The sequence below is a fragment of the Natrix helvetica genome (assembly GCF_964273705.1).
Source record: "Natrix helvetica genome assembly, chromosome: 1".
Taxonomy (NCBI): Eukaryota; Metazoa; Chordata; class Lepidosauria; order Squamata; family Natricidae; genus Natrix; species Natrix helvetica.
This window is the reverse complement of record NC_138548.1, coordinates 221002081-221135243: the sequence shown is the minus strand read 5'-3', so window position 1 is coordinate 221135243 and position 133163 is coordinate 221002081. Positions and strand designations below refer to the sequence as shown.

The window sequence follows — 133163 nt, the reverse complement described above, 5'->3', positions numbered from 1 at the left end:
GGGAAACAGGAAGGTTTTAAAGAAGGTAAGATGATCCCACTCCTTTTTAATATGCACATAAAAAGATGTTTGATTGCATGGTTGTGGTTACCACAGTTTGACTCTCTTCCCCATCTTATAGCAGCCTGCTAGACAAAGTTTGACATACTTCATCAAAAGTAAGAATTATTCACATTCAGAAGAGCCTCTCCTATATTCAGAAGATTGATTCCTGCAGAAATGGCTGATCCAGAAAGGGTTTCTATCAAGTAGTAGTTATTAAAAGGTTCCAAAAATATTTCTTAAGTATTAAGTATTCTATGGCCATAAAATGGTAACACAAATATTAAGACAAACATTTGATTAATGCTAAATGTTTCCACTTACCATCAAATTTGACTTAAAGACAGACTTAGGAACAGACCTTATTCATAACTCAGGGACTCCCTGTATTTGTTTACAGTATTTATAAGCCACTCATATGCTGTAGAACTCTGAGTAACATGCTACAACAAAAAGAATTTTTAATTATTATTAAATCTTATGATTTGCATGACTATTGTTCCAATGCTTTTTATGTTGCTGCTATGAATTGCTTAGAGTCTTGATTATTAACATAGTATAAAAACCTCTGTGATAAATAAGGACTCCACATAAGTGAAATCAATTTGAAGCAAGTTGGAATATGCTACCAATAGAATTGGAGTATTGTATTGTGCATTATGGAATAAATAATTTCTTGCCAAATTTCCCTTTCCATTTGGCAATCAAAGGCGAGCTTACTACTGTATACCAGCTGACAAAACTGACTATATAGTGGGGACAATCACACCTACAGCGGAGAGTTTAGGTCTGTAATGTCCTTGATCTAAAATACTACCTACATTATGATGCATTTCAAAAGGGATTGGATGCTGTCCTTTACCAGAAGCAATACAATGAACAGGCAAACAGAGGCTTGTCAGCAACACAACAAGACTGTGAATAATTATGGCCCCTGGAACCAAAGCACAGAGCAGAGATAATTATGACAGCTGTCCCCCTTTAGCACACTGAAACGAGTGTAGGATATGATGGCACACACTTATAGAAATAAACTGAGAAATGATATGGTCTAGGTCTAGGAGACGCCCTTATGTTGCAAGATGCACTGAATTGTGTCTTCCTGCCTAGTTTTGGAAAAGATGAGGCCACTGATTCAATGCCAATTAAAACTATAAAGCTACAGATTAGCTGGGGAGAGGGGGCGGTCTAGAAATCTAATTAATAAAAAATTATCTAATTTTTTAATTAATTAAATTAAATTAATTAATTAATAAAAATTAATTAATAATTAATTAATTAATTGATTGATTGATTGATTAATAAAGAGGTTGAAGATCAGGATGTGTAACTTCGAGTGGTTGAAAAAATAATTTTGGAAGGTTGGCCTATAAATAAAAGTCAAATGCCCATAGGGACAAAAATATGTTTTCAGTTTAAGAAAGAACTCAACATAAAAATAGGTTAGTGATAGCATAATGCTAATAATATAAGATGATCTTATATTCTGTGGATAGATGCATAATTCCAACTTCACTTTGTAATAGAGCTATGGAAAAAAGTATTAGTCACACATGAAAATTGAAGCTGCTTGTTATGAGCGAAAGAATGTGCTTATTGGCCTGGGATAAGGACCTGGAATAAGAGGGGAGGTATGAATGAGAAGGTATGAGACCTGCCATTCATGTGACAACCATCAACAAAAGGAGACCTTAAAACTCAACTAACTTCGCACTAGACCACTGTTCTCCAACATTTCTGGACGGGTGGGGGGAGAGACGGCATGGTTCTGGGTGAGTGGCCAGCAAGTGCGCGCACAGCTCCATTTGTGCGATTGGCATGCATGCGTGCCTACTGCTCACGCAACCGGCTGTTTCCTTGGCCCACTTGCAAACACCTCGCAGCCGACTAGTAGGCCGCAGCCCACAGACGAGACCCCTGCACTAGACCATTGAAGAACAGCTATCCACTTTTAAAAGAAATCAGTACAATATCTTACTATTATTATTAGTCCAATTTCTGAGAAACTGATGAATGCTTTGATTCTAGCATGGGATTAACATACCATGTCATTTATCTGTACCTAGGCCCTATATGACAATCATGTTTGCTCTGACCCACTAGACAGAGGTGCTCAGTTAATGGGATTAAATCCATACTCAGGATACTGAACTACACACCTAGTGGGATCAATCAATAGTCAGATCAATTCCCAAGGCGGGCCTGTTAAAGGACAGGTCAGAAAAACAGAACTACAGAACACTATTGATTGTCACCCACAGGTTACACGTAAGCCTCTTCCTCTTCCTTCATCCCCATAGCAATATTGATAGATTACACCAGAAATGGAGACAGCGGTTTACATCAAGTCAACGACACTGTCAGAGAAGAAAAGCTTGCATTGGCTGATTACATAAAAGGCAGCCCAGAACAAGCATTGATGCAAGTTAACATTTGGAACTTCTTGAATGCGCAAGAACCAAAACATGAATATTCAAATTATGTAATAAAAATGAGAACAAAATGCTGCCAAGGAAAAGCATTACGTGGTCAATTTCTGCAAAAGATCAGGAGGAAAGTGGATACTATATGAATGCATATGGAAGGTTCTGGAGTATTTCAAGGCAGGATATTGCAATTGTAGCAGTGATGGGTTGCCAATTTTTTTACTACCGATTTGGGCGCGTTCCCGTGTGTGCATGCACAGAAGTGTTTGGGTGGCTGGGTGGAGCCTCCCGCCGCCACTACTACCAGTTCGCCCGATCCAGGGCGAACCGGGAGCAACCCACCTCTGAATTCTAGGTGTGTCAGCTGAGACTGCTTCATTATTCCCAGTTTGACTTTCTTTTTTTGCAATCTCTGGGGATGAAAATAGGCTATATTTAAACTTGAATGCAAACAAACAAACAAACAAACAAGCAAGCAAACAAACAAACCAAAATACATTTGCTCAGTTCCTACTGTGCATTTTTGGTTAGACATGCTTCTTATGCTAACACTGCTGGAAACCCTGCAGCATATTTAATTGATTAATGTAGGATTTTTCCTCTTTTAAATAAAGTGAAAACACTCATTTTCCATGTAAATTCATTGAAATATGATTGCAGCCTCCTTTGATCATACAAAAATAAACCCCATGCTGGAAGACTGGTAACTCTGACAACCCCCTTCAGATGACTTCCTGATGAAGTTCAAAGAGCCCGTTGCCTTGACACTTTTACTATTGAGATGTGCCAGAAACTCATTACTCACACATACAGGCAGCTTGCTTTTTGTTTGTTTGTTTGTTTACTTTATTATTTCTAACATTTTTGTCCCAAGTGATTTCTCTCTTTTACTCCAGAAGCTGGAAGGGGAAGAGATGAGGCTAATTGTAGGTTATTGATTGGTGGAGCTGCATCAAGAGCATAGAGTAAGTTGATGATACCTATCAAAGAGAAACAGGTTATTGGAATGTCTTGGGTATCTCAGAAACTCCAGTATTAAGTCCTTCTGATCACCGGATTGCTGCTTGAGAACTTTCTTTTTTTCTTTCCTGCTTCACCTTTTAGAGGTTAGCTGATAACAAGGAAGGACGAGAACGCAGGTAATGTGGGAAGAGGACAGTGTTTGGTCAACCATTAGAATGCACTTTCTTTCGCTCAGATCAGACTTGGAAGGAGGACACCATGGGCATCAGGGAGGTAAGGAGATCCCTCTTTAAATGTTGAGATACTGTAATGACGAAGACTCCGTCAAGTTTACCTTGATTCCTGGTAACCACATAGACAGATTGAATATTTCTCAGCAAACAAATTGGACAAATCTCATTTTATCTTTTGGCCCACCTGGCTTTTTTCTATAAAAATGTATTTGTTCATAAATCTACTCACTATTTTTCTGAATTCTTTCTAGTGACAGTCCTTTTCATCCTAGCAGGTTCTATCCTTCTTCCTGTATTTTTTCTCCCTGCCTTCAAGCACAATCTTTCCCATTATTTAGAATTTAAATTCAATTAAGCTGAATTTTAAAAAGTTGACACACATTTTAAAAATGGATGGCTTAGTTTTATTAATCGGAATATTTCTACACTAACTAGCTATTTCAAATTTTCATTTTGTTTTGTTCTTTTTTAATGTGCTGAGCCAATTACAAAGGTATTAAAAGAAGTAACAGCAAATATGTTTTCCAAGAACAAGTATGGAATTTATTCTCTAGGGTGGTGGATTTTTTTTTAGAAAACAATATATATACAAACACGTCCGTACAATTAGGTGGACAATAAGTTAATTATACAATCTAATTCTTCCCGCCTTCTTTCTATAACACTGGTTTGACATACACCGGATTATATTATAGATTAGCTATAGAATCTGGGCTATGATTGGCAAACCAATGGACTGGAAGATTCTTCTCCTGATATTTCTAGAATTGAGACTTAGTTGAACTGAAAATGGAATCTGTCTTCATTGTTCAAAAAAAGAACTTTGATTTATTGCCCTCCAGATATTTTAGACTACATTACTTTTTATTATTTTATTTATTGATATCCCACCTTTATTACTTTTACAAACAACTGAAGGCAGCAAACATACCCAAACCAACTGCCTCCTTCTATTTTCTCCACGAAAATCCTATGAGATGAGTTGGGCTGAGACCAGCCATTGATGACTATTTGTCATATTGCTCAAGATTGATGGGAGCTGTACCTCAAAAGATTAGGTGGGATTGCTTCAAGAGAAAAGCCTGGAGTTGTGCCAACTATGTCAGAGAGGCCCACTCTGTAGATCTGGTTGGAGTATAAAAAATACTTCCCTGGTCTGTTAAAAATTCTGCTACCAGAAGGGAGCAACAACTCAAGGAAGATAGCAAGAGATGAGGCTATATATATTAGAAATTGCATGAAGCACAATCCTGGATTATTTTGAAAGTGTAGCACCAAGGCTAGGGTTTAGGACCACAACTAGTAAAATTACATCTGAAACAGAAACAGGACAGGTTCCTGAGCACTGCCCTAGGCCAATTGCCATTGATTTACCACAGATTTTTCCAACCTAGTGCCTCAGTTCCCCCACGAGCTTAGTTATTGACCCTGCTGTTTGGAATTTTGGGGAGTAGTAATTCCAACATATTTGGAAGAGACCACGTTGGAGAAGAGACTAATTCTGGAGGTCCTACTCTTTTGGTGTTGCATCTGGCCATTTTAAAGATTTTGCAGCTTTCTGTAATACAATTGGCTTCTTCAAAAGGATGATCATTGGATGGTGGCCACTAAGCTGGGGAAATATTTGTTTTTAGAGGGTTTACTTATTTTGATACACAAAATTAGAACAGCAAAGAGGTGTTCTGATTCTCCATCAGGGTTTCTGTAGCGAATGCTTCCTTTGAAAGATTGGATTGGTGACAATTGAGAGCAGGTGCCATTGATAGATAATATAACATTCCTCTGTTAATGTTAGATATGATGCTTGATGCTTAAGCAGTGGATTGGACTAGAAGATTTCCAAGGTCTCTTCTAATAATCATTGGATTGTTATCCATTTATTTATCTATCTATCTATTTATTTTATTTTATTTATCAGTCTGCCCACTCCCTGACAACCTGTACAGTTTACAACTATAAAACCAATATATATATATAAAAATACAACCAGCCAGAAGAGCATGATACCAAAACAAAACAAAAACAATCTATATCAATGAAACAGAAGAACGCAAAAAGAAGGTCCATAATCATCCTATCATCAAAGTCTGGGATAATAACCAGGTCCTTAGAGATTTGCCATATGATGTAAGGGTGAGAGCCTCGTGAATCTCTGAAGAGAGCTCATTCCAGAGGGTAGGAATTATGTAGAATAGACGCATCTCTTGAGGTCCTGTCAGGATGTCTTTCTTTAGTGGACAGGATCCAGAGGGCACCTACCTTGCTGGACCAAATCTTCATATGAGACAGAAATCACAATCTTTTCTTTAAAAATCTCTGAATCTGTTTGACCACAGGTATTCTGATTGGTAGCAATGTATCTCACTGTATTTCTGGCTGAATTGGGTTGTTTTAGTGGAATATCTCAACAACATATCAAATCTTTTTTGTCAAGTTGTGTCTTAACTTTCTCCTTGTTCCTTCCTCTCCAGGAACTGCAGAGCCGTCAGTTCTGGTGTAGCCTATTGGCAGAAGCCACAGGCACCCTTATCTTTGTCTGGATAGTGCTGGGTGCCTCATCCCCCGCTGGTCCTAAAGATGTGCTGCCTTCTTCCCTCCAACCAGCTCTTGCTGCAGGACTGGTAGCTATCAGTTTGGCACACTGCTTTGGTAAGATCAGTGGTGCCCAAGTCAACCCCGCACTCACTATGGCCTTCCTGTGCACTCGTAAACTGGATGCTCTGCATGCCTCAACCTATATTCTAGCCCAGTGTCTGGGTGCCATCGTAGCATCAGGCTTTTTTTATCTCATGTTACCCAGCTCAGCCATTGGGCAATTGGTTACAAAGGTAAGCTAGTTACTTCTCTTTCTTTCTCTTCCCAATGATCTCCCTTACTGTAAGACAGTGGTCCCAGTGATCCGGGGTGGGGGGTGGAGGCTGTTTTCGTCTTCCCCAGGCTCCTAGAAAGCCTCTGGAGCCTGGGAAGGCTGAAAAAGGGGTCCATTGCAGGCCAAAAGTGGGGGGGAGGGCGGGAGTTTGCACACATAGCATTATGGGTGTGGGCATGCCCGCGCATGACCCCACTGTGCTCTCCCTGCTTTTGGCACTTGATGGGAAAAAGGTTACCATCGCTGAAAAAGGTTACCATTCCTGCGCGAGCTGCACTGGCTTCCTGTGGTCTATCGGGTGCATTTCAAGGTTTTGATAATAATCTTTAAAGCGCTCCATGGCTCAGGACCTAGTTACTTGCGGGATCGTATTCTGCCCCATAGATCCCTGCGACCAATCCGCTCGCACAGAGAGGGCCTCCTCCAGGTGCCGTCCACAAGACAGTGTCGGGGGGCGGCGCCTAGGAGTAGAGCCTTCTCTGTGGCGGGCCCAGCCCTGTGGAATGACCTCCCTCCGGATATTAGGAATACCTCTGACCTCCGCTCCTTTCGTATTAAGCTTAAGACCCACCTATTCCAAGTAGCTGGCCTGGCTCAACTTTGATCTAACCATATCGCTCCTGACGGGCTTTTACTGGGTATTTTAATTATATTTAATTATCTAGGGGTTTTTAAATACTGTATTTTAATTGTTTTATTTATCAGCCGACCTCCTCCTTGTTTATGTCTCGGTATATGTCTCTGTTATATGTTTGTTTTGTCCATATTTATTTCATATGTTTCACTGTACGCCGCCCCGAGTCCTTCGGGAGAGGGTGCGGCTAAGAAATAAATATTTATTTATTTATTATTATTTATTTGAAGCAGAGATGAGCACCGCCCCTTATAATCAGCAATAACTAGCACAGTAAAATCCGCAGGGACTCCTTTACCTTTTTACCTTTCAATGGCTCCAGTTTAGCCTGCTGGGCAAAAGCCTGACAGAAATACAATCTACTACAATTATCTATATGGATTTCTCCCTTTGCCTTTCCCTCTACTCACATTTGCATGCTTTCGAATTGTTGTCGGGAGCTGGACTGAAGATGGGTGCTCACCCTGCCACGTGGCACTCAGGTACATCCTATGCACCTATCTTGAAACTTGGCTGCCAGCTTTTGCAGCTGACAAGCCCAGGTGAGCCACTGAACCCCCACTGAAAGACGCCCAGAAAAAAATAATAAAGATACTTATTTCCTATGAATATGCACGATTTATAAAGGTTATGTTTTAGTCTTAATCTAAGATGGGCATTGCGTGTTTTCAAGCATAGCAAAGAATAAATCATTAGCTGTCCTGTTATAACGACCAAATAAGGAGCAAACATATTTGTATGAGTTTAATTACATTTTCCCCATATTGTTTTTGATTGTCATTTAGAGCCTTCACATCAAACATTAACTGTGCCCGCCTATTCATTTTATATCTCATCAGTTAATATCGGAATTGTTTTGATTACACCAGTTCTGTTAATATAACAAAAGTTAAAAAAATATTAATCTTTTAATAATAAAAAATAAATAAAAATACAATAAAAATTTTAAATTGTAAGGTCTCTTTAGTCTAACCTGTTTAAAAATATTGCAGATGAACTGTTTTGAAATTTAATTTAATTTTTAATTTTATTAAATTTATAGACCGCCCCCTCTCCCCAAAGGGACTCGTAAACTCTGATTTCTGCCGAATTCATAGATTTCTTAGCAACAGTGTGAAAATAGCTTGCCACTGCTTTCTTCTAGGATGTATACCCCAAGCAGTCTTGCATCCAAGTGGCCTATGCATAGTTTCAACAGTTAACATTTGGACTGCAGAATATATTACGGGGCAGTAAAAACTTACACAGGTTAATATGTCAAGCCCTTGAATGACTTGCAAAAAAAACCCTCCGCCTACACTTTGAACCCTTCCTTCTTTCCCTTCTTCCTTTTAGGTCAGCAGTGAGGGGAATGCTGGACAGGCTCTGGGGATGGAGCTGTTTTCCACTTTCCAACTGGCTCTCACCATCTTTGCTGTAGAAGATCACCGGAGGCATGAACTAGGGGAGCCTGTTGGGATCTTGGCTATTGGTTTCTCTGTGATAGCAGGAGCTCTGGCTGCGGTAAGAGCCCTGGCAAATAAGTGCTCCAAAGTGCACCCAATTTCATGGTACCATAGCTCCAGACCCACCCACCCCCAAAATAGGTTTCCTGTAGCAAATTTTAATTAAGGTGGATTTTAATTAAGGTTAACTAAGTTAGATGCTCGTGTTCGGCTGGTGATCTTTAATCCTGGTCTGCAGCTTCATTTTTGTTCAGTGGAGCTCATCCTCTGTTAGTGGATCCCTTTGTAAAAAGTGCAATTACAGCTTTTATCCACAGGTTTTGTTTTGTTTTGTTTGCTGTCCGTGGACAGTAACAAAACTGGAGTGATTCTTAAAGAGAAAGTCCTGGAAGGCAAAGTAACAAAATGAATTGAACCTCCTTCTGTAGGTATTAGATTGTTGAGTGTTTTTAGTATTCTAAATCTGAATCTGCAGCCTACCCAATGCGGTATCTTGCCACCTTGAAAATGCCTATCACAGAGCTTTTTCTCAGGCTTAATTTAACTTACTTTCATCCACGCAGCTGGAAGGCAGCTTTAATAGGAACCCCTACCAGGAGCACATCTGCCCTTCATGGCTGGTCAAACCAGTTGAGCATGTCTTGCTATATTGTAAATTTTATAGAGATCTAAACAGTAAACCTATTTTGCCCATTAAACTACCCAGGGACATGCAGCCTCCTGCTACTTCTACGGTTGTAAACTTTTGCATAGCAGCTTTGCGCAGCAACAGATAATGAACTGTCAGTGACAAAACCGTAATCCATCTCTCTCAGCAACTGTAGCATATCATTCCCTATTGATTTTTACATTCCTATGTGTTATACTGAATGCTGCTTTATTATCTGGATATTTTAGGAAGCGATCTTAAGTGGCTGGCCTTTAACTGTAATAAAAAAAAATGTTCATCTCCCACTGTGTTAGTCTATGTTAGCCTGGTGAGATAGTCCAGACAAGAAGAGTAACCAGAAGTACTAGCTCTTTCTTTATTGTAAGGTTATATTAACAGAATCTTGCAACACTCAAAGTATTCCCTCTCCTTAAAAAAAAAACCCCGTTACATGATAATTATCCAGTCTTCCTCCTGTCTCCCAAGGTCATTCCCACAGACCATTACAGGCTAGAACCACAAAAATTCCAATTCTCCAGTGCGCTGCTTAGAGAATCCAAAGGAATGGGTTAATTTCGGTCTGGTTGCCTAGAGACTGAATTGAATAAACTTGGCCACGCTTCCCTCTTTCACTCGGTTCGTCAGTTTTTCAATTCAGTCTGCCTTAAGAGACGTATCCACATTTCTCCTGCAACTTTAAGGAGGTTTTCCTTTGGATTTTCTCAGCAGATCATAGGTGTACTGATTTCTTTCCGTTTTTAGGTTCATCTGTAAGGTCTGCGAGTTTAGCGGGCGTGCTGGTTAGTCCGCTCCGCCGTCAAGAACCGCAGCCAGGGTTTTTCCCTCCAGGGGAGGGCGTGCATGCCCAGTCGCTTTAGCCTGATCGCTCAGGCTAGCCTGTTCTAGATTACTGCCTAGTTCCAAGGGCCGTGAGTTCGGTACACCATTCTCGAGCCCCTCTATCTGCGCTTGGAGGCTTGGTGCGCCATCCTCCCCTCGCTATTCCCTTTCGGGCTTGCGGAGCTTCCATTTTGATCGCTGGGTTTCTTGCAGGTTTGCCCTGTATCTCCCCATTATTTCACTTCGGTGTAATTACTGAGAATGGCAGACTGTGCTCCCATTGCAGCATCAGGGGAAGGGATTTACCCTAGAAGTTCACCCTTGAAGGATTCCCCCCCTGGCCAAATTCACATCCAGGGCATTGGTTATTACGGTCACATCCCGCTGTCTACTCTGGCTCCGCCATTGGCAGGCGGACATGTGATCCAAGTGGCGCCTGGTGGCAGCCCCATTCAAAGGAGGGAAGCTTTTTGGGGAAGTTCTAGATCCCATTCTGTAAACCATTTTAAAATATTCTATACTCAATACTTTTAAGTAAAACGATTTAAAAAAATTCTATGCACAATAAATAAAATATTCTTTTAAAAAACATTAAAAGAATAAAAGAAAAAAAAACCCGGGTCACTTACCAGCAGGCAGAATCAGCAGCTCTCCGATGCAATGGATGCAGCAGGGAGCAGGCAGGCAACGAGGCAGCAGCACAGGTAAACTTACCGGACTGGAGGGATAAGGGTTGTCGGTTAGCTAGGCACGCCGCCTGGCAGGCTTAGCCGGCCAGGCGAGGCTGGAGAGGGGGGCGGGGGGCTTTTGGTTGCACTGCGTACACCAGCTCGTGGCTTTCATGAGGGAAAGCCACGAAAGCTAGCCTGCCGCCGCCACCGTCCACCCATTTATGTCTACATGGCGTACGCCAGCTCGCGGCTTTTGAGAGGAAAGGCCTGAAAGCTAGCGAAAGCCATGAAAGCTAGCCTGCTGCTGCCACCACCGCTGCCCACCCGCTTTCGGCATCATGGCGTACGCCAGCTTGCGGCTTTCGCGAGGGAAGGCCTAAAAGCCTTATCTAGCGAAAACCATAAAAGCTAGCCTGCTGCCGCCGCTGCTACCCACCCGCTTTCGGCCACGCGGCGTATGCCAGCTTGCGGCTTTTGTGAGGCAAGGCCTGGAAGTCCTTCCCTCGTGAAAGCCGTGAGCTGGCGTAAGCTAGCCTTCCGCCGCCCCTCCTCACGCTTGGTTGCTTATCTGAGGTAGCCTCACCGCCATCACCCACCTGCTTTCGGCCACACAGCGTACGCCAGCTCACGGCTTTCGTGAGGGAAGGCCTGAAGGCCTTCAGGCCTTCCCTCGCGAAAGCTAGCCTGCCGCCACCCACCCACTTTTGGCCATGTGGCGTACGTGGGACAAGGGTTGTCGGTTAAAGAGGCTAGAGAGAGGGGGTGGGAGGCTTTTGGCTGCATGGCGTACACCAGCTCGCGGCTTTCGTGAGGGAAAGCCTTCAGGCCTTCCCTCACAAAAGCTAGCCTCCGCCGCTGCCCACCCGTTTATGGCCGCGTGGCGTACGCCAGCTTGCGACTTTCACGAGGGTAAAAAAACCTCGCGAGTTGAACTAATGGTTTTTTTTTTACAAGGGGATTCAATGGGCGAAAGGGCGAGGAACGCGATGAAGCTGGAAAGGTAAGAGGCGTGCCTCGCGGCCCGACATCGCCCACCTCACCCCAATGGTAAAGGCAGCCTGCCTGGTTCCCTTCCCCGCGGTCCCTTTAGTGAGGGGTGGAGTGTGTGTGTGGGAGAAGCGAGACGCGTATCCTAGCGCTACCAGAGACTGACAGCTCCATCGCGTTCTTCGCCCTTTCGCTCATTGAATCCCCTTGTAAAAAAAATCCCGCGAGTTGAATTCATGAGGTTTTTTTTACAAGGGGATTCAATGGGCGAAAGGGCGAGGAACGCGACGGAGCTGGAAAGGTAGGAGGCGCGCCTCGCTTCTCCCCCCCCACCTGTCACCCCTCGTTAAAGGGACGGTGGGGAAGGGAACCAGGCAGGCTATCTTTACCATTGGGGCAAAGTGGGCGGTATTGGGCCGCGAGGCGCGCCTCTTATCTTTCCAGCTTCGTTGCATTCCTCGCCATTGTATTCAGGGAAGCCCCTGGTAAAAAAAAAAAACCTTCTCACGATTTCAAGATGTTTGATTGAACTCATGAATATTTTTTTTCACTAGCCGCTTCCCTGAGCACAATGGCGAGGAACGCGAGGAAGGGAACCAGGCAGGCTGCCTTTGCCATTGGGGTGGGCGGTGTTTTTTTGCACGAGAAGGAACAGGCTGGAGGGGGTGATCACATTGCTGGTCTGCCGCTGTTTTTGCGGCGAGCCCTCTTTTTGCCCCGGAAGCTGTACTGGTAGGTGGTACAGTGTTAATGGCGGGGACCGGTTGCACATGCGCTTAAATATTTGGGGGGAGGGCTTATTTTCAGGGGAGGGCTTATTATGGCGCATGCTCTGAAAAGCCCGATTGGGCTTATTAGCAGGGCATGTCTTATTTTCGGGGAAACACGGTAGCTGCACTCCCCTGCTAGAACTTTCAAACAAGCTCAAGGAAGGAGAAAGCCCAGTCCAAGGACTGGGGCAAGACAAGAGGCAGCACAGCCCAGAGCTGGATAGGAGACAGAAGAAGAGAGTTCCTAAATCTCCCTGGGTATCTCCATCAGAGTGATAGTAGTAAAGGTTACTGTGACAAGATTCTGTATATTGTGTGTAAGCAAATAAAGAACTGAACTGTGGCTGGATTGCTCTATAGCATTCTTGGACAGAGCCTAAAACCAATACCTTAAAAATGCTCAAAATTTCAACAGATTGAATATCACAAATTGGGGGGAAATGCATACAATACAGATAAAATTTGAGGGTCTTATATCTCTCTGTGTATACATATTACATACAATTGTGTGGTGTTTTGGAACCCTGTACGCCACACCTGATCCTGAGGTGAAGTTTCCAAGTATAGTTGGCATAAGCAAAGAAATGTATTTCCCCAGGGCAAAACCTAAACTTGTTTAAATGTAATTACAGGTTAATTGAAAAATGCCATTAATACGATTACTACCTATGTATTTAATAAATTCCTTCCTCCTATTAAAAATTACAGTGCGTAATACAGTCAGTCCTAAAAGATCAAGAAATACTGTAGCTCTCCCCTTGGCCTCATTTTAGTCTTGGTTCTTCCCTCTCTCTGGCAAGGTTATCCTCTTTACTGAACTGTTTGTTGATCCTTTCTGGAATATTGATTTTGTTGCTATTGTTATTTTATTCCACCTTTCTTGCATATAACAAGGCAGAGAACATGCCACATATTCTTACCTCCTATTTCCTCCAGAACAACTCTGTGAGATGGCTTAGCCCAGCGGTTCTCAACCTGTGGGATGCGATCCCTTTTGGGGTCGAACGACCATTTCACAGGGGTCGCTGAGACCAGCGCAACTCTAAAGTTTAGACTCCACCTCGCGTTCCTTGAAATCCCCGCAGGTGGGCTCCGGAATGGCCGCGCAGAGCGTCGCCGCGGCTCCACGCTGTAAAAAACAGGTGCGCACGCACACCCCGTACAATTAGCCTCGGAGACTTCGTAATGGAGGGAAAGTGTTCCTGCGAGGGAGGAAGGGGCTTAGGTCCTGCTCCGGGCTGTAATTGTACGGGGCGTGCATGCGGCTTTGTTTTCCATGCTGCTGTCAGGTACTTTTAACTATATCTAAATCCACAACCAGACCTGTCATCAAGAGCCAAGCCCAAATTGGCCCTATTCACACAATGAAAACCTGCTTGCTAAAAGTACCATAAACCATGCACAAAGGAAAAGAGCAAAAAAAAAATGCAATGCAAGATACCAATTTAAAAAACGATGCAAGTGGAATTATTATTAGAAATAAAATGTAACAGAGAAAATGATATATATGAAAATATAAAGTTGGGTTTCCTGAAATGCCACCCTGAGAACCCATCAGAGAAAGTAAATAAGCAAGGGCAACAACGGAAAGGAGGAAAGATGAGAAGGGAAAGGAAGAAAGGATAAAGCAGAGGGAGTAAAGGAGGGGAAATCAAGAGTAGGAGAGAGGGTAAGAGGGAGGAGAAGAGAGGAGGAGGGGAGGAAAGAGGGGAAGAAGAAGGGAGGAAGGAGGAGGGAAAGGAAGAAAGGGTAAAGCAGAGGAAGCAAAGGAGGGGAAGTAAGAGTAGGAGAGAGGGTAAGAAGGAGGAGAAGAGGAGGAGGGGAGGAAAGAGAGGGGAAGAAGAAGGGAGGAAGGAGAAGAGGAAAGAAGAAGGCAGAGAAGGGAGGTAGGGAAGATAGAAGGAGCAAGGTTGCTGCAAAATAAAATGGGGTGGCAAGAAAGTGACCCAAACTTTATTCGATATATTTGTAAGAAAATAACGATAAATGATTAATGATAATGATATAATTAATGGTAATCATAAGAGTGTATATTTGTGAATGAAATTAAAAGAGAAAATAAAAAACTTTTTAAAAAATTAAAAATAAACAATGCACAACGTTTGCCCAATAAATTAAGGTTAAACTTACCACCACCACCAAGGTTAAGAGCACTCCTGCAAACAACCCCAAACCAGGTTGAAGATCCATCCAGGCAGGGTAAGCAAGTTTGTGAATGCAGCTGCAGGCAACTTAGTTAAGGAGGCTGTGGGAATAAAGCCACTGTGTGTCTCTGTGTATGTGTATGTACGATTGTACAACAGCCGAGGTTGTCCAGCCTCCAGGATGTGATTCTTTTCAGACCCAAAATTTAGGAGAAGGCAAGATGTTGGCTGCCTCTATAAAAAAGATGTGGAGACTCTAGTCTAGAAACAGTGCAAAGAAGAGCAACCAAGAGGATTAGGGGACTGGAAGCTCAAACATATGAAGAACAGTTGCAGGAACTGGGTATGTCTGGTTGAATGAAAAGAAGGACTTAAGGGTGATATGATAGCAGTCTTCCAATATCAATAGCTACATTACGGTTCATAACAGTAGCAAAAGTACAGTTATAGAGTAGCAACAAAAAAATTTTTATGGTTGGGGGTCACCACATGAGGAACTGTATTAAAGGGTTGCGACATTAGGAAGGTTGAGAACCACTGGGTTAGCCTGAGAGTGAATGGCCTGAAGTCACACAGCTGGTCTTCATGTCAAAGGTGGAATTAGAACTCATAGTCTCCTCTTTCCTAGGCTATCACCTTCACCACTATCCCAAATTGGTTCCGGTCAAGAATAGTTCTGAAGCTCAGCCAATGCTCCAGCAACAGCTAGAAAGACGACCTTTTTAAAAAAAAAACAGGAAAAACTTCATAGAATAATCCTCCAAGAGAGGAACTGAAGCCCCATTGCAGCTTGTATCAAACTTATATTTCCTAGGGTACCTTCTCTGGAGGCAGTATGAATCCAGCCCGATCTTTGGGTCCAGCTGTCATCACAGGATTCTGGGAACATCATTGGGTAAGTGGTCACTGCAATGGAGAGGAATGGCTTATTCCTAAGGAGAAGAATAGCCTGAGATTTTCCATCTCTTGGGTGCCCTGGAGGGAGTGGGGTCAACCCGCCCCGAGTCCTGTTTAGGAAAGGGTGCGGTCTATAAATTAAAGTTTATTATTATTATTATTATTATTAACTTTAGTAGTTGTCTATGGATTGCCTACCCAAGAGAAACTCTTTTTTCTTGTCAGATAACTTTCTGGAAGTTCCGATTTAGGACGACCTTGAATGGATGATTATATGCAGCGTTTAAATCTATAATTTGGAACTTTTAAAGTATTTTTTCTGTCGCTAAATTTAATTTTCAAGGTATTAATATAAGGCTACCCAGAAGTTGCTGGAGAATAAAGACACATATTTCCATTGTTTAAAATAGTATTTAGGTTTACCTTACACTCCCATCTTTACTGGTTCCAGCCAGTGTTAGGTATTTTCCCCCTCCAATATGGGTGTCCCTGCTTTTCTCTCTCTCTCTCTCTCTCTGCTAGTCTTCCCTTATGCTTACCACTGTGTTGCTTGAGCCTTGCTAGGATTCTTTACGACCACGTTCTTGCCAATCTGTTGGCTCTTATGTGATCTTCTCCCACCCTTCCAAGGGCTGATATATATAGTGCTTCAGAAACCACATCATGGCTCTCACGCAATCTCTCATTCCCACTTTCCAGGTGTATTGGCTCGGCCCTATTCTGGGTGCTGTTCTGGCTGGAGTATCCTATGAATTCTTCTTTGCTGACAGCGCTTCACGGGAAAAGCTTGTTGCCTGCCTCACCTGTCACGACATTGAGATTGTGGAGGCAGCCAGCATGTCTCGGTCTTCACTTTCTGCTGCTCCTCAGGCTAAATCACCTGACAAGGAAGAACATGGCACTGAGTAGAAAGCTACAGCAATTCCCCATCTCTTTGTCTTCTTGTAAAGCCTCTGTTCAGCTTCCAGCTTCCTTCCACCTTATGCAGCTTCATATATATTTATATCTGTATTGGCATTAAGTGTTTTGAAGTTGGTGCTCTTAAAGCACAGCACTGCCATCCTGACCATACCAGATTTCTGATTCATTAGCTTCATTATAGTTGGAGACCCCTCCTTTGCCACCATCAGTCTCCAATCACCTGGCTGATTTTAGATACACTTAATTTAAAACACACGTAAATGGAAAGTTCATGTAAATCCCACAAAGATCTCAGAAGTATTCTTAGAGACTAAAAATGGTTGCTGCTTAAGAGCCCAGTGCTTCGTTTGGAAGTACATTTGCCTGCAAGAAAAAGGGATACAAGTAGGTTTAGGTTTAGGTTTATTTGGATTTATATGCCGCCCTTCTCCAAAAGGACTCAGGGCGGCGTACAACATTAGAAACAGACATCACAAAAGTTTTAAAAAAAGATTAAACCCATTTCCAAAAAGACCAAACCGATTTTTTTTAAAAAAGAAACAATACATTTAAAATAAATTAAAATTAAGTAAGGTGTGGTAGAAGCGCCTACCGGTTTGGGGAGGCCTAATAAATGTTCCACTGAGTATTTTGTCCTTGATCAATCCTGTGATGGCAGAGGTTTTATGGGGGTGCTCACGATATGCCCTAGAAATGGGTAGACCTATGGGGCATTGCCTTCCCCCCCGAAAAAAAATTGCTGATCCCATGATTTAGTGAGATAGATCTACAGAAGATCTAAGAAAAAAAAAGATTGTTCCAGTTTCTGTTCTGAGGACAGATATAATAATCTGAGAGAAAGGACTGGAAATGAGGCCTCCTGCTTTCTGTTCCAAACTCTGCTTTTTTTTATTTTATGGCATGACCTTGGACAAAAGCTCTTCTCCAAATCTGTGTCTCATCTGTATTATACTACCGTCTGGTACTATAGGGTGGACTGGTGTATCTATGGGCAATTAAAAGTAGATTGTCAAGACCCAAAGGTGCTTTTTCAGGAGGCAATTGGACTCTGTTTTTCCTTTTGAAGACATTTTGAAGCGAAATGCCTTCAAAAGACAAAACCAGAAAGTCCAGTTGCCACCTGAAAAAGCACCTCTGGGGCAGCCATGACCTGGATGATTGAGAATCTTTGCAGACTTTTTAGATGGTCAAGAATTTCTAATTTCCAATTGCTTGACAACCAGCCACAATATTACTCCTTTGCTCCTAAATTAGATTGCGAATACGCAAGTATTCAGGACCGGTGTCTAGATTCCAAATTCTTCCCTTCAGAATGTTATGTGGACTTTTTTTTCTTCTTCTTCCAAAATTCAACTTAGCGGAACCAGAGTTCCAGTCAAAGCCAGAACAGATTCTGGAAGCCTGAGAACCCTCATGAGCAAACATTTCAGGAAAAGCAGCGTGTTTCTCTTTGCCACATGGATGGAGTTTGACAAGAGGCCTAAGCCAACACACTCACACCCACCCCTAACCTGATGTGCAATAAAATACGAGACTGTGATTGAGCATGCATATGCTGATTCTCCTCTCCTGTGTCCTTCAAACATGCTGGCCCTGGTCAAATGCTGAGCCCAGCATATCCCATTGTCCTTGCTTCTTTCCGACTTGGCAGTTTTTCCTCAACTTGCCCAATCCCAGAGCAGGCGGATAAATCCCCTACAGCAGAAAGAGAATTAGAGCCTGTTGAACAGTTCTGATTAAATAGCTGCTTCAAAATGCTACGGTGACAAATATTCCAGAGAGGCCTCTTTTGAAGCACAGAGGGCCCTGCTGGTTTTATCCTCATCCCTTCCACTGAGCAGTTAACCCATAAGACCCCACCTCCACAGATGTATTTCTACCTTGGGTGTTCTCTCAGTTTAGCTTGATTTGCTTATTCATTCATTTATTTATTTTTATAGCTGGCCTCAATCCCAGTGGATTGTGAGCAGGGTATAACAAGGTCAAGAGGAATAATAAAAAACCAATAATAAACTATTATAATAAACTATCCAAAAACTAAACATTACAGAAGCCCATAGAATTACACTAATGATCTAAGGGTGAATATAACATGGATTAGAATTGTTTTAGCTTGTTTAAGCAGGGTAGGGGTCATCTGGACCTCCAGGAGGAGAATATTCCATAAAAGGGGGGGGCATCCCTCTGGAGGCCTGTCCCCTGGACCGTACTCTGTGTACCTTGGGAGAAGAAAGGACCTGCAAAAGACTCTCTCGATACCTTGTCCGGATGGGCAGAATCAATTCTGCCAAGATATTTCCTGATACATCCTGGTGCTTCCTCTTAAGATTTTTTTAAATTATACAATTACCCTGCCTCATTCAGAAATGTTACAGGGATCCAGACAATATTTTTCTTATCTGTAACTTTTGTGGGTTTAAGATTACCTTTGGCAGGGCTTCCATGTTGGGTTTCTTCTTCTTCTTTTCCATTGAAAAACCATGTAGATAATACCACTCTGGGGTTGAAGAAGAGACATTCAGCCAAGTGACAGAGACTCATGTAGCCTTGCTTTACCTTGCCTTATGGCAGAAGATGGCTTTTTTTTGTTGTTCACAGAGAGATCTGTGATATCATTCAACATAATAGCTGAAGTGCAGGGAGGAGGATGGAGTATAGAATACAAAGAGCTGCTTATCTGTAACATATTTTGTTGGCAGGAATTATTGGTGATATGGTAGGGCGTTGAAATTCAATACAGTAGGTTTGGGAAGGCTGAAATATAGTAGAGCCTTCTCAACAGTTCCTTATGGTTGCTTATTCCAACGGCATCAGCTATCAGGATAGCATTAGCAGCAATTGCCTACAACTAAAGTAAGCCTTAGTCACCAAACTAATACTCAGGAACCATAATTATATCTTGACCATTAGAACCATTGTTATATCTTGACTATTGTGAGTGATATCCTATTCTATCCCATCCCATCGCATCTAGTGAGTGCCAGTTTATTTTGTTCTATTTTAAACCATAACAATAATATTTACAGTTAATAGCTATCATCCTCCACAGTTGTTCAATAATGCTATCCCCCAGCCTGTGAGCTAAAATAATTAGATCTCAGTCTAAAAATAGCTCTAAGCTCGGGTGTGTGTGGAATTTTATATCGTGGAGGAAAAATAGGTAGTGTATAAATTGGATAGAATTGTGGGAATCCCTGAGATAAACTAATGTGGTTTGTACTGATAGCTCCTACCACCTTCAATCAACTCACTGCGATGACCAACATTATGGGAATTTCATTTCAACCAAATTGTGAAATCAGTTGTGCAATCCTATATTAAAGATGCTATAGATTCTGGGATTGTTGATGAGTGAATTGTTTCAAAAGAAAAAAATATTAGAAGACAGCTGGGGGGAAAATACTGTACAGCAAACACAAGAATACCATATAACATCAGACATGATTCCAGTGTTCAGAGCCAGTCAAAACAATCAGATAAAGAGTTTTGTCAGAGAGGGGGCCTATTCAAACCTGTACCTAACTCTAGGAAAAATATCAGAAGCACAAACATTCCGAGTCTGAGCTGATTTTAATCAATGATCATGATAGGTCTACCCACCCAATCTTCTAGGAGAAAAGTGTCCAACGGGATAAAGAGAAATGGTTCAGAGCTACGAAACAAAGCAATGTATTGGTATTTTTGAAAACTGCTAATGACATGTTGACAGTTCTGTGCTCAAACTAGGCTGGAAATAGTGGAACAGCTCTTACCTCCCTGTATCCTATGGAGGAAAACAGGAGGAAAAGGGGGGTGGGGAGTACAGAAAATGTAAAAGCATAAAACACCTGACATGCCTTCAGTTTCCAGTCCTAGTCAGAAACAATTTCATAAAGAATCTTAAGAAAGACGAGTCTTTTCCTACTCACACCTAACTTTAGCATAAACGTGCACCTGACAACAATTATTTTTCTGCCCAGTCCCAGTGGTGCTGCCTTCATCTTGCCTTCAGCCCATGAGTGAGACAGCCTTAACACTTTCTTAATGTAACATTTCTCTTCCCCTGCTCCCCATTTATTCAAGAACAGTCACAAGGTGTGCAAAATCTATCCTTTATTAGATTTTTATTCCACCTTTATTGTTTTTATGAATAACCCAAGGTGGTGAAGATTCCCAATACTCCTTCCTCCTCCTATTTCGCCCACAACAACAGCCCTTTGAGGTGAGATGGGCTATAAGAGAATGACTGGCCCAAAGTCACCCAGCCAGCTTTCATGCCTAAGGCAGGACTAGAAGTCACAGTCTCCTTGATTTCTCTAACCATTTAACCCTACACAAAATTGGTTCTCTATGATGTTGGAGGTATATCTGGTGTAACAGAGAACTGACACGAACATCTCCAGGCATCTGTTTCTGTAGTGCTTTCCTTCTCTTCTGGAACCTTGAGCAAACCCTATCACCTTAAATCTTGCTACCCCAGAATGCATCCTTACTGGGCATCCAGAATAGGACCTTCCCATGTTGCTGACTATACAATTGTACTGCATAATGCTGTATAGGCAGGGATTGGTTTCTCCACTGGCCAAAATCTGAATGTCATCAATCCCTAATCACTGTATAGGATATATGCTGGAGTAAGATCTAGCACTCTGCCCAATCCTTTTTTTTCCTATTTGTTTTTCCAAAGGACTGTTGAACTATTGGTCTAATGACTACTAGTTGACAAGGAAGAGTTGTCTCTCTTGACTGCAACATAACCATCCTTCATTAATAATTTGTGCTGCTTAGTTGTGACCACTGCCATAATGTTCACTGGGTATATGTAAAGGAAGTGTTAAACTCTATGGTGTTCTTTAATACATGCCATAACATTTCCCCAAAATAATTACTCTATTGACCTGTCAACCTACTGATCTTAAGTGGTAAGAGAGAGATCTTGGCTTCCATCTAGCAATCAACCAGAGTTGTGCAACACTGGATAAGTATAGTTAAAGAGTTGTATTTTGAGAATAGGGTTTTTTCCAAACTGTGTGCAGGTGGACAAGTCAACCTAGTCTTCAAAACATAGCACTTAGAACAGTTGCAGAAGTTGGGTTCCAATCTTCCTCACAGAACAACAGAAAATCAGAGGAAGGCCCTCTGTCCATCTCCCATGCAACATGAATGGACATGGTTTTCAAACATAGGAACGGTTGGTACCTGTGAAATATCCGTCTGTCAGGTGCTTTGGGTTATCGTTTTTCAGTTTAGGAAGCAACAATTTCAACTGACGGAATTATTAGAACAACAATAAAATATAAACCACAAATTGGCTGCAGAAACCTGGTTTCTGGTCGATTCCAAAACAGCCGTACACCACAGGTACAGAACCCAGTGTCCCAATGAAAGGAGGAAGTCCAAATGCAAACCTGACAGATCAACCCTGACTACATCATCTGAAGCCTCTTTCTCCATGTTCTTAAGACTATCCATATGGAAGGCCTTCTGCTGGCATAACATTGAAAATACTACTTGTATTCCAGGACATCTAAAGTTATCTTCAGGCTCCCATAACAGTGGGCTGATAATGAGACAGCGGCAACATACAAAGAAGTATGTTCACTACCTTCTGGACACACTTAGGTGGCGGTGGAGATGCACTCAGAGGCAACAGAGATATAGTACCGCAGTGATCATCCATCAAAATAGCAAATTCCATACCAGTATAGTTTTCTGACAACTCGTGAATTAGTTGAGAGCTCTTCAATTCAGCAATGGAAAAAACTAGAGACAATATCCAATGACCGCAGCGGACACTTCCCTGGCAATCACACACATGATCCAAAAATGACATGTCACAAGTAGTCAAAACCTCTGGCTGCTTGCAAATGTTGGAAATTAGCTTGTTTCCCTCTCATGAACCTCTGCATTGGGAAGGACATGCAAGTGCCCTACTAGTGCCCTCCAAACCACTGTTGTGGATTGTGAAGAGGAATCCAAACCACCTCCCCTACTTCCCAATGAATGCCAATGGAGCCATTTGCTTGGGATCTTACTACCATAATTGCTAAGAAGAAAATGGAAGTAAATCATCTAAGCAAGGAAAAGGGAAAAATTGGAAATGAAAGGGTTCAAATTATTGGAGTTAAAGCTCTGTTAGCAGCTACAGGAGCTAGGAACCGGCTTATGCCTAAACCTTTATGTCAGACAGTGAAGAGTTAAGGGATTTTAATCAGTCAATCTGAGTTCCCACCTCCTGGGCTGGACTATACTAGCAAACCTTATAAAGTTCACAGTCACAATACAAAACAAGGGGCTTAGGTGGAGGGGTGGTGCAGCAAGCAGCAGTGAGCTTCAAGACCATCCTGCTGCACCCTGCTCAGTCTCTGTCCTCCTCCTGACCCGTCATGTGGGAGGCACGCTTATCCTCCTTTTGGAGAGCTGTTTTTGCCGAGTTCTTCGGGACTATGTTCTATGTGTTTTTTGGGCTGGGGGCTTCCCTTCGTTGGATTGTTGGCCCCTCAAATGTTCTACAGGTGGCCCTGGCTTTTGGCTTGGTAGCAGCCACCATGGTGCAATCTCTAGGCCATGTAAGCGGTGCCCACATCAACCCAGCTGTTACCATGGCCTTTCTGTTGGGCTCGCAGCTTTCCCTCTTCCGTGCTGTCTTCTACGTGGTGGCCCAGGTGTTGGGAGGACTGGCCGGTGCAGCTGTGCTTTATGGAGTCACCCCGGCAGCACTACGGGGTAACCTGGCACTCAACACGGTAATGGGATCATGCAAAGCTGTCTCAAAATGTTTTTAAGAGGGGGGCATCCCTACAGCCGTAGACAAGAAATGAGTTAGCATTGCTCTGTGTAGGAAATTCTCTAAAGGACTGCACACTGGGCCCTTTAAAATCTGGATTACTAGGGAGATTATTGGGAGAAGGTACAAAGTATATCCCATATAGGAGGGCTTAACCCTAAATCTAGAAGGATGAGGCTGCTAGCATAGAACCTGAAACAAGGATTGAAATATTTTCATGGGTATATTATTTTTCATCTCAAGAAGTATCTTGGAGTAGTTATTGGGTAAAAGCCAGATTGCCCAGTATACTCAACGTATGTCTTTCTATGAGTACCGAGCATAAAAGACAATACGATAGAATTTGACATCAGTGTAATTGGATATAGTAAGAAAATTAGTTAAAGAGAGGGAGGATGAAAGAGATACAGTTTTTCTTTTTAGGATGGTAAGGGTGATTTCAAAGGCACTTTTCATGAAAGAATGTTATCATTGTAAAAATCAGATCTGCAGTTAGTTTTGAAGTAAATCACTTCTACTACATTTCGAAAGAAAAGCAAGCATAGTTTTCCCAACCAAATCTTTGGATTCCCAAGCTGTCTGGTTGATCATATCAGAGAACATTGTTTTTGTTAAAAACAATCATAATTGAAGATTTACAGATATTACTGGAAAGCCTAGATTTGCTTGATAGTGAGATGGGCAGCATATAAATTTAGCAAATTAAAAAATATTATGTTGAGTTAGTATTAAATCTAATGAATTTTTCTATGTGAAAACATTTCCATTCTTGATGTAAAAAACCCACTCTGCTGCTAGGAAATCAGCTAATACTATCACTATTACTAATTGTGAAACTTATTTTTGTTTGTGTAAAAAAAGTAAAGTTAGAAGTTTGCTCAAAAACACAGGAATATTTCAAATGAAAGATGAAGTTCAGGATTCTCATCCTTTGATACAGTAATGGCATATTAAAAGCTTCCCTTGAATAGCACAAGTTTCCCTTGGATAGTAAATTCCCTTTTTGAAGTAAATGAACTGTTTTCAGGAGGCAAAACTACTCTATTTAGAAGCCCTCAGACTAGCGTTTCAGCTGAGTTTAAAAGCTTTTTAATTATGGATTTTGAATTGACATATTTTGGATTTGAGCAATAATTGCTACATATTTAAATATCAATTATCTGAATGAAAATTGTACTAGGAATGTATCTTGGAATAATCAAAGTCTGAGTGAATTAGATTGTTTTAAATACATTCTTTGTTAGTGTACTGTACCTGTCATATTTTTACATTTTGCTGGTGAACTAATTTCAGATATCAAATTTGGAGGTGTGCAATAATGAATATCAAAATTCCTAGATGAATTCTTATGATACATGTTCCAGATGAATGGAAGGCATCTGTATTCATCCTTCTCTTAGATATTACTATCTTAATTCTATTTGGCGGTTTGTCTGTAGCAGCCTAATGGCCTAACAGATTTTATACATCATGAGGCTGCCTTTAGACTATTATTTTAATATTGGTAATGTCTCATTCACAGGCCAGCTATGGTAATACAACCGAATTTCTATAGTTCAGGGTTGAATTTTGAATACTTGGTCCTCTCTGAGCTTGGTTGCTTTCTCACAAATGTTTCATTACACAACTAAGTAAGATCACTGATTATGTTACCCCGTTAGTAATGAAACATCTGCAAGCAAATAACCAAGTTCAGAGAGCACCAAACCCCCACAGACTGGGAATGAAATGAAAGCAAATTTATGAGCACAGAGCTGAAAAAAGGCACTGTCATAGTGCATTAACATCATTGAGTCTTCTAGTGAGAAACCCTAAATTGAACTGATTTCCTCCCATTTTTGCTATGGGAAAAACTCAAATACATCCATTAGTTTCCTTGCTGATTCCGAGCTTCTCAGCACTGCCGGGTTGATTTTCTGCTAGATCAGGCAGGCATCTGTTTTTGAAGGGCCTTAATCCCTCACTTGTCTGCCAAGCAACCTCAAGGCACATATCTCTGCTCAGCATCCAAAATGCCTTGGTAAGGCCACACTTGGAATACTGCATTCAGTTCTGGTCGCCACGATGTAAAAAAGATGTGGAAACTCTAGAAAGAGTGCAGAGAAGAGCAACAAAGATGATTAGGGGACTGGAGACTAAAACATATGAAGAACGGTTGCAGGAACTGGGTATGTTTAGCTTCAGAGAAAGAAGGACTAGGGGAGACATGATGGCAGTGTTCCAATATCTCAGGGGTTGCCACAAAGAAGAGGGAGTCAAACTATTCTCCAAGGCACCTGAGGGTAGAACAAGAAGCAATGGGTGGAAACTAATCAAGGAGAGAAGCAACTTAGAACTGAGGAGAAATTTCCTGACAGTTAGAACAATTAATCAGTGAAACAGCTTGCCTCCAGAAGTTGTGAATTGCCCAACACTGGAAGTCTTTAAGAAGATGTTGGATAGCCATCTGTCTGAAACGGTATAGGGTTTCCTGCCTAGGCAGGGGGTTGGACTAGAAGACCTCCAAGGTCCCTTCCAACTCTACTATTGTATTATTGTACCGTATTTTCCACTTTACAATACATTGAGCTACAGGTTTCGGTGGAGAAACCATGGCCTATAGTTGCTTTTAGACCACTACTCGTTGCACTAGAATACAGATAGTCCTCATTTAGTGACCATTTGAAATTACAACAATTATGAAAAAGTTACTTCACAAAGATTTCTTGCATTTATGACCTTCACAGGCCTTTCAAGCAAAGGAGATCTAAAATAAAATCATGTGGTTTCACTTAGCCAATGCTTTGCTTAATGGCTGAGTTGCCCTTCCCAATTGTCGTCACTAAATGGGGACTGCCTGTAGTCAATATAAATTTTGCCTTGTAAGTCAAATATTGCTGTTTTGAAACTCAGCAGGGGCATTATTAGTATTAGTGTTAGTATTATTTCCAAGTCTCTCTGTGCTTTTATTTTTTGAATCAGTAAAATTCCACCATTTCACTGATTTTCCCACCACAGGAGAGGTGAGTATCACTTTCAGCTCCCAATTGTACAAATAACCTGTTCAGTATGAGATGTGCCAACCAGATGTTTCCAAGACCTTAACTCTGAGGATAAAATTGTATGCAATTGGACCCCAGTATTCATCCAGAGGCAGTTTGAAATGTGTGGGTTGGGTGAGGAGGATGCACCCTGTGCATTAAGCATGAGATGGGCAAACTGACGGAATGTTAATTCCAGTCCAGTCTCAAAAGAAAGATATCATAAAAAGAAGACCACAAACCAGAGAGACAGTAGACTGAAGGAAAACTAGCAGGGATTCACTAGATACATTTTACCTCACTCCTTGGTGCTCTGAATACCAAAAAGGAGTGAGTCTAGTTGCCATTTTAATTTTTTGCCAAAACGTCACCTGGGGTGGCATTGTGAGAAATTAAAATACCCCCCTTAAATTCCCCTCAATTAAATCCACTAGTCGGCAAAGATGGGTGCCAATGAAAACATACTTCAAGCCAGGAACTGATCCTGAAGCCCAGTCAGCTGAGAGTAAAAAAGGACTCTGCAAGCAGGCCAGTGATTTAGAAAGTCTGCAGATTCATAACCCACAAATTCGTGCTTGAACTTTTACTACAGGGAGAGGGGGCTTATCCTGTGCAACCCCCGTGAACTCCTAATTTTGAAGCGTGCACTGGTGGGGGCGATGAGACATAATTAGGTTAAACTGGTTGGAAGCAGAAATGGATTTTGTGGATTTAAAAATCCCTGCTCTTACATTTTTCCCTTTTTGTTTACCCATTGACAGGTATATACTGTACGCATGTATATGGTGAGATAAACAAAGGGATAGGGGAAATGTTCGGTTCGCGTCTCAGATGAGGAAAATGTTTAGTGTATTAATAAAAGAATGCTTCCTTGGTTAGAGGTGCAGTGTGGAAAAGTTGGACTAGATGGCTTTTACAAGTGATTAAATGATTAATCCTAGATTAATGATTGAAATACTCAGGTCCCAAAAACCAAGTCAGGATGATTCATAAGGATTAATGGCTCATCAGCATTAATTAACTGGGAAAGCATGTCCCTGGGAGTTGTCTGGATTCAGCCTCCACCCTGTAGACAAGAGAGAACTAAAGGAAGAAAATCAGCTATATGTGAGACACAGGCCTAACCCTATTAGAAAATGCAGCTATGTTTGATTTATCCACTTGGTATAGATAATACCAATTGTCTCATTGATTTATCTATACATCTCTAAAGCTTTCCTCCTGGCTAGACTTCCTGTTGCTTTATAAACCTATTTTACTTTCTTTTATTCCTGCCCCACCTTGTTGAACCTTTAGTTTGACTAGAATGAGGTCTGGCAGATAATCACATGGGCACTATTAAAATGTAACATCTTCATTCTACAAACTTATTCTAGATGTAAGTGCAATCAGTGTTTCCTCCTGGTATGCATACATAATTTCTGGAAACCGAAGCCCCTAAAGATATAGTTAGGTATAGAATGAATGATACCTTTTGCTGTTCCTCACGGTTTTATCCTCCCACATATCTCCTGGCTACAGATACACCCTAGTGTAAACGTAAGCCAAGCTACCATTGTGGAAATCATCCTGACCCTACAGTTTGTCCTCTGTGTCTTTGCCACCTACGATGAGAGACGTAATGGACGCATGGGATCGGTGGCCCTGGCAGTTGGATTCTCCCTCACACTTGGACACCTCATTGGGGTAATGATTCAATATGCAAGACACATATATATAGCCAGCTGTAATACATTTAGGCAGTCTCTGTAGTAGCCACCTGACCAGGCCTGGTTGGAGGATTAGTCCTCCCAATACTTTCCCCCATTCTTAACTGCACCCTATTCTTCCAGCAGTTTATTTGTCTTCTGTTTAACCATTTTGAATCTATAAAACAGCGGGGAAGGGGGTCTTTCTTCCCATCAGGCATACCAATCTTCCAAAGGGAATCTTTGGGGATGGTCATGCCTTTTTGGGGAGCAGCTTTTATCATGGCCAGGATTTGAAGGCGGCTTTTGAAATTAAGCCTGTGGCCACATGAAGTAAGTTCAGCGGTCCTTGGAATTCAGGTGAATCGCTCTTGCTAGAAAGTATTTCCAGGTGGCTATATGTAATCTACTCAGCATAACAGCTTGCTTCTTTCAATATTTTAATTGTATCTTTTAAACTGCCTTTCAATGGGCACACATTATTTTTAGTTTATATTATTTTTAAGTTTGATTTTGGTGCTGTAATGAAATTATTGTTGCTTTATTATGTATTTACTATTTGCCTTGTGCATGTATATAAATGCTAATATTTAAGCAAACATAAATAAGGGAGTTGGATCCTTTAGGATTAGAAACCTGAATTGCATGATGAAAAAAAAAATCTTTCCCTGTCATAACCGTACTCTTTTTTTCAGATGTACTACACAGGAGCTGGCATGAATCCTGCCCGATCCTTTGCCCCAGCTGTCATTACCCGTAACTTCACCAACCATTGGGTAAGGGAAGGGTTTGTAAGGATAAGAAATGATGACATCTTACAGTTCTTTGAAAAACAGTCCGGGGGCTGAAAGATTATTTGAGTTTCCCTCTCTGAATTTGGAGAAACAATTGCAACTTCAGAAGGGGGAATCTTTTATATCGTTATCCAAAGCAGCATCCACACTCTTGAAATTTGGCTCCCAGGAAGTCCCAAGTGAGATATTATTTGGTTGAGGAGAGAACATAGCAGAGGCAACTTGGGTGCATTTTAATCTTCCATAAAAGTAAATATTTTTAAATAGCCCCCCCCCCCCAAATAAAATGCACTCAGTTCCAATTTTTATTCTGTGGGTAAGTTGTGAGGGGAGAGCCAGTTTAGTGTAGTGTTTTAAAGTAGCAGGTTAGAAACCAGGAGACAGTGAATTCTAGCCCTGCTTGAAACACAAAGCCAACTGGGTGATCTTGGGTCAGTTCCCTTCTCTCAGCCCTGGGAAGGAGGCAAGGGCATTGTCTTCTGAAATCTTGCCAACAAAAACGAAGGACTTCCCCAGGCAATTGCCCGACTCAAAAAGAAATAAAATGTTGAGACAGCACCGAAAATGTCGGAGCATCCCAATGTCAAACTTACTTGACCTCACTTTAAAATTCTACTAATTATCAGGTACATGACAACATAAGAATCTAAGCTTAGTGGCAAAAATTACAAGCAATCTTGAGATGGGGCAATTATGGAAGAGTCTTTGCTCTACTTGGAATCCATTTGGAGGCTCACCGATGAGACTAATAAAGTAGAAGAGACTAGCTGATTAGAGCTGCTGGGAGCTGCCAGTAGTTTATGATTTATCAGTGATGGGTGAAGAGGATTTCAATCTGCTAATAATGGGAAAAGGCCCTGGGGTATTTTTTTTTTCTGAAATGCTATACCCTAAGATGTTTCTGCAACCTTAACCTATCTTCTTCTTCTTCCCCCTTCCCATCCTTTTGTCTTTTGTTCTTCCAGGTATATTGGGTTGGACCAATTATTGGTGGTTTGATGGGTGGCTTTTTGTACGACTTCATCTTATTCCCTCGGATGCGTAGTATCTCAGAACGTCTGTCTATTCTCAAAGGTGACCGGCCTGTTGCAACCAATACATCCAGAGAACCTCCAGGGGATCCTATTGAGCTGAAGACACAAGCACTATAAACAGTGACCGTAGGGTGGCACAACATAGCACATACACACATCCCTGCTCTGGGGAGAGATGGGGCAGAATAACTGGCCCAGTATACAGACTGTTATTGCTCCTGGCCAGTGGGAAGTGGTTGCACAAAGGAGGCACAAATCAGAGGGGGGAAATAGGTTATCCAGTCTTTCTCTCTCATAAAAAACAAAGCAACAGACACACAAAACATGGGATAATAGAATGCAGAGAGTGCAGTTGGGAGGGGAAGGGGGGGGACTATGTCATTGCCTGACTTTTAAACGATTTATTTTGCAGTGAGAAGTCTTAAAAACAGTTTTTGTGCAGGGAAACAAAAGGCATAAGAGGATAACTCTGCTTTGAATTCTTGCAAAACTTGCATTCCCTTCACATCTATTATGCTGAGTCACCCTTTGCAGACCTCGCTGCTCTCCCTTCTGCGCCTGAGTTGTTGTGGGAGGCAGATTGTTTAGTGTGGGATTGCTAGAGTTCTTTGTTGAGTTTGCCATTGGGCATCTTTCAGTTCCCCTGCTGCTCTTAATATTCTGGCTCCAGCTTTGTGCGCTGTGCCAGCAAGGTATGAACCCTTGGCTCAAGTGGGTTTGAGGACTTGAATAGGAGGAACAATTCTTTCCTTCCGTCAAAGTAGCTCCCCCCCACCCTTGGAGGAATCATGCTCAGATTATCTATTGACATAGGATGGTGAGAGTAATGAGGAAGAACAAATGACTTGTAGCCACATAGAATATATACATATATAATTTTGGCTTGTGCGTACGTGAGAAACAAATTTGGGGGTAAGTAAATGCAGAGCCAGAGCCAGAACCCCAGCAAGGAACAAACATCACTGAATAAAGCATGTGCTTACATAGAGAAGGTCTCAGTTCAATTCCTGGCATCTTAGGTAGTAACCTCAATATGCCCAGTGCTGATCTTGGACCTGCTGCTAGTAGCCATCTCTGGATTTTTCTGCTAGGCAATACATAGCTCCATTATAAAATTCCAAATGCCAGGTAGGGATTTAGCAGCTTAAGTAAGAACATCTTATAACACCTATTTCAAACATCAATCACTAAATCAAAATAAGTTTCCTGAGGGGAGGGGAGAAAGTATCTAGCCTTTTATTTAAAATATTTATTGGTGTGTTTACATTTGTGTCGTTTCTTTCCATCAGAAGCTGCTGCTGTTTCATTTTCCTCACTATCCCACATCATTTATCTCAGTGATAAAAAAATGAAGTGAAATAGAATTAGGGCATGGTCTCACTTATCTTTAGGATAGGGTTGCTATATCTAGACTGCAGAAATCGTGGCGGCCAACAGAAGGTACCAAAGGGGTTTTATGTATCTCTCTGCTGCCATCTCATTGTCAGCTAGCCTATCATAATATGGGAATTTTATTTTAAGCAGATTCCATCAGTTTGAGTTTAGCCTAATTTGAAATTAAACTTTCCAATCCCTCAAAGGCACACTTAGGGCAAGAGATGAGAAGAATAAATCAAACACAAAGGAGACGTGATGTTGAATATGAATCTCTATAATCCTCCCCTCATCCAAACTACATTTTATAAATTGCCTTTTAAATTGTAGGCGTAGCCATACATATAGCTTCAGTGAAGTTCCTTTCATAAACATAGAACTTGTGAAATGTTGTGTGCTCCATTTTTCATTGCTACCGTAGTCTATTCCAACATATTCTCTGATACTATTTCACCTCCCTTTTCTTATTTGCTATGAAGACACTGCATGGTAATAGTCCTTTTTTGTAGAATCTTCTAGGACCTCAATATGGAGAATCAATAAAGCTATAAAAGATGACGTACTTTTTAGAACTGAAAGTTCTGCTCAGATACTCAAAGCAAGAAACAGCACAAACTCTGACCAAACTAAACCCAATAACTGCCACTCTTCACCATATTAACAAATGCAAACAGTATACACTCAAGAGCCCCTAAAACCACCCTCTTCATTAACCAAAACTAATCTCTGGTCTGATCACCATGTTTAGTAATGCAAAGTAATCATTCATTTGTATCTCACCTTGCTCCATGGAGGTCAAATTTATTCCTCCACGGCTTACTAGTAGTTTATTCAGCAGGCTAAACTGTATTTTAAAAGCAAAATTTGTTGCCCAGTGATTGGTTTCATACATCATCCTATGCTATAAACCAGAAGAACTAGATTCTAACATCATGTTATATCAAATCTGAAGTAAGCACATTATGATTTAGTGCAGTGTATGAACTCAGCCCTTATTAAAAGATCCACATGTAAATTATTGGTCTTCTAAAAAATATACATCTTGTCAAGAAATTTGGTATCTTTACTGGAGTATCTCTTTCAAAAGTTCAGAAAAATTGGTTGAAAAAATGAGTAAGATTAGAACGATCAACAGAAGAGAATATTTCTAATTTAGGGTTGAACTGTAGGGTCCTTGATACTCTCTGAGCTTGGTTGCAAGCTCAGGAAGCCTTAGGGAGCCCACATTAGAACAATCTTCCAATTTTTGCTGACAAAGAATGAGTATGGCTTTTAGAAGGAGTTAAGGATAGGGAAGCTTTTGGCTGATCTAACTTTTTATTTATTTTTTGGAGTATCAGCATATGTATACTTGGCCATTGAAGCAGGAGGCCAAGATCTGATGGGAGGAGGGTTGAGTCATTTTGCTTCACTTATAGAACTACTGTATATCCACCCTCCCTCCAAGAGCCTTGAATGCTGTGTTTCTGGAGTTCCCCAAAGTTTCTAGTTGCTATATGTTGTAAATATGATGCCGACTAGTTTGGTCCAGCAGAATTTCTCTTGTAGTTAGATGAACTATCTATTTTACACTGCAGGGCTGGTTTTTAGGCTCCTTATCTCTAACAGCAGCTTTCCCAACCAAATAGGTTGGAAGTGCAGTTCCAAATTCCCAGATATCATTGGCTTATTGAGATCTAAGAGTTGCAATCTGATATATTGGAGGGGGGCAAATTAACAAAGGCCAAAATGTGAGCATAAAGTGGTTTATTTACTGGTCAAGCAAGCAGTTCTAATAATAAATGTGATTTAAGAGAGTTGACAGACAAATCATTGGAATGAAAAATGGTGACCAATATCTCAAAAGGAAAATGGGGAGGGTGGTTACAGTGAGTGATAGGGTGCAGATGTTTCATTCTGAAATGATGTCTGGGGCATGATTATGAATTCTGCAGTATTAATATTTGAGGTAAATCCTATTTTCAGATATTTTGGTGTGAACTGTCCCCCCCCCACCCCCATTCTCTCTACTACAACTGTTATAACACAAATGGTGAAAATTCAAGGTCAGTCAACAGAATTGACTTGGAATCACTCCACCAGGGTCCATCATCAATCCAGCTGAGTTATAAATCAACACAAACAGGATGAATTTGTCTAGTACAACAGGGCCATTTTATTAGGATTGATTTGCACTGTAGTTGGAAATGGTTCTATTCAGATTATTTACAGAAGACGACAATTTATTTTTTATGTCTTGCTTTTATTTTTCCTGCCACATGACACCAAGATGTTCATCTTTTTCAATGAGCTGTTTAACTTTCTGTTTCACAGGTATAAATTACTCTTTAGTTGTTGTGTTGGGATTGATTGATTTAATTAAATGCTACAGTTTATTTTTTGCTAATAGCTCTGCATCAGAGAAATCTGGCAAATGTACATGATTACAATTAAGGAAGAGGGACATGGCATGAAGCAGAAAAGTAATTCAGTATTTTATACATTCATGTCTAAAACGCACGAGTCTCTATTCGGCCCAAGGACTTCAGAATACAGAGATTTCTATTAATTCCAAAACCTACATTGAATATAGTGGCACTTTCTTCTTTAATACAGTTATACTATGGAATTGTATAGGAAACTAAACCCATAAATAGATCTATGCACTACTCAACCTTTCAGTTTCAGAATGATTGCATATTGTCAACTAAATACATTTTGAATGTCAGTGAAAGGAGAACATAATCCCCTCTCCTGTTCCACATAAAAACCTTAGCTGGACTGATACTAGCAAATACTGGGAAAGGAGCTGTGCCCTCAGGGCATGGAATGGAGCAGAGAAACAGCTATTCAACATTCAGCCTAGCCCACCCTGGCATTTGCAAGCCAAGGCTGCTGTCTGATGCACAGCTGGCTGTATGTCTCTTTCAGCAGCACTTACAGTTATTAGAGAGAGTAATTGTTTCCGTGGCTGTTTGCGGGCTCCAGAAACAAAATGCTACATTAAGATCCTACTTCTTACCTAGCAGGGTTCTTATTATGCTGGTTATGTTTGAAATTGGAAGATAAAAAGCTGCCTCAAAGCCACGATGACTGAATTTTATTGCAAAGTAGAGCCAAGTGTATTTTAAAATAGGCACATAAAGTTTATATTCTGTCCTGAATGCACACATGTGGCTTATATAAGAAATAGAATATAAAAGGGGGCATTTTAATTAAATTTCAATGTATTTCCCATTTGATTTATATGCCTAGGAAATGACAATCCTAATTTTTTTACCTCAGTCTCCAAGATCAAGCAGCTCAATCTGTAAAATGTTGCTGGGCTAAAAATACACAATTGACAGTGGCAAACAAAACATCATTATTCCATGTTGTATGTTCAGAAAAAAATATTGTAAAGACTTTTATATAATTAAATTAAATTAAACACCATCATTAAGGATCACAATCTAAAACATCTTCCTAGATTTAAAAAAAAAGTAATTGACAATCCCAAAGAAAACATTAGTACCTCCATGTTGTGTATCTACATAAACTCCAGTAAAAACTTTCACAAGTATATTATATAATGAAATGAAAAGAGAGAGAACTAAAGGGAATGAGAAAGATTTCTTGATGCTCCATTCTTGTTTATATTAACATTGTTATTTCTAATGCATCCAATTATTTATTTATTAATCTTGTGAATTCCCATGTATTCCCATGGAAATATTTATATTTAGCAATTATAAAGTGTGCCTTGCATGAATACATGAATAGTATTCCAATAGTTATTGCCAGGCATTGCACTCCTGCAAGTTCCTTTACATTACATTATCCTTGTATATGTAATAATGTCTGCTGGGAGGATGATAAAATACATGTAGTCCCCGACTTACAACAGTTTGTTTAGTGACTGCTCAAAGCTACAACAGCACTGAAAAAAGTGACTTATGACTATTTTTGACACTTACCACTGTTGCAGCATTCCCCATGGTCATGTGACTCATATTTCTGAAGATTGCAGTGTTTTGGGGGTTGTGTGATCACTTTTTCCCGCCTTCTGAAAAGCAAAGGGAAAGCCCGATTTACTTAACAACTGTGTTACTGACTTAACAACTGCACTGATTCACTTAACAACTGTGGCAAGAAAAGTCGTTAAAAAAAGGCAAAGCTGACTTAAATGTCTTGTTCAGCAACAGAGATTTTGGGCTCAATTGTGGTTGTAAGTCAAGGACTATCTGTAATTGATTGTACATTTAAAAAGCTATGTGTGTAAGATGAATGAAGCATGCTATTTGCTGTACATAATAAAAGAATATGTGTGTGAGAGAGTCTACATACACACATACACACATATTCTGAGTCTGTATATTTATGTAGTGAGAGAGAAAGATCTATCTCTACCCTTTTCAGTCAGGTAAATCAAATAAATCAATATATCAATAAATCCGGAGGGCTTTTTAACTGCAGTACAAGAACACGACAGAAACATGTAACTAAACAAACCATAGTATGATATGTCAAATCTTGGGGTGTGTGTGTGTGGTAGTTATATGTTTAGCTCCTGAACTCTGATATGAATGTAGATTAGACCATTTGCTTCTTTTTAGAATCTATTAGATTTTCAAAGGCTAAAGTTCCCTGATCCCATTTGTCCCCTCACCCTCACTTCCCCTTCATTGAAAAATATGAAGTAAGAAAACGTCTAGATTTCTTCTAGTGATGAAGTTTATCTCCCTATCCCAGTGTTAGCGAACCTTTTCGGCACCAAGTGCACCCATGCATGCACACGTGTGGGAGCGCCGGAAACCAGAAGAGCAGCTTCCCGGCGCACATGCGTGGGAGCACCCAAAACTGGAAGAGCAGTTCCCTGGCACACATGCGCGCACCAGGAAGCTGAGTTTCTGATTTCCGGCATGCACATGCGTATCAGTCACCTGGTCTTTTGGTTTCTGATGCACATTCGCATGCGAAAACCAGGTAGCTGGTGTGCATGCGCCCAACGCAAACCAGAATTTCCGCTTCCCAGTGTGTGCATGCGCGCCAGGGAGCTGCTCTTCCAGTTTTTGGTGCGCACAAAGACCAGCTGGCCGGCGGGCCAGAACCCAGAAAAGCAACAGGTGACAGCTGACGTGCCAGGAGAGATGGCTCTGTGTGCCATTTCCGGCATGCGTACCATAGGTTCGCCATCACTGCGCTATCCTCTAAATAACAGTGCATCTTTAAGGTAGATTATCAGCCTTTATAAAAGACAGATATCTTCATTTAACTTCTATTTCTATGGTCTCCTGGTTGATGTTATGGCTGGAAAACTAATTTTTGTATGTCATATACATAGTGGTTCCCAAATCTACTTGAAGTACCCCATTTTATCTGTGTGGCAATTGGCCATTTCTACTCCAGATATTTATAGCATGGTCTAGCTAGCATGATGTCAATATACCAATAATGCTTTATATTGCCACAGCGATGACTGAGTGGCACTAGAAGACATGGATCACTACCATGAAAATTGCTAATCCCTTTTAATTCCTGTAATCACTTTTCTTTCTTTCCTTTTATTATGGCAGAATAAATAAAGCCCATATTTCCTGTTCTTTTCTAGCTGCTTGTTAATTGGAGTAATACATTTTCAAATAGCAAAATAGAAATAAAAACCATCAAAGCATAAAAACAATGATAAAACTGTATAAAAACCATAAAACATGTGCAGCAGCTGTATAAACATATAAGCGTAATCAATAAAGGGCCCTGCTCCACAACTGAAACCTGAGGTTTTCCGAAAAGGTCCTTTAAGAGGTGGGCACCAAGACAGACAGGTTTTTCTGGACCTTGTCAGATGACACTTCTTGGTAGACCTGCCACTCCTGCCAGATGTATCTGAGAAGAGGCACTCCATCAAATAACCCATCACATGCTATATAGGGCTTCATAGGTCCTTAATCAGCATCTTGAATTGAACATGGAAGCAAATTGGCAACCAATACAGCTTGTGGAACAGAGGTGTAATGTGCGCTGATCAGGGAGCACACATAACTGTCCATCTTGCACCCGCTGGAGTTTCTGGGCAACCAGGACCAGGTCCCTCAGAAAGGGCCTTTTTCACCCAGCCTATTTGAAAACAAAAATACAACATCATGGATGGATTTTATCCCCTGCGCTCTTAAGGAAGCTGGGTGAAAAGCCTCCTGAAATCCAAGCAGGATTTCCTGCTTGAATTTTGTGATGGATCCTTTTCAGCCTGCCCAGGGGAACTAGACGGAGTCCTCTGGGCGGGCAGGCGGCAGCAGCAGCTTGCAACCTTCCCTGCCCAGGTTCTGTTGATTTTCTGAGGAAGATGGCAGGGAAGTTTGCACATAGCAATCACATGATCACAGGGTGTTTGGCAACCTGCTGTAAATGCAAACAGGCTGCCAAGCAGCCAGACTCCAATCATGTGATTGCAGAGGAGTTGGAACAGCCATACTTTCCCTCATAAGTCCCTTCATTCAGCACCATCAAAATTTCATATAGTCACCAAATGAGTGCTCATTAAGGCAACTTGTACAATAATCCATTTGAGAGGTGCCCATAACATGAGTGACCAAGAGTAAAGCCTCCCAGTCCATAAATAGGCAAAACTGATGCACAACATGAAGTTCTTCACATAGGATTCATGAGTTCGGGAGGACTCATTGGTTACACATAGAGTTTCTTTGGGGCAATGCCACCGCATCCAGAACAAGGGGTGGGTTGTTGGGGTTTTTTGCTAGCCAGGGATCACCAAAGCGGCTGGCTGCCTCTGTGAAAGGAATTTTTTCGGGCGGTGTTATCTTACCTGCAGGACACCTGAGTGCCAGTAGGCAATCAGGGGAGGCTCCTTTGGTGTCACTACGTGGTTTATTCGCTCATGGGAATCGAGCTGCTGACCTTAGCAGGACCAGGCTCAGCATCTTAACACGTGAGCCACCAGGGCCCCCTACAAGGGGTGGTAAATCATTGAAACCAAAAGGCCCCCAAATCCAAAGCCTTAAGAGATTTGAGCTGAAAGCTGTTTTCCCCAACCGTACCTCCACAGCAACCAAAGACCAAGACAGAAGGTCAACAGCAGTGTCACTTAATACCTTACCCCATGGTGACAGATACTCTCATCCAGAGGCTTCCTGCAGGTGTTAAACAGAAGGGTAGAGAGAACCAAACCCTGTAGAACCCCACAAAGCAGGGTTGAGGGCGAGATTGATCATTCCCAAGGAAAATCAATTGGAAATAGCCATCCAAGAAAGAGAATCAGCATGATACAATATCTTTCACCCTCAGCTCCCAAAGCTGCTCCAGAAGTATATCATGATCAATGACGCTGAAAGCCATCAAGAGATCAAGATGATCAAGGATGGATGAACTGCCCCCATACCAATCATGCCAGAGATAATCAACAAGCATGATCAATGCTGTTTCAGACCTGTACACAAATCTGAAACTTGATTGGAAGGGAGCCAGAAAATCTGTTTTAGTCAGAATCTTCTGAAGCTATCGCATGATCACTTTCTCAACAACCCTCCTTAAAAAGTGAATGTTAGATACTGGGTGAAAGTTTTCCAGTAGGGTTAAATCTAGTTAATGGCTTCCAGAAGAGAGGGTGAACAAATGCCTTTTTAAGATTCTGCCTCTTGCCATACATTTCTTTGTCCTCCAACAAGTGTTGCCCTCTTTCAAGTTACAACATCGCATACATTTATGATGATTCAGTAGGATTAGAAGGCATTCATACTTCTAGTGCCTTGAACTGTTGTTAGAAATCTGCACCTGTTTCCAATGCACCTATCTCAATAAATTAAAATAAAGCTGGGAGGGACCTTGGAAGTCCTCCAGTCTGGGCCCCTGCTGAAGCAGGAGAACTTAGTGGAACAGCTTGTCTCCAGAAATCGTGGGCGCGCCATCACTGAATGTTTTTAAGAAGAGACTAGTGCAGTGTTTCTCAACCTTGTCAACTTGAAGATGTCTGGACTTCAACTTCCAGAATTCCCCAGCCAACATTCGCTGGCTGGGGAATTCTGGGAGTTGAAGTCCAGACATTCTTCAAGTTGACACGGTTGAGAAACACTGGGCTAAAGCCTAGTCTCACCTTTAAAACATCCAGGGATGGAACACCCACAATTTCTGGGGGCAAGCTGTTCCACTGATTAATTGTTCTCACTGTTAGGAAGTTTCTCCTTAATTCCAGGTTGCTTCTTTCTTTGATTAGTTTCCAACCACTGTTTCTTGTCCTGGCCTTTGGTGCTTTGGAGAATAATCTGACCCCTCCCCTTCTTTGTGGCAGCCCATCAAATAATGGAATACTGCTATCATGTTCCCCCCTAGTCCTTCTTTTCTCTAGACTAGCCAAGCCCAAATCCTGCATCTTGTTCTTCCTTCCAGGCCTTTGATCATCTTAGTTGCTCTTCTCTGACTGATAAGTTTGCTAGTATAGAAAATAATAAGGTGACCAACTTTTTTACAATGAAAAGGAGGACAAAACACGTTCTATTGTCCAAAAAAATAAGCAAGGATTGCAATACGCTAAATAAGCACCTACTGCAATACAATATGCAAAAGAAGCAAGCACTGTAATACAAGAACCTGCGGGGAGAGGCTTCACTGCTTGCCGTACTGTATGCATATATGAACTTCCCGGTCTTAGTTTGGCTCCACTCATTGAGCCGCTGAAGGGAGCTTTCGTTTAAAAGGGCGATGCCACAGCCGAAGTGGAAACGTGGGGTCAAAAAAAAAAAAAAAAGATCCCATGAGCAGTAGGGCAGTCGTTTTTTGCCGTATTTTTATATAAAGGCATCAAGGATGGCAACCACAATGCGAAACGTGCAGCTAAAAAACTGGGCCAATTAAACCATCAGAAGAATGATTCGGATGGGCAAAACATAATAATAATAATAATAATAATAATAATAATAATAATAATAATAATAATAATAATAATAATAATAATAATAATAATAACAACAACAACAACAACAACAACAACAACAACAACAACAACAATAATTAATCATCATCATCACAGCGGAATTATTTCAATTCCCTGGATTCTTAGGACGCTTTGTATCTTGAACCTAATAAATACTTCATGCCGCCATTCTGCTTGCGATTTAGCACTTCGAAGGAACGCCAGTCATTCTGCTTTATAAAATTTGGTTTAATATGGGCAGCGTGACAATTGCGAATGGTGATTTATTTAGCAAGGCTTGGCGTGTCAGCACCGCCAGGCAGTAACTGGTGTACCTGCAAAGCCTTAAACCAGTCCAAACTTGGAAACTTTTAAGACTTGTGGACTTCAACTCCCAGAATTCCCCAGCCGGCATTGAAGTCCTCACGTCTTAAAAGTTCCCAAGTTTGGACACCCCTGCCTTAAACGATCTTCCCGGGCAAGGAACGGGATTTATTTCGATGGGTTTGTCTCAGCAATGAGCAATGTGGGATCGAGTCCCTTTGTCGGCATCGACCCTTTAAAAGAGCTACCGAGCATTTTTAGCGCCATTTCAAGTTTAGGAGGCGGGAACTGCGGTGGAGGACGGTAAGACGTCGGGATCGAGCTGCTTCTCCCGCTGCGGCGAAAGCAGGACCTAAACGCACAAATGGAGAGCCTGGTAAGTTGGGTAGATATCTGTGCATCGGGCGGTGAGGGCAGCGATTATTGGTAAGAAAGCCCTAATGGGGCTGCTTCTCTCTCCGGAATAATATATGTCCCATTGGATTCTGTGCCCTCCCATTCAGCGGCCATTGATTAGGAAACGAGCGTTCTGTGCATCTTAACTTCCGATTGCATTAGCTTTGCAATCCTTTCCTAAAAGCTAAATTCTTTTGGTAAGGCTTAAATATGTTCGGGATTGGTTTGGGCTGGTAATTTGATGACAATTATGACATGCGAATTATATATTTGGGGGGGAGAGTGGACTGCCTGTGGAGCTTGTCAATCATCCAGGTCACAGTTGTCTCAAATGTGCTTTTTTCCTTCAAAAGGCGACTGGGGATGAGGCAGTCCTCTGCGTCTATATTTACAGAGTATTCGGAAGTACTCTAAATCACCTACCTTTTCGGATCTCAGGGACCATTACATTCATAATTTAAAATCCCACGAACCACTAATATGATTTTTTCAAAATGATAAATAATATATAGTAGAATATAAAAATGCAAATAATTTTTCTGCAGACCACCAAAATAATTTTCTCGCGGACCACCACTTGGTGACCACTGCTCTAAATCATCTTGGCTGTGTCACAAAACACTGGACTGCAGGTTAGCCAAGCAGCTCTTAAATCTGCTGGCATATGGTATGCAGCAGATTTAGTTCTAGTTGTTAAAAGTTCTGAGAAACTGGCTAGAGTAAACCATGGGTAGCTCTGGGCGAGCTTGACATATGCAGATGCAGCCACAGAATTCCCTGGGGTCAAAGCAGACAGATCTGGGCCGCTAAGGGAAAGCTGAAATGAAGCATTCAAGACACCTGTGGTAAAAGTATGAAGTGGGTTCCTACTTCTGATTTAGATCAATTAAGAGTTGGATTTGTGTTGTTGAAAAATATTAATAGAATTCCAGTAGGATGGTAATGGCTGCTGTACTTAAAACGGGTTTATAGTTCAGTGTGTGGTGTGAACCTGGCAAGTACAACTAGACTTTACAATTCTGGGTAATTGAGTCAACAACCATTGCTTAGCATAGTAGAATGATTATATTCATCTCTGATGCTTGCAACAATAAATCTTGTCCAAGTAGATTGCTTAAACTCAATTAAAATGAAGGGGTTCGAGTTAGCCTCACGAGGGGCAAAATTGTACCCTTTATACAGGGAACGAAGATGAATATACATGTCCTGGGATAATCCAATCTAGTCGGTTACCAGGACCAGAGATTTAGTTTCTGGAGCTCTCAAACTTGTGCTGGAGCCTATCTTCTGAGAACTTTCCTCTTTATACAGTATATATGACCTACTGCTGAAAGTTTGTAGGATGACACTTTGCTGGTGATCCTTCACATGTCAAAGCAGTTCAAATATCAAAGTGATGGAAAGATGGGACCCCATGGGGGAGAGGGCCTTACTGGAATTTCCTGGGAAGAGGATACCTTCTGCCCCTTAGCTTTAGCTCCTGGGCTTTTCATTGGCTGCTGTTCTGCTTTTTAAGTTTGAGGGACACAGGAACCCCATCTTCTGTGTTTTGATTCTACAGTTTCTTAGTGGGGGGGGGTCTTTTCTCTTTCAGAATCCAGGAAAATGTATCTTTAATAGTAGTAAACACAACCATAACTGTAATAATAGACTGACTCAAGACAGGAAATTAGGCTTTCCATTCAATGCACTACTATATTCAAGGGGATTCTGTGATAAGGATATCACATTTTGTTATTCTTGTATGAATTATTGTTTATAATTCATAAACCATTTTTAATGGTTTTTTGCTTATGGTGCTACCTGTTTGTCACATTTACTTCACCCGGAAAATATTGTTGGCTAGTGTAACTGGAGTTGCATGTTAAGTAAATTAACTAAGAAAAAGAATACAATGACATGCCAAAACGTGACTTTTGGTTTTAATAAGTGTGTAATTGCTAATAATAGTTAACAGTATCAGCTGAATGAATTTCAATGGTACATTATTGAAGGAAGTAGATTCCCGTATGTTTTCAAGTAATATTTATTAAAATACAGCTATTGCCCCAGTTTTTAGTTTTAAAGGGTCTAGACATTTTTTTTAAATATAAGAAATGTGCCTTTCTTGTATTAATAGTTATAGGTATTGTATGTCTTTAGAAGCATATATAACAAGCATTTTAATATGTCCATTGTGTTCAAGACTGTGGAATATGATTCACAAGCATCATTTTATGCTTGTCTTATATATCCAATGATAAATATTTGAGGGCTGTTAAACTGGGGCAAAAAAATAAAAAAATAGCATTGGCATATTTTATCCCTCATAGGCTGCTACTATTTGAATTCTCAAATTCAAAGCAGCACTTGCCATTTCACTCCTTTAAATGCTGATGACTTCGCATTTCATTATTATGATTAGACATAATAACTGAATGAAAAATAACTTTTATATTCCTGATATTCAGTTAAAATGTTAAAAATGAAAAAAGAATACATAAAAGGTATCAGATAAATTAATTGTTTGTAGATGCTATCTATTGCAGTTCCACATTGGCAATCTAAATTATATATATATATATATATATATATATATATATATATATATATATATATATATATATGTATATATAAATAAAAATATTTAGATTGCCATTTAGATATATGTTATATTTGTACTGATAAATTAGGTTTAGGTTTTATTAAATTTATAGACCGCCCCCTCTCCCCATAGGGACTCGGGGCGGTGTACAGACCGTTCGTGTATAAAACAACAAAACATAACATAAAACATCAGACAAAACAACGCACACATACCGTCTGTATATACAACCCAAACTAATTAAATAATTAAAAACAATTCTAAAACCAGTTTAAAACCCCAAAATTTAAAATTTAGAAAGCCATCCAGGAAGGTCAGTAGTGGGTGTTCCCTGTAAGTACAATTACAATTACAATTAGGCCAGGCCAGCTAGTCGAAACAGGTGGGTCTTGAGTTTCTTGCGGAAGGAGCGGAGATCCAAGGTGGTTCTAATATCGGGGGGGAGGTCGTTCCAGAGGGTTGGGCCCATCACAGAGAAGGCCCTATTCCTAGGCACCGCCCGCCCGCACTGCTTAGCGGAAGGTACCCGGAGGAGTCCCTCTCTGTGAGAGCGGATTGGTCGCAGGGATGTGTGGGGTAGAATGCGATCCCGCAAGTAACTAGGTCCCGAGCCATGGAGCGCTTTGAAGATGACAATCAACACCTTGAAACGCACCCGAAAAGCCACAGGCAGCCAGTGCAGCTCACGCAGGAAAGGTGTTACATGGGAGTACCTAGTACTCCCCATAATAACCCGCGCGGCTGCATTCTGAACCAGCTGGAGCCTTCGGGTGCATCTCAAGGGGAGCCCCATGTAGAGAGCGTTGCAGTAATCAAGACGGGAAGTCACCAGGGCATGAGTGACTGTGCGAAGGGCGTCCCGCTCTAGTAGGGGGCGCAATTGGCGCACCAGGCGAACCTGGTGGAACGCCCCCCTAGCCACGGCTGTCACATGATCATCTAGCGACAGCCGGGAATCTAGGAGGATGCCCAAATTGCGTGCCCTATCCACCGGGGGCAGTTGTTCCCCCCCGATGGCCAGAGATGGAACACATTGGCTAAAGCGGGGCGCCGGTAGCCACAGCCACTCCGTCTTGGAAGGGTTGAGCTTGAGTCTGTTGTCACCCATCCAGACCCGCACGGCTTCCAGACACCGGGACATCACCTCGACGGCTTCGTTGGGGTGGTTCAGGGTAGAGATGTATAGCTGAGTGTCATCTGCATACAGATGGCACTCAACCCCGAATCCTCGGATGATCTCGCCCAGCGGTTTCATATATGTGTTGAACAGGAGAGGTGAGAGGACCGACCCCTGTGGCACCCCGCCAACACACATTGCGTCCGACCGGAGTGGAAGGAGGAGAACCACCGCAAAACGGTGCCCCTCACCCCCATCCCCTCCAGCCGACGCAATAGGATACCATGGTCGATGGTATCGAAAGCCGCTGAGAGATCTAACAGGACTAGGATGGAGGAACAACCCCCATCCTTCGCCCTCCAGAGATCATCCACCAACGCGACCAAAGCCGTCTCAGTGCTGTGGCCGGGTCGAAAACCGGACTGCCGCGGGTCTAGATAAGTAATTTCCTCCAGGTGTCGAGGGAACTGTTGCGCCACCACACTCTGAACAACCTTCGCTAAAAAGGGAAGGTTGGAGACAGGACGATAATTGGCTAACTCTACTGGGTCCAGGGAAGGCCTCTTAAGTAGGGGCCTCACCACCGCCTCTTTCAAGGCGGCTGGTAGGAACCCCTCCCCCAGCGAGGCGTTCACCAGTCCCAGGAGCCAGTCTCCTGTAGCCTCCCAGGGTGCCAGTACAAGCCAGGAGGGACACGGGTCCAATAAACATGTGGTGGCCCGCAGTCGCCCGCGTAGCCTGTCCATATCCTCGGCGGCAACAGAGTCAAACTCCTCCCAGAGTGGTACCTCAAGACTCGCCTCCGGTGTCTCCCCAAGATCACTGAGGGGGACCCATTCGCTCCAGATCTGAGCGATTTTGTCCTGCAGATATTCCCCAAATTCCTCTGCCCTACCCTGCAAAGGGGCTTCCCGCGGCCTCTGTAAAAGGAGGGAGCGGGTCACCCGAAACAGGGCGGCAGGGCGGTTTTCTGCGGATGCAATAAGGGTGGCGTAATATCGATGTTTAGCCACCCTTAGTGCCACAAGGTAGGTCCGTAAATGGGCTCTTACCTGTGTTCGGTCAGATTTGGCGCGAGAGGATCTCCATCTGCTCTCTAGGCGTCTCTTGTGGCGCTTCATCACCCTCAGCTCCTCGGTGAACCAAGGGGCCAGGCTGGTTCGCTGCCACCGGAGAGGCCGCAAGGGCGCCACCCGGTCCAAGGCCCCGGCCGCCGCACTATTCCATGCGGCCACCAGGTCCTCCGTCTGGGAGTGGGTCAGGGCTACAGGAAGTGGCCCAAGCTCCGTCTGGAACCTATCTGGTTCCATCAGTCGCCTGGGGCGGAACCATCTAAGATCTTCTGGTTCCGCCTCCCCGCGATGGGGGGTAGCGTCAGGGAAGTCAAGTCGGAGAAGCGAGTGATCTGACCATGACAGGGGAGTAATAACCAGATCCCCTATTCCCAGATCACTCTTCCATCGACCAGAGATAAAAACAAGGTCCAGCATGTGGCCTCCCTCGTGTGTGGGGCCCTGAATTATTTGGGTCAGGTCCAAGGCTGTCATGGAAGCCATGAACTCCCGAGCTACCTCGGAAATAAATAAAGGGAGACTAGTATAGATCTATTTCGAGCTAATTAGCTCTCATCAGCTAGCCATACCCTTACTGGGATTTGAACCCGGGCTGTATATATCTTAGGCAGGAGTTTTAGCCACTAAGCCACGGGCTCTGTTCCTTATCAGTTGAGCCAGGGAAATAGGTATGTATTTGTGTTACAACCCCTGGTATGACTAAATATGGGAGGAAGGTCACTACTCCCTCTTTCTGTCCTTCGGCTTATCACAGAAGACCATGCAGGCAGAAAACCATATTTTTATTTTTAATGTTGCCTTTTTATATTTGTGTTATATACAGCCCGGGTTCAAATCCCAGTAAGGGTATGGCTAGCTGATGAGAGCTAATTAGCTCGAAATAGATCTATACTAGTCTCCCTTTATTTATTTATCAGTACAAATATAACACAAATATAAAAAGGCAACATTAAAAATAAAAATATGGTTTTCTGCCTGCATGGTCTTCTGTGATAAACCGAAGGACAGAAAGAGGGAGTAGTGACCTTCCTCCCATATTTAGTCATACCAGGGGTTGTAACACAAATACATACCTATTTCCCTGGCTCAACTGATAAGGAACAGAGCCCGTGGCTTAGTGGCTAAAACTCCTGCCTAAGATATATACAGCCCGGGTTCAAATCCCAGTAAGGGTATGGCCAGCTGATGAGAGCTAATTAGCTCGAAATAGATCTATACTAGTCTCCCTTTATTTATTTATCAGTACAAATATAACTATATATATATATATATATATATATATATATATATATATATATATATATATATATATATATATATATATATAAAGATATATATATATATATATATATATATATATATATATATATATATATATATATATATATATATATATATATATATATATATATATATATAAAGATATATAAAGATATATAAAGATATATTTTCAGTTCATAAAACCTTTGGATTATATTCTTTAGAGCTCAGACTTCTGATTATAAGACTGGAAATATTGTTTCTAATTTCCTTTTAACTTTTGTAATATGTGTTTTTTAATGCTGTACGCCACCCTGAGTCCTTTGGGAGAAGGGCGGCATATAAATCCAATAAAACAAAACAAACAAACAAACAAATATTTTTTGCTGTTGTATCCTACTCCTGGCATTCATAAGTCTTTGTATTCCATGTGCACAAGTAGTGTCAGTTAAAATGGTGTAGTCTTTTGGAAGAAAGTATAGCTAATACCACTATTCATATTCAAATATACTTACTGTGTATTTAGAGGTGTTCGGAGGCTGTTGGGGTGTGAATGTAATAAAAGAGCTGGGTTCCAGCAAGAGCTGTTATTTGTTCATTGAGGTGTTTAATAGCTCTATTGTTTTCTCTTTAAGAAATAATGGTATCCCCAAAGGAGATCTATAGTTTTGGAATCCTTCTAGGCTTACAATGAGGTGGGTAGAATAGTCTTTTTCAACTTTTGATTAGGGTGACAGGGTTTAACAAGGGATGTACCCTAGATTGGGAACACCTCACAATACTGGAACTCATGTCCTCATTACCACAGAGCTGTATTACTGCAGTGCACGCTACATAGGACTGCCCATGGAGACCGCCTGGAAATTTCAGCAGTTTATTAGCTGGCACTTGAAATCACAGATTAAATCTATGCTCTGAGCTCTGTACTGGTTTCCGTATAGCTTCCAAGTACAATTTAAAATGCTAGTCATTAATCTCTATATAACTTGGCATCCAAGTGTCTTCAGAACCATCTTCTCCAACCTGATTTGACCTGCTGGACTTGTGGGTCTGAGAGAAATTGCTGACGTGAAGCAGGGAATTTCTGTATGGAACAAACCAAGAAGGTCCACAGATAGCTGTTTTGTGCACTTTTACTTTGAAACAGCTTCTCACATGAACTAAAGTTGACATAATTTTGGCCTTTTGGAAACTATTGAAAACAGGGCTACTCTAGAAGCCCTGGAGTGATTCATGACACTTAGGCTGACTATGCTATAGTCTTCATATTTTATAAATATGTACTTTCAATTTTTTGCTTTTTTTTTTTTTACATCTTTTATTACTGTGAATTGCTGAGAGTTTTGGATTGCAGGGAGTAGTAAATTTAAATCATCCTGCATTCCCCTCTTATAAAAGGCAGAAAAGTTGATGTTCAGCAGTATTCAGTCACAGAAATAAAATATTAACATGGTGGAGGGAAAGTCAAGCTCAATAGATGAAATGAAATTAATGAACACAGGTAAGATGCCATCATGTTGACAAAGAGATGATCCCAACGATGATGGTGATGGAAGTTGACACTACTTTATGCCAGTTCCCAATTTTTTTTTAACTCATACATGATCACAGGATTTTAGAGGAAGGTACTTTTTGTTCTGGCAAATGATGGAATATATCACACTGAATTGTTTAGCAGACATATTTATAGTTTTGTGTCTTTTTTGAATAGACTGCAAGGAAATACATCAATATTTTTAAAAGTGGGAGGGGTGAGATACAACTCTTTCTTTCATCATTGACCTTCTGGTGTCAATTTTAGAACAAAGGCTCCAACAAAAAAGAGCTGAAGTAAAACTCATTAAGAGATTCAAATCTTTCCACACTCCCTGTATCTTCAGTAGGGACAAATATGTATCATTCATCAATAAAAGTACATCTAAATCACCATTATGTCATTACAGTACTGTATCTTGTATTGCAACCTCCCCAGATCTCTCTGCATATAATTTTCACACCTTGAAAAATATCCGTGTGTCACATATTCACATGTAATTCAAGCTTTCTTAGGAAGTATAATCTAGCCCAGAAAATCTAGATCCACAGAACTCTTTCTTTTTGTTAAAAAATAGAGACTAATACAGCTATGTTTTTAAAATGTCAGCAGAAAACTACACTATGCTCTGCTTGCTTGATTCTTTACATAGCATGAAGGCAGAAAAAACTGCGTATTTGAAAGGCTTAGCACAATTTATGCTGGCCAATCAGCTTTGCAATGTTTATCAAATTTTCCATTGTCAAAAAAGTTTAGGTCAGATTAATTGATTCGTGGTTTCTAAGTACATTTTTTTGACCTGAATTGTCAGTGATAATCTGAGAGAAGCCAAACTCTTGTTAGTTTAAATGTCCTTGAAATTAGGCTACTTGAGACTACTAGTAGATAAACTGGAATCAATTTATTTTTAAGATATGAAAATTCTAAAATATTCAGCATCACAAGAATATTGTAGAACATAATGATATAAAAATGGCTAAGTAATGCTTATGTATATGTAATTATAAGTAAATTAATGTCGTTTGGTTTTTAGACAATCAACATTTGAAAAGACTGCTGAATCATAACTGATAGAACAGGAGTATTTGACTAGAAGTTCTGGCTATTTTGATATGTGGAATCACCTCATATCTAAACATTTGATATATAATAATACCCCACGTTTAAAAATAGAATTGAGTTTCTTCTCTGGATTTGAAATAGGAAGAGGGACCAATCTTTTTTTGCGTCAGGAAAAATATTTTCGATTCTGACTGTATCCAATGTCAGAATAAAGGTATTAGTATCCAATCTTATACACCTTGATGACAAGTTCATATGATGTGTTTGGCAGTGATTGAAATCACACAGTCATAAAGTTAACTATTTGTAGCTTATTTTGAGGATTCTGCATGAGGATTAGCTAAACTGTAATTATTTAGAACATCTTCATAAGATTCATTTTACTTTCTAGATACCATTGCAATTTACAGTATTTAGTATTTACAGTATACAGTATTTAAATTGCAATTTACAATATTAAGAGTTCTGTGCTGAAACCATAATATGTGGTACCTATACCAAAATATTATTTGTGAATATAAGATTTAAAAATTCAAAGGATCTAAAAGCATGTTGTTTATTTATTTGTTTATTCACGTTAATAAACAATAAACAAAAAACAATAAAATAGGTTTCTTGCTTTGTGTCTCTATTTATAAGATATACAAATGCACATGTGTATGTGCATTTGTATATCTTATAAATAGAGAAACATCTTGAATTTAATCCCTTATTTTAGAATTTGATTTGCACAAATAAAAATGGCGGGTGATGGTAGAAAATATACATGAAGGGTCCTCAGTTCCATACACTCATATCCATTCATGCAAAGGATACAATTTTATTTCGGACTTAATCCCAAAACAACAAAATAGTTAGGCTGTTGGTTTGAGCTTGGCAATTTGGTTGCAAATGTTTCCTCACCATTCGAGGAGACATCGTCAGTGCATTTGAATTGTGAACTATTTTGAAATAACAAAATAGTTGCTACAATTTATGTCATTTGACTGTTAGTCACTTGTATAATTACATAATTGATGCAAAATGCATAAAAATATGAAATATAATTAAACAAATGATGTAAATTATGTAAAATATAAATCAGGTTTAGTGGATACTCCTTCCCCCCGGAAATGATCCATTAAATCAAAGTTTTGCTATTGAAAGTAAAGAACTGCGTAAGTGACCAATGTCCAGGCTTTGTGAGTTTGTTGCACCTGGTCAAATTTGGACCAATAAAACATTTTTTTTAGCACTTTGTAAATTCCGTTGAGCTTTGCATGTCTCTTCAAAGATCTGATGTCAGTCTGGAAATGTGGTAAGGAGGGCTTCTTTCCTGACCCATTTTCTTTAAAAAATAGTTTCTCTGGCTTTGTTAGGGCAGAGCATTGTGGTGTTTGATTGAGAATGAGGTTTGTTGTGTAACTCAGTCCTACGTCTTGCCTATCTCATTCATTTCCAGAGGACCTCTTTTTCTCAGAAGCTTGAATGGAACTGGGTTTCAACCTCCTGCACATCACATGAATTGTTGTCCTTCCTGAACACTTGGGGGCTCACAGGAGAGTCATGGATCAATGCAGCTGTATTGTTGCGATTGAGGCCAATTACTGCTGAAAGGCGTTTTCACCGTGGTTTTCGCTTTCCATACCTGCCAGGAAAGGAAAAATAAGGGTTCAGATGTTTTTAAGCATTTACACAATGCCTTTTAAAAACATCTCGGTTTTTCTTAATTGTTCTCCTATTAGTTATCTCTTTCTTCTAAGCTGCAGGTATTGCTTTAAACTGATGTTGCTTACTTGTTGCTTTTAATCTTTTGTATAATGTTTGAATCACCATACAAACACAGTTTCTGGATGGTCTTAAAAACAATATTATAAAGTAAGGTGATCTTTTTTTTCCCCATAGTGAGGGAGAACTAACCAAGAAACCTTCATTATTAGTCAGTGTTTGGGATGGTTTGCAGCTTAGACAATTAGTCAATAAGTTCTATCAATCTTTCCCAACTTTCCTCCCTCCAAATGTGAAACGTGAGTTGGAATGTGACTTATGTTTTTAATCTTGTTTTTAAATGTGGGAAAGAAGTGCAGGCAGACTTACAGCAACAATTGGGACCAAATGTCTGTCCTTAAGTGATGCAGTTGTTACGTGAGTTGAACCCACTTTTATGAACTTTTTTTTGCTGCAGTCATTATATAAATCACATCGTTGTTAAGTGAATCACACAGTTAAGGAAATCTGATCCCCCCCCCCACGGTTGATTTTGATTGTTGGAAGCCTCCTGGGAAAGTTGTAAATGGCATTTGTTGACTCTAGAATGCTGCAGCTGTCATAAATACAATGCCAGTTAATCGGACCTAAAACGTGATATGTTTTCCACACAACTAGATTAAGAAAAACCCAATCAAACAATTGAGCCAAAAACATTATACTTGTTCATTTATTCCTTGAAGAAAATGATCCAAAGCAACCTATTTGTACGTGGCAAAAATATGTGAACCTCTAGGATAATCAATTCATTGAGGAGTCAGGTGTTTTAATCAATGGGATGATATACTCAGATGTGAGTGCTGTAGGCCTGCCTTATTTAAAGAATAGACTCTTGAATATTCAGTATCACATCTGGGATCTTCACAAATGCATATATGTGGAACAGTGGTGGGTTCTGGATCCCGTTCCAACCGGCAGCGTCCACATTACCGCTTCCGCAAGCCTCCGCAATGCTCCAGCTGCTCAGCGGAGCGTCACTGTATGCGCTGTGCGCGGAAGCGCCAAAGACTTAAAAGACCGGTAAGGAGATCGAGCGGGCAGGCGGGTATACGGTGCTCCTGGCAGGTTCCAGTATGCCCGCACTGGGGCGTACCGCCTGCAACCCACCACTGATGTGGAAGTGTGTCATGGCTTGAATAAAGGAGATTTCTGAGGACCTCTAAACTAGTTGTTAATATAGGCTGGGAAAGGTTATAAAATTATTTCGAAGCAGTCCAGTGTTATGCAGATTGTGTATAAATGAAGGTAATGCAACACCATTGTTATCCTCCTAGGAGTAGCCATTCATACAACATTATACCAAGAGCAAGGTGTATAACATTTTGGGAGCTCTCAAAGAACTCCAGGGTAATATATAAGAAACTAAATACTTCTCCTGTGTTGTCAAATGTCCTGAGATCACCATCAGAACACTGAACAATAATGATCTGTTTGACAGAGTTACAAGGAGAAAGCCACACTTTCTAAAAAGAACATTGCTGCATGTGTACACATTGTGCAAGCCTATTTGGGTAAGCCAGGAAGCTATTGGAAGGATGTTCTGTGGATGGATGAATGAAACTTTTTGGTTTGAATGAAAAGTATTATGCAAAAGGCAAACACTGCATTCCAAGAACATACTATCTATGAAATGTAGTATTGGCAATAGCCTAGTTTGGATCTGCTGTGCTGCCTCTGGACCGGGACAGCTTGCTATCGTTAATGGAACTATGAATTCTGAATTGCATCAGCAAATTCTACAGGAAAATATCAGGTTACCTGTCCATGAACTGAACCTCTAGAGAAAGTGGGTCAGGCAGCAAGACAACGATCCAAAGCTCACAAGTCATATACCAAAGAATGATTAAAGCAGAAGAAAATTGATGTTTTGGAATACCCAAATCGAGAGAGAGAACAGTTCTATGAAATGTCTCCTCTGGGAGAGCCTTCCCGCTTTAATTGGTACCCTAGCTAAATTGGATTTGTCAATTCTTTGAGATAGGACAGGTCAGAACGCTGCTAGGATTTCAGGAATGCTATTATATTGTTGTAGGGCAGTGGTTCTCAACCTTTCCAATGCTGCGACCCTTTAATACAGTCCCACAGGTTGTGGTGACCCCCAACCATAAAATTGGTGTCTCAGTTCCTAAGACCATCGAAAATATGTGTTTTCCGATGGCCTTAGGTGACCCCTGTGAAAGGGTCGTTCAAACTCCAAAGGGGGCCTGACCCACAGGTTGAGAACCACTTGTTGTAGGGCATGATAACAGAACCTTGCCTGTCAATTTAATATTGAAACCAAGGTGATTATACCAGTAGATTGCATTTTTGTTAAGAAAAATGCAGTGCTGTTGAGTTTCATGGACCTCTTGGTGATTGTGACTATGGTAGGCGGGTTTTAGAAGATGATGTCAAAGCGGTAGGCGGTTCCACTTCTGCATTGTAGTATATTCTGCAACTCTTTAAAGCAACCGCATGACTATGGTCAAAAACACCACTACTCCTGCCTTCTCTGGAGTCTGTATTCCGAATTATTTCCTAAGGGGTATGCAACCCTAATACAAGTAAGTCCTTCACTTATGACTACAATTGGAACCAGAGTTTCTGTTGCTAGGCAAGATGGTTGTTGCTTTCTGCCAGTACTTTTTTGTCACAGTTGTTAAGTGAATCATGTCATTAGGTGAATCTCGTCCCCCCCCCCCCCTTTGACTTTGCTTGTCGGAAGCCAGCTGCAAAGGTTGCCAATGGCGATTAAAGGACTCCTAGACGTTGGAACTACCCTAAATACATGCCTGTTGCCAAGCACATGAATTTTGATCGGGTGACTATGGGGATGCTGTGACAGTTTTAAGTGCAAGTAATAATAATAATAATAATAAATAATAATAATAATAAATTTGGATTTATTAGCCGCTCCCTTTCCAAGTAGGACTCGGGGCGGCGTACAATGGAGCATATAACATAAAATACATAACAACACCAAACGTACATACATACACAACACATATACATATACACGGAGGAGGAAACAAATTACATCAATAGACAGTTAAAAATCTACTTTAAAATACCCCAATTGTAAAAACCCAATAAAATTAATATTTAAGAACAATTTAAAAAACAGTTTGGAGGAATGGGAAAATTACGATTGCGATTGAGCCAGGCCGGATAATTGAAAGAGGTGGGTCTTCAGCTGTACGTTACTTTCTTCAGTGATGTAACTGAACAGTCGCTAAACAAATGACTGTTAAGCTGAGGCTTGCCTGTACATAGAGTACTTTCCTAATTTTATTTCCACAATGATTATCTGGGGGTTTCTATTGAGAAAGTGTGAGTGGCCCGAAATTATTTGATGAGTTTGGTCTCCCAATTCAACCTCTTAATATTATCTCATCTGCCAAATGTTCGCGCATTTCTAACAAGGCCCCCTGCAGTATATCTACGCATTTACCATACCCCCGACATTTGTGGCCTTGGTTATCACTACCTCCAAGATTGTTGGAAAGTAGGTTAGATCCCTATAGCAGGCTGGGTAAGTGGACCAGTTATGTAAACCAGGTTATGCTGTTGTCTTGAGAGCGGTGTGAACAAAGCAGGAGTTAAGATGTGGGGAAATAGTGAATTGCCTTGTCAAAAGTGGGTGGAGAAAGCAAGTAATCCCCCTTCCTCCCCTTCTCCTCATAGCCTTTTTTAAGGAGTCGGGGTTTTGCTAGATGCAGTCAGACTTCTTGTCCCGAGTGGTCTCTCTGTTTGGCTGCCTCTGGAAGTTTGGAAGGATTACCGCCATACCTTACCTGAGGAGTTTGTGTGCATGAAAGTCACAGGAGGGAGATTTGGCTGGTAAATAAGTTGTGCAGTGGTTTATCTGGAGTTGATGGGGACAAGCCTATTGCTTATGATTTTTAGCCCTCAATAATGATTTGCTGTCTTGCACTCTTCTTTAGATTGTGGGTTTCCCTAAATTTCAGCCTGGTTTGGGATCGAGGCGGAGCAGCTTGACATAGAACGTAAATACGTATATGTGCCTAGTTATTATTTGTACAAGCTCAGGTAATTTGCAACCGGTATAGAAAACTAGTTTGTGGATTTCCTTTTATTTTGCTCATTAAAGAATCTATGAACAGAGAATGGAGGAGTGGTGCTTTGTTGAAGCCAGAGTGCCAGGTTCAAGGGGGTTAGGATACTGCGGGTGATATCTGTTTTAGTATTTTTGTTATTTGTTTGTTAGATTTATGTCCTGTTTTTCTCCAGGAGAAGGGGGTGATGTACATTGCATTTCCTCCTCCAATTTTTACCCCATAACAGCAGCTTTAAAAAAAGGCTACACTGAAAGAATGATGGTCCTAAATCTCCAGTGGCTGAGACTGTTACTTTGATTTGTAATTGCAATAATAAACATCGGAGGTTAAAAATAGACTTGAAACAGGATTTCCTTAGTCCTAGACATGTTTTTACTAAACTGATGGTGGTCTGAGTTGATAGTCCTCATGTTTTGTTGTGCTTGATAACCAACTTTTATCTTTGGAAGTGGAGAGATTTTGCTTATTTGTTTCTTTCTGTTAGGAGAAAGTAAGTACTTTTCTATCCACAGACTAGGAGGGACAATTTCTTTTGGGAAAAAAAGTAAATATATTGACTGAGTTCTAAAGTCTTTCTTACCTATCGTTTTCTGTGTTCACATGATACGCTGAATCATAGACCAACTATATGGGTTTATGTCCATGTAGGCAAATCTTTCATTTCTAGTTTGATGTATTATATAAACCCAGTAGCTCCCTTCTGAGATAATTGTCACTTGCAAGGGGGCTTAAAGAATCAGTATGTTGTCTCTGGCACGTAATTAATTTTTAGGACAATAAGTGGACAGAAAGTATGAACTATCTGTAAAGGGTGCAAAGAAGGGGTTTCATCTTGCTTATCAAATAGCCAGTGGCACATTTAATGAATTAGTACGTGTTTAAGTTTTTTATCTGATTTGCTCTGCATTAATATGATTGTAAAACTGCAGAGCTGTGTAGTGCTTTGGGGTTGGATTCCAAAATATAATTCTGAAGATTTAGGGGCACAAAGATAATAACACTTTGCAGCTTTTTAAAGTAGCTGCATTTCTTCCTAGGTCATGTTATAGCTCCAGGGGGAACATGGTGCTACTGCTATCAAAAATTAGAGATAGGCATTAACCTTCCTGTTCTAACACACTTCAATGGTCACTATTGAAATCAAACCCAAAATATTGAAGAGCCCTACAAAACATTGTAGGGCTCTTTATCGCTGCATTTCATGAATTATGTCTCTTGAATGGGAAGGTTTGTTGTGAATAACATCCTTTGGCGGGGAGGACGAGACAGGACCAAATTGGATCAATGCAATGGGTCCTGATTTTCTCCTGTGTTCAGTTGATTTAAGTTTCTAGGTCTCTGCCTTAAAACAGAATGCTTATTTCCAGAAAATTCACATATGTTTTGTACAATTCTACATGTACAGTATTTAGCATATTTAAAGCTTAATTTTAGTGGGACTTGATTTTGAAGTTAATTGTTAGAATCAAAAATAAGCATACATATGTGCTTGGATAAATTCAGGTAAGAATGTCAGTGTAGACCTATAGAATAATACGATACATCTCACATTGCTGTTTGCCTCTTTAACAATTTGGAAACTGGATTATACGTAGAGACATAAAAGAAGCTGGTTTATTTTATGATGTTCTGGTTTAAGTGGCACTGTATTTTAATTGTAAATTAGGATTTCTACCAGAAGTGAATATTGTTTCTTCAAGGTCTCATGTGTGTTTCAGTTATCTCAAACTTTTTTATGAACTTGCTTTATTTGCACATATGTGTATATGGTAGTGTAGGAAGTTATCACCCAGCCCTCTCCCAGAAAAATGAAATATCCTAGGAAATATTGAAAAGGCAGAATATTTCCCTGGATGTGAAAATGGAGAAACATGTTTTAAAGACAGAGTAGCACCCTACAGCTTCCTGCCCATCCCCTTTTATCAATACGCCATTAAGATGCCCAAGCCAGTCCCTTTACATAATAAAGAGTTCTCCCCTTCAGCTCCAAAGTGATGGGATTGAGGCATGATCAGCCTTTACTCACTAACCACGTGGCATCTGAGAACTCAACCAAACCTGGATTCAAAACACAGCCTAAAGAGTTGCCCTTGCATGGCCCCATGGGAGTCTGACAACCAATCAGAAGACAAGCTCAAGATCAAAGGCCAGGGAGAGCGTAAAACCAGGGACTCAGCTTGTCTTCCCCACTTTCTCTTTTTCTCCACCAACATTGAAGCACGTGATCACCTTTTCTGTTCAGGACTCACGCCATGTGGTCCTGTCCACCATTAAAACCATCTTTCCAAGCAGCCTCCATGTCTCCAGTGTCTTTTCCCCCACTTGGAGCCGAACCCAGAAGGACATTTCTTTCAACAGTCGTAACATTAATCATGTCTGCAGTCCATGAACAGGGGGAACAGACTAGCTTACTGCACCCCTATCCAAGGCATTTTAAAGCATTCTTAGGAAATAATTTTAATTTAAGAAAGAAACAGTTAAAAGGCTGGATAGTTCGCTTAGCCCTCCCTCCTTTCTTTTAAAGACAGATGTGGAATGTAAAACACCAACAATGGAGAGGCCCATGTAAAATCCTAGAAAACCTTGACTTTAGTTAAACACTCTAACCTTGCAACCGCTTTGGATTTTTGCAGGCTTCTGTGGTAGGCATTGAGCAAGTACTCATTGTTTCATCAAGTTATTCCCTTGCTTTATGAATATTCAACTGCACAGCTAAATTCTCTCTGTTCTCTGCAGGCTCCATTCTTTTTCTTAGTCTGAGATTTATGGACTTGTACATGATGAATTGTGAACTGCTAGCAACTTGCAGTGCCCTTGGATTCTTAGAAGGGGACACCTACCATAAAGAACCAGATTGTATAGGTAAGAGATCAAGACTGCGAGGTATATATTGGAGGATGTCTACGGGTCTCAAGCTATTGATTGTTAGATGGAGGCGACTAAAACATGAAGTAGGAAACATTTGAGTTCTGTAAAGGCACTTTCGGTTTTAGTTTTGAAAAAATTAGGAAGTATCGGGATCGCATCTCTCCACACACATCCCAGCGGCCAATCCGCTCTCACAGGGAGGGGCTTCTCCTAGTGCCGTCCACTAGGCAATGCCAGCGGGCGGCGCCAAGGAGTAGGGCCTTCTCTGTGATGGGCCCAACCCTCTGGAATGACCTCCCCCCCGACATCAGAACCACCACCGACTTCCTCTCCTTCCGACAAAAATTGAAGACACACCTGTTCCGATTGGCTGGCCTGGCATAATCATAACTGCTACCTCCTGGCAGACATATTTTTAATCTGGTATTTTAGGGGAATTGTTTTTAAATTTAATTTTATGGGATATTTGTTGGGGTTTTAAATTATTTACTCAGCTGTACAGTTCTTTATACCTTTTTATCCTCCTTCGTATCTATCTATCTATTTAATAATTTTAATTGTTTATATGTTGTATTTCTGATATGGACTGTACACCGCCCCGAGTCCCTTTCGGGAGAGGGGGCGGTATATAAGCGCTCAGTAAATAAAAATAAATAAATAAAATCTTCCTGTCATCCTTTATTTGGAGGGTTCCAGGATACCCAAAAATGGTTCAATTCCCTGGTCCCACAACTCTATCATTTAAACAATATGTTACCTTCCAGATATTGTAACTCTTAACTCTCATGAGTCCTAGCCTGCTATGATGGGAGTTGTAGTTCGATAGCATAGACACTTGTCCATTCCTTCTATAGTATATGGTATAACTAATACGTATCCTGGGATAGCAATTCTGTGATCTCTAGCTTTGCACCCATTTGAATTGTTGTCTCCTACTTGGCTTGAATTCCTCCAGAGAGTGTGAAAGATTTAATCCGCTATCTGCGCCATGAAGATGAGACCCGGGATATTCGGCAACAGCTGGGAGCAGCTCAGATTCTGCAAAATGACCTCATCCCTATTATCATCCAGTACCCCCAAGATAAACAGCTGTTTGATGCTGTCATCAGGTAGGAATGGCAGGATGAAAGCAAGTGGAGGAAAGATTATTGGTTATAGGTTTTAAGTATGAAAAAAATCAGTAGCAGATAGCAATCAAGGAGTGTGCATTACAGAGATCAGGGAACAATCCATTCCATGGTCTTGTCTTGTCCCAAAAGGCCTAACTCTGTGATCAATGGCAAGAGATTATGATAATTTTAGTCTGAAACAATTGAGGGCTCCAGATATAAATGGCATTGATGGTTGGCTATGCTCTAGCAGTTTTGTTTAATATTTAAATACAGTCAGTTTGAATAACGTGTGTATTTCTGAAATATATCATATGACTGAGAATTTTAGCTAAGTCTTCATATAGTCCCAAATAATCTGTTGTATCCCCAGCCCATTGCTGAGGATTCTGAGAATTGAAGTCTGCACACCAGGAGGATAGGCAGTTTGGAAAAGATATCCTGAATAAAGCCAGTTCATTCTTCTTATTTTAGCCCTCACAGAATCAACAAAGCTAAACAGATCCATTTTTCAGCAGAATATGGTGGCATCTCATCTCCTCTTGTTTTTGATTAAAACCAATTATACATTAATCTAAATCCAAGCCAGGATATGGCATAGCTATAGAGGGAGACTACTTTAATTGTGCTGGGAGGAGGAACTAATGTCCTTTAAAGAACCAAATTTTAAAATGTGTACAATGCAGCTGCCATACCAATTTTTATTATCTCTGGAGGTGAAGGCAATCTAGATTGGACGTTGGAATGAAAAATAAGAAGTCTGGCCTATTTAGAAAATTAAACCCTTTACCCTGCCAATATATTATGAGTTTGAAGAAAGAAACTCCAGATTATTTTTAAATCCCATGTTTGTCACACATGGTGTTCCCAGTCTGGATTAAGCCTTTATCCACTTAAATTTAAAACTGAACCAAATCTTGAACTGGAACTATGTCTAATATAGGTGGCAATTAGGAATTCACTACTGAAAAATACTTACAAAAAATGAAATAGGGAGGAAGCCACTCCAATGAATTAGCTAAGGACTACGTAATATATCAGTGTAGAAATGTATTCATTGTTTTAATTTTGTCAGTGGAAAATTAGTATAACTTTAAGATATTTGTGAAGAGTTTTAATACTGAAGCAGTTTAATGGCAACACGATTAAATTGGCTTTATGTTACAATCATTGACAAAGTCTCTGTATCTTTATTTTCTTAGGTTAATGGTGAATTTAACCCAACCAGCTATCCTCTGCTTTGGAAAAATTCCCCAGGACATTAACCTCCGCCATCACTTCCTACAGACTGTCTCTTACCTGCAAGGTTATAAAGAAGTGAGTGGGAGGTCTCCTCTAGTCCCTATTCCATTTTTTGCGGGATTTCATGATTATGAGGAAGTAAGACCTTGCTTTTCCAAGCCTCAGTGCTCTTTGTAATTACACATGAAGCTTTTTACAATAAGCTCTGCTGTGCTTAAACTGAAGATTTTTCAAGGAAAGAAGAATTGTAGCTTCCGAGATTGCAGCTAATTCGAAGAATGCTGCAAAGGATTGAAGTTTAAAAAAAAAACCTTAAAGGCAAATAAAGGAAAGAAGCAGATTGTACTTTCCATATCAAGTTTGTGTAGCTTGCTTTGAAGACGTGTGTGTGTGTGTGTGTGTGTTTCTGTCTTCACAGGAACCTAATTCAATACATTCTTCTTCTTTCTCCATTCTTTTTAGGCATTTGCCAATGATAAGGTTTTTGGATTGTTAAGTGAGAAGCTGTATGAACTGTTGCAGCTGGTGAGTTTCATTTCGACCCATTTCCCAGGTCAAAAGAAAGGTGGCTTGACGACAAGAAAGGATTGTGAAAGAAGACAAAGATTTTGTCGATCAAGACTGGGGTGGGAGCAGTGAAGACAACAGCCTCCTCCTTGAGTTTACCTCTTTCGTGTGCTCTCAAAATGTATGTTTCCTATGATCTCTTCTTTCTCATTTTAGGATTGGGAGCAGCGCCAAGAAGAAGATAACCTGTTAATTGAGCGCATCTTGCTTCTGGTGCGCAATGTGTTACATGTGCCAGCAGATCCTGAAGAAGAGAAGGTAATGGAGTGAAAGGCCGGCATTATGCTGGCAAATGCCCGCCTTGAATGATGCCTGGAGTAAAAATACAAGCATATATCTGCAGATAAGAGGAACCTGGGCTTCCCAAATCCCTCCCTCATTGAGTTATACTAGCTGGTGCTGTTGTAGGTGATGGTCAGGACTGCCATCATTCTCTTGAGCTTCTCATTTGCTAGCTTCCAATCCGCCATGAATTATGGGGGGGAAGGAGCCAGTCGGGAGGGGAGAAGGCTAACTACCCATCATACCTTCAAGATCAAAATCCTGGGTATGGAATTGCTCACTAACCAGCCCACTGTTGAAGGGGCAGTTCCCAAAACAATTTATTCAAATGTAATGGACAATACAGACTAGCAAGGGCGGAAGTCAGGGCCGGACTGGCAGTGATGTTGACGACATTCAGATAATCGGGAGTTTCCTATTCAGTGTTTCATCTGCATTATCTCCACAACTCCCTGCAGTATTGTTGAATAATTCTCCGTGTTTCTTTTAGGGGTTGGGAATGCCTTAAGCTTAATAAATTGCAGTGTCTTGGAGTCACGTGTTCACCTTTTGCAACCTTCTCACAAGCAAGGTCAATGGGGAAGCCAGATTCACTTAACAACCATGTCGTGCTAAATGTGTGTGATGATTCACTTAGTGACAAGGAAAGTCGTAAAATGGGGCAAAACTCACTTTAAGTGTTTCACTTAGTAACATGAATTTAGGGCTCAGTTGTGGTCGTAACTCGAGGACTACCTGTATTCTAATGGTTAATCCTATCTGATCTCTCCCAAAGAACATTGATGATGATGCCAACATCCATGACCGGGTGCTCTGGGCTATGCACATCAGCGGGATGGATGATTTGCTCAAATTCTTGGCCAGCTCCCCGAGTGAACAGCAGTGGAGTCTGCATGTGCTGGAGATAATCTCCCTTATGTTCCGTGACCAGGTAAGCAAGCAAGTCTGTTCGGACTGGAAATGAAGGCTGGGATAGGGTGGGAAATATCTGCAGGTGGCAGAAACACAGCAAAGGATACAATACAATACAATAGTAGAGTTGGAAGGGACCTTGGAGGTCTTCTAGTCCAACCCCCTGCCTAGGCAGGAAACCCTATACCGTTTCAGACAGATGGCTATCCAACATCTTCTTAAAGACTTCCAGTGTTGGGGCATTCACAACTTCTGGAGGCAAGCTGTTCCACTGATTAATTGTTCTAACTGTCAGGAAATTTCTCCTCAGTTCTAAGTTGCTTCTCTCCTTGATTAGTTTCCACCCATTGCTTCTTGTTCTACCCTCAGGTGCTTTGGAGAATAGTTTGACTCCCTCTTCTTTGTGGCAACCCCTGAGATATTGAAACACTGCTATCATGTCTCCCCTAGTCCTTCTTTCTCTTAAGCTAAACATACCCAGTTCCTGCAACCGTTCTTCATATGTTTTAGTCTCCAGTCCCCTAATCATCTTTGTTGCTCTTCTCTGCACTCTTTCTAGAGTCTCCACATCTTTTTTTACTCTGTGGTGACCAGAACTGAATGCAGTATTCCAGGTGTGGCCTTACCAAGGCATTATAAAGTGGTATTAACACTTCACGTGATCTTGATTCTATCCCTCTATTTATGCAGCCTAAAACTGTGTTGGCTTTTTTGGCAGCTGCTGCACACTGCTGGTTCATATTTAAATGGTTGTCCACTAAGACTCCAAGATCCCTTTCACAGTTACTGCTGTTGAGCAATGTTTCTAGGTTGGAACTCCAAAGGGATTTCCAGGAATCTTGAATTTTTTTATAGCTTCAGAAGGTGTTAGAGTAGCGGTCCCCAACCTTTGCGGCTTGGCGGCCCAGCTGGGCGGGAGGGAGGATCAGGCTGCGTGAGCAACAGGCTGGCATGCACAGGCATGTGCAGCTCAACTTGTGCGAGCGGTGGGCTGGTGTCCAGGCGTATGCAGCTCAACGTCTGCAAGCTGAGCTGCGCAGGCGTATGCACACGCACCAGCTTGCCACTTGCGCAAGTTGAGTATCGTGTGTACATATGCCTGCTGGTCTGCTGCTTGTGCAAGTTGAGCTGTGCTGCACATGTGCGCACTGGCCTGCCGCTCATGTGGCCCGGTTCCAAATAGACCATTGGCCCCATAGTGGGTTTTGTCCCAGGAGTTAGGGACCCCCTGCCGTTAAAGATCTACAGCTCTGCAATTTGAATGCTGCAAAATGGAGTGAGCCACCATCACTTGCCCCCAGCTCCTGCCACCCTAGCAATTTGAAAGCATGCAAATGCAAGTAGATGAATAGGTTCCACATATAAGCATCCAGGAAGGTAACAGTGTTCCATGTTTTGCCGCATGCTCTATGTTATGGGGATGTCAGGCTGGCCACATGACCACAGAAATGTTTTTGGACAACACTGGCTCTTTGGCTTAAGAAATGGAAGTGAATACTACCCCTGAAGGTCGGTCATGACTATCAGGGTAAAATCCACAGAGACAGCTGTACTTCTTTACCTTTATAGCTTCAGAAAGTAGAAGAGGGAAAAGGAGGTTGAAAAGAGGTTGGACTGTCAACAAGATCGATAGTTCAACTTTTTATTAGAAAAGATGGCTCTTTAGCGCATGTTACATTTTTATCCTCTGGTTCTGGCTGGCCAGAGTCAGACTATCATGGTTCGTTAACTTAGAACAGCTGTTGTCATTAACATTTTAAAATTAACATTTAATCTAATTTAATGCTAGTTAAACATTTAATTAACATTTAAAGTTTTGCTGTTTGTGGGGACACCAAAGTTTCCTTATCCAGTGCAACCTCTGTTGGCTTGCTTTCTGCCGGGGTGCAGGCATTTAAGGGAAGGGGGAGAACAAACACAGGTTGCTTTGCTGGAAGAAAATTGTTCCCAATAGAATCCAGAGCTGCTGGCAGCCACAGGGCAGACCCGTTCAGCCAAGGAACGCAGCATAGATGTGGCAGAACTGGAAGTCTTGAGGCAGAGGGAACAAGCTGAAAAGAAGACCCGCGTATTCCAGCGAAGTACCAGGTGAGGTTGGGGGTCTCCCACTTGGCTTTCCCAGTCAAAGTCACTGAGGATGATTTTGAAAAGAAAAAAAAGGATCCTCTCTATTCCTTATCCTTTAAAAGTCAAGAACTCAGCCTGTAACCTTTAACAAAGAAAGCCCATTCCCCTTCCTTATAAATGCTATCTCTAGGCTGAGCAGCCTTCCAAAAAAAAAAAAAAACACTCCTTTCCTGCAAAGATCATTTTACTACAATCCCAGCCATGATTTCTCATACAATATTCAGATCCTAAGCAGGCAGGGATGCTTCGGAATCTATTTGGGGCACCCTCCTTGTACCTGTTTGTTTGTTTATTAAATGTATTTGCCATCTATTTCACCATGGGACTACTCTCGGCAGCTTACAATAATAAAAAGGAAGAAAAATGAAAGCAGTGTAAACAGAAGTAAAATAATAGAACAGTAAAATACACAATGACAAAGCAACCTACGTATCAGTCGATTCTTGAATGAACTGATGCACAGGCTCCCAGAAGCCTGTGTGTTTGAGCTAAGGAGGCAACAAGAGTGTTACAAACGTTGTAACGTTTGTTACTACAACCCCTCACCCAAAGAAACACCCCTCTTTAAGCAGTAGCCCTTTAAAGGGGGAAAGGTGCCGGAATCAGATACCTTTACTTAATTCAGATTCTGAGCCCCTTTATTTTATGGTGTATCCCTACGACCAATTCGCTCTCACAGAGAGGGACTTCTCCGGGTGCCGTCCACTAAGCAGTGCCAGAGGGCGGCGCCCAGGAGTAGGGCCTTCTCTGTGATGGGCCCAGCCCTCTGGAATGACCTCCCCCCGGATATTAGGATTACCACCGACCTCCGCTCCTTCCGTTCAAAACTCAAGACCCACCTTTTTCAACTAGCAGGCCTGGCTCAACCATAGTTCCATTTTATTCCCCCTGGCAATTTTTAAACTTGTAATTTCTATTGGGGTTTTAATTTAGCTTATTTTAATATTGCTATGTTATTATAATATTGTATTGTGTTTTATACCTCCTCCGTACAATGTGTAATTTTATAATATGTGTTTTATTTATTGTACGCCGCCCCGAGTCCCTTCGTGGAGAGGGAGCGGCTAACAAATTTAATAAAATAAATAAATAAATAAATAAATAAATAAATAGTATAAACCTCCTGCTCAAGCTCTGCAAACAATAAACACCACTTCTTTTTAAACACAGCAATGACACTGAAAATGAAACAACATCAAAGAAAATACTGCAAGCTTTGAGAAAACTGGGGAAATTGTATAGAAAGCAGCACTAGTGTTAGTTATTGAAATTGTGCAATGTTCCCACTTTCTAATAAGTCTTAAACCAAAATAAGTGCCCATTATTATTAAAGATGAAAATATGTCTTGATTTGATTAAAATCCCCTTGCACAATTTAGAAAGTCTTTTAATTGTTTCAATGCAGTTTAAGGGAGTGTGAATTATACTTTCCATTGCAAAAGATGGCTCTTTAGCCTGTGTAAATATTTAGTCCCCCGGCTTTGGCGTCAGAGTCAGAATGTCATGGTTCATAAATTTAATCTGTCACTATTTTTGTACATTTTTTTTGTAATTAATCTTTACAATCTATTTCTGATGAATTTCCCAAATAAGATCCAAAATTATTTTTTATTCAACAAGGAGTTCTAAACTGATGAATTCAGTTCAGATCAAAAGTCCTATTTTTGTATGCATTAAGATTTCAGGAGACTCGATTGCATTTGAAAAAAAAATGTATTTATTATTGAGGAGTTATCTTTGATTTGAAATAAATACATAGATATCAGCCTTCACAAATGATTCATTTGTGAAGGTTGTTATGATTCATAAATTAGCACACTTGCTCTCGTGAAATCAAGGTAGAACTTGGGACTGCTTCTTCTGAAGAATATATTCAACAGAATAGATGTCCCACAGAAGCCAAGTTTCTAATCCTGTACAATAATCCATCTTCCCATTTGCTGAAGAGAGATTGTTTATCTCAATAGTTCTCAACCTTTTCTTCACCATAGACCTTCTGTGGCACAGAACCTGGCCATGAATCACCAAGACTTAACTTAACATTTAAATCATAACATTTCTTCAAGCCTTCACAAACCCTCTGTGATGACATTGCGCCCCCCAAAGCGTCCATGGACCAAAGGTTGAGAACCACTGGTTTATCAAAATATTTAAAATTTGGATGATCAAGAATTGGAAGAAGAGGGAAGGAAAAAAAGAGTATAAACTCTTTTTAGCTTTCCATATTAAGGAAGGTTTAGATACAAATTTGTAAATTCCACAGCTTTATGTAGACCAGAAATTACTAGCTGATTAGGTATATTGTTATCTCATTAATTCTGCCAGAACACCTGAATAAATATTTCAATACTGGTGATAGAATGGGGTTGAACTGTGCAGGAGAAAAGAATCTTGCAAGAATGAAGTCCAGGACACTTTCAGTTGGTTCTCATCATGCATGCTTCACTGGACAATGTTTAAGAGACAGAAATGGACAGAGGGAATTGAATATAGTTATTGCCTGCATAAGAGCAAAACAGCTGCTATCAAAGTAGACAACTCTGGATAGGTTAGTCAGAAGTAGTCTGGCCTTTTAAAGTCAGTTTCTGCTTCTTCTTGTTGACTCTTGTTCAAAAGGTGGTATTTTGGTAATTGATTCTCTGAAATCCTAAAAAAATATACAAAACTAGGCCTTGGATTTGAACAGAATGAATCAGCTTGTAACTCCTTGTTGAATGATTTTGGAATAAGTTTCAATGCGTAGTTGAAACACTTTTACCTGTTTTCTTTTCCCTTAGACACTCTCGCTTTGGTGGCTGTTATGTTATTCAGGGCTTGAAAGCTATTGGGGACAGAGATGTGGTGATGCACAAGGGGCTACACAACGTAAGTCACTTCAAGTTACTATGTGCAAGGCTGGAGAGGGTGGATTTTTTTCCAGGATGCAGCATCTGCAGATCTGTGTAATGTTGAAGGTATTTCTTCAAAAGTATGACGCTACTTTTTGCACTTTGCATAGGAAATGGAGAAAGGAAAGCATGGGATACTATGGGCACATGGATTGTCCTCAAATCTGCCTATCTAAAGCTTTGTCGCAGTAACTCTCACTGAAAGTGTTAATATAATGCAAAGCGAAAGGCAAAGAAAAAGAAACGTCCCCTCTTCATTTCTTCTCATTTCTTCCCCTCGCTGGCAGTCCCAGCGAAAGGAAAAGGAAAAGAAACGTCCCCTCTTCATTTCTTCCCCTCGCTGGCAGTCCCAGCGAAAGGAAAAGGAAAAGAAACGTCCCCTCTTCATTTCTTCCCCTCGCTGCAAGGTGAAGAAATGAAGAGGGGACGGTTTTTTTTCTTTTGGCTTTCGCTGCGGCTGCGAGCGAGGCGAAGAAATGAAGTGGCAACGAGGGGACATTTTTTTTCCACCACCCCAGCCCAGCCCTCGTTTATAACGCGCACCCACACTTTGATTCCTTTTTTTGGTACAAAATTTTGCGCGTTATACTCGAATAAATACGGTAAGATGACTACAGTTGTTGGGTTTCCTAGTCCCCTGTGCCATCATTTATGCCTTCAGAAATTCCTGGACTTCCTTCACCAGCGACTTCCTCTACCAATAAAGGCTCCTGAGCAGCTCATTCCTTTTTCATAAGTTGGCTTCCAGTTTTCTTAGCATATTCAGTTGGTTGAGGTCAAGTTTCAGAGCTTCTTTTCCCTAGCTCATAAAACTACCAGATTATAATCTAGATCAGTGGTTCCCAAACTTTTTCAGTCCACCGCCCCCTTGGTGCTACAAACTGATCCTCAGTGCCCCCCACCCAGTGGTGGAATTCAATTTTTTTTCTACCGCTTCTGTGGGTGTGGCTTCGTGGGTGTGGCTGGGGGGGGGTCATGTAACTGGGCGGTTTGCACGACGGAAGGAAGATAGTAACAGTAAAATTCAAAACTGTAACAATTAATTGCACATTTATTCAAAATCAATTTTAAAACCTTTTTAGTTAATGTTAATTCAACAAAATTGTTGAACATGATCCAGTGATACCAAGTTTTCAAAGTTGGATAGTCATTTATCAAGAACCTTAGTGACTAGTAACTTAGTAAACTCAGTAAAATTTAGTAACCACTGTTCAGTAAATTCTTAATGTGATGGAGGGGCTTGATGAAATGATGCCAGTTTCCCAATGTCTGGTTTTAAGTCACTTAGCAGGAGTCTTAAATCACCACGTTCAGTAATCTGGAGTCGATTTCTTTGCTTGGAGAGAAGATGGATGACCACACTGAAGCCACGTTCCACCAAATATGATGTTGGAAATGCAACAAGGAACTTCTTAACCGCTGTCCATAGTGCAGGATAGCGATCAGAAATTTATTTCTGTAACCAAAACTCTTGGTACGATTTCTTAAACTTTGGCTTCAGCTCAATGTCATTTTACAGCTCTATGAGTTGTTCCTCCACTACCCCATCTTCCTCAGTATCTGAAAATGGATTTATCACCCAATCTGGAATTTCCATCAAAAGAAGATCCTGCTCAGACATATCTTTATGCAGCATGTCCAAATGGTCACAAAAAACTTGAAGATCATCATCTTGTATCCCACCTTTCTCTTCTAGCTCAGAGAAGCTTGGAAATTGGTATAGCTCGCAACGGCCTATATTGCGCTTGAATAGAGTTAACTTTGAAATAAACGTAGAGATTCTTAATAAGAATTGACCTAATTTCCTTGCAGCTGCAAATTCACTTCATTGAACTTTGCAAATAGTTCTGATAAATAAGCAATGTCATGCCTGATCTCTTTGAGTTCACCACTGAGCAAGGCATTCTTGTCTTCAAAAAACTCCACAACAGTGTCAAAAAGATTGCAAAAGCGTCTCACACAGTTGCCTTTTGATAGCCAACAAACTTCTGTATGAAGCAGCAAACGATCAAAATCTTCATCATTGAAAAGGTATTGAAAAGGTGACTTATGACAATTTTTGACAATTATGACCATTGTAGCATCCCCATGGTCATAAGATCAAAATTTGGATGCTTGGCAACTGACTCATACTGTATTTATGATGGTTGCAGTTTCCCGAGGTCATATGATCATCTTTTGCAACCTTCTGACAAGGCAAAGTCAATGGAGAAGCCAGATTCACTTAACAACGTTAGTAGCAAGTGCAGTGATTCATTTAACAAGTGGCAAGAAAGATAATAAAATAGGGCAAAATTCACTTCACAAAAGAAGTGTTGGGCTCAATTATAGTCATAATCTGAGGACTACCTGTAGTCTGCAGCAGGAGGAAAAAGGCTTTGCAGAGAGCAAAGAGATAGCAGAGTTTGGAATGTAGGCAGGAAGAGAGCAAGTTTGTATCTTCCCTAGCAATTTGTGAAATACAGGTGGTCCTTATCTTACAACTATTAGTTTAGTGACAGTATGAAGTTACAATGGTACTGAAAGAATTGAGTTATGACTGTTTTTCACGCTTATAACCGTTGCACCATTTCCATGCCCATGTGATGAAAATTCAGACACTTGGCAACTTACTCATATTTATGATGGTTGCAGTGTCCCGGGGTCACGTTGATCACTTTTGTGACCTTCTGACAAGCAAAGTCAATAGGAAAGGAGGAAAAATGCCACTTTATAGCTAATACAACAAATGATTAAAGATATTTCACTCATTACTGGGAATGAGATCAGGGCAATGACAATTCATTTTGGGGGGAAACACAAGGATGAAGTCAGGACATGATGTTAAACTGCACTGTAAGCTACTTTTATTAGGTGTGTCAATGCTTGAGAACCACTTTTCTCAATTCCACAAACTATTCTGAACAAAACGTGCCTCCCTCTTTCAGCAGATCAGCCAGCCAGCTAATGCTATAAAAATTATTACTAATTTAAAGCACATTTTCTGGAGTATTTCCAGCAGTGGGCAAGATTAAGATTGTTTATTAATCCAGATGATTTAAAAAAGAATCCTATTAACAATACTAATACTATAGAAAAAAACGTGCATCTATGAAGTAGTTGCAAAATCATGCCCCACCCCAGCATGAAAGGATTACAATCCACAACCTCTTTTGTACGCTGTTCAGTCCTTATTTACATAAGAAAGTAGTTCAAGCGGAGTAGACGCTCTTCCTCTTAGAATTACATTCCAAAATTTCAGCTTCCCCTGCAATTTTTTACGGAGGCAGCAGCTCAGTTTCTACACAGCATGACAGACCAGCCGAGGGTCTCCGTGCGCTCATATCGGGTGGGACAGACCTTCGGCTCTTGTGAAGCTGTTCACCCACACGCCCATTCGTTAAATAACAGCGGGCCGCGGAGAAGGAAGGTGGCAAAGCCGGTGAGAAGCAGGGAAGACAACTCCATCGCTACGTTTAGGGGTTCACGGCTGCGCCCCTCCCCTCCCGCAGTTGGAGGAGCAGCTTTAACTGCCAGTCTCGCGCGATGAAGAAGAACCGAGCCCTTCCACCCATTGAAGGCACGCGCGAGACCCGATTCTTCCCAAAGGCGCAGCGTAGCCGGTTCCTGGTGAGGCGAGACTGAGCCGCCACCTCCACACAAGCCACGCAGGGAAGGACTCTCACTTTCGGTCGCATCACACTCCCGCGCCTGCACGCTAAGCTAGGCGAGTCGGGAGTATAGTACAGCAGAACACCTCCAGCACTCCTCTGCCGCCCCCCTTGCCTTTTAGTACCCCCCTGCCACCCCTCTTGCCTCTTAGCGCCCCCCTAAGTCGTCCCACTGCCCCCCAAGGAGCGATACTGCCCACTTTGGGAACCACTGATCTAGATCAATCCACAATTGTAAAGAAATTATTGCACCATCATCAACCATGTTTTCTAGGCCAAGCAGACCATATACGTTTAGATTAGACCGGAGGTTCTCTACCACCGAGGCGCGGACCACTAGGAATAGGGCAGCACCAGTGAGTGAAGCCCCTTCCGAACATATATGGGATCCAGGCAGGATGCGAAACATGCCCCACCTCCAGTTTTTCCATGGAAAAACCTCCCTCCATTTAACTGGTTCCTGGTGCCCCAAAGATTGGGGGCGGCTGGATTAGACCCTCTACATCAGGGCTATTAAACTCGCAGCCCATGGGCCAAATGTGTCACGTGCTGGCCACGCCCATGCCTGATTTATCAAAGGGGGGAAAGTTGTGAAATGTCACGTGACATTGCTATAACAACACGAGTTTGATGCACCTGCTCTAGATTAAGCTAATTTTTACAGAAACTGTAATGTGCATTAGAAAATGTTCTGATTAATGTCATTTATATGTGTTGCATACTCACCGAAGATGATCACTTGGAAAATATTATAATTGCCAAGCTGTCTAATATTATATCTACACTTCATTAAGAAATGGAAATTTTTCTGCAGAAAACAACATAGTCATGGTAAACTTTCCATCTGGTAGTCCCAAAGGTGCTTTTTCAAGAGGCAAATGGACTTTTTTGGGGGGTGGGGGGGTGGGTGTTTGAAGATGTTTTGCTTGTCGTCCAAGAAGGTTCTTCAGCTCTGACTGGATGGTGAGGAATGGAAGGATTTATGCTCCTTGCAGGTCAACTGGTTATTTGCATTCTTTTATAGAGTCGTTGAGGCCACCTGGAGGTTTATCTGTTTTGTCAGAGTGACCTGAGTGCAAATGAGTGTGGAAGCTGCTTGGAACTGTTGAAAGGACTGTGTTGTAGACTGGAGATAGATGATATTGTATCCCTCTCCCTCTGTTGAGAGAGGGCTGTTCAGTTTTGACCTAGATGGCCTCTTTAACCCCTCTTTCAAACCAGCGGTCCTCTCTGTCCAAAATGTGGACTTTGCTGTCTCCAGAAGAGTGGCCTTTGTCTTTTAAATGAACATGGACTGCTGAATCTTGTCCTAATGGGTTTGTTCTCCTCTTGAGAAAAACACCTTTGAGACAACCATGACTTGGATGACTGACAATTGCCATAGACATTTCCATCTTGTACTATTTGGAACTAAGGTGGAAGGCGTTGAATCTGCCTTCCACCTTCTTTCCATCTTACTCATATTCTGCCCCATTCCTGGACAGGTGAAGAACTACAGCCATGATCTGGGCAAGGAGGTCCGCCGGGTGCCAAAAAGGCAGCAGCTTGCCACTGATGGTGAAGGACCGCCTCGCCGCTCTGCCCTAAACGTGCGCCGCTTCCTCCATGAGTTCTGTGTGGAGTTCTTGGAAAACTGCTACAATCGTCTCATGTACCTGGTCAAGGTGAGAAGGCGTTTCAGGTGTGGAGTTGGCCAAATGCAGGGGGGCCATAAAAGAGAAGAGGGAGACATCTTAGCCATCTACAGCCCTTGTTTATAGGACAGGGCAGCAATCAGATTTATGGGGATTAGGGTGGCTTCACTGAGCCAATTTGCACCCAGGTGGGAGTTATTAGAAGTCAAATGTTTGCACTTCAATGATTCTTGTTCCTCCTCTGGTGCCACAGGGAAGAATAAGAATATCATTGCTCCTTATCCACAGTGGAAAGTTCTTGGGTGCTATTCAAATGCAGGATATTTCCTTTAACGTTAAAGACCAATCTATTTGATGGATCCCTTCCATTTATTTTGTATTCAACACCTAAGGCTGTGTTGATGTTCTGCCACCTTTGGAGATAGATTTGGGGAGTAAAAAAGTGTAATTTCTTGCCCAGTTGTAAATTTCTCCCCTAGGAGAAATTCTTTCTCTTAGAAGGGCACCAAATATTTCCCCCCAATTCTGCCCTTCCTTTAGCAACTGTTGAGGGAATATGTGATTAAATTGGGCTCAAATTCATTTGTAACAATAGCTAAATGCTATTGCTACAAATGAATTTGAACCAATTTAATCACATATTGTTATATACCGCTTCATAATGTTTTACAGCCCTCTTTAAGCGGTTTACAGAGTTAGCCTATTGCCCCCAACAATCTGGGTCCCCATTTTACTGACCTCAGAAGGATGGAAGGCCTAGTCAACCTTGAGCTGGTGAGAATTGAACTCCTGGCTATGGGCAAAGTTAGCCTCCAATACTGCATTCTAACTATTATGTGCCACCAGGGCTGCAGACTGCTTTCCTGTCACTGTTCCAAGTGCTTAAATGTTGTTTTACGCCTTTTTAATCTCCATTGTTTGCATTTTAGGGTTTTTAATTGTCTTGGCCTCTTAGATCTGCTTGTATTCTACAACTGAGTGCATCTGATAGGGAGCCAAAAGAACAGCGGCTACGTATGAGGTGATAGGAGGCCTTGGACATTCTCTTTCTTTCCCCCCCAGGATCACTTGCTCAGGGAAAAGGCCCAACAGCATGATGAGACCTACTACTTATGGGCTATCGCCTTTTTCATGGCCTTCAACCGGGCCTCTTCTTTCCAGCCTCAGCTGGTTTCTGAGACGGTTGGTGTTCGGACCTTCCATTTCATTGAAAAAAGTCTGACCAACTACTATGAAATGAGCATTGTAGATAAGAAGGATATCACTTCTTGGTCTAAAAGGTGAGAGGACCTTCTCACTATGGAGTATTCCGTGGAATGCTTGTACTTTCTTTTTCTTTCTGCCTGTGCACTTTTAAAGAATGCCATTTATCTTGCCTCCCTATACAAAGTCAGATGAATTCCTGCTTCTCAACTTCTTTTCCTTGTCTCTCAGGATGCATCTGGCTCTCAAGGCTTATCAAGAATTGCTGATGACTATGCATGAAATGGACCGTTCCCAGGAAGAAGCTGTGCGCAACAGCAGCCACGTCCTTAAGAGTGAAGTTTTTTTCATTATATATATATATATAATGTAATACCAGTAAGGGTATGGCTAGCTGATGAGAGCTAAATAGCTTGAAATAGATCTATACTAGTCTCCCTTTATTTATTTATCAGCACAAATACAACACAAATATAAAAAGGCAACATTAAAAATAAAAATATGGTTTTCTGCCTGGATGGTTTTCTGTAATGAGCCGAAGGACAGAAAGGGGGAGTAGTGCGCTCCCTCCCATATTTGGGCATACCAGGGGTTGTAACACACACACACACCACACACACACACACATATATATACACACATACACACATACACACATACACACATACACACATACACACATACATACATACATACATACATACATACATACATACATATCAAGTTATTTCCTGGGATAACATTTTAGGTTTTCTGCTGGAAGTAGAAACCAATTGTAATCTGTACCTATTCTCAGGGAAAGGCTCAGAATTACATTTGCTTGAAGAGAGAGACTCATAGATAAATCTTTGGTCCAGAACTCTTAACACGAATGGGCAACTTAGTTGAAGCATTTTAAACAGGAGTTTTGTTTATTTATTTATTTATTTTTAAACAAACAAAAACATGAAACACATACAACCTTCTTCTATTTCATATAGTGTGTCGTTTGGTTACAAGATTTTGTGCGTCCTTTCCATGGTCACCACTTACAATTATATATCGAATCACAAATTGTTCATTAGATAAACATGAGTACATTGTTGTTATATGTCAATTTTTCAACTGTAACTATTATTCCTTAATTTTAAACAAGATATTCTAAACATTGAATCCACACATACAACCTCATTTTGCATCAATAGTTCAACTCCAATTATTATTCCTACATTTTAAACAAAATATTCTATATATTGAAATCATACATACAACATCATTCCATTACATCGTTCTAATCTGTTTAACAGTGCTAAACCCTTATAGTATTGCATATATCATTCAAAACAGGAGTTTTCTAGCCATTCCCTGAAGATATTATAAATTGAAGCCGTAGTCTTCTGAATATATACTCAGTTCTCTATCACTGAACCCCTAGGAGCCTCCACGTTTTTCTTATCAGATTGAATAATTTGCTCAGCAAATACATTTAAAAGTATATTTGCTGAGCAAATAGAGAATCAAGAGAAAAGCAACATTGGCCTTTTGGCTCCCAAAATTAAACTACATTGGGGAGGGGGGGGGGAATCTTACCAACTTTATTATTACTTCCCCTCTCCATTATTTAGGGAATGTTGGTTTTGCTTGGATGAAACTAATGACAAGCACTTCCTTCCTCTAGATAACATTTTCTACCTGATGGAATATCGGGAGCTGTTCCTCACTCTTTTCCGTAAGTTTGATGAGAAAAAGCAGCCCAGGTCATTTCTGAGAGATCTGGTGGAGACAACTCATCTTTACTTGAAGATGCTGGAGAAATTTTGCAAAGGGAGAAAAAACCTAGTGGTCCAGGTATTTGGGGATATGGGGATTGATTTGATTTCCTTTCCTTTGAATTTCCAATTATTTCTTTAGGAATTTTTTGGTCAGTGTACATATTTATTCTTTTCACTGTTAGCCCATTTTTTCTTCAAGAAGCTAACGGCTTCCTTCATTACTATGCTCCCCATAAGTGGTTGGTGTCAGTTCTGCTATCTTCGGCTCTGCTCCTTGCCGGCATCCTGCCATCCAAGGTTGGAGGGGGGGTGGACAAATGGGCAATAAACTTGTATGGGGATGTAATAGGAAATAGTGAGGGGGGCATGACAGCTTGACGAAGACCAGGAAAACACTGATCCAGTTCGTGCCACTTCTCAAGGCCATGCACCCTGAGAATGGAATGCGAATGCGGATTGGCTGAAACATCTCAGCAATTCTCAAATGCCAGCTCCTCATTGGATGAAGACAAACCGTTCAAGGGGGGGGGAGGGGGCTGGGATGAAGGGGAAAATCTATAATCTTTTGCACAGGAATCTTAGTTCTAGCCTGACTTAACTGGAGCCAGTAATCTTTAGTAAAAGAAACCTATCCCTTCACCTAAATGGAGTCAAAGGTCTTTCTTTTCTAAGGAACCTAACGGGGGCAGTTTGATCTGTGAGAGAGCAGCTTAGCCAATGCCATATGGAAAGCTGAGTTTGAATCTACCTACCGTGTTTTATTGTTGTTGTTGTTATTGTTTTTGGGTTGCCAGGCGGCTGCTCTTTTGCGAGTGGACTCCCAAAGAACAGGAGGGCGTGGGCACAGTCTCAGGGGTGAACCGTAGCCATGAGATGACCACGCTTCCAAGTAGCCGCTCGGCAACCTCCCTTCTGCAGCTGGGCAGAGCGCCACTCACCGACCTAGCAGTATCCCGAAGACGCCAAGCCCCACGAGTGCCTGTTCCCCCCCTCTGGCTCCCACAGCTTGGTGCCTTTGGGATACTGCTAGGTCAGTGAGTGGCGCTCTGCCTGGCCGGAGTTGTCCAAGGGGTTGTCCAAGGGGCTTATTTTGGGGAGAGGGCTTATATTTTTGCCCACCCCAAAAATCTGGCATGGCTTTATTTTCAGGACGTGCCATATTTTCGGGGAAACACAATACAACCTAGATTAACACTGGAGGATCTTTGGCCCTCTAGATGTTGCTGTAGTAACGTTCTCAGTGACCCCAATCAACATGGCAAATAAGTCTTCTTTTCTATTATTCTCTTTTCTCAAAGCACAATTCAGAAACTGTTTTGTTTTGCTGCAGAACAAGAACTACAGGAGGAAAAAGAAGTCCAAGGTTCATTCTGCTCGGCCTGGGGTGCAACCCCAAACTCCTGAAGAGCTGGAGGAGGTGTGGCCAAAGCTGATGGAGCAAATTGATAAGTGCATAAAGGTAAGATTAATCTAGGTGGCAGGAAGTTGGCTCTTCAGAGTGCAGATGTCAGGGCTTCTGGGTTCCCATCTTGCTCACGATGAGCAGAAGTCCTCCTTTTGGGCATCTTGTCTTGTAAAACAAGATAGGATTCAAGTGGCAGAAGGTGCCAGCTGGGCACTTGTTGAGGTGATTGGCAAAGGCTAGGCTTTCAGAGAAGAGTCTTTTCTTCTGCCCGGAGGTGCCAGGGCTGGAACCTATTACTTTCTGCATACAAAGCACAAATATTCTGGCTGAGCCTTTCCCTAAAAGTCCTACAAAACTTTGTATGAATTCTTTGTAAATGAGCTATGGAAAAAAAGACCCATTGTGACATCTGGGGGGACACATCTTCAATAGCACACAATCCTTGCAAACAAAAGAAGAGCTCTCCTGGATATCTTTATAGTTTTTTGCTGCTGTGCAAATTGTGTTATTTTGTTTCCAGATCATCCTTTGTAGAAGGAATATGAACACTAGATCCTTCTCCCCTTTCTCTAAAGCAATTTGATGGTGGGTGGAGGTATTAATTCCTTTTGTTTACATAGTTCATTTTAGCAACCTGCTGCTAGACTGCTTTCAATGCCAGGTTTTTCTTCCCATCTTTTTATCCTTTGAGCCCAGTTTGACAATTTGATACAACAAGCTGACCTTTTTAAATGGTTCTTACTAATAATTACACGTTAGTGCTATTTCCCGAGACGTCCTAAAAGGGGGCTAGAAGAAATGATGGTTCTTGCTATTGCCTTTTCCATCTTTTTCAAGCCATTCCTGTGGATTTCCATGCCGTTCCAGCTTACTCTTGATTAATTTACACCTGCGTAAAACTTGCTTTGGTTAACTGAAATTCATCTGTTGACTGTAGCAAAATGCAGAATCTTTTGTTTGGATCTATAACATTTCTTGCTGAAATTTCTTTCTGTTGAGAAAAAAAAACCAAAAAGGATCTTGCTGTCACAGGCTTCCATCCAATATCTTTTCTTGCCAGGATTTTGAGTCGCCTCCAGATGACGTCATTCCTTTTGATGCCGCATCAGAAGTTCCGTTAGAGGAGCAGCGAGCTGAGGCCATGACACGGATCCAGGACAGTTTAATAACTGGCCAGGCACTAGAAGCACTCTCACTCTTGCGCTCAGCAAGGTAAGAGAGAAGCTTTAAAGGTGCAACTGTGCGTCCTTTGAGCTTTCAGATAAAAACAGCAGATCTGTAAACAGTTCAGAGCAATATCTTATCCTGATTCAGCCAGGTTATTGCACTCCAGCAGCTGGAAATGGGTGTTGAAGGACCCAATGATCGGATAGGGGAGTCTGGTCATCAATACATAATTTAGAATCTTCTGAATTCCTGCACTGAGGAGGCTCTCAATGGTTTCAAATGAACCCTTCCAACTTTATGGTTCTTCAAAACATCAACCTAAGACTTTTTTAAAAAAGTAGAAATCTGATTAACCGTCTTATTTAACAAATATGAATGCCCCAACACTGGAAGTCTTTAAGAAGATGTTGGATAGCCATTTGTCTGAAACGGTAGAGGGTTTCCTGCCTAGGCAGGGGGTTGGACTAGAAGACCTCCAAGGTCCCTTCCAACTCTGCTATTGTATTGTATTGTATTGTATTGTAAATAAGACTATTATAATAAGATGAAATCAAGAGAGCAATTTTCAATTGTTTTTATATGCACAGTTAAATGAAAGATTTAAGGTAGCAGCAAGAGATAGAATTTGGAGCTGAAATTTGTACAAATGATGTACATATAATAGCTAAAAATGTGTAAACCTTTGTTGAAATTTGAAACTGTGTGCAAAAATGGCAAGACTCTGAAGTACTATAATAGAGGAATGATTGGAGAAGATGAAAGATCTAGCAGAAGTGGCAAAATTAACTTATTTGCTTAAAGAAAGAACAACTACTACATTGATCAGTGAGTGGAAAACCTTTATGGACTTTTTGACTTAAAAAAAGAAAACATAAATTTATAGATTTATAGATTTATAGATTTGATTATTGGAAAGTGTAGATTATGGAAAGAAGATATAACTTTAGAAACAAAGTAAAATATAAACGTACTGATAATTGCTGTTAAGAAGATCAGAAGCCACATCTTTATAATATATTGCATTTCTCAATAGTATCTATTTGAGGTTTATGCACACATTTCCAAATCAGTTATATTTTCTCAACCTTTACAATAACAGTTGCTAAGCAATAGATGGATATTGGTGGCTCTGTGTTTAACCCTGCCTGTAGTGTCTGCAGTGCTTGATCTTGAGAAGGGAAATTTATCTACAATATCTCCTGCACTTAGCTAACCTTCCTTTGTCTGCTCCATAAGGGAGGTGTGGCCCGAAGGAGACGTGTTTGGAGCATCCACTGTTGATCCGGTTGAAGAAATGGAGCTGCTGAAGCAAATCTTCTTTGCCAACCTCCCTCGTGAGTATACTTCCTCATGAGTACACAGCTTCCCTGAGACTGAGACTTGAAACAGCCGTAGTGGCACAAGGGTTAGAATGCAGTACTGCAGAATGCAGTACTGCAGGCTGACTCTGCTCTCTGCCAGGAGTTCGATTCTCTCAATGACTCTCAATTCTCTCAATGACTCAGCCTTCTGAGGTCAGTAAAATGAGGACCCAGATTTTGGGGAGGGGGGGGCAGTATGCTGACTCTGTAAACCACTTAGAGTGGGATGTAAAGCACTGTGAAGCGGTATATAAGTCTAAGTGCTAGTGCCTTCCTCTTACCACTGCCCTTCATGGATTCAACAGTTTAGGATACCTTGGTCTTTTTCTGGCTGGACTGTTTTTTAAACAGCAGTACAACACTATACAGATCCCTAAGGCAGCATTTCTCACACTGCTATAACAACAATGTATCATGCATGTATGCACAGGCACAATTTTCTCGGGCAAGACCTTTGTGTTTCTGAGCTGGATTAGTGACCTTTTCCTTGAAACTTTCTGTGTGTATTCAGGGCAGGCAGCAACCGACCCAGATGAGTCTGAGGAGGCTGCTGAGGATGAGGAAGTTGCTGAGGAAGAGTTGGCACCTGTGCAGGTATCTGAGAAAGAGTTCAGCTTCCTGGATTACGTGAAGCGGTACGTTTTTTTCTCAGCCTGTATTTATCTTCTCCGTGCAAGGAGTATTTCAGATGTCAAACATTTTCCGTGCATTCTTACCCTACCCATCATACAGGTAGTCCTTGACAAATGTCAATCAATCAATCAATCTTTATTGATTAGCCCTTGGGCCATATCAAAGTACTAAGTTCCAGAGACAAACGCTACAGTTTAAAATGAGATTGAAATAAACCACAATTTAAAATGTAAATGGAATAAAATACAATGGTACTTGCCAAAAACTGTAAGCGAGTATCGGGTTTTGGCTATTGTAAAACTTGGTCGTGTGACCGTGGGATGCTGCAAATGACCCTACCTGAGGCCGTATTCCCGAGCACTTACGTTCAATCATGTGACCACGGAGAGGGCCCAATCATTGGAACTTTAAAACCAGGTCATAAGTCCCGTTTTCCTGGTTCGTCACAACTTACACAAGCCGAATTAGTCGACTACTAGAAACTGTAATGGATGCATCTGAAAACACTGAAGAAGCTGAATGTTGTTGTTCCCTATGATGTTGTGAGTTCCAGCCTGGGTGCGCAAGTAATCTTGCCCCGCTGTTTCCCAGAACATGCCTTCATGTCTGTATCCTGTGGTGCAGGTTTGCTAGCGCGAATGTCGTCAAGGCTTACGTCCTGCTGTTCAGAAATTACCAGCAGAACAGCCCCCACACTAATCACTGCGTGGTCAAGATGTTGCACCGCATTGCCTATGACCTCAAGATGGAGGCCTTACTCTTTCAGCTTTCGGTCTTCTGCCTTTTCAACCGCCTCCTCAGTGACCCTGCCGCCGGAGCTTATAAGGTGAGGTGGAACAGGGATGCGCAAGGTTGGTTATGAGTTTGATGAGAGAGATTAGATTTGACCTGTAAGATCAAAAGCGCCGGCTACAACACAGGGAAGGGAACAGACGTACAGGTAGTCCTCGACTAACGGCCAGAGTCAAGCCCAAAATTTCTATTGCTAAGTGAGACATTTGCTAAGCGAGTTTTGCCCCATTTGACGGCCTTTCTTGCCACACTTGTTCAGTGAACCTCCGCAGCTGATAAGTTACTAACAACCTGGCTGTTAAGCGAATCTGGCTTCCCCATCGACTTTGCTTGTCAGAAGGTCACAAAGGGGGGATCCCATGACCCAGGGACACTGCAAGTGTCATAAATATGAGTCAGTTGCCAAGCATCTGAATTTTCATCACATGACCATGGGGATTCTACAAAGGTCATAAGTGTGAAAAACAGTCATAGGTCACACTTTTCAGTGCCATTGTAACTTTGGATGGTCACTAAATGAACTGTTGTAAGTCAAGGACTGCCTGTACTGCATGCGTTTTATGCAGCAGCGTTTGCCCTCTAAAAAAAACCACAGCCTCCAAGATCCGATGGACCCCTGCTGGTCTTCCATTCCATAAAGCATTGAAGACCTGGATATTATGGGTTAAATCACCCATTAAATCACCAATTGAGTAGTTTCTGTTTACCGTATTTTTCAGAGTATAAGACACAACTTTTTCCCTCAAAAAGAGGCTGAAAATCTGGGTGCATCTTATACAGCATTTTTTTTGCCTCCCGAAACCCCACCCCCTTTGCAAAAATGGCCGTATATAGCTTGTAGAAGACTTTCAGAGAGCTCCTGGGGCTGGGGAGGGCAGAAATGAGCAAAACGTGGGCTGGTTTTTGCTCACTTTTGCCCCCCCCCCATCCCCCAGGAGCACTCTTTAAGCTTCCTAATGCCCTTTTTTGACAAAAAAAGGGCCAGTTTTCGCAAAAATGGGTCGTTTTTTCCTCGTTTTTGCCCCCACTTCCCCAGGAACACTCTACAAGCCTCCTAAGGGATATTCATGCCCTTTTTTTTGGGGGGGGGGGGAAATGGGCCCATTTTTGCGAGATTTGCAGAGTGCAAAAATATTTTTTTTAAAAAAATTGCCTCTTCAAAACCTTGGTGCGTCTTATACTCCGGTGCGTCTTATACTCCAAAAAATACGGTATCTGTTTTGTTGGATTCGTGTTTGGTGACATATTTGGTTTGGTTTTTTTTTTCATTTTGCATATGTGTTTATTATTGTCATGTATTATTAGTTGCCCAGAGTCAGGTTTTAGGTATACATTTCCTCACTTCTGTATTTAAAATGGATAAATGCTGGGCCACAACTTGAGCAATGTCAAATGGTGAACTTTATTCAGATAGTCCTCAACTTAACAACCATAATTGAGCCCCAAATTTCCATTGCTAAACAAAATAGTTGTTTAAGTGAGTTTTGCCCCAATGACCTTTCTAGCCTCTGTTGTTAAGTGATGCAGTTGTTAATTTAGTAACACGAATGTAAAGTAAATCTGGCTTCCCTGTTGACTTTGCTTATCAGAGGGTCGCAAAAGGTGATCACATGACCCTGGGATACTGCAACCATCACAAATACATGCCAGTTGATCATGTAACTGTGGAGATATTGCAATAGTCATCAGTGTGGAAAACGATCTTAAGTCATTTTTTTAAGTGCCATTGTAACTTTCAATAGTTACTAAATGAATAGTTCCGTCAAGGGCTAGCTCTAATACAAAATTACCTAGGTCAAGGTGGGTGCTTTTTTTAAAACTATAAAAGATATTTTCAGGACTTCACCTGCAGCTCAAAATGTATGAACCATGCTATCACGGGCATACTTACAGCTCTGAAGCTGCAGCACGCTATCTATCATTTAAATATACGTACGCAGAAAAGCAGGACACAAAATCCTGCAGTTCTAATAAGCTTCTTCCAGTGGAGAAAGATAGGATATATATTGGGATTTCAGAATTCAGAATTCCTAACCAGTATTCATCCGGTTCTTTTTTTTAAAAAAAAAGCTTTATTTGAATATGGAAATCAGACCGCAACAGCTGTGGAAAAGGGGTCTGCAAAAATAATGGAAAGTTTTAATCCAGAAGTCTCACAAACATAGAAATAAATAAATATATACCTACATTTCAAAAATACTTTTCTGTGTTCTTAATTTGGGCAAGCATCCTACTTTCTCCCATCTATAATACAATATCCCTAAGCAGAACTAAAAAAGTATACAGAATATAGGTCAGCAGTCTGCTTCACTGGGAAAGCGAGGGAACATTTATTTATTCATTCATTCATTCATTCACATTTTTGAACTGCCCATCTCCTTCAGAAAAGAAGAATTTTCTTTAATGAAATGCTTCCAAATATTAACGTCACTTATGAACAATAATTGGGACTAGGGACTGTTGCTAAGCGACAGGGTCATAAGGCACAATATCGTGTGATTGCTCTTGACTTCTGACAGCAGTTTCCGCAGTCCCACTTGCCATTGGAAGGTGAATCCCATGTGGTCACAACATCCTGTAGTCATGTTATCAGCATTTACAATTCTATTAAATCTGCTTATCTGAAGTTGGCAGCGAAGATTGTATACAATCACAGGATGCTGTGATGTCCTAATTATGATCCAATTGCCAAGCACATGAACCGGGATCACGTAACTGTGGGGATGCAGCAATGACTGCAACTGTGAGGACTCGTCGTAAGCACTTCTTATTCAGCCTGCTTATTAAACTTTGAATAGTCACTGACTGAGCAAACGTTAAGTGTGGACCGCTTATATTCTTTTGAGCTTTTGGACTTACAACAAACAAAACAAAATGCCTGTAAATTTTAGGAGCTGGTGACCTTTGCCAAGTACATTGTGGGCAAATTTTTTGCCTTGGCATCGACCAACAAAAAAGCTTACATGGAATTGTTGTTCTGGAAAAGCACAGCTGTGGTTCGAGAAATGACTGAAGGCTACACAGTGTTACAGGAAGATGGAAGGTGAGCACAAGGATTTTGGTTAACACCTAGTTTCTAGGGGGTGGGGAACATTTTGAGAAATGTTGCACTGGATGCTGGACTACTACCCCCGTAGTATTGTCTGTAAGTTAAGTATTGAATAACACAGGGAAATACCTCCAGCCATTTAGACAGTGTTCTCAAACTAAGAGAACTCCAGTTTTAAGGAAGTTGTGTGTTGCGGGGGAGGGGGGGTAATCAGAGTCGGTACAAAACTTGCTCTTGATCCAGCCATTGATCTGACCCCTAAAAAACGGAAAGGAGAAACCAGGAGTTGCTATCTCATATCCAGGATACTAAAATAGAGCTGGGGGAAAAAGGCAGCTCCCTAATTTCTCTGATCAAACAGGCTTTCAGGCTATAAGGACTTGTGCACACACTCACTTTCAAGTCACTCCTGATGACTACCTGGACTAGTCCCTACACTTTTCTTGGCAAGTTTTCACAAGTAGTTTGTGGTTGCCTCCTTCATAGGGCTGAGAGAGAGAGTACCTGTCCCAAAGTCACCCAGGTGACTTTGTGCCCAAGCAGGATTAGAACTCGCAGTCTCCCAGATTCTGGACCAGTGCCTTAACCACTACATTAAATTGCTTCTCATAGATAAGGATATCTCCCTATGAATATGAAGCTTTTGGGTGATGTCATCCATTGGCAAAGGGGTTAGTCATCATCAGTATGATAACTTGACTACATACCTCTGCCCTGCCTGACCATGTAATGCTGTCTTGGTTCTTTCTCAGTATCAGGAAGTTGTGGTGGTCTGGATGGAGGGGGGGAAAAAACAGGCTTTGACTTAATCATCGTAAGACGAAGTGGCTGTGGGGTTTTTCCCTCCCTCCCCTCTCTTCCCTAGTATCTGGATCTGAGGATTTTCTACCTTTGTTTCTGAGTGAGGCTGGACACCCTGCGCTCAGAACTGATGTGCGATTTGTGTTGTCTTCATATAACTCCTATCTTGGATCTGAAGGCCCTCCTCACAGTCATACATTCTTTACGTACAACCTGGTTGGACTTCTGCAGCTCTACCTGGAGCTGCCCTTGTAGACCACCAGCAACTGCAACAGGTCCATTAGGCAGCAGCATGGATAATAATGGGTGCACCTAATTATTACCTATGAGCCATGGTGGCGCAGTGGTTAGAGTGCAGTACTGCAGGCTACTTCTGCTGGCTGCCAGCAGTTTGGCAGTTAGAGTCTCATTGGTTCAAGGTTGACTCAGCCTTCCATCTTTCCGAGTTCGGTCAAAGGAGGACCCAGATTGTTGGGGGCAGTAGACTGACACTGTAAACCTCTTAGAGAGGGCTGGAAAACAGTATATAACTCTTAAGTGCTATTGCTATTGCTAATAGGTGCTCCTCAACATGCCCATGTAATGCCACTATTCTGCAAGTTGCACTGGCTCTTGATAGGTTTATGGGTGCAGATCAGGGCGCTGGTTACCACCAATAAACCCTAGCTGGCAGAGGACAGGTTAACTTTAGATCGACATGTTGGTATATCAAACAATGCTGGGTGCCCTCAGTTCTACATAAATCCAGAAACCCTATGAATTTTTTCTAGCTGCAGAAATGTTCAGATTTTATATAATATTTCATGGGGAAATTTTCTCAGTAGGATATTTCTTTCCTTCACAGTTCTAATTCACACAAGGCTTCCCAATGGACTGAAAAAGAGGAGGAGGAACTTCAAGAGCTCTACCACAAGTATAAAGAAGTGGAAGGTAGGTACCTCATCGCTGGGAGGGGACATCGGAAGAAAAACCAGCTGATAAGCAGCGCAAGATCAAAACTCACTTTAGGGCCTTCTGTTCTGTAGTTGGTAAGAATGTAACTGAGCACTTGGGGTGAGCTGAAACTTTCATAAGAAAAGTTTGGGATGCCATAAGGAAGACTCTTATTTAGTGGCCCACTGCAGTACAGACCCCAGTGTATTCCTGACTCCTTTTTTTGGAGCTCTATTTTTGAAATGAAAGAGAAGTTTCTGATGGAAGAGATTTCCAGATCTTTTTCATAAGCAATCCCTATGTTGATCTCCCAAGCTGCCTGCCTTCAGTTGATAGGTTCTCAAATTCCAACCTGCTCTAAAGCCGGGCAGCATTGTTCTAGGGCTCAGGTGAGTTCTAGTACTGTGGGTTAATGGTTTAGTCTTGGGTGCTCTGGTGGGTTTGTTTTTAATCTTGTAACTCTCCCAAGGTCACTTGTATGAGGAGGGAGACTGTATAAATGAACTAAACTAATGCTCTTTTCATAATTGAGCGCAAGGTAGCATTAGCAGGATACTTTTATCCTAGCACATCAGACTGCATTGTCAGAGCATGCTGTGTTAATGCAGCTCTTATAAGAGAAGGTTTCCTTCACATTTTGTTCTAAAGAAAATAAGGGAAAGGGAAAGTGTGTGTGTGTGTTTAAAAATGGGAATTACTGGTGCTGTATTGCAGAAACCCTGAAGGCTGGTCAGCAAGGATGATTGTAGTGGTGGAAAACCATTTAACCAGGGAGAGGATTGTCCTTATACATGCTACAAATGGCTACCAGAGCCATAACTATAGGCACATGTGTATACAGGTAGTCCAATTTACATCCACAATGGAGCCCAAAATTTCCATTCCTAAGCAAGGCTGTTATTAAGTTTGTTTTGTTTGTTTGTTTGGATTTATATGCCGCCCTTCTCCAAAAGGACTCAGGGCGGCGTACAACATTAAAAAACATACATCCCAAAAGTTAAAAAAAAATTAAATCCATATCCAAAAACAAACCGAATTTAAAAGACAATACATTTAAAATGAGTTAAAATTAACAGGCCAGGCCGGCTTGCTGGAAAAGCCAACTTTTTAGGGCGCGTCAGAAGGACCGGAGGTCAGGGATTATGCGAAGCTCCGGGGGCAGCTCATTCCAGAGGGAAGGCGCTCCCACAGAGAAGGGTCTCCCCCTGGGGGTCACCAGCCGACACTGCCTGGCCGACGGCACCCTGAGGAGGCCAACTCCGTGGGATCGTACTGGACGGTGGGAGGCTACTGGTGGCAGTAGGTGGTCTCGCAGGTACCCTGGGCCTAAGCCATGGAGCGCTTTAAAGGTCATAATTAATACCTTGAATCGCACCCGGAAAACAACCGGCAACCAGTGCAGGCCGCCTAAAAGGGGTGTAACATGGGAGCACCTAGGTACCCCCATGACAACCCGTGCGGCCACATTCTGGACCAGCTGAAGCCTCCAGGTGCTCTTCAAGGGCAGCCCCATGTAGAGGGCATTGCAGTAGTCCAGGCGAGAAAGGGATGAGGGACTGTGCACATAGCATCCCAATCCAGGAAGGGGCGCAACTGACGTACCAGGTGAACCTGGTAAAAGGCCCCCCTGGTCATGGCCGTCAGGTGTTCTTCTAAACTAAGCCGTGTATCCAGGAGGACTCCCAGATTGCGAGCCTTCTCTGAGGGGTAATTTTTGTAATTTTTGCCCCATTGTATGACCTTTTTGCCACAATTGTTAAGCGAATCACTACTGTTTGTAAGTAAATCGTGTGTCCATTAAGCGAATCTGACTTCCCCCATTGACTTTGTTGTCAGAAGCCAACTGGGAAAGTAACAAATGGGTACCACGTAAACACATACCAGTTGCCGAGTGCTCGTATTTTGGTCAAGCGACTGGTCATGCGACTGCCACAGTCGTAAGTGTGCAAACTGGCCTTGGGTCACTTTTTTTTCAGCGCCATTGCAACTTCAAAGGGTTGCTAAGTGAATGGTTGTAAGTCGAGGACTGCCTGTATAATGCCCAACCCAGCTCTTTTGCTTCTCTCCATTGTCTTAGCCAAAGTCCAAGCACCAGGTCTTCTGTTCTCTCAAAGTCTTGTTTTCAATTCCTCAGGGGAAGATGTGCTTGATAACATCCTGTCACATATCGGCTCTCATCACCGGGGACGAAAGCGGGTGGCCAGGAAACTGGTGCAGTTGGGGTTGGTGAGCAGCATGCGAGACTTCCCTCAAGAGAGGTAGGTCGTGTTAACGCTTCTCATGAATTCAGGATCTTCATAAACAGATTTATTTTCAAAAAGCAAAAGATGATCGGCGTGAATCGATTCGGATGCATACGGATGCTACTAGGGAAGGCTCAAATTCCTTGAGATGAGCAACCGAACTCTCTGTCCGTAGCTCTTCCTTACTGATAATTTCAACCATGTTTCCCTAAACGGAGCTCCATCTTTCTACCCTTAGTCTCTTGCTTACCTTGATTGTGTAAGCGGAAAGTTGTTCCTTGTGCTACTTCCATCACGCTTGCCAAGCAAATACCTTTTCTTGGCTAGGAGCTGTAGTAACAGAAGAGGCATCAGTGGGAAGGATGGTTAAAGGAGGAAATGGGTGTTTGCTTTGCCTCTTGACATTTTTTTATGATTCTTCAGCTGTTATGTATTTTATTTCTTGTTTTGTATCTTTTTATTTATTTTAATGTTGGGAGCCACCCAGATGGATGGCTCACATGTTCTTGAGATGGATGGCTATAAAATGTATTTTATAAATAAAACAAGGATATATAAGTTGTAGGATGTACCGTATAAGACGGACCAGAGTATAAGACGCACCAAGATTTTGAAGAGGTAAATTAAAAAAAAAAAAAGCTTTTGACCTCCCCAGCCCCCAAGAGCATTCTGTAGGTCTCAAAACCCTCTGCACACCTTGTTTTTTGCAAAAACAGGCCCATTTTCCCTTCATTTTTGCCCTCCCCAGCCCCCAGGAGCTCTTTGCAGGCCTCCCAAACCCTCTGCGCGTCCATTTTTACGAAAAACAGGATGCGCGAGGTGGGGTTTCAGGATGCTGTATTCAGTGTATAAGATGCACCCAGATTTTCACCCTCTTTTTTGGGGAGGGAAAGGTGCATCTTATACTCTGAAAAATACGGTAGATAGTTCTTGGTCAATCATGGTAATTAGGACCAGAATTTCTATTACTAAGCAATGCAGCCATAAAGAGCGACATCATGTGACTGTATCACTTTGTGATGGCAATCACAACACTCCCTGTTGCCATTGTTAATTGAGGTAGTTAAGTGAGACCCAAGAGACTCACAGGCAGCTACAGTCCAGGAAAGTCAGGGGTGGCTCAGGTTAGGAGGCAAATAACTTGCCAGAGCAACTAACAGCCTTTCTTGCCAGCTTCCCCATTGGTTTTACTTGAGGGAGGCTATCAGGGAGCATTGCAAAATGAGGATCCATGTGTGTACAGGACACTGCAGCTGTCGTAAATGCGAACCAGTAGCCAAACTCCCAGATTGCGATCTTGTGATGGTGGGGATGCTGGGGCAGCTAGAACTTGAAGGACTGGTCATAAGTACCAGTCATTCAGCACCACCTTCATTACTTTGGAAACTAATTAAATGAGAACGACCTGTAGTTTTGACCCACTTAAAAGACAAAACAAGCCATAATGACCCTCCCCATGTTGCGTTTTGTCTAGAAATCCTAGCCCCATTCATTTGGCTGTTGTTATCATTCTACCATCACTGTGGCTTCTGTTGCCCAACCAACTTAACGTGGACTCTTAGCAGCCAAAATATTGCCTTTCTCGATTAGACGATTGCTTTGAAAAAGAAACAAAAAAACCCCAAACTGTACATTTTGATAGGAGAATTCAACTCTTGGGTATTTTTTGTTGAAAAGGCCGTCTGTCGCAACCTGTACTGTAATGACAAACCTAGTTAATTTCCTTCGGCAGGAAAGGGACTCGCATTGTGCTCTGGACAGAGGAGCAGGAGGTAGAACTTCGCCGGCTCTTTGAAGAGTTCCGGGACTCCGATGGTGAGACTGCCTGAATGCTTAGCCAGAACTTCATCTGCACCCAACATAGTAGAGCTCTGATGTCTGGAGGTGTGAGATAAGCTGGCTGAAGATGTGGGAGCTGGGACCAGAAATGTCACAAACTCTTTGGGTAGTGAATTCTCTACTACAAACTCTTCGGGTAGTGAATTCTCTACTACAAACTCTTTGGGTGGTGAATTCTCTACTACAAACTCTTTGGGTAGTGAATTCTCTACTACAAACTCTTTGGGTAGTGAATTCTCTACTACAAACTCTTTGGGTAGTGAATTCTCTACTACAAACTCTTTGGGTAGTGAATTCTCTACTACAAACTCTTTGGGTAGTGAATTCTCTACTACAAACTCTTCGGGTAGTGAATTCTCTACTACAAACTCTTCGGGTAGTGAATTCTCTACTACAAACTCTTCGGGTGGTGAATTCTCTACTACAAACTCTTCGGGTAGTGAATTCTCTACTACAAACTCTTCGGGTAGTGAATTCTCTACTACAAACTCTTTGGGTAGTGAATTCTCTACTACAAACTCTTTGGGTAGTGAATTCTCTACTACAAACTCTTTGGGTAGTGAATTCTCTACTACAAACTCTTTGGGTAGTGAATTCTCTACTACAAACTCTTTGGGTAGTGAATTCTCTACTACAAACTCTTTGGGTAGTGAATTCTCTACTACAAACTCTTTGGGTGGTGAATTCTCTACTACAGAGGGGTTATTTTTCAGTGCCCTCCTAAAGCTAAGAGTTACTCATCCCTGGTCGGCAATCTCTGCTTTTTCTGTCTCCCAAGTTTTGAATGGGCTTTTCTGAAATAATTATAAGTAGTCCTTATTTAGCGACCACAATTGGGACCAGCAACTTGGTTGTTAAGGGAAGTAAATAAACAAAACTGTGACTGTGCTTTTGATCTTACTACACCTTTCCCTTGCTTTACAGACCTGCAAAGATTAAAAATGTGGAGATGGATCGTAAAGTTACTTTTTCATCGCTGTAGCAACTGCAAATGGTAGCTAAACCAAGCAGTGGCTAAGCAATGACTACTTATAGTACTTGACCAATATTCCCAAAGACAGAGTGTTGCACATTGGCATCAGAATAGGAATTTCATGTGACATCTTATTGACTTGCTCTGGGTCACTCGATAAAGTGAATTTCTTGGAACCAGCGGGGGAACTAAATAGACTGGCCTGCTCCTTCTGTTTGCTCACACTGCCTTTGCCTCTCTTTCCTCCCTCTGCAGATATCCTGTCCAATGTAATGAAGCACATCACAGCCAAACGATCAAAAGCCCGCATTATTGAGAAGATGCTTAGCATGGGGCTGGTGTCTGAGCGTAAGGAGCTTTACAAGAAGCGCAAGCGCAAATCTGGTTCATTTAGATCGGTATGCTCCCTCCCCGCCCCCCGCCCCCCAAAATCATCTTTTTTCCTATCTGCACACCTCACTTTGAAAATGTGAGCATGCCCACATCTATGCATCTACAGCATCATAAATCCTGGGCTAGTTTGATTTACTTAATAGTGGGAGGGAAGGGGTATATATTAAGCTCTCACAGGTGCAGTTTCTCAGATATGATCTTCTTTGAGTTTTCTGCCAAAGGTGGTTTTTCAAGAGGCAACTGTTAGAACTGAAGAAGCTTCTTGGATAAGGAGCGAAAAGTCTTCAAGGAAAAGCAAAGAAAGTCCAGTTCCCTCTTGAAAAAACATCTTTGGGACAGCCATGACCTGGATGACTGAGAATCCCCATAGTTGATCTTTGAGCTTTCTTCTTTCCTCCAGCTCTACTTCTCCAAACATGCCTTCTCCAAAAAGAAAAAAAAAGCCTAGAATTATTATTCTAGTCAAATTGACATTTGCTTCAGTCTGTCAATCTTTTCTAACTGAGCCTTTCGAAATATCAAAACAAAAATAGCTTGCAAGGGATATGCAAAATCTTATCTTTCGTTTAATATAAAATGTCCTCCAACAGACTAATTTGAGTCAGCCAAAATTAGTGGGGGGTGATAAAACTGCTGTTATTGCATCTGAAGTAATGGTTGTTTTTCTCTCTAGTGTGGATTATGGAAGGAGAAACACCCTAATTTAGCATCTCCTGCTGTTCCGTACTCTTAAGAGATGGACTTACGTTTCTTTCTTTCAGAATAAGGCCTCGTTCCCCAAAGATTCTGAGGTGCCTGACCTGGATGAGGTAGATGATGAAGATGAAGGGGAAAAGGATGATTTGAATAGTGAAGAAGAAGAAGAAGCAGACGAAAAAGAAGAAGAAGAACTGCCCCAGGAGGATGCTAGAAATGACAAGGACCAAAAATCCTGGGGCAGGTGGTCCAAGAAAATGTGGGGAGATGCTTCAGATCGAAAACTTGTGCAAAGCCTGAGACAAGAAGGTGAGAAATTGGTCTCCATGATTGCAAAAGGAGGAACTACAGTATACTGTGATGATGCTGTCTAGTGTCACAGAATTGTAGTGCTGGGACACAAACTCAGATTTTTAAACTCCCAGAATTTCTTCTCCTTCAAATGATATTTTAAAAAATTGTCCTGATGTCTCCTGCACAACCACCCAGAGTGGTGTGGGGTGTGGGCTAACCCAATTGCCTAACTTCCAAACTATATAAACGTAGCATCCCCAGTGGCTATAGAAGAGGTTTATCAAGAGAGATACTAAGTAATCCGATTTGGATTTGGATTTGGAGATGGGAGTTTTTGGAGATTGCTAATTGATGTAACGGGCTTTTTCCCCATGCATTACTCCCATAATCCCCATGTGTTTTCCATATTTTAATATGGGCCTAAGCACATATATTAGAATGTATTTTATCTCTTCAACTCAAATGGGATTATTTTTTTCCCTTTCGTAATTTGCTTTTCACTTTTCCCTTCCCCATTATCCTTGCAAATAAAAAGCCCCAACTCCTAGGAACAATTTTCCCAAAGAGACCTTTTTTGTGATGGGCCTCAGGTCATGAAAGCCTACAACAACAAAAAAACTTTTCTGGTTTTGCTGGTGTTCCTGTTTTTAAGAACTTTGGTACATTAAAGTGTACTGATTTGGGGTGGGTGGGTGGTTTGCCCACAAGCTGTGTTCTGAAATGGGACTGCCTATTCCATGACTTTTTCCTTCTCTTTGTGTAGAGATGGCCTTCAGGAATATGATAATGTGGATCTTTGATCTAAGAGGACTGCTGATGGATATCTGAAAGGGGAGGGGGATTTTCAATTTGTGTGATTATGTTCATACAAAGGTGTCTGATATCCTGATGTCAGTATGCAATAGGGGCATCTGTGAGATTAGATCGTTGTGTCTGTATTATTATTACTTTTTGCTGTTGCTTGCACCCCTGGGTCTGCTCACTTTCCCATGCAATTTCGTCGTGCAGGTTTTGCTGGCCCCTTGCTCTGGCTTCAAAACTGCCTGAACAGAACAGCTGCTGCCCGAGGAGAGGATGGTAAATACAAACCAACTGGGGTGTCAGATTGACTGAGTGATTTGACAAATTTATGTGGCTTGCCCATCTCACTCAAATTGACCCTGTCAATAAAACCAGGAATTAAAATATTTTTACAAACTCTAATATAATAAGAGATAAAATGAGATCATGAAAGTAAAGATGTTACATACAAAGCAATCAGCATGCAGGCTTCCCCATTATCAAGGCATCCCCCAGATTTGCTGAAAAAGACACATTTTGCAATTTTTCTGGAAGGCCATAAGGGCTGGGGATAACCTCACTTCAGGAGCGAAGGTGTTCCAGAAAAGGTTCGCCCCTTTAGATCCTTTCAGATAGAACTCTTTTACAGACCGAACCATAGTGTGCCTCTCCTGCCAGATCTCATGGGACAAGAGAGAAGGCAGTCCCTCAGATACTTTGGCCCCATGCCAAATAGGATCAAAACCAGCTCCTTGAATTGGACCTAGTAGCAAACTGACAAACAATGTCAGAGCAGAGATGTAACATGTGTCTATTTAGGGATGCCCATAATTGCCCAAGCTGCTGCATTTTGCAGCTAAAGCTTTGAGATACTCTTCCATGGCAGACCCATGTAGAGTATTTTACAGTAGTCGATTTGTGAGGTGAATTTCCTATATCAAGCATGAAAAGTTGGCTATTTCATATTACTAATTAAGCCAATCTTCATAAAGTATTGCCCAGGGCTAAGCTCTAGTTTTCTTCTCAGGAAAGAAGAGCTATCTACCCCAAAGTCCCGCAGGGAGGACATTCTTTGGCTTGCTCTAGTTATAGCTGGATAGATTTTTGTTTCCCCAGGATGTGCCCAGGCTGTTCCTTTGGTGCCATTGACTGAAGAAAGCGAGGATGCCATGGAGCACAAAAATTTCCAGGAACTGCTGAGGAAATTGGGGGTGCGATCTCCAGCCAACGAGCAGGTGAGGGTTTTGATGTGAGCGGCTATAGGTGACTTTAAAGTGTGCTTTCAGGGCAGATGCTTCCAAAAGTTGCCACAAATGTTTTTTTTAAATAGTTCATTAATTATTGTCCTGCTTTTATTATTTTTATAATTAACTCAAGGTGGCAAACATAACCAAGACTCTGTCTTCTTATTTTCCCCACAACAAGAACACCATGAATGGGTTGGGTTGAGAGAGAATAGTAACTCTTCTGATGTATAAGCAAAAAATGAAATGTCAAATCAAATCAAATCAAATTTTATTTGATTAGCCGCAACCCTCTCCCGAAGGACTCGGGGCGGCGTACAATCAAAAGGATAAAATACACATAGGACACACATACATACGAAAAAACAAGGACAATTACATTTGTGCATGGAGGAGAGTAGACTTGTAAGTGAAAGACAATAAACACAGCTAAAAACACAGTTAAAACACAGTTTAAAATCCCCTAAATAAAATTGCTAAATTAAAAACCCCTCAGGAGCGTAACGAAGTTATGGTTGGGCCAGGCCAGATATTTGAAAAAGGTGGGTCTTGAGCTTAACACGGAAGGAGCGGAGGTCTGTAGTGGTCCTAATATCCGGGGGGAGGTCATTCCACAGGGCTGGGCCCGCCACAGAGAAGGCTCTGCTCCTAGGCGCCGCCCCATGGCATTGTCTAGTGGACGGCACCTGGAGAAGTCCCTCTCTGTGCGAGCGAATAGGTCGTAGGGATGTATGGGGCAGAATACGGTCCCGCAGGTAACTAGGTCCTGAGCCATGGAGCGCTTTAAAGATCGTAATCAAAACCTTGAAACGCACTCGATAGACCACAGGAAGCCAGTGCAGCTCGCGCAGGTGTGGTGTCACATGGGAGTACCTGGTGCTCCCCATAATCACCCGCGCGGCCGCATTCTGGACCAACTGTAGTCTCCGAGTGCATTTCAAGGGAAGCCCCATGTAGAGAGCGTTACAGTAGTCCAGGCGAGACGTCACCAGCGCATGGGTGACTGTGCGTAGAGCGTCCCGGTCCAATAGGGGGCGCAATTGGCGCACCAGGCGAACCTGATGGAACGCCCCCCTGGCCACGGCTGTCACATGTTCATCCATGGACAGCTTGGCATCCAGGAGGACGCCCAAATTGCGCGCCCGCTCCACGGGGGCGAGTTGAATGCCCCCAATGGCCAGAGATGGAATTATCTGGTTGAACCGGGGAGCCGGAACCCACAGCCACTCCGTCTTGGAAGGGTTGAGCCTGAGTCGGTTGTCATCCATCCAGACCCGTACGGCTTCCACACACCGGGACATCACTTCGACGGCCTCGTTGGGGTGGTTCGGGGTGGAAATGTACAGCTGAGTATCATCAGCGTACAGGTGGTATCCCACCCCAAAACCACGGATGATCTCACCCAGCGGCTTCATATATGTGTTGAACAGGAGTGGCGAGAGGACCGACCCCTGTGGCACCCCACAGATGAGGGGGCTTAGGGTCGACCTCTGCTCTCCTGCCAACACACGTTGCGTCCTGCCGGAGAGGTAGGAGCCGAACCACCGCAAGACGGTGCCCCGGATCCCCAACCCCTCCAGTCGGTGCAACAGGATACCATGGTCGATGGTATCAAAAGCCGCCGAGAGGTCTAATAGGACCAGGATAGAGGAACAGCCCCTATCTCTGGCCCTCCAGAGATCATCTACCAACGCGACCAAGGCCGTCTCAGTGCTGTGCCCAGGGCGAAAGCCGGACTGGCGCGGGTCTAGATAATCATTCTCCTCCAGATGTCATGGAAACTGAGAAGCCACCACACTCTCCACAACCTTCGCCAAAAAGGGAAGGTTGGAGACAGGACGATAATTGACCAGCTCCATAGGGTCCAGGGAAGGCTTCTTGAGCAAGGGTCTCACCACCGCCTCTTTCAAGGCGGCCGGGAGAGACCCCTCACAATGTAAAGGGAGTAATTTAATTAATTTAATTTAAATCAGACAATTATTTGTCTTGGCTCCTTTCACTTTTGGAATGAATTCCAAGGAAGATTGTGCATTCCTAAATTAAAGGGAAAGACTATAGAAAATGTGAATGAATTGTGTTATTTGCACTATTTGTTCTAAATTTTCCTTTTGTATAAATATTATGTTTATATACCCTGTTTCCCTGAAAATAAGCCCTCCCTAGATAATAAGCCCAATCAGGCTTTTGAGCACCTGTGCTAAAATAAGCCCTCCCCCCAAAAAATTGCAAGCCATGTGGTGACCACACTCGCCGCCTCCTGTACCTCAAAAATAATAAGACTTCCCCCCAAATAAGGCCAAGCGCTTATTTCGGGGGTCAAAAGAAAATTTATTTTCGGGAAAACGCGGTAATACAGGAAAGCAATGACCTCATTATGTCAGAAATTAAACTTTTGTATAAATGGTGTTATGCAGTATGTCTTAATTGCTATTGTGTATAAAATAAATATTTTAATAGAATATAGCATGTATCAATCGCCATATTATACATATAAAAGCGAAATACCACTCACGCATCATCACAAAATCTCTAGTCTACAAACTTGAAATTTGGCACTTATGTTCCTCTTGGCTTCTAGGTGCTTGCTAAGAAAGGATTTTTTGAAATGACCATCAGATCATTAGTATTTCTTATATTATTATTAACACGCTCTGATACTAAGGAGTTAGACATTCTACTCCCCCTCCCCACCTGAAAAGAACTCTGTTCCAACTGCCACTTGGGCATGGGCGTGGCCAGCGCATGATTCATCCAGCCTGCGGGCTGGGAGTTTAGACATTCTACTCCCCCTCCCCACCTGAAAGGGAGAGAAGGAGATAACATAGGAGAAGTTTCTGTGGGGCAAGCCTGAGGGAGAGAAGAGGAATAGGAGAGGAGAGGCTTCTGTGGGGCAAACTTGAGGGAGAGAAGGGGAGAGGAGAGACCGATCGTAACTACTCATTAATGTTCAAGCTTTAACTGTCAATTTATCAAGCCCGATCACATAGTTCTGTAGCGAAACACGGGTATCCAACTGACAAGTATGAATATATAAGAATATGATTTTCATGAGAGGTTGAAATATCATCCAGTTGTCACTTCGATAGTATTATCAATTTGGGTCTAGAAAAAAGGCTGCCTATATGGAGCATGCATGCTCTTAAGAAAAAATAGGAAGGATGAGATAATTTTTCCAAGATGGGAGAGTTGACCCCTGCCTTACAGAATATCTGTCCCAGATCTTCCATTTAATATCTGCTAAGATTTTATTGAGGCCTAAAATAAGTAGACCTGGTATTAACAAACTACAGGTAGTCGTCAACTTAAGACCACAATTGAGCCCAAAATTTCTGTTGCTGCAACGGTTGTAAGCTGAAAAATGGTCATAAATCCCTTTTTCACTGTCATTGTAACTTTGAACAGTCACTAAATGAACTGTTGTAAGTCGAGAATTACCGTATTTTTCGGAGTATAAGACACACCATGATTTTGAAGAGGTAAATTTAAAAAAAAGTTCTTGCACTCTTGCACGCCTTCCAAACCCTCTGCATGCCTCGTTTTTTGCACAAAAAGGGTGTGTGTGTGGCATGCAGAACTTTGGAGGGCTTGTAGAATGCTGCTGGGGGTTGGGGGGGGGGCAAAAACAAGCAATAAATGGCCCATTTTTTTGCCCTCCCCGGCCCTCAGGAGCACTTTGCAAACCTCCCAAACCCTCTGCACTTTGGATTTGAATAGCTTAATAGCAACTGAGTCAAAATTATTGCCATGCCAGTTTGCAAATTTTGCAATTGCTAGAAATACTCTTTGATCCGGCATCGTTAATCCCCTTGCTTGAATGCCCCAGCTGGTAGAGAACCGAAGTAAATGCCTAAATATTTAAATATTTTATCTTCCATCTTGATAGATCTTTCATTTGTTGACCATTGGGGTTCTTCTTTATCAAATAGATAAGCTGCAGGGCTCAGTAGGGAGACTGCTTTCCTTTGCCTTTTTGATTGAGTGGGGGTGGGAGGTGGGGAACCTACTAGGTTAAAGAGATCTAGGAAATTCTCAGAAAGCAAGTGCCAGTGCAGATAAAGAACCAAAATTATTAGATTAGTTTGATGCAATTGTATTTACAAATCTTGGGTTTAACTATATACCAGTTTCTTTTGAGAGAAACTGTTTTGCCTGTGTCAAAATGTATGTAGAACTAGATGCTGGAAAAAGCAAGAGAAAAATTCACCAACTTTTCTTCCTCAGTTCCAAAGAACACTTCCAAATACTTAACAGAAGGGGTTCCCAACCCCTGGGCCACGGCCCATTGGAATCTAGCCGCCGAAGTGGCAGGCAAGCGTGTGAAGCTTCATTTGCACATGCGCAGGATGTAGGTTGTGTGTGCAAAGCCATTCCGCCACCACAGCCGAAACTGTTGAATCCCCACCACCGCCGGTCTGCGGAACCAAAATGGATGGGGAGTCCTGAGTTACAGGGCCTTGCTATATACTGATCTCAGCTTCATGATAGGGTAATTTTGTGGTTTCCATTTTTTACAGTAAAATGGGTGGTAATATCTTTATTACTGTATACGTTCTGTAAACAGTTAGCTCTTTATCCTAGTAGAGTCATACCCTGGTAGTTGACTGCGTTGAAACGTGTTGAATTTGGTTCTCAGCGCATTTTGACCCAAACTTTTTGCCCCAGTACTCGTCATTTGTTTGGTATTCGACGTGCAAGCTAGAACTTGTCAGTATCAGTTGCCTCATGACTTGCTACCCTTTCCAGCCAAAACAAAGGGTCACCCTTATGGAAGAAATTTGTTAGTACTCGTCATTTTTGATAACTCGTCACGCCTCCTGGAACTAATTATTGACGAGTATCGGGGTATTATTGGATCTGTTTTTTCGCATTTGGATCCCCAATGACATTTTCTAGTGATTATTTCCTTTCCTTTAGGCTGATGCGAATTTAACTGTTACCATTTGCAAATGTATTTAGTTTATCATATTTCTACACCATCCATCTCACCCAAGTGACTCTGGAAGGTTTATGAATAAAAACCATAAAAGGAGACACAGTTAAAACAATGTTGGAAAGAGAACCATAAAGAGTAAAAAATTAAGAACTACAAATGTTAAATCTAAAGTTAATTAAATCTTGACTTCAGTAGTGCTGTGACAAAAGACTTGCAAGGAAATAAAAAAACAGTAGCAGGCACAGGTTGCAATCTGAGATGGTCAGGAACAAACTCACTTTTTGCCTTTGTTTTCTTGTAGGAATCTTTCTGGCGCATCCCAGCTAAACTTAACTCAGAACAATTACGCCACATGGCTGCTTTCATTGCTTCGGAAGAAATGGAGGGGGAGACTCAAGACCAGCAAACTGGTACGTTATATGTAAAGAGAAGGGAAATTGGAATCATTCATTAACACATTAATCAGTGGAACAGCTTGCCTCCAGAAGTTGTGAATGCCCCAACACTGGAAGTCTTTAAGAAGATGTTGGATAGCCATTTGTCTGGAATGGTATAGGGTTTCCTGCCTAGGCAGGGGGTTGGACTAGAAGACCTCCAAGGTCCCTTCCAACTCTACTATTGTATAATTGTATGTAAGATTGTGGCACATCACTAAGCCAGGTGGGCAAACTATGTGCTGCAGCTGGCTTCCATCTATCATCCCCAGGTTCATGCTGCTGAACTTCAGGCATGTTCAGGCATGTTCCAATTCTGAGAAGTACATTTTTTTAAAAAAATAATCATTTAATTCCACACTATCTCCCCCGCCCCTCTCTCCCATGTGCCATAAGCTTCTAGTAAGCACCTCTCTTTTTGAGTTTAAGTAACTCAGCCATTCTCACAAAAGGCCCAAAGGTTGGCCTGGTCTCATTTGCTGATATCACCACCAGGTCATAGTCATCCTTAGAAGACCTCAGCCGACACGATAAAGTGGCCCATTCCTGATATAAAGGAAGAATTGTAAGATGGTGTATCTTTGTGCGCTGCCACTTAGTCTGTCCCTACCTTTGTAATTATGGGTACCTTGGTTTGAGTTATTTGTTTTTGTGTTTAGTTATCTGAAACTTCCAATAAGCAGTAGACAAGGGGTTACACATTAACACTGAAGGTCAGCTCTTGTTGCAAATCAAGGCCAAAACATTTTCTCACTACTGCTGATCCCTTGCCCAGTTTACTTTTCAGATCATCTTGACATTCCCCTCCTCTCTCAAAATACTTTTTCGTATGGAGCAGTGTTTGCTAACTTTCGTTTCTCAAAACACACATGACTGTAGGAAATAGGTTACTGACTTCTATAATACTATCCCATTTTCCTGCCCAGGAAAACTTTTGCCAAATCCCACCCACAGGCTCATAGTGCAAACCAGGTGTGGGTTCTGACAGTCACTACTGCTGGTTCGCTCGTGGCTGTGCCGTGTGCTGCGTGCGCGCACAGTGCAATAAAAATTGCTCTGTGCATGCGCAGAAGCAAAAAACAAGATGGCGGCACCTACAGCGCCTAGTTTGGGAGCGTGGCAGGCTTGGGTCGCTGCCGGTTCCAGCGACTCAGGTTGCCAAACCACTACCGGTTTGGCTGTACCAGTAGGAACCCACCACTGGTGCAAACTAAATTTCTGGTTTCCATACTCAGCTTGGGTATCCCGCATTAAGGTGTGGCATATTATGGCCCTAACCTTACATAGCTGTCAAACAAATCCCCAGACATTTATGGTTGCTTGATAAATTTTCATTCTGCATCACAAAAGGGCTGGCAAGCATGTGGCTGATGGGAGTACAAGCAGCCAATGGCTTTTTGTCATAAGTGGAAAAGTCTGGATTGTACCCTACTTATTTTAAAAAATGCAGATTAAGAAGAGTGAATCACAAACAGTTCTGTGTGTTTGCCCCTCCACTATTTAGAGATGCAAGTAGCCTAAAAGGGGGGGTCACCATATTTCTTAATTGTGATACTCTTGTTACACCCATTCTGGCAGTGAGATTTCTCTGCAACCATAAGAAAGAATATTGTAAATATTTGACAGTTTGCTGTAACAGAATGTTTCAGTGCCATAGGAAATGCTTGACATTTCTTATCCAAATAGGCAGAGAGCATCAAAGGTGAATTACTCTGTCCAGTAATTCATACTAAAATGCTCCGGCCTTTTCCTGAGGTGACTTGGCCTTTCCCAGTTGATGTACTTTCCTCTTGTTGGTTTTAGAAGATAATTCAGAAGAAGATCATCCTGAAGTAATAGAGCCAAGAGAGGTGAAAGCAGAAACGTGAGTATTGGGTTAAGAAGAGGGGATGGGGAGAGAAGTTCAGAATAGGGGGGAAAACATCTTACACAGAAGGAAGGAAGAAACAGGAAGGATGTAGTGAGAACAGCCTTACATATTTCAGAGTAATAGAGTTGCTGGATAGGCAAGAAGAAACCACTCATAATTGAATGTTCTTGTTTGTCTTGGCTTTTGGGAAAAAAACCCACCTTTGAGACAACTATGTCCTGTGACTGCTCAGGATGTAGTCACTTTCCAGCTTATGGTCAGAATGATGAGATGGACTGAGGATTCTGTTTCAGTGGATATGTAATTCTGAGTTTGAGGGATAGCTCTGCCCAGTTCCAAGATCCCTCAGAGATAGACAACAGGTCTTTGGCTGTGGTATTTTGATCTGTTGCCCAAAAGTGGCAGTCCTCAACTTACAACATATATATACATTATACACAGAGAGAGAGAGAGAAAAAAAGTCAACAAATTGATCTAAATATTATGCTAATCTTTAAATCCCTCAGACAACCATCTGTTATTGTATTTAATGCATAAAAAGTCCACAAATGGTTTCCAGTTTCTTATAAAACTGTCTAGTCTATCATCTCTAATCAAAGCAATTAATGTTCCCATCTTAGCTAATTCAATTTTAAAATCCATTCTTCAGCTAGCATCTCTCTTTCTTTCTAGTACTTGGGAAGTTCTTACAGCAATCACTATAATATCTAAACACTTCAGTTTTTATTAATATTTGTATCTTAAATATTTATGCATTATCATTATTATGTTTATCTGGTATATTTTAACATATTTACAAGACCGCCACATGCAATAAAATGAACCTAGATTTTGATTATATTTCCAGCACTTACTAGAAGTCCCTTTATACATTTTGCTTGTCTAGCAGGGATCAAATACCAATGATACATCATTTTATATAAATTTTCTTTCAAGTATAATTTAATGTAAATTTTAGTCCATTGGTCCATACATTCTCCCATTTATCTAGCGTTATGTTATACCCAATTTTTTTACCCATTTTACCATACAATCAAGATACTCATCTTTCAAATTCATCTTGACCTGAGTAACATTTTATATACTTTAACAATCAAGTGGTTATCTCAGAACATAAATTAGCATCAAGTTCAGATTTAGTTCCTATGAAAACAAGTTTTTTTGTAACATTTAAATCTTTCAAAAATTCTATAATAATTAAACCAATCACAAACAAATCCTTCACTTAATAATTGTTCTCTTCTCTTTAACTTAAATCCTTCTTTTTCAAATATCAGTAAGTTCCAATATGCCCAATTGATTGCCTAATAGCATGAATCTTAAAACCAGGGTTAACTTACTTTATCATACCATAGATAAGCATGCCACCCAAATCTCAAATCAGAACCTTTGAGGTCTAATAGCCTTGAATTTTTTAAAGTTATCCAATCTTTTATCCATACCAGACAACAAGCATATAATCTAAGATCCAGCAAATCCAAATCTCCTCTGTCTTTAGAAGACTGTAGCAGTTTATATTTAATCCTTGGTTTTTTTATTTTGCCTAATAAATTTAGATATATTTTTCTGCCACTGTTTTAAAGAAGAATCTCTAATCAATAGCAGTATACTCTGGAGTAGAAATAACATTCTAGGTAATATATTCATTTTAATTACTGAAATTCTTCCCATTAATGACAAATCTAATTTTTGCCATCTATTTAAATCTAATTTTATCTCTTTCCACATTTTAAGGTAATTATTTTTGTAAAGCTTAGAATTTTCCTCAGCAAGAGTCACCCCCAAATACTGTACCTTTTTCTCAATGTTAAAATCAGTTTTAAATTCCAATTTTATTTTGATCTTCCGCAATTACCGTGTTTCCCCGAAAATAAGCCACGCCCTGCTAATAAGCCCAATCGGGCTTTTCAGAGCATGCGCCACAATACGCCCTCCCCTGAAAATAAGCCCGCCCCCAGTCCCCGCCATTAACACTGTACCACCTGCCGGTACAGCTTCCGGGGCAAAAAGAGGGCTCGCCGCAAAAACAGCGGCAGGCCAGCAATGTGATCACCCCCTCCTGCCTGTTCCTTCTCGTGCAAAAAAACACCGCCAACCCCAATGGCAAAGGCAGCCTGCCTGGTTCCCTTCCTCGCGTTCCTCGCCATTGTGCTCAGGGAAGCGGCTGGTGAAAAAAAAACTTCTCACGAGTTCAATCAAACATCTTGAAATCGCGAGAAGGTTTTTTTTTTTTTTTACCAGGGGCTTCCCTGAATATAATGTCGAGAAATGCAACAAAGCTAGAAAGGTAGGAGGCACGCCCCGCGGCCCAACACCGCCCACTTTGCCCCAATGGTAAAGGCAGCCTGCCTGGTTCCTTTCCCCGCCGTCCCTTTAACGAGGGGCGGCAGGTGGGGTGGGGGGGAGAAGCGAGGCATGCCTCCTACCTTTCCAGCTCCGCCGTGTTCCTCGCCCTTTCGCCGATTGAATCCCCTTGTAAAAAAATCTCATTAGTTCAACTCGCGAGATCATTTTTTACAAGGGGATTCAATGAGCGAAAGGGCGAGGAACGCAACAGAGCTGGAAAGATAAGAGGTGTACCTCACAGCCCAACACCGCCCACCTCGCCCCAATGATAAAGGCAGCCTGGCTGGTTCCCTCTCCTGCCGTCCCTTTAGTGAGGGGGGAGAGGTGGGGGGGGGAGAGAAGCGAGACGCGTGTCCTAGCGCTACCAGAGACTGACAGCTCTGTTGCGTTCCTCGCCCTTTCGCTCATTGAATCCCCTTGTAAAAATAATTTTGCGAGTTGAACTCATGAGGCTTTTTTTACAAGGGGATTCAATCGGCGAAAGGGCGAGGAACGAAACGGAGCTGGAAAGTTAAGAGGCATGCTTCGCTTCTCCCCCCCCCCCACCTGCCACCCCTCGTTAAAGGGATGGCGGGGAAGGGAACCAGGCAGGCTGCCTTTACCATTGGGGCAAGGTGGGTGGTGTTGGGCCGCGAGGCGTGCCTCTTACCTTTCCAGCTCCGTTGCGTTCCTCGCCATTGTATTCAGGGAAGCCCCTGGTAAAAAAAAACCTCGCGATTTCAAGATGTTTGATTGAACTCGCGAGAAGTTTTTTTTTTTTTACCAGCCACTTCCCTGAGCACAATGGCGAGGAACGCGACGCAGCTGGAAAGGTAAAAGGCGCGCCTTGCTTCTCACCTGCCCCAGAAATAATAAGCCTTCCCCTATAATAAGCCCAAGGCCATATTTCGTGGGGCAAAAGAAAATAAGCCCCTGTCTTATTTTCGGGGAAACACGGTATATTCTTGGTCAATATTTTCATCTTTAATTTATTTATTTTTAAACCCCCATTTCTCCAAACATTTTGATCTTCCTCATAACATATTCAACGTTCCCTAGGGGGTCTTGCATAATGAGTCATCAGCAAATGTGCGAAGTTGTGTGCTTTAATTTGTAGTCCTTTTGCTCTTATGTCTTGTTTAATATCTCAGTTTAACAGTTCCAACATCAGAATAAATAATAAAGGGGATAAAAGACACCCTTGTTTTGTTCCTTTCTGAACTTCACATGGTTGTCACCATAATCCAAGTTTTATGGAATGTATAGATGGGGTATAAAGCCCAATCCAAAGTCCATCTTTTCCACTACTTTAAACATAAAGGCCCAGTTCAAGTTGTCAAACGCTTTTTCTGCACCTAGAAAAATCAATGCATCCTGTTTGTCACTCTGTTGGTGTAACTGTTCAATTACATTCAAAATTACTCTTGCATTATAATTTTAGTTGTCATTTAGGTAAGAAGCCACACTGGTCTTCGTGTATATAATCCTGTAAAACTTTTTAAAGCCTCTCAGCTAGAATAGATGTGAAAGTTTGCAGTCATTATTAAGGAGAGAAATTGGCCTGATAGTAACATTTACTATCAGTTACAGTAGAAATGAGTGCACCATTGGGAGATTGAAATAACTGGTTAGGAGTCGATCAACATGGAGAAGAATCTTATCTATCTGCACTAGAAAATAACTTGATGGCCCATAATGGTTATCAGTTTGGCCATCTCTTCCTTTAGAGTGAGCTTTGGTTTCAACACTGGCCTGCAATTGGGAAATGAAAATCAGAGACTTGTTAGTACCGAATGTTCTGAGGATATTTATTATTTATTATTTATTTATTTCTTTGCACTTCTAGACCGCCCCCTCTCCCAAAAGGGACTCGGGGCGGTGTACAGTCCACACAGCAAATACATCATCCACAGTAAAATTCATTAAATAGATAAATATGGAGGAGGTTAAAAGAATTAAAAAAACTGTACAGCAAGAATATAAATATGGCTTTAAAACCCCTAAAATCAATTAAATTTAAAACAATACCCTTAAAATACTAGTTAAAAATATATTTCCAGGAGGTAACAGTTATAACAGTTATAATTATGCCAGGCCAGCTAATCGGAACAGGTGAGTCTTCAATTTTTGTCGGAAGGAGCGGAAGTCCGTGGTGGTTCTAATATCGGGGGGGAGGTCATTCCAGAGGGTTGGGCCCATCACAGAGAAGGCCCTACTCCTTGGCGCCGCCCGCTGGCATTGCCTAGTGGACGGCACCTGGAGAAGCCCCTCCCTGTGAGAGCGAATTGGCCGCAGGGATGTATGTGGGAGGATGTGATCCCGCAAGTAACTAGGTCCTGTGGATAGACTAAAGCGTAAGAGAAATGGTTTGCCAGATGTAGCAAGCAATTTGTAATCTCAATCCCCCTCTCTTGGTTTGTCTGACAAGCTGTTTTCTTCTTGCTACTTGCAGAGAGAAGTGTATCCAGCATCCTTTGGGCCCCAAAAGAAGCCGCTCGGTCGATGAGGAGGAAAACCATAACCAAGGTATGCTTGGCTCTAATTCTGGGGTTTTAAACCTCTAGTATTTCTAGACTTCATGATATGTCAAACCAAACTATTACAAGTCACTGACCCAGATTTTATTTAGAAAACAAAATCAGTATGTAATACAAATTATAATGGGACAGAACTAAAAAAAAAAAGACAAAAGACCTGAAGTTATGCGTAGCCTATTTTCCTGTCAAGGGTGCCCAAGTTGTCCTGTGCGCTGCTTGGGGAATCCAAGCATGGGTTAACTTTGTCCATTAGCCTAGAGACTGAGTTATGTAAATTGATGGCCATGCCTCCTCTGACTGGACTAGTTCAGTTTTTTAACTCAGTCCAGCCTAAAGAGACGTAAAAAAAATTCTCTTCTAGGACATTAGACAAATTACTCCTTTCCTTACTTATTTCTTTATTCTTTGTTTATTCTTTATTATTCTTTATTTAATTAGTTGATCTTCTGGATTTATTACGTCGGGATTTATTTCGTGCATTTGGACTGAATTGTGGTTCAAGAAAACGTGAGCCGCGTTGTCTGCTCGTTTCAACGAGCAGTAATTACGTTGGGCTAGACTTGTTCTCGTTGGTGTTTCGGTGGTTCCCCTTAAGGCTCTTGCGGCCAGGGGGGACCAACACATTGGAAGAATTGCAGCAGCTAGCTGCCACGGATGTGAGTCGGTTTGCCATTCTCTGCCCCGTGGGTGCCGTGGTGAGAGTAGGTTCACCTCTCTCGCGTCGGTTTGAGTGGCCACGATCCGCTTAGAGGGCGCCATCGGCCCAACGTTACTCGTCACCTCATGATTGTGGCGCTGCCGTTCCCTTCATATTGACTTCAGTTGTGCCGGCTGCAGTTCGTACAGTGCTTAGTAGCAAGCGGTGGCCATTTTGTCAACATTTGAATTTCGTGCCATTTATTTCTGCCGCGGTGGCCATTTTTGACATCGCCTCTCTGAGCGCCGAGGGACAGCCGGAAGGGGCGTGCTTAGCGTTTCGCACCCAAATGGCACCTATGTCACTAACAGCTTGTTCTGGGAGCTGAGAAGGTCGGTTTGCCGTTGCTGCTCCAGCACACGCTGTTACTTTGCAAGTATTCCGAATCATTCCAATTCAGTTTTCCGGCAATCACCTCTGATTTTGGGTCGTGAGCTGAGCCTTTCAACTCCTTGTTAGTAATTATGGCTGATCGTTCCATCTCCGGAGGCAGCGCTGTGGCTTCTACCTCTTCCCCGCTGCACTCCGAGGCTGCTGGGGCCAGTACTAGGGTGGGGAGAGCCACCACTAGGGCCGCTAGTCACAGGGCTCGTGCTTCATCTGCGGCTCCAATTAGGGCCGTCAAGCGCAAGGACAAGGGTAAATCAAAAGTTCCCGTGGCCACCAACAGGTCACCTCTGGCTTTAGTAGCTGAAGGCCCCTCACCCAGTTCTCCCATTCATTTGACAGGAATACAGGGTTGGTCTCTGGACCTCCCTATCCCACTGGAACTGGCAACTGAGGAAGGGGAATTGGGGCCCCAATCTCCCCCTGATCCTTCTTAGGCCAGCTCAGCCTCAGCTTCAGTGCCCACACGTTCGGAGCCTATAGCCACATTTACCCCCACAGCTGCTGGTCTGAGACTTGAGGAAGGTTCTGAGTTTAACCTTCCCCCTGCACTACAAAACATGATCTCAGCAGCCATCGCACAAGGCGTGGATGCAGAGTTGCATCGCAGGGCCCAGAGGCCTAGGGTTGCAACCTCAGCTAGGGACACCCTTAATTCCCAGCCCTACAATAGAAGGCAGCCATTTCGTGCTGGGGATTCGGGGTTCACTACCGCCCCATATAACTCCCAGTACAACAGGCCCTATACACAACCTCAGGATAGGACCCAGGACTGTTCTGGGATCAGAGATAGGGGCCGGCAACAGAACCAGCAACAGCCTCTGGCGCGGCAGCCATTTCATGGCCGCAACAACCGGTCCTTTCGGAGATACCGGTGACTCACACGGGGTGGAGCCCATTGGGGGACGCCTAACAGCTTTCGTCCACCAGTGGGCAGAAACCACCTCAGACGCCTGGGCCATCCAGACCGTGGGGCAGGGCCTCACTCTAGAATTTCTCACCATCCCCCCGAGGCATTTCATCAGGTACCCCCTACCTAGGTGTCAAATGAAACGACGTCTGATGGACACCGAGATCCAATATCTGTTGTCAATCAATGCCATAGAAAATGTACCACAAGGGCAAGAACGACTAGGCTTCTGTTCAATACTATTTCTAGTCCCCAAAAGCTCGGAAGGATGGTGGGCCATCCAAGACTTGAAACGGCTCAACTTATACCTCAAATATCAGAGATTCAAGATGCAATCTCTAAAAAGCATCCTGACTTGCATTCGCCAAGGCGACCTGATGACCTCCGTTGACATCAAGGAGGCGTACCTCCATGTGCCGATACATCTGGCCCACCGAAGGTTCCTAAAATTCTAATTTGCTGGGCGCCATTTCCAGTACCAGGCATTGCCATTTGGCCTTTCTTCGGCCCCGCGAACCTTCACAAAGTTGCTGGCGGTAATAGCCGCGTCTCTTCGATCGACGCCCATAAGAGTCAATTGTTATTTAGACGACATCTTGATCTTGTCATCATCCCGGGTCTAGGCGAACCAGGACCTACAAGCTATAATCGGCACTCTACAGTGCCATGGTTTTGTCCTGAACTTTCCGAAAAGCCATTTGCACTCAACCAGGTCCTTATTGCACCTCGGGACTCCTATCAACTTGGATTTGTGCGAGGTATCATTGTCGCAGGAGAGATGTCAGAGCCTGCAGACCCTGGTGAGTCAAGTACTACGACAGAGGTCGTTACTGCTAGCAGTTCTTTCCCAACTTCTCGGGAAAATGGTGTCATGCATAGACATAGTTCCCTGGGCACGATTCCACATGTGCCCGCTTCAGTGGTTCCTGCTCCCCTTCTAGAGGGCCCACACCAGCCACTCGCAGACCAAGGTTACCCTGCCACCCAAGGTGCTACAATCGCTCCGATGGTGGACATCATCCAAACTACTCAAGGGATGCCCCTTCAAGGAGCCAGACCGCATCGTAGTAACGACGGATGCGAGTCTATTCGGCTGGGGAGCTCACGCCTTGGACCGGGTGGCACAGGGACGCTGGACAGCCCAAGAACTCCGGAACAGCATCAACTGGCTGGAGCTTCGGGCCATCCAGCTAGCCCTCCACGAATTTCGGGACCTGGTGATGGCCGACCATGTGTTAGTCCTCACCGACAACGTGGCCTCCAAGGCTCATGTCAACCGCCAAAGAGGCACGTGGTCCAGGTCCTTGATGTTGGAAGCGAAGAGACTTCACCATTGGGCGGAGAGCTGCCTAGTATCGATTTGAGCGGAGCACATATCGGACACAGCCAACGCACAGTCGGATTGGCTGAGCAGGGCCACAGTGGACCGGGCAGAGTAGCATCTCCATCCGGCCCTGTCCCAGGAACTGTCTCACGAGTTCGGCCGGCCCGAAATGGACCTCTTTGCGCAGCATCACAACTCGCAGCTGCCGAGGTTTTACACCAGGTACCAAACACCGGGGACGGACGGCACCGACGCGCTTTGCAGCCCATGGCCGGAAGGCCTTCTTTATGCTTTTACTCCTCTACCAATCATTCCACTTGTTATTCAGAAAATCCTAGTGGAACAGGCGGACGTCCTCATGATCGCTCCAATGTGGTCGTGCCGCCCCTGGTATGCCGACCTCATCCACCTGTCCATCTCACGCCCCTGGAGAATATCGGACGATTGGATACACCTTTCCCAGGGAGCTCTCAATCATCCGAACCCCCAACTGCTACAGTTAGCCGTGTGGCACATGAGCAGGCTATCTTGACTTGACAACACTTTTCTGACAAAGTCATTGACACAATCCAGGCAGCGCGACGCCCGTCCACAACTCGCATCTACGAGGCCACTTGGCAGGTTTTCTACAGATGGTGCTGGTCAGCCGGCATTGACCCGGTTAAGACGTCCGTCCCACAGGTATTGGATTTCTTGTAAATGGGCTAATGGACAACACCCTCCGCCGCCAAATTGTGGCTCTATCAACTGTGATTGGTGGCGGGCAGGGCCGTTCCCTGGCACAACACCCCAGGGTCCGATCATTTGTGAAGGGTGCATCTAACCTCAGACCGCCAGTGCATCGTTACCCTACCTGGGACCTGTCTCTGGTGCTCAGGGCCCTCACGGCTATACCATTCGAGCCCATCCGCATGATCAGTCTCCGATTGTTGACCCTTAAAACTGTCTTCTTGGTAGCAATTACATTGGCTAGGAGGGTGTCGGAACTGGCGGTGTTGTTGGTCCGCTAGGACCTCTGCATCATCCATCCGAACAGAGTCATTCTGCGGTTGGACCAGGCATTCCTTCCAAAAATTAACTCTTAACAGAGCACAAGAACTCATTCTCCCAGACTTCTGCCCGCAGCCTTCACATTCACAGGAGCGGCGGTGGCATCACCTTGACGTTCGCAGGGTGCTCCGTCATTATGTGAAATCATCCATGGGGCAGAAGGTGTCCTCACATATCATCGGACGCTGGTTGAAAGCGTGTATCGCCCTTGCTTACAACAGTCAATCTCGACCGGCTCCCAGATGCATCACTCCCCATTCCACCAGGAGTGCTGCTACCACGGCGGCCTGGGCGACACAGGCCTCAGTGGAAGACATCTGCAGGGCGGCGACCTGGTCATCACCATCGCCCTTTATGAGACATTGTAAAGTTGACATGTATGCCTCGGCAGAGGCTTCCTTTGGGCAGCGAGTCTTGCAGAGGGTTCTTTTACCACCTGGGGCCCCTGACCAGCCTAGCTCCCGCCCTAGCTCCCGCCCTAGCTCCCGCCATTGCTTTGGCATGTCCCATGCTTGGATTCCCCAAGCAGCGCACAGGAGAACGACCGTTGATTTACCTGAACAGTCCTTCTATGTGCGCTGCGAGAGGAATCCAAACCCGCCCTTGGCTTCAGCTGGTCCGGTCATTTGACCTTTTGCATACACTTCCATTCGTATGGTTTACTTACCTCATTAATTATTACATTTCGTGACATTTGTTTCCATCTCTTGGATCGGCTGAGCCTTCGTACAAAACTGAATTACCCCAGTCAGAGGAGGCGTGGTCAACAGTTACGTAACTCAGTCTCTAGGCTAATGGACAAAGTTAACCCATGCTTGGATTCCCCTCGCAGCGCACATAGAAAGACCGTTCAGGTAAGTCAACCGTCGTGCTACAAGCTACAAATGTAATGTTTGCTATTTGTTAAGTTGGATCAAACATAATGCTGGTTTAAGAGGACATTTGCTGTGCCCTAACTGAGCTCTAAGTGACATCTTGATATTTATTAATTATTAAATGTATATGTCGCCGATGTCACTATCAAACAACTCTAAGTGGCTTATAACAGCAATATAAAACATCAAAACAATAAATAAAATACATTTTCTATTTCTAATTTCTGTCAATAATTCTTTTAAGAACTATTGTTGCCAGCTCTTCTTCCAGGTGCATTGGCATCTTGAGTTATTTGTCATTTACTTTATGTTACCAAGCAGAGTAAAAATGATCTGTCGGCATAAGATATATTGGACCATGAGGCTGAAAGTGGGCTTTTAGCCAGTATCCGGGTCCACATGGCCATACGCTTGTTTCTCCCAACATACAACAAAGTTAGTTAAACATTTTGCTACCTGAAATACTTTTCTTAAGAAGCCTACTCTCTCCAATTTTTCATAGTTGAATCCTGGATTTAATTGTGCTGTGTGCCAGCATCTTCCCTTCAATAAGCTTTATGACATTGGAATATATGAATAAGTGACAGCAAGTATTCCCAGCACCACTTTTTATCTATCCTTATTTTCACATTTGGCTTTGGCACTACAGATTCCAGTGATGAGGATGGACCACGACCCGCCAGTAAAAGGAAGTGCCTGCGAATTGAGGAAGATGAGGACTGAGGGAATCAAAAACGTCTCTCTTCGCATGTCAATGAGACCAGTGAAACCAGTCACCTCAAAAATTGGAATGGGCAAGATGGAGAACAATCAGCATCCTCCCATCTTCTGTGCAGAACAGTGAAAATATTAGGGGAAGAATACAGAAACTGAACTTCTATATAATAATTAAAAATCTGTATGATCACCAATGTGGAGGGAGTAGAATAAGAAAAGAGCTCCTAACTTCTGCTCTAGGATTAGCTACAATTGTTGTTAAAGCTATTGTGACAGTCAGCCTTCAAACTGTTCCAGGTTTGTATATAACTGCCTGCCCTTGCTTAGCTGGCCTTCCTTGGTATTGTTTGCTTAGAGTCACTAAGAATCACCCTTACCAGCTAGATTGCCCCCCCCAAAGGGGGGGGATACTTGTTTTTCACAGTGTTTGGTTTGTTTGTGGATCTGCCTCTTGTGTCTCTGGTTTGGCTAGGATATCATGAGCATATATGTCACATTTTGCCTTAATTACCTGAACACATCAATATTGGTTTCTGCTGTTTATCTGCTTTTTCCCCTCTGTTTATGAAATTCCTTGTCAGAAAAAAAGGGGGGGGGGTGAAAGTAGGCCAACAGAAAGCCTTGCTAAAAATACGGCAGTGATGGGATGATGATACAAGAGATATTAAATATGTAATTGTATGCATCTATGGTATTTCTGCCTTGCCTCCTTCGGTAGGAGTTGTTTTCACATTGGATTTTTCTGAAATCTGCCCGGTGTCAGCAGAATGATGTATGACAATTGTGGATATTTGTGCATGTCTTTCTTGTATTTTTGATATATATTTTTTAAAAAGAACATCGATTGATTCTAAAAAATAAAGTATAAAGTAAGAGATTTCTCTGCCTTTGTCCTGCATGACTACTTAAAACAGCCAGAAGATCTGAGAGCTTGCCAGACATGGAGAATCTTGTGAAGGATTATCCTACTGATGTTTCTGTTTTGCTTTCAATAAAAACGGGATGATTGTAGTAATTCCTAGTATTTTCAGGCTCAAATTGTGCGGGGGGGAGGGGTTGCCCTCATTGCAATTGTGAGCATTACTGCCTACGTATGGAACAAGTATGAGGAGACAATTGCTGTCATTATGCCTTTTTCTAAGCCCACCAATGTTCCTTAAATTGGATTTGTTGTATCCCCAGTTCAATTAGCTCCTCTCAGTAAAACTGGCAAAGCAATTATGTGTTAGCAGGCATACTGTCATTGGCACTGCAGCTGAGAAACTGTTCCTCACACACCCATCTCATACCCTATATCCCAGTGATGGCGAACCTATGGCACGCGTGGCACAGGTGGCACACGGAGCCATTTGTCAGGGCACGCGAGACGCACATGACCCCCCTGCGCTCTCCCCACTTATGGCACGCGAGCCAAAAAAGGTTCGCCATCGCTGCTATATCCCATGCTTCTTTTTCTGTGGAGCGAAGCTAACTGTGAGATCTTTACCCTTTACTTTTACTGTGAGATGTGAAACATAAAACTATAGAAAGTTGTTTAATTTGGGGTCCCTTCAGTTTCCTGGGAGTTCAGGGACATTCATTTTTATAGCTGACCTCCACATGCACACAAATAAATATATAAACCGAACTTTTGTTAAGTGAGTTTTGTCTCATTTTACGACTTTTCTTGCCATATTTGTTAAGTGAATCACTGCAGTTTTTAAATTAGAAACACGGTTGTTAAATGAACCGCATTGACTTTGCGTGTCAGTAGGTCGCAAAAGGGGATAATGTGACCCCGGGACGCTGCAACGGTCATAAGTATGAACCAGTTGCCACGCATCTGAATTTTGATCACATGATCACGGGATGCTGCACCGGTTGTAAGTCTGAAAAATGGTTATAAGTTGCTTGTTTCAGTGCCACCGTAACTTTGAACAGTCACTAAATGAAATGCTGTAAGTCGAGTACTACCTGCACTGAATGCACACATTGCATAAGTCACTACGGGTGGCGATTCATGTCCTGAATCCCAAATGCAACGACAGTAGGATACATCAATCTTAATCTTAAAATGGGAGAGGTTGGAAGAGAAGGGTAGCTGGACAAGAGGTACTTTTTTTTTTTAATATATTTTTATTATTTTTACATTTAAAACAGTGCAGTACCACAGAGTCGAAATGACCATACATTCACATTATACACAATTAGTCTCAACCATTAACCATTAGCCTACTTAGTGCATTAGCTATCCTTCTGTCCAATCACAATATATACAGTTTGTTCCAGTCTTGTCACCTTGTCTTATACCAATCATAAAATCTGTTCCAGACTTCAAAATATTCTGATTCCCCTTTATTTTTAAGTTCAAGAGTGAGCCTATCTGCTTCCCCACAGGCCAACACTTTTCTGATTATATCTAGCTCTGATGGTGTATTTTCTTTTTTCCAATACTGCGCAAAAGTTATGCGCGCCGCAGTTAGTACATGTATAATTAGATAGAGTACACTTTTCTTAAAACCTTCCGGTATTATGCCTAGGAGAAAAATTTCTGGTTTAAACAAAATTTGGCCTCCCACCATGTGTTCCAAGCATGATTGAATCATTTTCCAATATCTTTTGGCCTCATTGCATGTCCATCACACATGATAAAAAGTGCCTGGTGTTTTTTTACACTTCCAACAATTTGGGGCCAGATTTTTAAATATTTTGGAGAGCCGTGCTGGGGGGAGATGCCATCTGTAGAACATCTTATAAAGATTTTCTTTATACGCCGTAGCCAATGTTAGTTTCCGATTAAGTATCCAAAGTTTTCCCCACTTAGCCAATTCCACATTATAACCAAAAATTTTCACCCAGGCGACCATAGTTTCTTTGACATGTTCCTCCTCTAGCTTATACTCCAACAAAAATTAATACAACACTTTGATCAGCCTGTTTTCTGTCTGTATCAAAAGTTTAACACTGTGTAATCTTTAGCGATACCTTCCTTCTTCCTGTCCTGTGCAAACCTTGATTGTATCTGTAAATAAGACCACCATTCTACTTGTACCCCTTGTGATGCCAATTCTAATCTAGTTTTAATCTCCCCGTCTCTTCAATAACTCTTTATATGTAACAATATTTTCCATATTAATTAAATTTGGGTGTACATATGCTTCCGTCATGGATAGCCAAATGGGTGTTTCCGTATAGTGGTTGTGCTTAATTTTTTTCCATATTAATAACAGGGACTGTCTGATTTAGTGTCTTATGAAATATGTATGTGCAGATCCTTTTTCATACCACAGGAAGGCATGCCATCCTGCTTCGAGGTCATCACCTTCCAATTTGAGTAATCTTTTATTTCTCAACATTATCCATTCTTTTAACCATGTTAGAGTGGCCACAGTATAATAAAGTTCCCAATCTGGTATGCAAAATCCTCCTTTTTCCTTAGTGTCTTGCATAGTCTTGAATTTTATTCTTGGTTTTCTTCCCTGCCAAATAACATTCGAAACCAATTGATTCAAATCCTTAAAAAAACCTTTTTCTAATTTAATTGGAATATTCTGAAATAGGAAAACAAATTTTGGTAGTACATTCATTTTTATGACTTCAGACCCCCTTTCTAGGTCTTTCTTAGTTTTGTTGATCAAATTAGTATAGTTATCTTCTTTGATGGACACACACCTCGCAGATAAATGTATACCTAGATATTCCACTTTTTTAACAAAGTGGATACCCAATTTCTTCATTAACTCCTCTTTCAATTTGGATGTCAAATTTTTAACCAGCATTTTCAAGAGACAAGAGGCTCTTACTGAATGAACTAACCAAAAGTCTGATGGAGGATTAAGACATCAGAATGGCTGACCATCCCTCATGCCACTGTAACTCCAGATGTTGTAGATATGAATGTTTGTTCTATGCAAACAAAGCAACTGATAGATATATTGTTCTTCCTCTTCTTCCCTTAAATCATTACTCAGCACCGCCTGTTTCTCCTTCTTCAGACAAGTGACTCTGGGGGCTTTGGCAGATTAAGAAAGAGGTCAGAACTTTCCAGGGGCAAAGAGTGTTACAAGGAGGTTTGCAGATAAGAGTGATTGCCAGAGATAAGTGTGTATAAAGACCAACTTTAATCAAAACTGAGTTCACTCTGAAGCATTTTGTGTTTGTGTTGCCTCCTAAAGCAGGTAAGTTTCTCTTTCCCAGGGAGGGAGTGGGAGAGGGAAGGCATGCAATAGCAGTCAATAGGAGCAAAGAAACAAGTTAATTTGGAACTGAGGACGATGTGTTACACTGTCCAACCTGTGTTTTATTTGTGGGAGATCAGCATCCAGGGAAAAAGCATACTGGTGCAAGAAAATGGCTTGAATGTTGTGAATTAATGCAGATCACTTCACACAAATCATTTGGCTTCTGCCTCACTAACTTGGTCATCTTTTGTTTGAATTACGGAACCAGTTGGTAGATTTTGTTTGTGTCAAAGGTTGCTCCCTGTTCATTATTTGAGCATGAGGAATACGGTTCCTTATTTTGGAAAATGTAGCCCTGGTGTGTGCATGTGTGTGTAATTTATTTATATCCTGAATTTATTATTTTTACAAATAAGGCGGTGAACAGATTCAACAAACCTCCTTTCTCCTATTTTCCTCTCAACAACAATCCTATGAGCTGGGCAGCGGTGGGATTCACTTACCTTCCCTACTGATTCGCAAATGTGAGGGTGTGCGCTCTCTCTTGCTTCACTTGCAGGTGCCTTCTGCGCATGCGCAGTGCTCGTGTATTACATCGGGGCGGGTGGGTGGAGCCTCCAGCAGCCGCTACTGGTTCACCCAAACCAGAGAGAACGGGCTGAATACCACCTCTGGGGCTGGGTATGGCTTCAGGGACAGTAACTGGCCCAAAGTCACTCAGCTGGCTTTCATGGTTAAAGTGGAATTTGAACTCATGGTCTCCCACCTTCCAGCTTGATGACCTCAACCACTGGAAGGATATGTTCTCAGCCAAGTAAATGAAGATAGATATCTAATTCTCCTTTCAGTGTGCCCTCAAAGTGGATTTAGCTTATCAAATCAGACCACTGAATTTGCATTTTCACTGTGGAAGGAAGCAACTTGATTATATCAAGCCAAGTTCCACCTAGATTGACCCGAGTCCCGTGGATCATTGCCACATGCAATAGAAGCTATTTTGTCATCTTCACCTTTTTTGCTACCTGTCATTTTGTCCTTCTTAGTGGGCTGCCATGACAGCAAACTAACCTCTAATTTACAAGGGCTTTCAGGACTTCCCTCCGGGTTTGGATTATTAGTTTCCACAAAGAGTTGGACCTTTGTCCTTTTTTAAAAGTGGCTTTTGCTGAGGGTTTTCTGAGGGGTTGTTTTCTGGAGCATTGTTGCTGTTTTTCTTGAGAGAGAGGAGTGGACAGGGAAAGACCTCCTGCCCTGTAAGCTCTTCCCTCCCATTCAGCTAAGAGCAGAGAAGGTAAAGGTTGTGTGGGAAAAAGTACATATAAAAAGCTTTAATAATCTACCAAAGCAACCCAAAAGAAGGGCTAGTAATAGTAAATGGATGTAAAAGAGCATGGAAAACCAGGCCTATCACAATGTAGAGCACTCTAGAATGGTGAATTAGCTGTTCATTAAAACATTTATGGCTCAGGTCATTTTCTGATAGATTTTAAATATGGCTGTGCAGAACCGGGCAACATATATTGTAGAAAGGTTGGTTCCTGAAAGCAGCAGGGAAGTGTAAGATTGTCCTGTGCACCCTGATATTGATGTAATAATGGGGAGATGAGACTGGTACAAATGCCTCTGTAATATAGATACTGGAGAAATACACGTTCTGCTGTTTGTGCAACCTGAGAATCACAGGGCATTGGCTCTCTGGGTGGGGGATCTTCCTGTATTGACCTTCAAGGTTAGCTGAAGGGAGGGCATATTAATGTGCTAAAGGCCCTCTAATAGTTAAACCCTTCAAGGGTAGTTAAGTATGCCGTAGGTTAGGCCACATGTCTGTTGCATTCATTGGCAATAATGGTTGGAGACCTGACTAGGTCTGTGTCTGCTACACATTGTTTAATGAGTGCTTTGGCTTGATCATATTCCATGCTGAGTAGAAGGCCTTGAGAGAAGCTTAACGAATTCAGGTGCCAAAAAAACAACAACAACATCCCATTGTGATTCCCCCAAGCAGGTTTTTTAATTGTTCCTCACCTACGGACAGAATCTTGGCAAACTAAAGCAAGATACCATCCTTATAAAGCATGTACTCTGGGAACCATTAGGGAGAAGTCCTCTTCAACCTCTTTCTCTCAAACCCTTAGTGTGAGAGTTCTCACCTATCTGAACTGAGTTCTCTCTCCCCTGAAATACACTCGCTCCCTCCTGGGAATCCAGGGTACCTTCCATTAAAAGGATTAGGTTTCAATTGTCATTGTCTTTATTCAGGTGGACTGAAAATTATCCTTCATAGTCAGTGGGGCAAGGCGAAGGGGGGGGGGGATGAGTAATCTTAAGAAATTTGGCCTTAATAAGTTCTGATGGTGCAAAACTGGAGAAGGATTCAACCAGCCATCCCTTATTGCCAATCTGGGCACCAAGAGAAGTTGTCCTATTGGCTTGGTCCCAAATAATTTGAGACCTGCAGGAATGTAGTGACCACCTCTTGTCTTGAGGATTTTAAGGATAAGAGAATCTCTCACCACTCCTATTAAAATCTGCATCTTGCCATTGGGTCAGGTCATCCATCTGCATGGGGTGCAGGATCATACCGGAGATACCAAGTTGTACATCACCCCAATCAGGTGATGCTCCAGTGCTTTCCAGTGCTGGGGTGCAAAGTGCTTTCCAGTGCTGGGGACGCTGTGATGGTCTACTTAGGGGAGCATATGATTCAATCCTGCCAAGCTTAGTGGTTGTCATTTGGATGCTTTTGGGTACAATCCAAGGTGCTGATCGTTATCTATAAATCTGCCCTTCAGGTGTTCAGACCTAGGCTTCCTGAGACAGTAAAAAGCACACGCTTAATCCCTAAAACCCCTCTTTATTTCAACAGCTGTGAATTATGTTCATTCACAGCCTGTAATCAACCACAAATAGTTTGCAAAGAGTCCAACAGAAGTCTTCCACAGTCCTTCAGGATAAGGCTGATAAGCACCCACCTTTATCTCCTGTGAAATGCTGCCGAAGACCTAATTGCAATTAGCTTTGCAAGGCCACATGGAGCACAGAGTCAAAACAGAGCTTCAGAGTTTAAACCAACCAGAACAAACAAAGTTGCTTCCTACAAAGGCTCACATGCCTTTGTCCTCCTTTATGTCTTATCGGAGGGCCCAATCATCTCCAACCTTACTCCCGAGTCACCCCTTTTGTCTTAGTTGATCTTGCCTTCTGGCAGCTCTGCATATGCATGCACTGTGAACAGGCTCCCTGTTCCTCTGCCTTGCTGATGTCTAATTCTGGAGACTTTGGAGACAGCACATAACGCCCATATGGCCCTGGCCCCCTCTCTGCCTCCGATGCAGCGCCCTCATCTGAGCCTTCCCCAGACTCCAGGACTGGCCCATGTTCCTCCCCAACCTCCTCACTGTCCAACTCTACTGCCAGTTCCGCAGGCCAAGGCCGGACAAGAACATCAGGTTCCAGGTCCTTCCATTAAATGATGTCACCTTGTTCGACTCAGGAACGTTGCCGTCTGTGCCTGGATGTCCACAAGTCTACTAGTATAGTCTTTATTGTCATTGTACAAAATCAATACAACGAAATTTGTTGTATTAGTCTTTCATAAGGGTCTGAAGATCTGGTCATTTGTTTTTGTTTTTAATATTTTTTATTTTATTTTCAAACATACAAAATACACAAAAACAAAACTGACATAGACTACATTTACACAATACATTGGAACTTCGTGTTCCTTCTTATAGCAGTTTCAGATCGGTACAATTCTCCTTATGTTATTTCCCCTTCTAATATGTTTCACTTGTATTGTAGATAGGAAAGGACGTGGTGGCTCAGTGGCTAAGATGCTCAGCTTGTTGATCAAAAAGGTCGACACTTCAGCGGTTTGAATCCCTCGTGCCATGTAACGGAGTGAGCTCCTGTTACTTGTTCCAGCTTCTGCCAACCCAGCAGTTTGAACGCATGTAAAAATGCAAGTATAAAAAATAGGAACCACCTTTGGTGTGAAGGTAACAGTGTTCCCTTTGGCGTTAGTCATGCCGGCCACATGACCACAGAGACGTCTTCAGACAGTGCTGGCTCTTCGGCTTTGAAACGGAGACGAGCACCGCCCTCTAGAGTCTGGAATGACTAGGACCCATGTGCCAGGGGAACCTTTACCTTTTATTGTAGATAGGATTTTAGCATTGGAATGTATTATTTAACTCAAGGATCATGGGTTATTGTTTTTAGCTACATTTCTTTTTAATGTTTGCATGTTGCCCAGTGTTGGATGGCTTTCTATATTATTTAAATAAACCAATACATTGATTTCTTCCCATTGTAGCAGTGCCCAGAGAAGCTGACATGTACTTATCACCGTCTTTGATGCTCCTGACTTTTCTTGCCCTCCTGCCGCATCATGGATTGGGAGGGCAGCCAGGGACTACAACCGATCCAAGAAACCACGTTGAAAATTCCTCCTCAGATGCCAACCTTGCTTCTCTCCGCGCTTTGCTCAAGTCCGTCTCTTCTAATTCCATCCAGTTGCCTGAAAAGAAGGTTTCTTGCAGCGATTTAATGCCTGATACCCTCGAACATTTTGACAGCGTGCCTCGACCAGCCCAGATTATGATTCATGCTACCCTGGTGCTTGCCTTGCAAAATGCCGGCTGCAGCCACCATGCCGAAACCCTTGGCCTAGGGCTCTACCAGGAACTGGGGCAGAAAGATGCAAGTGGCCTCCTGTTGACAATGATAAAGATCCTGGACACAGCTAAACCTACAGGTGAAAATACAAGCTTTGCTGCCCTACAGTTCAATTTGGACCAGTTAGCCCAGAAACAAACTTCCCACTGCCGAGGCCTGATGCAGGTTGATGGAGCTCTGCTCCATGGCCAGGTGTACCGTGAATATAAGTGGTTTCCAACAGCTGCTGATGCCTGTCACCGTTTAGGGAATGTTTGTGGAGGAGTTATCGCCAATGGCAGCAGTTCCTTCCAAGTGGTGCTTAGAAATGGCAGCTACTTCTGGCCACAGCATGGTTCTCATTCCTGGCTTCATCAGTGCTACACGCAGGCACGCATGCGACGTTCATCACCAGCAAACTGTGTAAATCTAACGGAGCAAAAGATACACAAGCTTTTGAGGGTCATACCTAAAGTCAGCACTCTATATAACTTTGCAACCAGCATATACTACTATACTCAAGACTGCATTGACTTGGCCAAGAAGCGTGCTCAACAGGGGGCCATTGACCTGGGTTTTGATATCTTGGTTGCTCTCTCAGGGGGGGCTGGGACTCCCTTTAGGATGGGGGTTGCTATGGCAGTGAAACAAGTGTACAGAAAAGGTATGGACGCTATAATTTCTGATTTTCAAAAGGAGAAGCCACCGTGTCCAATCCCCACCAACGTCTGTGCTGCAAACATCCAAACCTAATCCAGGCATTCTCAAACTTTGCACTGCTACAATCACCTAAAATAATAAATGAGAATGTACAACCCATCCAGTAAAATTTCCGAGTTGATTCTGTTGGAGTTAAGTCTGAGTAAGAAATAAATGTATCTCTAAAATCATTAAATTTTAATCTATATAATTACTATGATTCTTGAACTTGATAGGTTCAGGCGATTAACCAAGGACCAGAGCAAGAGCCAAAGATTGAGATCTGAATTTTGACGGCCTAAAAGCTTTGCTTATCCAAGTCTGAACAGTTTTTTTAAAGAAAAAAACCTGACACTTTTTATTTACATTCTTTTCCCCCAGGCCCCGAAAGTGGAGATGTCACTACCCAAAGTTGGAGAACTCTTGATTGAAGCTATTACAAATTATTAAAAATTATATCTATATTTTAAAAATATGCTTAGGTGACAGAAAATGGCGGATGCTTTGCTATTTTCTTTTTCCAAATCAGTGACTTTCATAGGATGATTTTTTTTTTACAAATATTGTGTCAAAACATCTGGGCAAAAAGGTTTTACATTTTGTAGTTGGATGGTCCAAAGAATCCTCAGAGGGATACAATGAACACACACTCAAGCAGAATTTTGTAGAACTGAATATTCTTTGTCCTACTCTTACTGTCATCTCCGATCTGCTAGTTCCTTCTCATATCCATGTCTTCTTTACTAACTTGCTCCTTCTCCCCTCATTTTATCTATCATTTGTATTGACAATAATCATAAATGAAGATTTTATTTATTATATAATATAACATTACACAATAAAGCTGCTTAGAACTGACAGCTACTATTTACAATCTATAAGCTTCTCCAGTCTTTGTCCAAAACTGTTTGAACCCATCAGTGAATTGTTGTCAGGATTCTGTTGTCCTGTGCAAGTTACTATTTATGGTCGGAAAAGAACAGCACCATTACTCTATTATCCTTTACTATTTTCACCATTTCAAATAAATGTAATCAAAGGCTGTTAGAGATGTAACCCTAGGCTTGGCTTGGCAATGTATATAAGCTATGATTGTAACAAATGTATCTTTTACTTTAAATGCTAAAGAGATGTAATTGGTTTGTTACCTCAAGCAGCCATAAGTGGGAGCCAGAATGACTGTTAGCTCTCTGTTTGTTAGATGCTGATCGGTGTATTGTGAGGTACTGTGGTTTGCTACTGTTAGCTGTTTTGTGTGCTAGACTGACTGGTAACTGAATGACTGAACCGTATATGACTTGGACTGTTAACTGGACTCTGAATACTTCTATATTTCCACATAGTAAACTACTATATTTTATACTATTCAGTGTCCCTGTATGCTGGTTTGTGCGTGTTTGTCCATACCATTCTCATTACGCTTCTCTGCACACTCACTCTTCTAACGGGGAGCTTAATTACTTAACACTGGTTATGGGCCCAGAGTGTACCAGACGTAGCTAAAAAAAGAGAGTTGGTGTTGATACGCATTACTGTATACAGATATCTGTTTAGTTTATAAGTTTTACTATTATGGAGAAGATGGCACATGCACCATCAGCAAATCTATCACTGATAACCTGGTTGGATGGAACAAACTATGTTTCCTGGTCAACGAAGTGCAGCCTACTCCTGCGTACTGAGGGATTGTGGGATGCTGCACAGAATCCACCGGACGTGACTTCTTGGAATCCAAATGACGAGGATGATGCCAAGAAGATAGCAGAGTTTCAAAGATGCGACAAGCGAGCATTGTGTATAATTGGTCTAACACTGACTGACCAACAGTTAGTTCATATTTGTGGGGAGGATTCTGCAGCAAGATGTTGGGAGAATTTGAAGAAGATATATGTACGTGACACTGTAGGTGCACATATACATCTTACCCGAAAACTGTTTAGGACACGTCTTCTGAAGGGTGGAGATAGTGGTTGTGTTTAATTTTGTTCCATATTAATAACAGGGACTGTCTGATTTAGTGTCTTATGAATTATGTGCAGATCCTTTTTCATATCACAGGAAGGCATGCCATCCTGCTTGGAGGTCATGACCTTCCAATTTGAGTAATCTTTTATTTCTCAACATTATCCATTCTTTTAACCATGTTAGAGTGGCCGCAGTATAATAAAGTTCCCAATCTGGTATGCCAAATCCTCCTTTTTCCTTAGTGTCTTGCATAGCCTTGAGTTTTATTCTTGGTTTTCTTCCCTGCCAAATAAAATTCGAAACCAATTGATTAAAATCCTTAAAAAAAAATTTTCTATTTAATTGGAATATTCTGAAATAGGAAAAGAAATTTTGGTAGTACATTCATTTTTATGACTGCGATCCTACCCATCAGGGACAATTGTAGGTTTTGTTGGGAGTATACTCCTAGTGTTGGGCAGGCAATATATATCTATCTACAATGACAAAAGGTTGCTGTTACTTTAAATGAGTGGATGTACTTAACAAATGTAATTATCTTTGCTATAAGAGGAAGTCAGGAGCAGTGACGTGCGGTGAGGGTTATGGCTGGTGAGGCTGGTGACGTCATCAGGAAGGCGGAGCCTCAGCCTCCTGCTCACGTGGTCCCATTCCCCGCCTTCCTGAGTGAACATTAAGGGGACCGCAGAGTGCACTGTAGCATTGCTTCCTCCACCGGCCCCAGTCCCTCCCCCCCCCTCCTTCAAGGTCTCCTACCAACCCAAAGCCCGATCCCCAGCTCTCTCGGGCAAGTCTTGAGCGGGGTGAATGGGAAAGCAACGAAAGGGGCTGCGCTTTCACCCCGCTCAAGCCTTGCCGCCTGCAGCCACCGCCCGCTCTCGCTGCCTCTTTCCTTGCTTTCCCGTGCCCGCTCTCGCTGCCTCTTTCCTTGCTTTCCCACCCGCCCTCCCTTTCGTTGCTTTCCCACCCGCCCTCGCTGCCTCTTTCGTTGCTTTCCCGTGCCCACTCTCGCTGCCTCTTTCGTTGCTTCCCCCACCCGCTCACGCTGCCTCTTTCGTTTCTTTCCCGTGCCCGCTCTCGCTGCCTCTTGCTGCCTCTTTCGTTGCTTCCCCCACCCGCTCACGCTGCCTCTTTCCTTGCTTTCCCGTGCCCGCTCTCGCTGCCTCTTGCTGCCTCTTTCGTTGCTTCCCCCACTTGCTCACGCTGCCTCTTTCCTTGCTTTCCCGTGCCCGCTCTCGCTGCCTCTCGCTGCCTCTTTCGTTGCTTCCCCCACTTGCTCACGCTGCCTCTTTCCTTGCTTTCCCGTGCCCGCTCTCGCTGCCTCTTTCCTTGCTTCCCCCACCCGATCACGCTGCCTCTTTCATTGCTTCCCCCACCCGCTCACGCTGCCTCTTTCGTTGCTTTCCCGTGCCCGCTCTCGCTGCCTCTCGCTGCCTCTTTCGTTGCTTCCCCCACCCGATCACGCTGCCTCTTTCGTTGCTTCCCCCACTTGCTCACACTGCCTCTTTCCTTGCTTTCCCGTGCCCGCTCTCGCTGCCTCTTTCGTTGCTTCCCCCACCCGATCACGCTGCCTCTTTCGTTGCTTCCCCCACCGGCTCACGCTGCCTCCATGGAAGAGCTCATGCGGGCGAAAGGAAGCGTTTTATTCCGCGGGGTGCGTGTGAGAGGAGAGAATATTCAGGCATTCTCTCCTCCTCTTGCACGCACCCCACGGACTAAAAACGCTTCCTTTCGCCCATGGAAGAGCTCATGCGGGCGAAAGGAAGCGTTTTATTCCGCGGGGTGCGTGCGAGAGGAGAGAATATTCAGGCATTATCTCCTCCTCTTGCACGCATCCCACGGACTAAAAACACTTCCTTTCGCCCATGGAAGAGCTCATGCGGGCGAAAGGAAGCGTTTTATTCCGCGGGGTGCGTGCGAGAGGAGAGAATATTCAGGCATTCTCTCCTCCTCTTGCACGCATCCCACGGACTAAAAACGCTTCCTTTCGCCCATGGAAGAGCTCATGCGGGCGAAAGGAAGCGTTTTATTCCGCGGGGTGCGTGCGAGAGGAGAGAATATTCAGGCATTCTCTCCTCCTCTTGCACGCATCCCACGGACTAAAAACGCTTCCTTTCGCCCATGGAAGAGCTCATGCGGGCGAAAGGAAGCGTTTTATTCCGCGGGGTGCGTGCGAGAAGAGAGAATATTCAGGCATTCTCTCCTCCTCTTGCACGCATCCCACGGACTAAAAACGCTTCCTTTCGCCCATGGAAGAGCTCATGCGGGCGAAAGGAAGCGTTTTATTCCGCGGGGTGCGTGCGAGAGGAGAGAATATTCAGGCATTCTCTCCTCCTCTTGCACGCATCCCACGGACTAAAAACGCTTCCTTTCGCCCATGGAAGAGCTCATGCGGGCGAAAGGAAGCGTTTTATTCCGCGGGGTGCGTGCGAGAGGAGAGAATATTCAGGCATTCTCTCCTCCTCTTGCACGCATCCCACGGACTAAAAACGCTTCCTTTCGCCCATGGAAGAGCTCATGCGGGCGAAAGGAAGCGTTTTATTCCGCGGGGTGCGTGCGAGAGGAGAGAATATTCAGGCATTCTCTCCTCCTCTTGCACGCATCCCACGGACTAAAAACGCTTCCTTTCGCCCATGGAAGAGCTCATGCGGGCGAAAGGAAGCGTTTTATTCCGCGGGGTGCGTGCGAGAGGAGAGAATATTCAGGCATTCTCTCCTCCTCTTGCACGCATCCCACGGACTAAAAACGCTTCCTTTCGCCTGCATGAGCTCTTCCACGGGCGAAAGGAAGCGTTTTAGTCAGCGGCAGAGCTCAGAGCTTTAGAGGCTTTTTTAAAGAGGCAGTCATTCACGGTGAGCTAGCTAACCTCACTTCAGCACTCGCCTTTTCCCCGTTTACATTTTTTTTCCTTTTCATGATTGACAGTGGTGAGGCTCTGCCTCCCCTGCCTCCCCTGACCGCACGTCCCTGGTCAGGAGAGCTCATTCTCTCTCTGATTCTCTCTCTGCTTGTCCTATGATTGATGACTTGATGACTTGATGACTGGAACGTGAATTGCGACTGTAAGCAATTATTTGTTCTTTGAACTATGTTTGGACTAATATCTACTATCTACTATCACTGCTTGTGAAGCAACTTTAGTTAAAGTAGAATAAAATATGGATTAAAATATAAGAATGAAGACGTGGCATAAAAGGGATAGTTGGAAGCTTGCTTAAAGGGACAGGGAAATGTCATCAGCCTTCAACCACAACATGTTCCAGCAAATGTCCCTATGTCAAAAGTCCAAAACCACAAGGTTCAATTAAAGTTCGTTAATGGCACGTAGTCTATACCTGTAACAGAAGGAGAAGTAAGACCCCCATCTCCTTATAAGGCTTTTTCCTCAAGGTAACCAATAAGAAATGAGTTAAGTGTTTCCATGTTACACTGTCTTTGAGAATGTATAAGAATGCGTGCATCAATAATAAAGGTTGTTCAGAAATTCACAACTAGCCATGGGCTAACGTTTCTGAACCTGGCTGCATATAAACTTTTCCTGTATCCTGAGAAGTCTAATGCCTGTCATTTTCTGCAACATAGTAATAAAGCTACTTAATTTTTCTAGCAGTGTCTGTGACTCTATTCGTGTGTTTCTACTAGCAACGTTTTTCTCTCCGGCTGCACATTCTGCTGTGCTACTTTCTGTCTCCCAACGGAGATACCCCCTAACAGGTTTTTCCACCTCTCTAGGTCTTTCTTAGTTTTGTTGATCAGATTAGTATAGTTGTCTTCTTTGATGGACGCACACCTCGCAGATAAGTGCATACCTAGATATTTCAATTTTTAACAATTTGGATACCCAATTTCTTCATTAACTCCTCTTTCAATTTGGATGTCATATTTTTAACCAGCATTTTCAAGAGAAAAGAGGCTCTTCCTGAATGAACTAACCAAAAGTCTGATGGAGGATTAAGACATCAGAATGGCTGACCATCCCGCATGCCAGCCACTCTAGCTCCAGTTGTTGTAGACATGAATGTTTGTTCTATGCCAGTGACCGCGAACCTTTTTCGCCTCAGGTGCCAAAAGCACGAGCATGCGTGCCATCGCATGGGGTGCGATGCTCGCGTGCCCACCCCACAACTTCATCCCCACCCCCACGCCTTATCCCCTGAACATGCACACGTGACTTTGGGAGGGTTGAAGCCAGGACAGGCCTTTCAAGGTAAGCCAGATCTCTCCTTAGTTTGCTCCAGAAGGAGACCTAGGTGTTTGGGGGGGGGGGAACCACTACCTCGGAAGGCGTGAGCCCCTCTGCTTCTTGGGGGAAATAATTAAGATGTCTTGGAGATGGCCCAATAAGGCCTATCAGCCTGGAAATGTCCTGAAAGAGGCCAGTTAAATAAGGTGGCTATTTCTATCCGAAACTCACAAGTTTCCAATGCTGAGGAGGGAAAAGCCGTAGTTACAAGAGGCCTGCATGCAGCCCCCAGCAAAAAGAAAAAGGAAACAAAAACCCAGGGCAAGATCCCTTATAAAAAGCAGGAGCCCAGCTTTCCAGTGACGCTTCCCAAGAGTTCTAAAGTGAAACCTGCGAAATTGATTCCAGATCAAAATGAATGGAGAAACACATGGACCCACCCACCCTTGCATTTATCTTTCAGTTTTAGCCAGCCCCCAGCAAAAAGAAAAAAAAAACCCAGGGCAAGATCCCTTATAAAAAGCAGGATCCCAGCCCTGCTCCATTCTACAAAAATCCACCGAAAGTTTGGCTCTTTGCAACGAAGCTTCCCAAGAGTTCTAAAGTGAAACCTGGGGAATTGACTCCAGGTCAAACCAAATGGAAACAATGCTCCCCCCTCCCCCCACCCCCTGGCCAAACTTGCAAGCAGGAGAGTTGCAAGCAGGAGATAAAGGTGGGGGAGGGGCGAGGGAGGGAGAGAGCGATCTCAAGAGTTAGCAAATTGCAAAATCCCACCTACCTGTAACAATACCCAGAACCTTTGGAAAGAATATCGCAGGCACAAGTCACACCCACCCACACGCATTTATCTTTCAGTTTTAGCCAACCTAGCTAATTACTCTCTCATGCTCTTTTTAATTTTTAAAGTTTTTTTTTTAAACTGACAATTTAGAGAACAACCCGATCACCAGCCACCTTAGCCAGGCTTGTTTTTAACCAGATCAACCATTTGCCGAGTCTGGATCCAAGGGACTCCAAAAGGCAGCTACCTTATGATTTGCTGATTGATCCAAAGAAGAGGGTGGGGGAGGAAACAAACCGAAGAGAACAAAAGTAATAAGGAAGATCAGAAATAGGAGAAGAGAGCAACTGAAGAGCAAAAGTGTCTCAGAAGAGGAAAGTCTTCTCAGAAAGCCCCAAGCGCGGCTTTGTACTCGGAGCTCATCTATTTCAAAGAGGTAGGAAGAAGGGTGCTTTCTTGTTTGCTATTCCGGCAGACATAGGACAAGAGGCACTTCCCCCCCCCCAAAAAAAAAACCTTCCTCACCAACTGCTTGGGCCGAGGGTGCAGAGCTCGCAGTGTTACGCTTCTAGAGGGAATGGAGCTTTAATAATCTACCAAAGGAATCCAAAAGAAGGGCTAGTAATAGTAAATGGATGTAAAAGAGCATGGAAAACCAGGCCTATCACAATGTAGAGCACTCTAGAATGGTGAATTAGCTGTTCATTAAAACATTTATGGCTCAGGTCATTTTCTGATAGATTTTAAATATGGCTGTGCAGAACCGGGCAACATATATTGCAGAAAGGTTGGTTCCTGAAAGCAGCAGGGAAGTGTAAGATTGTCCTGTGCACCCTGATATTGATGCAATAATGGGGAGATGAGACTGGTACAAATGCCTCTGTAATATAGATACTGGAGAAATACACGTTCTGCTGTTTGTGCAACCTCAGAATCACAGGGCATTGGCTCTCTGGGTGGGGGATCTTCCTGTATTGACCTTCAAGGTTAGCTGAAGGGAGGGCATATTAATGTGCTAAAGGCCCTCTAATAGTTAAACCCTTCAAGGGTAGTTAAGTATGCCGTAGGTTAGGCCACATGTCTGTTGCATTCATTGGCAATAATGGTTGGAGACTAGGTCTGACTAGGTCTGTGTCTGCTACACAGAGGTGGGTTGCTACTGGTTCGGGGGAACCGGTAGTGGAAACGGCAGGCTTGTCACTCCCCCAAACTGGTTCCCCGGTTGCCGCGGCATGTTTTTTTTTTGACATTTTTAATCTTCTGCACATGCGCAGACCTATTTAAAGGCAACTGCACATGCACGCTAATCGCGTGCGCACCAAACCGGCAGTAACGCCAGCAGAAACCTACCCCTGGCTGCACACCGTTTAATGAGGATTTTAGCATTGGAATGTATTATTTAACTCAAGGATCATGGGCTATTGTTTTTAGCTACTTTTCTTTTTAATGTTTGCAGGTTGCCCAGGGTCGGATGGCTTTCTATATTATTTAAATAAATCAATACATTGATTTCTTCCCATTGTAGCAGTGCCCAGAGAAGCTGACATGTACTTATCACCGTCTTTGATGCTCCTGACTTTTCTTGCCCTCCTGCCGCATCATGGATTGGGAGGGCAGTCAGGGACTACAACCGATCCAAGAAACCACGTTGAAAATTCCTCCTCAGATGCCAACCTTGCTTCTCTCCGCGCTTTGCTCAAGTCCGTCTCTTCTAATTCCATCCAGTTGCCTGAAAAGAAGGTTTCTTGCAGCGATTTAATGCCTGATACCCTCGAACATTTTGACAGCGTGCCTCGACCAACCCAGATTATGATTCGTTCCACCCTGGTGCTTGCCTTGCAAAATGCCGGCTGCAGCCACCATGCCGAAACCCTTGGCCTAGGGCTCTACCAGGAACTGGGGCAGAAAGATGCAAGTGGCCTCCTGTTGACAATGATAAAGATCCTGGACACAGCTAAACCTACAGGTGAAAATACAAGCTTTGCTGCCCTACAGTTCAATTTGGACCAGTTAGCCCAGAAACAAACTTCCCACTGCCGAGGCCTGATGCAGGTTGATGGAGCTCTGCTCCATGGCCAGGTGTACCGTGAATATAAGTGGTTTCCAACAGCTGCTGACGTCTGTCACCGTTTAGGGAATGTTTGTGGAGGAGTTATCGCCAATGGCAGCAGTTCCTTCCAAGTGGTGCTTAGAAATGGCAGCTACTTCTGGCCACAGCATGGTTCTCATTCCTGGCTTCATCAGTGCCACACGCAGGCACGCATGCGACGTTCATCACCAGCAGACTGTGTAAATCTAACGGAGCAAAAGATACACAAGCTTTTGAGGGTCATACCTGAAGTCAGCACTCTATATAACTTTGCAACCAGCATATACTACTATACTCAAGACTGCATTGACTTGGCCAAGAAGCGTGCTCAAGAGGGGGCCATTAACCTGGGTTTTGATACCTTGGTTGCTCTCTGCGGGGAGGCTGGGATTCCCTTTGGGATGGAGGTTGCTATGGCAGTGAAACAAATGTATGAAGGCTATAATTTTTGATGTTCAAAAGAAGGAGGAGCCACCGTGTCCAGTCCCCACCAACGTCTGTGCTGCAAACATCCAAACCTAATCCAGGCATTCTCAAACTTTGCACTGCTACAATCACCTAAAATAATAAATGAGAATGTACAAACCCATCCAATAAAATTTCCGAGTTGATTCTGTTGGAGTTAAGTCTGAGTAAGAAATAAATGTACCTCTAAAATCATTAAATTTTAATCTATATAATTACAATGATTCTTGAACTTGATAGGTTCAGGCGATTAAACAAGGACCAGAGCAAGAGCCAAAGATTGAGGTCTGAATTTTGACTGCCTAAAAGCTTTGCTTATCCAGGTCTGAACAGTTTTTTTAAAGAAAAAAACCTGACACTTTTCATTTACATTCTTTTCCCCCAGGCCCCCAAAGTGGAGATGTCACTAACCAAAGTTGGAGAACTCTTGATTGAAGCTATTACAAATTATTAAAAATTATATCTATATTTTAAAAATATGCTTAGGTGACAGAAAATGGCGGATGCTTTGCTATTTTCTTTTTCCAAATCAGTGACTTTCATAGGATGATTTTTTTTTTACAAATATTGTGTCAAAACATCTGGGCAAAAAGGTTTTACATTTTGTAGTTGGATGGTCCAAAGAATCCTCAGAGGGATACAATGAACACACACTCAAGCAGAATTTTGTAGAACTGAATATTCTTTGTCCTACTCTTACTGTCATCTCCGATCTGCTAGTTCCTTCTCGTATCCATGTCTTCTTTACTAACTTGCTCCTTCTCCCCTCATTTTATCTATCATTTGTATTGACAATAATCATAAATGAAGATTTTATTTATTATGTAATATAACATTACACAGTAAAGCTGCTTAGAACTGACCGCTACTATTTACAATCTATAAGCTTCCCCAGTCTTTGTCCAAAACTGTTTGAACCCATCTGTGAATTGTTGTCAGAATTCTGTTGTCCTGTGCAAGTTACTAATTATGGTCGGAAAAGGACAGCACCATTACTCTTATTATCCTTTACTATTTTCACCATTTCAAATAAATGTAATCAAAGGCCACTCATGACAGAACACTGGTGATTGGGAATGTTTTCTCAAGAAATATTTCCTTTAATATGTAATAATAGTATCAGCAACTGATAGCTATGCTGTTCTTCCTTGTCTTCCCCTAACTCATTACTCAGCACTGCCTGTTTCTCCCTGTTGTTATGATTCTAACTGGACCACTACGGAATTCCTACCCCTTTCACCATAAAACAGGAAAACTGCACGAAACATAGGGGTTAATCAGACAAGTAACTCTGGGGGCTTTGGCAGAAAGTTTACAAAGAGGACTGAACTTTCCTGGGAAACCAAGTGAAGTGTTGCAATGAAGTCTGCAGATAAGAGTGATTGTCAGAGATGAGTATATAAAGACCAACTTTAATCAGTGCTCAGTTCACTCTGGAGCATTTTGTGTTTGTGTTTCCTCCTAAAGCAGGTAAGTTTCTCTTTCCCAGGGAAGGCGTGGGAGAGGGAAGGCATGCAATAGCTGTCAATAGGAGCAAAGAAACAGGTTAATTTGGAAGTAAGAATAATGTGTCACACTGTCAAGCATGTGTTTTATTTATGGGAGATCAGCATCTACGGAAGAAGCATACTGGCGTATTAACGTAGCTGGCAGTGGCAAGAAAACGGCTTCAATGTTGTGAATTAATGCAGGCCACACAAATCAGTTGGCTTCTTGCCGCACTAACTTGGGCATCTGTTGTGTGAATTACAGAACACGTTGGTAGATTAACAATTTTGTTTGTGTCAAAGGTTGCTCCCTGTTCATTATTTGAGCATGAGGAATATGGTTCCTTATTTTGGAAAATGTAGCCCTGGTGTGTGCGTGTGATCGGTTTATATCCCACAGATAAGGTGGTGAACAGATCCAACACACCTCCTTTCTCCTATTTTCCCCTCAACAATAATGCTCCTATGAGCTGGGTATGACTTCAGGGACAGTGACTGGCCCAAAGTCACCCAGCTGGCTTTCATGGCTAAAGCTGAACTTAAACTCATGGTCTCCTGCCTTCTAGCCTGATAACCTT

General features: G+C 42.3%; 4 protein-coding genes and 1 long non-coding RNA gene across 5 annotated transcripts; 4 read left to right on the top strand and 1 right to left on the bottom strand.

Annotated features, from left to right (window-relative positions):
- The first annotated feature begins 3362 nt into the window (after window positions 1–3362).
- On the top strand, window positions 3363–18033 carry LOC309384744 (aquaporin-4-like). The gene is made up of 6 exons (XM_081938488.1): window positions 3363–3433; window positions 3573–3704; window positions 6136–6492; window positions 8503–8670; window positions 15488–15568; window positions 16270–18033. Exons 2-6 carry the CDS (start codon window positions 3690–3692, stop codon window positions 16477–16479), a joined length of 831 nt encoding a protein of 276 aa, XP_081794614.1. The 5' UTR covers window positions 3363–3433; window positions 3573–3689; the 3' UTR covers window positions 16480–18033.
- Window positions 18034–22856: 4823 nt separating this feature from the next.
- Window positions 22857–30123, top strand: MIP (major intrinsic protein of lens fiber; the record flags this gene model as incomplete). The annotated part of the gene is made up of 4 exons (XM_081938490.1): window positions 22857–23216; window positions 27799–27963; window positions 28661–28741; window positions 29725–30123. The coding sequence occupies 4 exons, from the start codon at window positions 22857–22859 to the stop codon at window positions 29908–29910; spliced, it is 792 nt and encodes a 263-aa protein (XP_081794616.1). The 3' UTR covers window positions 29911–30123.
- LOC309384747 lies at window positions 29802–35362 on the bottom strand. Its single transcript, XR_014174111.1, has 3 exons — window positions 35103–35362; window positions 34427–34472; window positions 29802–29889 (listed from the first exon to the last, which is right to left on the bottom strand). It is a non-coding gene; the product is annotated as an uncharacterized lncRNA (long non-coding RNA).
- Window positions 35363–40532: 5170 nt separating this feature from the next.
- TIMELESS (timeless circadian regulator) lies at window positions 40533–112977 on the top strand. Its single transcript, XM_081934578.1, has 30 exons — window positions 40533–40748; window positions 57939–58064; window positions 59026–59179; window positions 60382–60496; window positions 60884–60946; window positions 61145–61246; window positions 62046–62201; window positions 64137–64270; window positions 67087–67174; window positions 72332–72511; window positions 73544–73761; window positions 73916–74019; window positions 75342–75511; window positions 76766–76894; window positions 77901–78052; window positions 79244–79341; window positions 79880–80003; window positions 80626–80827; window positions 83685–83836; window positions 85488–85573; window positions 87711–87834; window positions 89552–89634; window positions 90887–91029; window positions 91786–92029; window positions 93023–93091; window positions 93911–94029; window positions 99273–99381; window positions 101209–101269; window positions 106053–106126; window positions 112030–112977. The coding sequence occupies exons 2-30, from the start codon at window positions 57968–57970 to the stop codon at window positions 112101–112103; spliced, it is 3624 nt and encodes a 1207-aa protein (XP_081790704.1). The 5' UTR covers window positions 40533–40748; window positions 57939–57967; the 3' UTR covers window positions 112104–112977.
- Window positions 112978–116200: 3223 nt separating this feature from the next.
- LOC309396358 (apolipoprotein F-like) lies at window positions 116201–121666 on the top strand (the record flags this gene model as incomplete). Its single annotated transcript, XM_081961440.1, has 2 exons — window positions 116201–116254; window positions 120573–121666. The coding sequence occupies exon 2, from the start codon at window positions 120593–120595 to the stop codon at window positions 121664–121666; it is 1074 nt and encodes a 357-aa protein (XP_081817566.1). The 5' UTR covers window positions 116201–116254; window positions 120573–120592.
- Between the last annotated feature and the right edge of the window lie 11497 nt (window positions 121667–133163).

Excerpts from the sequence above, each read along its gene's own strand:
- LOC309384744 (XM_081938488.1), top strand. Across the intron at positions 8,671-15,487 it reads TAGCAGGAGCTCTGGCTGCG|GGTACCTTCTCTGGAGGCAG; the intron begins GTAAGAGCCCTG and ends TATATTTCCTAG. Across the intron at positions 15,569-16,269 it reads GATTCTGGGAACATCATTGG|GTGTATTGGCTCGGCCCTAT; the intron begins GTAAGTGGTCAC and ends CCCACTTTCCAG.
- TIMELESS (XM_081934578.1), top strand. The coding sequence starts at position 57,968 with ATGGACTTGTACATGATGAATTGTGAACTGCTAGCAACTTGCAGTGCC. Across the intron at positions 94,030-99,272 it reads GATCTCCAGCCAACGAGCAG|GAATCTTTCTGGCGCATCCC; the intron begins GTGAGGGTTTTG and ends GTTTTCTTGTAG. Across the intron at positions 106,127-112,029 it reads GGAGGAAAACCATAACCAAG|ATTCCAGTGATGAGGATGGA; the intron begins GTATGCTTGGCT and ends TTGGCACTACAG.